Genomic DNA, 144,179 nt, shown 5'->3' with positions numbered 1-144,179 from the left:
GGCCTCAAAAAAGGTGAGAAAGGCTTCTACAGTCTCTTCACCTTCCTCAGAGAAAGATCGTGGGGTCAAAAAGCCTTCAACCCCGGCTCAAGAGGTCGCTTCAGACAAGAAGCAGAAACCGTCGACGACTAAGCTCCCAGGTACGTCGTCTACGAGTGTTAAAAAGGACAGCTCTACCAGGGTTGCCTCGTCGACGGGCTCGTCGACGACGGCTGCGTCGACGCCTACACCGTCGACTGTTTTCAAGGCTCCGGAATCCTGCTCGTCGTCGACAAGGGTGACCACCTCCACGTCGACGACAATGTCTGCAAAGCTGCCGTCGACGGCGGTGTCGTCGACGAGAACGACTTCGACGACGACGATGTCGACGACGCCGGTTGCTATGTTGATGACGACGAGCTCGTCGACGGTCCCGTCGACGATACCTCCATCGTCGACGATGAGCTTCACCTCGTCGACGACGCTATCCTCGACGACGAAGACAGTATCTATGTCTACACTTCCACTGTTGCAGACCCAGAAGACCTTCCCGTCGACGACGGCCTCGTCGACGACGGCCTCGTCGACGACGACCTCGTCGACGATGGAAATGTCGGATAAACATGTTTTTTCGCGGAAAAGGAAACAGATCACGCCAGAGATGACGTCTCCTCGCCAGGTTCAGAAGTTACCACCAACCCTTCTATTGGAAGATGACTCTGAGGAGGAGACTTTCAGTGCATTTGGGCAGGCCTATAGCCCTTCTGATCTTCAGGTTAAGGTGCAGGAATTTAGCTCTGAAGAGGAGCAGATTGAACGACAGCACTATGCTCCAGAGCATTATTATGAGGAGGAAGGCACTGCTACCAGGCACGTGCCTCCACAACAACCTATGCGTCAGTTACCTGAGGGTATGGTGGCAATACCATCCACTTTAGTGGCGGATTTACAACTTATGTTGCGGGACTACAAGCAACGTTTCCCGGCGCCTTCGGAAGCCCAACAAGTGCGCCCCCCGACACCTCCGCCTCAGACATTACGTCCTGTGGCAGACCATTCTTTGCCCCCAAGAGAGCGTGCCACTGCGCTGGAAGTGCGCCCTCAAGAGGTAGTACAGGTGCAAGATACTGATGATGATGACGCTGCGTCTTCAGATGCAGACCAGCAAGCGGATCCTGATCAAGATCACCAGGCGCAATGGAATACTGCTGACCCTATAGATCCGGACAACACCGACCCGGATAATATTACTTCGCCTCCAGCGGACGTTGGAGGGTTTCACAACTTAATGGACAGGGCATCCAAAAGATTTGGTCTCCCAGTGACCACAGTTCAATCGGATTGTTTTTTGTATGACTTTAAGGAACCATTCAGAAAGTCAGTGAGGTCCATTCCAATCATTGAGCATGTCTGGTCTGAGGGCTTGAAGGCTATGCATAATCCGGCCACAGTCCTCCCGGTACTTCCGAGACTAGAAAAGAAGTATAAGGCACCGGATGGCAGTCCGGCATGTTTACTTGGCCAACCGAAACCGGATTCGGTCATTTCGCAGGCTGCCCAGAGCAAGTCCAAGAATCCTTCTACGCCGATGACTACGCCGCCGGATAAGGAGGGCAGGCGCCTAGACAATGTGGGCAAGAGATTTTCAGCTATGGCCAGTCTCCTGGTTAGGGCAGCCAATGCCTTAGCGATTCTGGGACGCTATGATCGACAAATGTGGTGCGATCTTGCTCCATTTGTAGACGAACTGCAGGATTCGTCTAAGGAGGAGGTGAAGAAGATTTTGCTCGAAGGCGAACGGGCCTCTTCGGAGGTCATTGATGTGGCAATGGATATTGCAACCACCGCATTCCGAGCACTAGCCGGCTCGGCGGTTCTGCGACGCCAAGGGTGGTTAAAGGCCACATGGTTCAGGCAGGAGGTGCAGAATAAGATCTTGGATCTGCCATATGACGGTGAGATGCTATTTGGCAAGCACGTCGATGTGGCCCTGCAAGGAATCAAAAAGGACACGGATACAGCTAAGTCCTTGGGTACATTGCAGTATCGTAAGGTGCCCTTCAGAGGAGCTAGAGGTAGAGGTTTTTCTTCTTATCGTGGAGGCAATCAAAATCGCTATTCTTCTGGATCTCAGTCCAGCCAGACGTATAAGCCACAGTACTCTCAAAGGGGTTCTTTCTCTCGCCAGCAGCCTAAAGGACGTCAGGGGCAGCAAAGGAGAGACAACACCAGGAAACAATAGCGGCCAGGTGGCTCTTTCCACTGTTCCTGTTCCCTCATTCACATCTGTGGGGGGCAGGATTTCCCATTGCCTACACAACTGGATGATTATTACATCGGATCAGTGGGTCCTCCAGATTGTCAGAGAAGGACACACATTGGAGTTTCAAGACCTTCCTCCAACAAGAGCGCCGGATGCCTTCCCTCCAAAACATCTCAGGCTCCTTCATCTCGAAGCCCACCAACTTTTCACCAAGGGGGCGGTAGAGCCTGTACCCCTTTCGCAGAAGGGGAAAGGGTTCTATTCCAGGTTCTTCCTGGTTCGGAAGACAAAGGACAAGTGGCGTCCAATTTTAGATCTACGGCAGCTCAACACTTATCTCGTGAAGTTGTCCTTCAGGATGGTCACTCTTCAGGACATCCTTCGTCTGCTCAATCCGGGGGATTGTATGGCGACCCTCGATTTGGAGGACGCCTACTTCCACGTTCCTATTCATCCAGCTCACAGGCAATATCTGCGATTTACAGTGGGCAAGAGTCACTTTCAATTCAAGGTTCTGCCATTTGGTCTCCGGTCCGCCCCACGGATCTTCACAAAGGTTCTAGCTCCCGTGGCAGCTTTTCTCAGAAAACAAGCTATTCAGGTGTTTCCATACCTGGACGATTGGCTGCTGAAAGCTCCATCTGTTCAAAAAGCGTCCAGTGCAGTCCGGACATGCAAGGATCTGTTCGAGCGACTAGGTCTTCGACTCAACAGAGAGAAATCGGTTCTATGCCCATCCAGATCAGCAAGGTTCCTAGGAGCCATCCTGAACACGGACAGCTGCTTAGCCCTTCCATCGGAGGAACGCCAGACCAAACTAATGTGTTCAGCTCGTCTTCTCCAATCTCGAAAGACACTGACAGTTCGCAAGTACAAATCACTTCTCGGATCGATTTCATCTTGCATTCCTTTAGTTCCGCACTGCAGGCTCAGGATGCGTCCACTACAGGAGCAACTGGACAGACAGTGGCGGCAGGTCACAGGATCCTTCGACGACAAGGTTGTCGTTACCAAAGAAATGAGAAAAGCAGGCAGCTGGTGGCTGAAAAAAGACAATCTTTCCAAGGGCTTATCGTTCCTCCTGCCTCCTTCTCCCCTGATTATAACAACGGATGCTTCCATGGAAGGATGGGGAGCGGTCCTCCAGGAGCTAAAGGTCAGCGGTCACTGGAGTCCAGGGCAACGCAAGTTCCATATCAACCTCCTGGAACTTCTCGCTATCCGCTTGGCTCTTCAAGCTTTTCTTCCAAGGGTTCAAAACAGGGCAGTGCTGGTTCGTACGGAGAACACTACGGCCATGCACTACATAAACAAACAGGGTGGCACAAGATCCTCCACCCTCTCCAAGGAAGCCCAAACGCTATGGAATTGGTTAATACAGAACAACGTCTCCCTCTCAGCGGAACATCTAGCGGGGACACTCAATGTCAAGGCGGACGCTTTGAGTCGTCAGAGGACAGTCTCTCACGAGTGGGAACTGGATCAGACCGTTCTGGAGGAACTCTTTGCTCGATGGGGGACACCATCCATCGACCTGTTTGCGACTCCCCAGAACGCCAAATGCCTGTCCTTCGCAAGCAAGGTTCACCATCGGGAATCCTTGGGGAATGCGCTTTTGATTGCCTGGTCAGGCGCCTTTGTTTACGCCTTTCCTCCCATTCCACTGATTCCGAAGTTGATCAGCAAACTCAAGGTGGAACCGTGCAGGATGATTCTGATCGCTCCAGCATGGCCCAGACAAGTTTGGTACTCGGAGCTTCTTCTCCTCTCCCAGGACCAGCCAGTTCTCCTACATCCTGTTCCAACTTTGCTAACAATGTCTCACGGTCAGGTTCTACATCCGGACTTGAAGTCCCTGCGATTGACAGCGTGGCTCCTGAGTTCAGAGAGTTCCAGGGTTTAGATCTCTCAAGGGAATGTAGAGACATTCTAGCTCAGGCTCGAGCCCCTAGTACCAACAAGACCTATCGAGCCAAATGGAAGAGATTCTGTGTTTGGTGCCAGAAGGAAGGTTTACACCCGTATACTTCTTCTCCACACAAGCTCTTGCCTTACATTCTTTCATTGGCGAAATCGGGATTGGCTCCATCATCGATAAAGGTCCATCTGGCAGCCATCTCTAGATTCCGACGTTCATCTTCAGGGCCTTCCCTATGGTCGGCAAGGATTGTCAAACAATTCCTGTAAGGTTTATTCAGGGTCTTTCCTCCAGTCCGGCCACCTCCTCCGACCTGGCACTTGAATCTGGTTTTGTCATCCCTCATGAAAGCCCCTTTTGAACCTGTGCATAAGTCTGACCTTAAGTTTCTTTCCTGGAAAGTGGCTCTTCTCTTGGCCCTGACATCGGCTCGCAGAGTAAGTGAGATCCAGGCTTTCACGATTGAGGAACCATTTCTCCAGTTTAAAAATAATGTGCTGATTCTACGGACGAATCCTAAATTTATCCCGAAAGTTCCTTCGGAATTCCACCTGAATGAACCCGTGGTCTTGAAACCATTTTTTCCAAAGCCTTCTTCACCTGCGGAAAGAACTCTGCACTCTCTGGACATTCACAGATGCCTGAAATTCTACCTGGAGCGAACGAAGCAGTTCAGGAAATCTTCACAGCTCTTTGTTTCCTTCAGTGCTCCACGCAAGGGTTGTGCAGTTTCTAAGGCTTGTATTTCCCGTTGGATTTCCAGTGCTATACAATTTTGTCACCAGGCGGCTGGGAAACCTCTGCAGCGAGCAGTTCGTGCTCACTCTACCAGATCCATGGCTTCCTCTGCGGCGTTATTCGCAGGTGTCCCTCTCAAGGACATTTGCAGGGCGGCAACGTGGAGCAGTGTCCACACCTTTACCCGCCACTATTGTCTGGATTCTTCTGTGAAGGAGGATGCAGCAGTGGGCCAAGCAGTCCTGAGGAATCTTTTCCAATAAGTCGGTGAGCTTTCCTTCTATCCCGCCTTCCTATTGCATATTTTGTATACTGCATTATTGTCATATTTCATGATCCTATGTGTTCTGCTGTTGTTTACAGATATGTGTCACATTTTCAGGTTCAGGTATGGCAAAATATGTTTTTCTTTACTGCTAGTTACTCTGATACAAAGCATGGGAATCTATGAAAGTTCCAATACTGGGGCAAGAAAACAAGTTACTTACCTGTAACTTTGGTTCCCCAGTATTGGTAACTTTCATAGATTCCCATGCGCCCACCCGCCTCCCCTGGGAAAGCTCACTCTTCTGATCTTGGTGGATAGCTGTATACAACGGCTACGAAAATCTGAGGCTCTGAGCTTCTCTCAGGAAGGTTCTATGGGGTGAGGCTGCTCTGATTGGCTGCTGCAGAAATTTGGTCTCTTTTACAAAAGGAGGTGGATAAGCTACAAAATGAGATGAGGCCTAGGCCTATTTTTCACTTTGTGCTTACTACTATAGTTTTTTACTATTTACCGAGGCTCCCATTCCGACGACGGGGAATGATACAAAGCATGGGAATCTATGAAAGTTACCAATACTGGGGAACCAAAGTTACAGGTAAGTAACTTGTTTTCTTACTGTTTGCTGGATTATGGAAATGTATTTTTTACATGTATCTGTGCATCTGCAATAAAAATGTTTTTCAAAAAAAAAAAAAGACGGGTACCTCTTCTGCATTTAAGTCATGTAAAGAGTGGCTCTGCTCTTCCTGAACAATTGTTTCAGGACGCGGAGGAGGACTGTGAGAAGTTGGCCTGATATATGATGTTTCCAATTCTGGAACCACCTTGTATCAGTCCAAACAATCCCTTATGATGTCTGGTTGTAAGTCAACCTTATAGACAAGCTATCTTAATGGTAGCATATACTAAGCAGCCTTAAAGGCTAAACTCAAGAGGTCGTGTTAAGCGAGCTGTTTTACCAATCACAAGCCTGTAATATCAAATGAAAGGACACCACACAAGTATATATTATAAAAATATATGTATTTATTACTCAAGATAATCCCCAGTACTCTTTATGAGCAAAGGGGCACAAGTGTTTAAACAAAAGCACAGTATAACATATGAAAGTTGCACAATTATGGATGAGGGCGGGTGGCCACTCAAACCATATATTAAGAAAGTGGTATAAGAGATACCAATCGAACAGTGGTTAGGCCTAGGGCCTAGGGAATCGCTGGGAGCAGTCGGGACAAGCCATGCTGAAGTCGGGAAAAGCCCGCGGGATTTGGGTGCAGCGCTTAAAGCACACGCATGCACCAATGTTATGTCAATGGTGCGTAAAAGTTACACAAATAGAGTTTAAGGACACTTCCGCTGAACCTAGAAGGACAAAACTTTAGACACAGACCCTAGAGGTGTGTACCAGTGTGGGAACCCGGCGTTACAATGTTACCTCACCCACAGGAAGCGGGTGCATAGGGTCGAAGTGGCGTCTGGTTTCGTCACGCAGGTTCTGGGTGCTTGAAGCTGAAGATGCTGCAGGCGATGGGAAGGAGAAGTGTCCGGTGGGATCCAAGGGTGGATCAGAGTCGTAAAGTACCTGAAAGTAGAGGGGACAGAGTCTGGGTCACTCAGCAGCGACCAGGGTGGAACCAGGATGGAACCAGGCAATGTTGGGCGCAATCAGATGGTTGTCGAGGAGCTTCTCTCTGCTGCCACGTGGGCTCTGGGGCATCTGATTGTCGTCCAGGAGCGGGTCACGAACTGTCCCACGCAGGCTCTCACCGTTGGCGCTGTCAGCTTCAAGATCGGAGCAAACAACACTTGGCAAGAGCAATCCACGCAGGACTGGAAGATTGCTTCTCACTCGGACCAGGAGTGTCAGAGCGGGTGCTCCTTTTCAGAGGAGCGGGTGCAAGTCTGGAGCAACCAGAATCACAAGTCGTATTTAGGTTTTCGACGGCACAGGGGACACAAGCCAGCTGGCAAGTGACCGGGCCAACGCGTTGAGCCAAAGAAAGCAGAAGGGCCCCACGCAGCACTCGTCGAGTGTAGAGGGGTGAGCTTCGGTGCAAAAGTGGCTCAGGGCTAGGGCTTCTCAAACCCCGGTGTACACCTTCGAGGGTCACTCGCGGGCTGCACGGTCAGCGTCTCGTGGTCTTTTCAAGATGGCGTGCCCCACGCTTCCGGTCGCCTCCACGGGTCTCAGCTCTGCAGGGACTGTGGATCGGGCTGTAAGAAGGCAGGCAAGCTTGATCTCGTCGATCTCTGTCGCTCGAGTTCCGGCGGGAACTGCAACAAAGCAGACGGCGAGGTGCTGGATGGTGCCTGTTTGCACAGGGTGGGCACTCCTTGACCACAAGGGATATTCTTCAGTCTTCTACATCGAGTAGGATGTCGAAGGGTCCAGAGTTTCGTTTCTTATGTTTCATCAGGATAATATGAGTTGCATTGGCACTGCTCCCACTCTTATTCGAATCTGGTGGGCTGGATTACCTGCTAGGTCCCCTCCTATGGGTGGGACCCAGAAAGGGGGTGGATACACCCCTTTCCTTTGATCCAGGCCGCGCTGGGACAGGGGCTGGTGTGCCCCAGAACCGGTTTGGCCGGATTATGCAAGCGGCAGCCTTGTGCTCCCCAGGCAGTGTCTGGTTTCTTTCAAACCGCCCTGGTACAATCCACTATCTCCTGTCTGGGGTGGTGTAACATCGCCCTGCGACAGGAAACCCTTTGTCCAGGCCTCCTCTGCTGAGTTTCGGTTTGCAGCAGGAGGTCAGACTCATGTCTGTGGCAGAAGCATCCATTTTGTGGATCTGAGGCTCTTTTAAAAATCAACCGCGTTTCAGTAAAGTAACATGTCTTCTCCCTCTAGAGGGGTGGAATGCCTGTCGACGGGATAGTATTCCAATTCGTATGACACCTTACACGACATGTTTTGATAAAGCCAAACCAAAGTTGCTATATAACGGCGAGGATTATAATGCCCTTAATAGTATATGGTTTGACATTATCCCGGAACAGCTAAGGGAATTGGTCCCGACAGCTGCAGACAGGCTCAGCTCATGCTAGAGCACCATCTCACATTAAACCACGCACTCTGCCTTCAGGATTGTTCAGGCCTGCCATAGGAGTGGCTTATAGGTTTATATGTGTCCAGTTAGGTTTAGATATAGGCATACTATATCTAAGCAAGGGGAGATTACACCACCTTGCCCCAGCTGAGTGATCAGCCAGTTGTGTCAATTTTAGATAGCCAGCCAGGGGTGGCAAAAGATATGCTGCAGCCCCTGGTAGGCCTTGGATGCACCTATGCCCTGGGCACCTATAGTGCTCTGTACAGGGGCTGATAAGGTGACCCAAGCCAATCTAGTTATGCACCTAGGGTACATGGAATCCATTTTACAGAGAGAGCAGATAGCCTGGGGCCCTGATTAGCAGGGAACCAGGCCAACTAAGTCGAAAACCAGCTAAACACAAGGCAAAAAAATCTGGGGTAACCATAGTCAGGTAGCCACCTTCCTACAAGGACTCTAATGATGGCTCATATGTCGATGATGTTTTTTGGCATGCGTGTAGCCCCTCTGAACTTAAGATCAAGTGCCAAGACTATGACGAGGAGGAGGAGGAAACCGAAGATGGGGCAGATCTTTTCCCCATAGAGCACTCTGAAACACCCATAGCGGAACAGATGACCCAAATACCACTGTCTTTAGTGTCTAATTTGCAGCACATGCTGGATGATTATAATCGCAGGTTTCCGCCATCAAGGCCTGTTTCTCCAGCTCCGCAACCTCCTCCACAAACACAAGTTTCTATACCTACAGTAACACACAGATCACCAGTACGCCTTCAGCAGGATACTGATAATGAGGAACAGGACCCTCAAAACACAGATCAAGATTACGACGACAACGTCCTCACTGATTGGGATGACTACAGGGCTCAAACACCTTCTACTTCACCAACATCGCCAAGAGAAAATTGGAGGTCGAATCTCCAAGTCCATCTTAAATTGGTCAAACATCACCTCCGATCATTGGGTCCTGGATGTGATCTCAAAGGGACATATTCTAGAATTTATAAAATTTCCTCCCAATCGCCCACCTACTGGTCCGCTCCCACCTCATTACAGAGAACTATTGGCTCAAGTCAAATTGATGATCAAAAAAGGGGCTGTCAAAGTGGTACCGCAGGGGCAGCAGGGCCAGGGCTTTTACTCCCGCTTCTTTTTAATCAAGAAAAAGTCGGGAGAGTGGCGCCCTATTTTGGACTTGCGGGCCCTGAACAAATTCATCACAGCAAAAATATTTCAAATGTTAACACTACTTCAAATTTTAAATTACCTCAATCCCGGAGAATTCTTCTCCACTATCAACCTCCAGGACGCATATTTTCATGTACTGATTCACCACAAACACGGAAGATATCTTCGTTTCACAGTCGGACACCTGCACTTCCAGTTCAAAGTCCTACCATTCGGCCTTCGCTCAGCACCGAGGGTCTTTACAAAGATCATGGCTCCGGTAGCTGCTTTTCTGCGCCTGCAAGGCATCCAATTTTACCCTTACCTAGACGACTGTCTTATAAAGGCTCCGTCATACCAGGTGGCGAATCAGCACATCAGCACACTCAGGTCTGCATCTCGCTTTTTCGCACCTTGGGCCTTTCAGTCAATCGCCAAAAGTCACACTTTCGCCCATCACAGCAGCGAGATTTTCTAGGAGCCTTGCTAGATTCTCAACTGGCAAAGGTGTTTGTCTCCCAGGAACGACAGGACCGCATACTCAAGATGGTACTTTCCCTGCAGTCAAAACAGTACGTTTCTGTCCGGATGTTAAAATCATTCCTGGGCATGGCTTCCTCTTGCATACATCTGATTCAACATTGCAGACTACATATGAGAGTTGTACAAGAGTAACTAGACAAGCAGTGGAAACAGATCGCGGGGTCGTTCAACAACAAGATTCACCTCACGCCCCGCATTCAATCTGCACTGGAGTGGTGGGCTCACCCTCCAAACATCTCCATGGGAAAGACCTTTTCAAGACACAACTCCAACACTGACGCTCACGACAGACGCGTCATTGGAGGTTTGGGGAGCACACCTCGAAGGAATGACCGTCAAAGGAAAGTGGACTGCGCTACAACGCACGTGGCACATAAATCGCCTAGGACTTCTGGCAATTTTCCTTGCCCTAAAATCTTTCTAGAGGGTAGTGCAGGGCCAATCGCTGATGGTGCGGACAGACAACACCACCAGCATGCACTACCTCAACAAACAGGGTGGCACGAGGTCTCTTCTGCTCTCCAGACAAGCACAAGAAATATGGGACTGGGAGGTTCACCATCAAGTCCATCTCTCAGCGATCCATGTGCCGGGTGTCTCCAATGTCCTAGCGGACTCACTCAGCAGGTCTCTCACAGACAATCACGAGTGGGAACTCAATCAACCAACTCTAGAGTTCATCTTCCATCAGTGGGGTCAGCCACAGATGGATCTTTTTGCGACTGCCACCAACAGGAAATGCCAACGCTTTGCAAGTCGTCATCCCCACAGAGAGTCGAGCGGGAATACATTTTCGATCAATTGGTCGAACAAATTAATCTACGCTTTCCCTCCGCTCCCTCTAGTTCCGCGCCTGTTACACAGGATGAGGCTTCAACCCTGTCATGTCATCCTAATAGCACCCAGGTGGCCACGGTGCCCATGGCTCACGGATCTCCTCCAGTTTTCTCAAAGCGATCCTATTCCGCTTCATCCTCTGCCTCACCTCCTGACAATGAAGCAGGGGCAAATCTGCCATCCAAATCCGGCGTATCTCCAGCTACATGCCTGGAGCTTGAACACAATGAGTTTGCACGTCTGAACATCAACGCAGATTGCAGAGAAGTGCTGGCTCGCGCTCCATCCACCATTAAAACCTATCAACTGAAGTGGAAGCGTTTCTGTGTCTTGTGCCACACTAAAGCCTTGGATCCAATGACCGCCAAGCCTGAACAGATTCTGCATTTTTTCCTGTCCCTTGCAAAATCAGGACTTTCTCATTCCACTCTTAAAGTCTTCTTGGCAGCACTCTCCCGCTTCCGTCATGATGATTCCACGTCATTATATTCCTCTCGAATTATCCAACAGTTTTTCAAGGGCCTCTTTCGGATGTTTCTGCCCATTAGTCGCCCTCCGCCGGCTTGGCGCTTAAATTTGGTCCTGTCTCAGCTCCTCCTACCTCCTTTCGAGCCCATCCATTCAGCAGGCTTAAAATTCCTCATGTGGTAAGTTGCTCTTCTACTTGCACTAACATCCTCCAGGCGAGTAAGTGATATTCAAGAATTTACGATCCAACCTCCTTTTCTTCAGTTTTCTAAAGAAGCGGTTACACTACGCACCAATCCAAAATTTATTCCTAAGGTTCCAAGCGATTTCCACCTTAATGAACCTGTCATCCTTAAGACATTTTTCCCTAATCCTCAGTCTCCTGCAGAACGTTCCCTGCATTCTTTGGACTTAAACCGTTGTTTGAAATTCTACATTCAACGCACTGCGCCTTTTCGAAAATCAGATCAGCTCTTCGTGGCCGATGGCCTAATCTGCAAAGGACAGCCAGTTACCAAACAATCCATCACTAGGTGGATCTCCTCTGCCATTGCTTTTTGCCCCCAACCGGCTGGAAAGTCCCTCTCTACTCCTGTACGAGCTCACTCCACAAGGGCGGTGTCAACTTCCACAGCCCTCTTTGCGGGAGTGCCTCTACGCCACATCTGCAGAGCTGCCACGTGGTCGAGCAGACACACGTTTACGAAGCACTACTGTCTCGGATCAGCAGACGCCGCAGACGCGGCTGTGGGACAAGCAGTGCTACGGAATCTTTTCCAATAAGGTGAGCCTCTGTTGCTTCCCGCCTCCAGTCATAAAGATATTTTCTCTTGAATCATAGTATGCACAGTTTTACGTTGAATTGTGTTATGTACTTTGTTTTATGCTACCTTTATGACTCATGTCTTGCTTTACTGCTTTCTATTCTTATTCAAGCATGTGAATCTATGAAAGACACCCATAATACTGGAGAAGAACATAAGTTACTTACCTGTAAACTGTGGTTCTCCAGTATTGGTGTCTTTCATAGATTCACATGCGACCCACCCTTCCTCCCCTCAGAGGCTCTCTTCTCCTCATGCACTCTTGGTCACTTTGTGCTACGAAAATCTGAGGACTTGAGCTTCTGAGGAGAAGGTTCTAGAGGGTTCTGCAGCCTGATTGGCTGGAATATGGACCATTAAAATGACACTGATATATTACTAAAGTGAATTCTCCCTTAGGCTGCTATGGGCCTATTCTGTTCTATGGTACTTTCTTAATTGTATGATATCTTTATATCTAATTGCTCTATGTGTATATATGTATGATTATGTAATTTTTTCATCTATATATGCATATATTACTGTTATTTTATGTAACGTCGGACTCCCACTTCGACGACGGGGAATATTCAAGCATGTGAATCTATGAAAGACACCAATACTGGAGAACCACAGTTTACAGGTAAGTAACTTATGTTCATACTTCTCAAAAAGCTATCTTCAGTTTCTTGAAGAATTTAAGAATTGAGGCTCAGCATGTCAGGTATGGCCTCAGGTTGTTCCAAACTTTAGGAGCAATGTTGGAAGCGGCTCAACCTCTGGATATGATTTTGCGTCTGCATGGGATATGTGCAAGTAGAGTACGGACGAGCTGAGGTGTCTGGAAGGGTTGTGATAGCAGATGTGATTGCTAGGATGATCTACTTTTTTATCACAAGAAAGGGGGAATCCTCTTCTTTCATTTACTTGTGTAAAGGGTGCCAGTTCAACTAAGCATTTCAAGCCAGCTTAGGAGTTCAATTAAGTGGTTCCTTAGCTAATATACCTAGCAGCCCCTCACCTCCTCCTTTCACCAAGAAATAATGATACTTAATGCCGTTAAGACTTAAGTTAAGGTCACAGAAATGTTGCCATCTAATGGATGTCCCAATGAACATTGTTTGAAGAGCACATTTTTTACGATGAACAGACTCCTCCAGCCTTAAACAACAAATGCATTCCAAATCTCCTGTGAATTAACAGGCATGAACCATTATGGTTACTGTAGTCAGAGTCAGACAAGTCAGCAAACACAAGGGTAGACAATGACACATGGCACAGTAAAGTTCAATTTAACTCTAGTTTCTCTCATGCAAAGGCCCATCACTCTGTCATATCTGTGTGATATTAATGTTACTCTGATTATATCCGCAATCCAAAATGAGTATCCAACACTAGATTTTAGTGCTACCTTAAAGCCTAAGCAGTCAAAGTCAATTTATTTAATATTATGCCCACTTTGTACAATAAATATTAACATCATAGCATGTGATAAACATACATTATCAACATATTAAAATTCTAGAGCAATTAAAAAACAAACAAGGCAAGTCAGACCTTGTTTTTCCCTTGCTTTCCTACCACCCTCTTGAGTAGAAAGTAGTTATATACTCAAAACTTGCTGATGGGATTTTTAGTGTATCTACTCATAATTTGAAAAGATGCTAGGAAGCCTTTGTTTTTGTTTTTTTAAATGTCCATTTTAGTTGTAGTTAGAAATGCAAAATTCTTTCCAACATGGATTCTTTTCACTTTTTTAGTGATATTCAGTAATTAGCAATACATGTTTTTAGTGGTACTCTGTAAGCAGCTGACACATGTTTCCCCTCCTTGTGGCTCGATAACCTGGGGCTTTCTCAAGGCTGCAAATACACATATAATATGATTGTAATAAATCATAATGTCAAAGTAAAATATGAGAGTCCACCACCGAACGTGATATAAAGTGAAAAGGCAGCACCTGGGAAGTGTTAATTCTTTAAGGAAAAAATTGGTGCAAGAAAAGTGCATCTCAGTTAATCAGAGTAACCGAACGTGAGAAAGAGGTGAAAGAACCGTAACTTATATAGCTCACAGAAGGTAAAACCCCGGGCACTGATGGGTTACCGTCTGAGTTTTATGCCACGTATGTGGACCTGTTGGCCCCTCCGCTGTTAACCCTATGCAATAGATCAAAGGAGGATGTCTACCTACGTAGCTCAACAAGGGAAGCAGTAATTGTACCCCTCCTCAAGCCTGACAAACCGGCCTGGGACCGCACAGCCTATCGCCCTCTCACAATGCTTAATCTCGATTATAAGATCTTGAGTAGTGTTCTGGCCAGTCGACTGATGACTCACATGACAACACATGCACGAGGACCAGGCTGGGTTTATTCCTTCTCTGAATACAGCCATGAACATACGAAGGCTGTGCCAACTGGTACATGGGTCGGTGGATGAGGGGGGAGAGGTGTGCGTACTATCAATTAACATTGAAAAGGCCTTCAATAGTCTTGAGTGTCCATACCTGTTTAGGGTCTTGAGGGCATTTGGCCTGGGAGAGGGGTTTGTGGCCTGGAAGAAGATTCTGTATAACCGCTCGACAGCCAGGGTCAGAACGGGGGGGGGGGGGGCGTGATTTCTGAGGCCTGCAATGTGGGTAGGGGGACGAGACAGGGGTGCCCACTGTCTCCCCTCCTGTTCGCCCTGGCCATAGAACCATTAGCGGTCCATGCCAGATCGGGCGGTGTTACAGGGGATTAGACGGACTGGGTCGGGCGCACTACATTGCTCTCTATGCAGACAACCTTTTAATGTTCCTCGCCAATTCTACTGAGGAGTTACAGGGCACCCGAGAATTGCTAGCTAGACTGGGACGGATGGCGGGGCTCAAAGTTAACTGGAACAAGACATGCCTTTTCCCGGTGCATGGGGGTAGGGCTGACCCTCCAGCTGGACTGGATGTTTGGTGGGAGAGTAGCTGCTTGCCTTATTTAGGAGTCAGAATTTACCATGAACCTTCTGAGTTGTTTGAGGGCAATGTGGGACGTGCATTGAGAGCTACCAGGAGTAATTTTGAATTTTGGGGAACCCTGCCTTTGTCAGTAGCGTGGAGAGTGGCGTTGCTAAAGATGGTGACCCTGCCTTGTCTACTTTATTATTTTGGAGCGCTGCCGCTTTGGGTCCCTGAAAAATATTTTTCCCAGCTAAATACCATGGCCACAGGCTTTTTATGGGGCTCAGGGAGGTGTAGAGTGGCGCTGAACACTGTGATGCGCCCTAGACGGGAGGGAGGGCTCCTGACTTTGAGGCATATTATCACACGGCACAATTTCAATGGTACGCGAGATGGATGATGGGCAAGCTGAGGGTGGAGGAGAACCAGAGGGATATGGATCTGGGTCTTTGCCGGCTCACTCATATTCTCTTCCAGCTGCTGGTAAGCGAAAGAGAGGTGCCGAGGGACTGGTGGGTGATGCGTCAATGCTGGAATCGCGCCAATAGTAGACTTAAGGTGGGGCCCTCGTACGCACCTGAGATCCCATTAAGGCTCTGTGAGGTGTTACCACATGGAGGGGATTGGCAAATGTTGCGAGGCTGGGAAGACCTGGGGATCTCCACTATTGGGGATCTCTATGAAGATGGTATCCTTATACCCTTTCAAGATCTCATGGTAAGATATGAAATACCCAGACAAGACTTTCTCTTACATGCGGCATTGGCGGCAGCCATTCGTAAGCATTGGAAGAAAGGGGTAGAGGAGCCGCAGACCTTTTTCCCCTGTCAGTACGTGATCAATTCAGCGGTAGTGATCAAGGCGGTCACCTGCCTATATAAGAGAATTACGCAGGGGTCTAGAACTCCATCCAGGATTCTGTTAGAGAGACTGTGCTCTAAATGGAAAGTGGATCTGGGGACACCTATAGAAGAAAGATTGCGGGAGAGGTTGATGGAACGAGCATGGAAATGTTCCCGGAACGCGAGATTTCAACTAATACAATTTTATGTGTTTTATCGAGCGTACCTCACTCCTCTCAAAATTAATGAGTATTTCGGGTCTCGTACAGCCTGCCCGCGGTGCAAACTGGAAAATGCCGCATTCCTCCACGTGCTTTGGGAATGTCCACTGTTACACGGGTTTTAGGAGGAGGTCATGGTTAAACTGAACGAGGTAACAGATAGGGATGTACAGCTGACCTCAGTAATCTGCCCTCATCCTCCTGGACCTGTCAGCCGCCTTCGACGCAGTCTACCACCACACACTATGAACACGCCTCCACAACGCCGGGATCCAAGAGAAGGCCCTGGACTGGACCGCCTCCTTCATCTCCAGCAGAACACAGAGCGTCCGCCTTCCCCTCTTCCGCTCCGAAGCCACCAAGATCATCTGCGGCGTTACCCAGGGCTCATCCCAACTCTGTTTAACATCTACATGGCACCGCTCGCCCATGTCGTTCTTCGGCACAACCTCAACATCATCTCCTACACCGATGACACCCAGCTAATCCTCTCTCTCATCAAGGTCCCCCACACCGACAAAAAAACAACCTTCACGAAGGAATGAGGGCCGTCACTGAATGGATGAGGAACAGCCAACTGAAGCTGAACTCGGACAAGACGGAGGTCCTCATCCTCAGACCCACCCCTTTGGCCTGGGATGACTCCTGGTGGCCGACCTCACTGGGAACCGCCCCAACACCCACCGACCACGCACGCAACCTAGGGGCCATCCTCGACTCCACCCTCTCCATGACTAAACAGGTCAACGCCGTCTCCTCCTCCTGCTTCAACACCCTCCGCATGCTCCGCAGGATCTACAAGTGGACCCCCACTGAAACGAGAAGAACAGTCAACCAGGCCCTCATCAGCAGCAGGTTGGACTACGGAAACGCCCTCTACGCAGGAGCCTCGGTCAAACTCCTGAGACGGCTCCAACGCATCCAGAATGCCTCTGCACACCTCATCCTTGACATCCCTCACCACAGCCACATCACACCCTACCTGAGAGACCTGCACTGGCTCCCAGTCAACAAGAGGATAACCTTCAAGCTCCTCACCCACGCACACAAGGCACTCCACAACACCGGCCCAACGTACTTCAACAGACGACTCAGGTTCTACACCCCACCTGCCAGCTCCGCTCTGCCGACCTCGCCCTCGCCACAGTCCCCCGCTTCTGAAGAGCGACCTCTGGTGGCAGATCGTTCTCCCACCTCGCCGCCAAGACCTGGAACACCCTCCCCATCCACCTACGGCCGACCCAAGACCTGCTGACCTTTAGAAAACTCCTCAAGACCTGGCTTTTCTTCAAGCAGTAGCAGCATCCCCCACCCCAGCGCCTTGAGACGCTCACGGGTAAGTAGTGCGCTTTACAAATGCTATGATTGATTGATTGATTGCCTGGATAAAATGAAAATCCTTATCTTTCTTTCCAAATAAAATTAAATATTTATGGTTGCAGTCTTGCAAGTTCCGTTACCAAAGAATGCATTTTCTGGAGGGGCATCACAGCTGATGCCAACACGCCAAATCCAGATTTCTCTTATTTTTTATGGGAAACTTTAATTAAAGTGCATCACCTGATGTGATTGAATAATTTTTAGCAAATAATTGATTGATAAAGAGCCGTCCGTTCCATGGCGACTTAATAGACAAATAGGTAATTTTTTTGTTTTTTAAAGACATCTTGAAAGCAAAGGTTTATTTTAAAAAACAAAGAAAAAGTAAGTGTTCCTGATGAGCTTGGAAATTTCCCCCAGGGCAAGTGGGACATTTGAGTGCTGATCACTCTCGAGAATGCAATAGAGCTTGCAGACCAGGCATGAGAAAGGCTGATATGAAAGCAGTCATAATGGCTAATCTAAATAGGACTTTCCTTTTAATACATTCATGAAAATGTAGGAGGGGTTTTCAAACAGTAGAGTTGCCTCAGGCTTTGCTATTTGAGACACACAGGGTTCTGATAATTCTAAATGATCAGGATAGGAATACTTCTCCAGTATTAGGGGTGTCTTTCATAGATTCACATGCCTGAATCATTCCCCGTCGTCGGAGTGGGAGTCCCACGGTACATAAAAAAGCAGTAATATGACATTTGTACATAGCAAATAACAGTTATACCCAACCAGGAAGTAAAGTAGCCCCAGCTACAGTGGAAAAAACTTCCACATTAGTGACTATCCAAGTCATTATGTATAGACCAAACTGCAGCCAATCAGGCCACAGCTCCCACCAGAATACTCTCCCCAGAGACCCAGGCTCTCAGATTTTTTACCGCATGTCGTGTGATAGGGAGTCTCTCTGAGCTCTGCTCAGTTTTTCTCTACTTCTGAAAGATTTCACTTTCTAACATGTCTAAATCAAAGTCCCTGTTCAGGGCCTGTGAATCCTGCGGAAAAGCAAGGCTGTTTAAGGAGGATCCGCATACTCTCTGCATCTACTGCTTGTACCCTGATCATCAGGCTAAGGAGTGCAAGATTTGTCGCACCTTTCCTTCCAAAGACCCTCAGGGACAGAGAGGGTCGCCTGCTGCTGTGGATACAGTGGATTAAAGATAAGGATAATCCACTCTCTGAGGGAGGAAGTTTGGCCTCAGGGTCTTCTATGGGATCTAGAAAGAGGATGGCTGAGAGTAAGGTGACTACTCCTAAGGCTAAGGTGGCAAGACAGGCCCAGCTCACTGAAGACACTGGTGAGCCTTCTACCTCAAAAATGAAAAAATCCTCTGAGAAATCTGTGAGGCCAACAGAATCAAAAAAGACTGCGTCTTTATTGTCACCTCAGAGGCCTGTGACCAAGGCAGCGACTACTCTGCCTTTTTCCTGTCAGGCAGCCACAGCAGCGACTTCTACTATGACTTTTTCCTCACCAAAACCTTCGATGGTGATGTCCTCAGCGTCCTCTCCAACTTTTGTACATGTCCAGGTTCGTCCCATCTCGTCGACGAAAATAGTCACACCTCTCGTCGACGAGCCTCCGTCGACGAAGCTAATACCAGCGTCGACGAAAAGCTTGCCGTCGACAACAGCCTTACCGTCGACGAAGAAGACCTGGCCGTCGACGACATCATCGTCGACGAAGCTGCCGTCGACGATCCCATCGTCGACGCAGAAGACCCCGTCGACGGCCCCGTCGACGAAGTCATCGTCGACGGCCTCGTCGACGAAGAAAATAGTCCCGTCGACGGCCCCGTCGACGAAGAAAGTAGTCCCATCGACGGTTCCCTCGTCGACGACGAAGTCCATCTCATCGACGAAGACTAAACAGCCACAGTCGTTGACGGAGCAATTATCGTCGACGAGTACATCGTCGACGACGAAGACAAAGCCACAAGAAACAGAATTAACAATGGCACAAGAGAATCCAACTACACCAAAGCTGTCATCTTGCACAGATCTTCAAGTTTGGTCAGCAAGGAGCAATGTGATAACGCTGCCATCTCCAGGCACCACTGCGGCACTATTACAAAAGCGTTCATTACAGTCTGCATCTATGTCGCCACTAAAAATGCCAGACAGGCTCTTGGATTCTGAGGAAGATGAATCTGGTGATGAGTTATTTCAAGCAGCTAAGAGCCCATCTGATTTGCTTATACAAATAAAGGATCAGGAGGAAGAGGAGCAAGTGATACAACCGCCTAGGTTGGAGACTGAACCAACACCAGGGATGCAAATGCCAATGGAACTTTTCCAAAATTTGCAGTATATGTTGAGCGATTATTATCGCCGTTTTCCGCCTTCAGAGTCAGGCGAATCACAAATCTCTTCTCCACGGCCTCGAGTAACCCCGACTCCAATGACTACAATGACAGAAGAAGCGGAGCATGCCCGACTATCAACACCGGTGTCCTACCACCAAACGGAGGATGAGAATACTGATGAGGAAGCTCATGAAGAAGGTGAATTAGATAAAACGGACTCGTCGGAGTATGAAGATTATCAGGCTGACACACCTTCTCCAGATGAACAACCAAAAGCTGAGTCACCACCGGTGGATATTGCAAATTTCCATAGGATTATGGACAAAGCAACTAAGAGATTTCTCATTACCATGGAGGCTAAACAGGACGAATGTTTCCTGTACGACTTTAAGAGTTTGTCTCAGAGGCAAAGTTGGTCTATTCCTATTATAGACTTTATTTGGAAAGAAGGTCTAAAGATCATGGCCACACCAAATTCTTAACCTGCGGTTTTACCGCGAGTGGATAAAAAGTACAGGGCACCAACTTCTTCACCTGCTTGCCTGATCGGCCAGGCCAAGACGGAGTCAGTCATTGCGCAAGCAGCTCAAACGAGAGCTAAGAACCCGTCCTCTCAGATCTCCACTCCTACGGACAGAGATGGGAGGCGACTCGATACCATTGGGAAAAAGGTATCGACTATTGCAGCGACCACAGTTAGGGCTGCTAATTCGCTGGCAATTCTCGGCAGGTATGATAGGCAGATGTGGTCAGACATAACGCCATACATTCAAAAACTGCCTGAACCGGACCGGACAGAAACCACAAAAATTCTGCAGGAAGGGGAGTGTGCTTCGTCGGAGATCATTGATGCTGCAGTGGACGTAGCAGCTACAGGATTCAGGCAGTTGGCAGGAGCTGCAGTCCTTAGAAGAGAGGGATGGTTGAAATCTACATCCTTTAGGCAGGAGGTGCAAGCCAAGGTGCTGAATATGGCTTATGATGGCGAGTACCTATTCGGCTCGCATGTGGATGAGGCTTTGCAAGCCATCAAGAAGGATACAGAAACTGCACGATCGTTGGGTACTCTGCAGTACCGGAAATCTTCCTTTCGTGGTGCTAGAGGAAGAGGTAACTTCACAAATAGAGGAGGATATTACCAACAACGATCATATACGAACAACCAAAATAACCAGAGGTACCAGCCATATAAGCAACAACCTTATGGCCAAAGAAGAAATAATTATTCACAGCCCTGAGGGAAAACAACATATCGGGGCAGAGACAACACTAACAAAAAGTGAGGAACACATCCTGCCACCACTTTGTCCCAGCCAGAAACAAATTGGAGGAAGAATATCCCTACATTGCTCAAAATGGTCAAAAATTACCACAGACAGATGGGTCCTGGATGTGGTTTCCAAGGGCTACATATTGGAATTTGTAAAAACCCCTCCAAATTCACCCCCAAAAGGACCGCCCCCAGCACATCTCAAGGAGCTGTTCATCCAAATCAATACAATGATTCGAAAGGGGGCAATCAAGAGAGTACCTCAACATCAGAGAGGAAAAGGTTTTTACTCTCGTTTTTTCTTGATACGCAAAAAATCGGTGGAATGGCGCCCCATCCTCGATTTGCGTGCCCTCAACAAATACATCAAAAAATTAACGTTCAGAATGTTGACACTCCAAGAGATCCTCCAGTTTCTGACAGAAGGGGACCACATGGCAACACTCGACCTTCAGGATGCTTACTTCCACGTACCCATTTTCCCCAGGCACAGGAAGTTCCTAAGGTTCAGAGTGGCTGGCAGGGATTTCCAATTAAAGGTGCTTCCTTTTGGACTACGTTCAGCCCCGAGGGTATTCACAAAGATGTTGGCACCTGTAGCGGCCCACTTACGATTACAGGGTATTCAGATATACCCAAATCTGGACGACTGCCTTATCAAGGCCAATTCCTACGCCACAACAAGCAAACATGTCCAGAAATGCCTTTGCCTGCTTCAAAGCCTGGGTTTCTCAGTGAACTTCGAGAAATCAGATCTGGTACCATCACAAAGGAAGTCTTTCCTAGGAGCAACGCTGGATTCCAAGCTCGCTCAGGTCTTCATTTCAAGCGAAAGACAGGTGAAGATTCAAAAGATGGCGACTGCACTCCTCAGAAAAGAGTGCGTTTCTGTTCGAAAATTCAAATCTTTCCTAGGGATGATCTCATCGTGCATCCCTCTCACTCCAAACTGTCATCTGAGAATGAGACCCTTGCAAGAGGAACTCAGTCACCAATGGGTGCAGGTATCAGGTTCCTTCGAGGATATCATCACCTTAACGCCTCGAATGAAGAATGAAATCCTGTGGTGGAGTCAGGAACACAACCTGCAGGTGGGCTCTGCTTTCCTCGCAGAAGTCCCCAGATTCAGCGTAACCACGGATGCCTCGCTAGAAGGTTGGGGCGCTCACCTTCAAGGGATGACGATCAGTGGCAAATGGGACAGACAGCAAAAGAAATGGCACATCAATTTATTGGAATTAAGGGCCATTTTCCTCGCCATGAAATCTTTTCAAGCGATACTGGAAGACTCGACAGTGTTGATTCGAACAGACAACACAACGAGCATGCATTACCTGAACAAGCAGGGGGGCACAAGATAAGCCCGGTTGTCCCAGCAGGCTCAAGAGATCTGGAATTGGGCTCTGGATCACAACATCAACTTGTCAGCGGTGCATGTTCCAGGAGTAGCCAATGTGCTAGCAGATTCCCTGAGCAGATCCAAGAGCAGCACTCACGAGTGGGAACTGCATCAACCAGCGCTGGATCGGATCTTCCAGAGATGGGGTCACCCCGATCTAGATCTTTTCGCAACATATCGGAACAAGAAATGTACACACTTTGCCAGCTGGATTCCCCACAGAGAATCTTGCGGGGATGCTCTGTCAATGAATTGGAAGCGGATATTTGCCTACGCCTTCCCGCCAATTCCATTAATTCCCAAGGTCATCAAGAAAATGAGAAGACAACTGTGTCGAATAATGTTGATTGCTCCACGGTGGCCACGACAATATTGGTTCACACAGCTTCTTCTTCTCTCAGAACGCGAACCAGTCCAGCTGCCTCAAATTCCAGAACGTCTAACAATTCAAGAAGGCAGGATATATCATCCGGACCCTCATTCTCTGAAATTATCGGCTTGGCTCCTCAACACCATGAGTTTGCACACTTGAATATTCCACAAGACTGTCAAGAAGTCCTAGCCAATGCTAGAGCGCCTTCAACGAACAAAACTTACAAGCTTAAATGGAAGCGTTTTTGTGCTTGGTGCCAAACTATGAATTTACATCCCATGTATGCTGAACCGGAAAAGATCTTACCCTTCTTTTTGCAGTTGGCTAAATCAGGTTTGGCGCACTCAACACTTAAAGTGTTTCTAGCGGCTATATCCCAATACCGTCAGGATGGTACGAATTCTCTATATTCCTCAAGAATAATCCAGCAATTCTTTAAGGGTTTATTTCATATGTTTCCACCAATACGTCGGCCACCTCCATCCTGGCATTTGAATATAGTACTAGCTCAGCTCATGCGCCATCCCTTTGAGCCGATCCATAAAGTTGATCTGAAGTTCATCACTTGGAAGGTCGCATTACTGCTGGCGTTAACATCAGCCAGAAGGGTTAGTGACATGCAGGCGTTCACGTCTAAACCACCTTTCTTGCAATTCACGAATGACTCTGTGATACTGCGCACCAACCCGAAGTACATGCCCAAGGTACCATTGGATTTTCATTTGAATGAGCCAGTGATACTTAATACATTCTTTCCGAATCCGCAGTCGCCAGCTGAGCGGACTTTACACTCATTAGATATCAGGAGATGTCTTAAGTTTTATCTTTCAAGGACAGCTGCCATCAGGAAGACGGATCAGCTATTTGTAGCGCATGGCAGACTGAGACAAGGCTGTGCAGTGACAAAACAGACTATCGCTAGGTGGGTCTCATCAACGATAGGGCTCTGCCATCAACAAGCAGGTAAACCCTTACAGCCCTTACCTAGAGCTCATTCTACGAGAGCAGTGTCTTCTTCAACTGCTTTGTTTGCTGGTGTGCCTCTGCAGAGCTGCAACATGGTCCAGCAGGCACACATTCACGAGGCATTACTGTCTGGATTCTTCAAGTGATACCGATGCCTCGGTGGGAAGAGCAGTCCTCCGTAATCTTTTTCAATAAGGTGAGCCTCTGATGATCTCTCCTACCTCCTCTTGCTCTTTTGACGCTTAAATATGTTATTGCATTACATTATGTTCATGCATGAAGACTGTGTAGCTTGGCGTCCAAGAGCGATGTATTGTATTACTGCTAACTACTCTGATTCAGGCATGTGAATCTATGAAAGACACCCCTAATACTGGAGAAGAACAATAGTTACTTACCTGTAATCTGTGGTTCTCCAGTATTGGTGTCTTTCATAGATTCACATGCACCCACCCACCTCCCCTCAGAGTCTCACTCAGACTATGGATATATATATATATATATATATATATATATATATATATATATACTCAGGTACACTCCGGTGCTTCAAAATCTGAGAGCCTGGGTCTCTGGGGAGAGTATTCTGGTGGGAGCTGTGGCCTGATTGGCTGCAGTTTGGGCTATACATAATGACTTGGATAGTCACTAATGTGGAAGTTTTTTCCACTGTAGCTGGGGCTACTTTACTTCCTGGTTGGGTATAACTGTTATTTGCTATGTACAAATGGCATATTACTGCTTTTTTATGTACCGTGGGACTCCCACTCCGACGACGGGGAATGATTCAGGCATGTGAATCTATGAAAGACACCAATACTGGAGAACCACAGATTACAGGTAAGTAACTATTGTTCTTAGGGCTGACAAGGTATCTGTCTATTTTTAGCAGATTACTGCCCAATGTCAAATAAGGCCCTAAATCAAAAACGTTTCAGAATTTGAAGTAAATAACTGCCAGCAATTAAAAGAAGTCAAATATGGAGTATTTTAATTTAGGAGATACTCAGTGGTAGGTCTGGGGGTCCAAATCAGCTTCAATGGCAAATCTGCACTTATCAGCAAGCCGCGGTTGGCAAAAACAACATGTCAGGCTGAGGGAAGAAATTGTGTTTTGATTAGCAAAGCAAAAGAGACAGCAGGGGTAATGAGAAGGCTGATCTGATATGGGCATAGATATGTGGAAGTGCAGAAGTTTGGGAGCACTGGATCCTGGTGAGGGAATGATGAGAGGCTCTAGCAAGGGTTGTTTGGAAACATTTAAGAGCAATGGACATAAAAGAGCTTGGAGGCTATGCAAAGGTGTGGGAATTAGGTTGTGTAATGTTCTGATAGGAGTCAGGTTGGATCCTGGGAGGGACATGAGAGTGGGTATGGTAAATGGATTGAAGGGGATGTCTGGTCTGTAAAGAACATACAGAATGGCTCCTGGGGAATACATAAAAAGTTGAGGAAGGGTCAGTGACATCTGTAGGAAATTGCATTGTACAACATGAATAGCAGGAGAAATGAGAGATGAAAACAAAGACACAACGTTTCAATTGACTTTTTGGTATGGCATCAGAATTCTGTGGCCTGAACATTGCATGAAAACTATGTTGCACCCAAACGTTGTTTACAAAAATATTCCCCATTGGTGACAATAATAGAAAATCTACACCCAATGGGGTAATTAATTTTATGTCAGATGATGTTCTGTTATTGTTATTCTAAAAATACCCAATTATATACAATGTTTGCATTATACACACAAGAAAGGAGCTGTATTCCATCCCATGTATTCCGGCTTTTACCTGGTAATACTTTAGACTTGATTATTTTACCTGTAATCAGGTGTTGTACATAACGATGAAACAGAGGTAAATGTAATAGGATAACATATATCCGTTTTCCTCTTCAGTGACCAGTCTACCAGACACCACCAAAGGCCAAGCAACAGGTACAGTCCAAAGTCACCAAGTGAAAGAGGATTATTAGTGCTGGTAACATGTGAAACCTCTGGAAGTTCTTATGATTTTCTTCCTGTGAAACCAGACTGCTGTGTAGGAGCACAAAAGAAATACAGATCAGAGCCTCTTTATTTCTTCTCTGTTCCTCTGTGATTTGCTGTGTTTGAGAAGGGCACGAAGTGTGATAACTCTTTATTCACTCATTGACTCTCAAAAATGTGCTGTTTGTGAATGTGATGTGAAAGAAGAAGACTCTTTACTAGCTCTCTTCATCTTTGCTCTTCCGTCTGCTAGTGATACTTTGAGGGGACCCTTCTAGGTATGGCTCAGATGTGAGAAACATGGGGTGCACAGAGGTCCAACACAAGAAAGGCCACCCCAACATATTGTTGAAGCAGGGCTAGACATCAGTGTGCAAATTATCCCTTTTATTTGACTTGTGTGCCACTCTTTTCATCTTGGGCGCATGTGTCCCTGCATATGCTGCACCTCTAATTGATGGGCCTCATGGTACAATAATGCTGCACATTAACATGCATGTGAAATTTGAAAGGCACTAGGTCCTGTGGCTCTCTGTATTGTCTATAGTAGGAGAGGACCAATGTCCTCATTGCCTTTATTCTTCACCGCTATTTTGTATTGTGCTGTGTGTGGGTATCAGAATAGATGTGGTGTCTCTTTAGTGTCTCTTTGCATTGTGCTCTGTTTGACCTTCACAAGACAAAGGCCATGGCTCAAACATCTACATTTCTAAATGACTTCTAGTATCTGGATTGATTGAAATGCATGAAACCAGAGCACTAGAAGTGACGGACTTGAAGTTCATAGCAGGTCCAGTACTGTTTCACTCAAAAGACTTGCAAACAAATGACTATGCCTTGTATAGGAATTGTGGTGCGTATGGAGTATCATAAGAAGGGAGTCTGTAAAGACATGGGAATCGCATCTGTAGGAGAGTAGGATCTGCTTACTATGGTTACCCCCACTTTTTTGCTGGTGTTTCACTGTTTCTCGACTTTAGTGTGGCTGGGGCCCTGCTATCCAGGACCCCAGCCTAGCTGCTTCCTCTCTAAATGTATTGCATGTACATTAGATACACTCCAGATTGGTTACTGGGTTACCCTTGTGAGTCCCTAGTTTCTCTTCCAGGGGATCCTCATCAATAGTCATAAGCATTAGAATATTCCCGCCCATGCGCGGGACCCCGGAAACACTATATTATATGTGCCCCACATATATAGACTCATATATATATAAATACATATATATAAAAAAACATGCAATAGCAGCCAAATAACATCAGAGCTGAAATATGCTGTGAAGAATTTCCACCATACATGAATAATAAGCATTAGAAACATGAGAAACAACACCAAAGATTGTTTAGAAACTGTTTTAATGCTCAGAAAGCAGTAGAAATTCTCATAACTCACTGGAAGCATAGGAAGCTCCCAGGCTGCATTGCAAACACACAGTCTAAAAAGACTGAAAAGCTAACCTGTAGCTGAATAGCAATAAACTGACACCGTGCCTTTAAGGCACCCCTGACCCGCTGTATCCCATCATGCCTCAGGGATGACAGTTAGGTCAGTTGTTCTTTTCGGAGACTGAAAACAAACCCAGTAACAAATAGATTAACTATATCTCCTTATTAAAGAGTATCCTTTGCCCAGGGAGGCGGGAGGGTTGCTTATGACTTTGATGAGGATACCCCTGGAAGAGAACTAGGATTACAGGTAAGTAACTAATCCTTCTCTTCTAGGGGATCCTCATCAATAGTCATAAGCATTAGAATAGAATAGCGAGCCTCTCCTCTTCCCTGAGGGCAAAGGAATGATAAGACAGTAATCTCATCAACAAGTCTGAGTAGACTATAGACTACCCAAACAGATTCCTCAAGGAGGCCTGCCCTACTTGAGTATCGGCCCTGGAATCAGATTTGAGACAGTAATGCCTCGTAAAGGTATGAACCGATTTCCAGGTTGCAGCCTTGCATATTTCTGACATTGGAATGTCATGCAAGACAGCTACTGTAGCGGCTTTCCCTCTAGTGGAATGCGCTTTGGGTGACCCCAACAAAGGCTTGCCTGCAAGCTGATAGGTCAATTTAATTCAAGAGACAATCCATCTAGAGATGGACCTCTTGGCCGCTGGAAAACCTGTCCGCATTGAACCATAGTTCACAAACAGTTGATCCATTTTCCTAATCCCTTTAGTCTTTTCCAAATAGAACTTGAGCACTCTCTTAAGATCTAAGGAGTGAAGTGACCGCTCGGCTGGGGTCGTAGGATTTTGAAAAAAAGAAGGGAGGGAAATGGACTGATTTATATAAAAATCGGAAATAACTTTAGGCAAGAAAGATGGATGAGCCCTTAGGACTACTCTATTGTGATGGAAAACAGCATATCGTTCTTTCGCACAGAGTGCTTGTATCTCGCTTACTCTGCGCGCAGAGGTAATCGCCACCAAAAAGGCCGCCTTCCAAGAGAGATGTTGCAAGGAGGCCTTGTGGATGGGCTCGAAAGGAGGTGACATTAACCTGGATAGAACCAGGTTCAATTCCCATGGAGGAGAAGGGTTTCGCACAGGGGGATACACTTTTTCCAACCCCTGGAGGAAGTCCTTAACCACTGGAACCTGAAAGAAAGAAATCTGATCAGGTGATTTCTGTATGCTACTATGGCTGACAAATGCACCCTAATAGAAGCGTACTTTAAACCAGCAGTTGCCAGGGAAAGGAGGTATGGCAAGATGACGTCCTCCTGCCCTTTAGTCGGATCTAAGTGATGATCCCTACACCATAAGTTAAACCTTTTCCACTTGAACGCATAGGACGCTCTCGTGGAAGGCCTCTTAGCCTCCTTTAAAATGTTCATGCATTCGGGAGGCAAGTTCAAATGTCCATATTGCAGGACCTCAGGAGCCATGCTGTTAGGTTCAGTGATGGGAGGTTGGGATGCATTATCCTCCCGTTCATCTTGCTCAACAGGTCCGGCCTGCAAGGGAGTCGTCTGTGTGGACACACAGACAGATGCAGAAGGTCCGGGTACCACCACTGCCATGGCCAATCCGAAGCTATCAGGATCATTTCCATGTTCGACCTGAGGAGCTTGGAAACTACTCTCGGAATCAGAGCCAGGGGAGGAAACGCGTAAGCGAATGTCCCTGACCAATCCATCAGTAGAGCATTCCCCTGCGTTCCTGGCCGGTGGAACCTGGACGCGAAGGCGTGGCATTTGGAGTTTTCGTCGTCTGCAAACAAGTCTATGGTTGGACGACCCCAGCAACGAAAAAGCTCTTCTACTACTTCGTCGTTTAGCACCCAGTCTGGCTGATCTTCGAAGTGCCTGCTGAGTGCGTCTGTTTTTACGTTCAACTCGCCTGGAAGGTGCACTGCCACTACCGTGAGGCCTCGAGAGAGAAGCCAATGCCAGATTGTCTGAGCCGCTCGAGAAAGTGGGCGAGATCTTGCGCCTCCTTGTTTGTTCAGATAGAACATTGTGGTCGTATTGTCCGTCTGAACTAGGACTGAGTTGGACTCTATCGCTGGAAAGAAAGCTTTGAGAGCCAGGAATACCGCTCTGAGTTCCAGCATATTGATGTGATATGTCTGCTCCTGCATAGACCACTGGCCTTGAATTTGAAGCGGACCCATGTGCGCTCCCCAGCCTTGCAGAGAGGCATCCGTCACTATAGACTGGGATGGAAGAGGTTGGTGAAACAGTACCCCCACCAGTAAATTCTTTCTCCGAGTCCCCCATTTGATGGCATCTTTCGTTGCTTGGGAAAGAGTGATACGATCTTCCCAACGTCCTGTCGCTTGGTCCCGCTGATGCTCTAAAGCCTGCTGTAGAGGACGCATTCTCAGCCTGGCGTTTGGGATGAGAAAAATGCAGGATGCCATGGAACCCAGCAGGGATGCTACTTGTCGGGCTGTTGGAAGCCGAGACTCTAGCAGAATCCCATATTTCTGACTCATGGAAAAAAGTCTCTCCTCCGACGGAAACGCTTTTCCCACTCTTGTGTCCAGAACGGAGCCTAGGTAGTGGATGGACTGTGTAGGCCGCTGGACTGACTTCTCCAGGTTCACATGGAGGCCGAGCCTGCGCAACTGGTGCAGGCACAGTTGTAGATCGTGCGTTACCTGTACCGGAGATGGGCCTTTTAAGAGCCAGTCGTCCAGGTATGGGTAGATGAAGAGTCCCTTTTTGTGAAGAAAAGCCGCCACCGCTGCCATGCATTTGGTGAAGACTCGTGGTGCGGACTTGAGACCGAAGGGTAGCACCTTGTACTAGTAGTGTTTGTTCCCTACGACAAACCTCAAGTACTTGCGATGTTGTTGAGCAATTGGGATGTGAAAGTACGCATCTTGCAGATCCACCGAACACATCCAATCTCCGGCTTGAAGATGTGGGCATATTTGGTGAAGCGCTAACATGCAGAACTTTTCTCTGACGATGACTTTGTTTAAAAGTCGCAGATCGAGTATTGGTCTGAACTTGTCCTCCTGATCTTTTTTGGGGACAAGAAAATATCTGGAGTAAACTCCCTTTCCTCTTTGAGCGGGAGGAACTTCCTCTATCGCTCTTTTTTGCAGTAGGACTTTCACCTCTCTTCGGAGCAAGCTTAGCTGGGGAGGGTAAGAGCTCTTTGGAGGAATGCTCTTCGGAGGCGCACGGAAACGTAGACTGTATCCACTGCGCAGTATATTCAGCACCCACTGATCCTTTGTGATGCTGACCCACTCTGACAGGTGTTGTGAAGCACTTCCTCCCACTGGAGTGGGTAACGGCGCCAGAGGAAGCCACTGCTCAGGCCTTTCCTCCTCTTGTGGTGTTAGAGGATTGCTGGTGACCTCCTCTACCTCTGCCGGGTTTGCCTCGAAACTGGGTTTCCCCTGGTTCTTATTTTGGGACCACTGAGGGGTTTGAACCCTCTGTTGAGCCCCTCTCCCCCTGTTGGTCTTGAAGCGGCGTTTGAATTCTTTTTTCTTCTCCAAACCCACCGCTTTCACTGTTTCTTGTTCCGTCGTCATTCGGGTCATTTCTTCGTCCGCATGTTCCCCGAAGAGAGCAGAACCCGAAAAGGGGAGATTAAGGATGCGATGCTGAGCATCCGGCTTCAGACCTGTAAGGCGCAACCAGGCCGACCTCCTGGCACAAACCCCATGTGAATAGGAATGCGCCGCAAGTAGAGCACCATCCGCAGCCGTGCTTATCATCTGATTCGCCACCAGACATCCTTCTGTCACAGTTTCTTCAAAATCCTGCTGGTCTTCCTTTGGCAGTTTGGATTTGAACCTTTCCATGGAGTCCCATAAGGCTCTGTCGTATCGACCCAGAAGCGCAGCCGCACTAGAAACTTTAAGAGTGGATGCAGCTGAGTTGCAAACCTTGCGACCCCAGGAGTCTTGAGATTTGCGGTCCTTGTCTGGTGGGACTGAAGAGGGACCGGCAACTGCGTGCGTCTTCCTCGCCGTTGCCACAATTACAGAGTCTGCTGGAGGGTCAGATTTTACAAACACCGGGTCAGAAGAGGCCGATTTGTTTTTCTTCTGAATGCGGGCTGGCACCACTCTGATAGCCGCTGGAGTTAGGAAAACCTCTTTGACAGGATCCATAATCCCCGGGACTAAAGGCAGCAGAGGACGGGAGAAAGCTTTTTTGTGTAAAGTCTCAAAAATGACTGTCGTTGTTACCTGAGGGACAGACATTTCAATGCTCAGCTTCTGAGCTCCTCTTTGCGGGACATCTAGATGCGTGCCAATGTCATCCACTGGGGAGGATCTGGACGTAGGACTGTCCGTCAACGTAGGGGAGTAGTTCCTCTTGGAAGACCTGGTAGAAGAGGTAGATGAAGTAGACGGAGTTCGTCGACGTCTAGGGTGAGCACTCTGCCTCCTCTCCCGCGATCTTTTTGAACGCTCCTCCCGTCTAGAAGAGCGAGATCTGATCCGATCTTCTGAACGAGGTCTTCTTCTGGGAGATCTGGACCTTCTGGGAGATCTGGTTGGTGTTCTCACAGGTGATTTGTGCCTGGGAGGACTACGCTTGTCCATCTCCTCTACCAGATTCTGAAGAGGAGACCTGTGTTGTGGGCTGGCATATTCTTGCATACATTTGGCAGCCCCAGAATCTCTTCAATGGTCCAAAGACTTGTACCATCTAGGTGACAGTCTGACTTGCTCAGCCGAAGGATCTGGCCGAAGCTCAGGAGATCTGCGCACAAGACTTCTGGACTTTGAAGATGCACTTGAGGAGCCAGAGGACCGTGAAAAGGAATGACGGGAAGCTGACTCCGTTACCATGACCACATCTGAATGCCTCGACGTCGAGCGTTCCTCCCTCGCCGCCGAACGCCTTCGGGGAGTCGGCGGGTCAAACAATCTCGACTTTGACTGTCTATGTGAGGATCTATGGTCTCTCGACGTCGAGCGGCGATGATCAGCCGTCGACGGAGTTCTCTGTCTCGACATCGAACGGCGATGACCGGCTGTCGACGGAGCTCTCTGCCTCGACGTCGAACGGCGATGCCCGGCCGCCGACGGAGCCTTCTCTCTCGACGTCGAACAACAATGTCCAGTCGTCGACGGAGCTCTCTGCCTGGACGTCGAACGGCGATGACCGGCCATCGACGGAGTTCTCTGTCTCGACGTCGAGTGCCTGTGCGACGACGGCGGAGGGGTATTGGACACCCTTGAGGCTGAGCGTCGACGAGACACTGACGGAGACTGCGTCCTCGATGCCGATCGACGAGTTACTGTCGACGGCGGAGGGGTCTTGGTCCTCGACGCCGAATGCCTCTTCTTGGACGACGGCGGAGGGGTCACACTTCTCGACGCCGGTCGTCGCCTGGATGACGACGGCGGAGGAGTGACCTCCCTCGACGCCGATCGTCGCCTGGTTGTCTGAGTCCAGGCCTTATAAGAGGAAATCCACCTACAGAGGAGGTACCACCTCTAAAAAACAATGACTTTCTTAAGACCAAGTCTTATCCTGCTCTGAAGGTTGGAGGTCGAATCTCCCAAAACTTTTGCCATTGGTCGAAAATAACTTCAGATCTTTGGGTCTTGGATGTCATCTCAAAAGGCCCTGCTCTCGAATTTCTCAAGTTTCCTCCCAACCGATTTATTTATTTATTTATTTATATGCTTCTATAGCGCAAGAATCGAGCCCGAAAGGGTTATCTCCGCGCTTTGACAACAACAGGCTACGAAGGTACTGTATAGGCAGCAATCCTAAAATTATTTCTCCATAAACAGATTCGTTTTTAGCATTTTTCTAAAGGTGAGGTGATTGGAGATCTGCCTTCCTTCTGGTCCCCCTCCAGCGCACCTGAAGGAACTGTTTGCACAAGTTGCAGTTATGATCCAAAAAAAAGCAGTCAAAGTGGTTCCTCAATTACAAAAAGGGACAGGCTTTTATTCCCGCTTTTTCCTTATCAGGAAGAAATCTGGAGAGTGGCGCCCGATCTTAGACCTCCGAGCCCTCAACAAATTCATCAAGTCCCAAACATTTCGAATGCTGACCTTGTTGGAAATCTTACAGTTCCTGAATCCCGAGAAGTTCCTCTCCACAATCGACCTCCAAGACGCATACTTTCATGTGCCAATCCATCAAAGACACAGGAAGTACCTCCATTTCAAAGAAGGATCAAAACACTTCCAATTCAAGGTTCTGCCTTTCGGCCTTCGTTCCGCGCAGAGGGTCTTCACAAAGATCATGGCTCCGGTTGCTGCTTATCTACTCCTACAGGGCATACAAATCTACCCTTATTTGGACGACTGCTTGATAAAGGCCCCAACTTTCTCGCAGCAGAACAACACACTCAGACTTGCCTGTCAGTCTTCCAAGACGTGGGTCTTTCCATCAACCACGAGAAATCGCATGTCCGTCCAGCACTACAAAGAGTCTTTCTAGGAGCATTAATAGACACACATCTAGCAAAGGTGTTTGTTTCGCAAGAGCGCCAAGATCGCATTGCCAAACTGGTGGCTCTTCTACGCTCAAGAAAGTCTGTTTCTGTCCGAATGTTAAAATCCTTTCTGGGCATGACCTCGTCCTGCATACCGCTGATCCCCAATTGCAGGTTACACATGCGAGTCCTCCAAGAAGAATTGAACAAACAATGGCAGCAAGTCTCAGGGACATTCAAGGACAAAGTCTTCCTGACCCCTCTCGCATCCAGGGCGCAGTGGAATGGTGGGCTCACCTTCCAAACACTGCAACAGGGCGTCTGTTTCAGGAAACAGCCCCCACGCTTACCCTTACGACGGACGCTTCCTTAGAGGGTTGGGGTGCGCACCTCGAAGGGTTGTCAGTCAACAGCAAATGGACGGCAGACCAGCGCAAGTGGCACATCAATCGGCTGGAACTCTTGGCTATCTTTCTCGCACTGAAATCTTTCCGTCTGCTGGTGGTAGGAGAGTCACTGTTGGTGCGTACGAACAACACCGCCAGTATGCACTACCTCAACAAGTAAAGGGGTAGAGATCTCTTCTGCTCTCCAGACAGGCACAACAGATCTGGGAGTGGGCAATACAACATCGAGTCCAGTTAACTGCAGTTCACGTACCGGGCGTCTCCAGCGCCCTTGCAGACTCTCTCAGCAGATCGGCCACAGACAATCACGAGTGGGAACTCCATCAACCAACTCTGGAGTATGTATTTCGCCTGTGGGGCCAACCAGAGCTGGATCTGTTTGCGACTCTACTCAACCGCAAATGCCATGGTTACGCAAGTTAGCATCCCTACAAAGGGTCGAGCCGGAATGCATTTTCGATCAACTGGTCGAAAAAATTCGTATACGCTTTTCCGCCGATCCCTCTGATACCTCGCCTCCTACACAGAATGAGACTTCAACCATGTCACATCCTGTTGATTGCACCCAGGTGGCCACGTCGACCATGGTTCACTGATCTTCTTTTTTCCCAGTGCGATCCGATCCCTCTTCGCCCCCTGCCTCACCTTCTCACCATGAACCACAGGCAGATATGCCATCCAGAACCGGCATCTCTCCAGCTTCACGCTTGGAACCTGAGCACCACGAGTTTGCCCATCTAAATATTGATCCGGACTGCAGAGAGGTTCTTGCTCACGCACGGGCTTTCTCCACCACCAAAACCTATAAATTGAAATGGAAGCGGTTTTGTGTTTGGTGCCACTCGGAAAACATTGATCCTATGCTCGCTACTCCTGAGTAAATCTTGCCCTTCTTCCTCCTTTTGGCAAAGTCGGGACTTTCACATTCCATTCTCAAAGTTTTCCTGGCTGCAATTTCACGCTTTCGGCATGATGGTTCCACGTCTTTATATTCCTCACGGATCATTTGCCAATTCTTTAAAGGTCTGTTTTGGATGTTGCCACCTATCCGGCGTCCTCCACCTTCTTGGCGTCTGAATCTTGTCTTGGCCCAGCTTCTTAAGACTCCATTTGAACCTATCCCTCAGCAGATTTGAAATTCCTTACTTGGAAGGTTTCCCTCCTCCTCCCACTGACGTCCTCCAGGAGAGTGAGCGACATGCAAGCTTTTACAATCCTGCCTCCGTTTCTTCAGTTTTCCAAGGACGCTGTTGTACTACATACAAACCCTAAGTTTATACCCAAGGTCCCTTCGGACTTCCACCTTAACGAACCTGTCATACTCAAAACCTTTTTCCCTAACCCTCAGTCTCCTGCTGAGCGTAATCTTCATTCCCTGGACTTGAAACAATGCCTCAAATTCTACATCCAACGTACTGCTGCCTTTCGAAGGTCGGACCAGCTCTTTGTGGCTTATGGACGGATGTGCAAGGGACATCCAGTCACTAAACAGACCATTGCTCGTTGGATTTCTTCTGCCATATCCTACTGCCATCAAGGGGCTGGCAAGCCTCTTTCTGCTCCGGTGCGAGCACACTCAACGAGAGCAGTAGCATCCTCTACTGCCCTATTTGCTGGAGTGCCTCTACATCAGATCTGCAGGGCGGCAACGTGGTCCAGCAGGCACACGTTCAAGAGGCACTATTGTCTGGAGGCAGATACTGCTGTGGGTCAAGCGGTGCTGCGAAATCTCTTCAAATAAAGGTGAGCCTCTGTTGCTTCCCGCCTCCTATCATAAAAGGTTTTTATTGTGCATTCATGTACATGTTGCTAATGTGTATTGATATGCTTGCTCTTTATTTTTTGTCTTTTATGACTCTGGTATTATGGCGTACTGCTTTCTATTCTTATTCAAGCATGTGAATCTATGAAAGACACCCCTAATACAGGAGAAGATTCACATGCGACCCACCCTTCCTCCTCTAAGAGGCTCTCTTCTCCTCCTGCACTCTTTGGTCTCTTTCGTGCTACGAAAATCTGAGGGCTTGAGCTTCTGAGGAGAAGCTTCTAGAGGGTGTTACAGCCTGATTGGCTGGAATGTGGACTATTATAACGACTTGGATATGTTACTAAGGTGAACTCTCCCTCAATGCTTTCTATGGGCTAATGTTGTTCTATGGTACCTTAAGGTTTTATTTCTTTTAGATATATTTTGATATCTATTTATATACTTTTGTATTTATCTATATATGTATATATGTATGTACTTTATGTATATATGTTTCTACTACTATTTTATGTACCGTGGGACTCCCACTTCGACGACGGGGAATTATTCAAACATGTGAATCTATGAAAGACACCAATACTGGAGAACCACAGTTTACAGGTAAGTAACTATTGTTCATATTGGCCAGGCTCCGCCTCATTCAGATCTACTACCTTCACTGCGCATATCTTACCCCTGTGCAGCTCCACAAAGCAGGTTTCCTCCCAAGCCTACAATGTCAACCCTGTAAGGCAGAACCAGCCAACTTCTACCATATGGTTTGGTCCTGTGCTATCCTTTCTAAATATTGGGCAGCCATTGTGTAGGAGCTGAGTGGCATATTGGGGTGAGAGGTCCCACTCAATCTGCTTGCCCTTTTCCTCGGGGTGATGGAGGGACTGAATGGCTCCCAGACTGACAAACTATTTCTTGGAACAGCCATTCTGATATCCAAAAGAGACATTGCAGCGGCCTGGAAAGATTCAACATCTCCCTCTATTGCTAAATGGCGCAGGGGTGTAGATATGTGCACTATCCAAGAAAAAGCTGTATACGAAGCAAGAGGGTGCCCAGTTAAACATGACCCTGTATGGGGCAAATGGATGGGACCGTTGAATTGAGTATCCACACCACGGGTGGGCTCCTACTTCAAACGAACAGATGGGGGAAATCACTTGTAAATGTATTGAAATGTCTAATATGTCAAAGTGGTGCTATGTTTACTTTGTTGTTTAAAATGTCAATAAAATTGGTTATCACAAAAAAATAAAAAAAATGGCTGCCTAGGAGTGGATACAATGGTCCAAATGAGCACACTAGGTGATACTTAAAAGAAGGTTGACACGTTTCTTGCCTATTTATAGTAATTGTGATCATGGCAGTTCATCAGGTGCAATTTCCTAATCTACTCGTTATTCTGTCGATACGGGGTGCATGATATATAGACAGTACCCAACAACAATCACACCAGTATGGAGAATACCTTCAGGGTTAAAAAATGACCTTCAAAGTCATAGTGAATCAAAAAAATACATTCAGTGGTATGCTGTGCGGATGAACAGGTGCATGCGTGAGTCATCTCCACCCTAATGGTGCAGGTGTGGATAAACCTAACATAAAAATTAACTTAACCCCTTCAACGCGGATGACAAAGCCAGCTCGTCATGGGCGTTACCTGCGCTACGCGCATGACGAGCTGGCTTTGTCACGTAACGCGGGATTTTTAAAAATCCAGCGCACAGCGGGAAAACGCGGTAGCGCGGAAGAGGTTAAAAATAAGTGCACTTACGGACAGACAGACATGTAACACTCAACAAAAGCACAGATATGCAGTTAAGGGACAAGGAAAATACAAATGCCTGTGTCCCAAACATAAAGGATTGCCATGTCAGGGGAAGTTCTTATCCCCAACAATAAGTGGCAGAGAAGAACGCTCACTGGCGTTAAGGTACCTAAGGGAAAACAATTGTAAGCTTCATATAAGTACGAGTAGGTCAGTCGGAATGCCAGGAGTGTTGATCTAAAGGAGTAAATACTCACGTATGTCCAGAGTGCGAATAGTATGTGACCTACCCTGATCTCTGCCACCACTGAGGTGACTGGTGTGTAGAGAGGGCAGCCTTTAAAAAGCCCAATGCATTTGACACACATGGGAACTGGTGCAAAAAATTACTGGCCACTGGAATATCACATCACTGGAGCGTATGCAAGGAGCGGCTGCCACCTTAGATGAAGCGAGCGGCTGATGGAGGGGGGGCGGGGGGGGTGGGGTGAGTCTCTCCACGGACTCATGTCATGATTGTTTTCCCTCGGGTTGCTTAACAATAGTGAGCATTCTTGTCTCCCACTTATTTTTGGGGTTAAGTACTTCCCCTGACATAGTAAGCCTCATTGTTTGGGACATAGGCATTTGCTGTTTTCACTGTCCCCCAACTGCGCATCTGGGCTTTTTGTGTGTGTTACTTGTCTGTCTGTCGGTGGGTGCACTTCTTTTTAGGTAATTTTGCCGTTAGGTCAATCCACACCTGCACTATTACGGTGGAGATAACCTCCATATGCACCTGTCCATCCACACACCGTGCCATTGAACATATTTTTGTTGATCCACTTTGCTTTATTTTCTCTTTCCAGGTCGTTTTTTAACCTTGAAGGTATACTACATACTTGTGTGATTGTTGTTGGGTACAGTTTGTCCATCATGCACCCTTTATCGGCCCAACCATGAGCAGATTAGGATCTTGGTCCTGATAAATTGCCATGATCACTTTCAGTAAATATGCTGGAAACATGTCAACCTTCTTTTAAGGTGGTTGCTCCAGTCCTTGGTCCTCACTCTTTTGGCCCCCTTCCCTAGGTTCTCCCCCGGCCCCCTCTACCTCAGTTAAAACTTTAGGTATCAAACTCAACTCTCAGCTCACTCTTCACTCCCAGGTCAGTTCCGTGGTGTCCTCCTCCTTCCTGTCACTACGCACCATCCGCAAGGTATCTCGCTTTTTTACCTTCGATGCCTTGAAACTGATCATTCTGGCAATGGTCATATCCCGCCTGGATTATGGCAACGCCCTATATGCGGGGATCCCTGCATATAGTCTACGGCGGTTGCAACTAATCCAGAACCAGGCGGCACGATTGGTGTTCAATCTCCCGAAATCCCACCATGTAACTCCCCTTCTCAGATCTCTACACTGGCTTCCTGTCCGCGAACGCGTCCAGTTTAAACTTGCTTCTATCACGTTTCAAGCACGTCTGGGCGCGACTCCGCCTTTATAACATCTGGAATCGTTCCCTATGTCCCAACCAGAGAACTGCGCTCCTCCTCGCAATTCCTGCTTTCAGCCCCCCGCTTTCGGAGAAAGAAATGGGGAGGATCCAAGTTTGCAACCCTTGCCCCACTCCTGTGGAACTCTCTTCCTCTTGAGCTCAGATCTATAACTCTGTACCCTCAATTTCGGAAGAAACTTAAAGCCCACCTATTTGTCAAATGTTTTAACTAAACCACTTGATGTTCCCCCTTTCCTATTCTGTTTCCCCCACTCCTACTTTGGAGATCTGTCTATTGCAGCGCCATGAAACCGCTGGTGAAAGTGCGCTATACAAATATTTTAAACTCAAACTTAAGTATCACCTTTTGTGCTTGATCAAACCATTGTATCCAATCCTACCCATCCATTATTTTTTAACAATAACAAGGGACCCATCTTCTAAAATTGCTTTTGTTATCCCTTAGTTATTTTTAACTTCACATGTACACCAGTCTACTCACATCACACCCACACTGCACCTCACTCTTCACATCAGCAAAAACAAAAGAACTCCGGCAAAGACCCCCCAGAGGGGTCAGTTGGGTATTGTAGCACTGGCCCAATGAGGAGCTGATTGATGATGATGATGATGCAGGACACCCCTTGAGGTGTGTGAGGGCCCTTGCTCCAGAGGGATCAGATCCCCGATCTGATGCCTCAGGCTTCTCCCGACCTCCTCTTTTCCTGTCAAGAACTGCATACCTTTTTGACTCGCAAAGGCAATAGAATCTGTTTTTTTTATTATGGGATCGTCATTAGAGCCATTAAACTGAGTTTATCCTAATGATGTACAGGACCCCAGAGCACTTAAAAAATATATATAAAACCTTGTGCACAAAAGGGCATTTTTAGTGTGAGTACAATCAAGAAGTTTTTCAGCCAATGTCTGGTAAATAAATATTCATATTTGGGTGCCTTGCATAGGTGAACCACCTTGCGTCCTTTTTAAATGAATCTTTAAGGAAAATGAGGGAAAGGAAGCCATATAAGCATCCGTAATGCCAAGCTGCAAACACAACACTTCCCATAAAAAGAGAAGGAGATCCCAGTGGTCTTACAATGCTTGGGATTGGCGGCTGACATCTTTGTTTATTGGACGGCAGAGTCATGAATACTGTCACATAGGATCCTATCTCAATACTGTCAAGGATGGGAATGTCAGTGGTGTAGTAAGAGTGCAGTGGATCCTCAAGCAATCCAGGATACTGCCCACCCCATCCCCTGATTTGGTAGTAAAAATGTAAATTGTAAATTGATACTTGTATAGCGCACTACTCACCCGCAAGGGTCTCAAGGCGCTTGTACGAATACCGCTGTGGAACCCATCATGGCTTTCCCTGTGAGGCGTCCACTCCTGGGCACCCCCAAGGTAGAGGCCAGGCATCCTTAGCGTTGTGGGGGCCGTTGTGGAGTTTAAGCAAGCGATTGCCCAGAGTTGCAGAGTGGGACTCCATGATTGGAATAGGCACCGAGGCGAGAATTATCAGGTCCTTGGAATTATGAGCCCAAGACCCGCTGAGACGGGGAATTGAACCCTGGTCCCTGGCCAGACCTCTGCATCAGGGTCTGCCGCTCTAACCATTGAGCCACACTTCTCCAAAAGGTAACTATAAGTGTGGTGCAGTGGGCGCTTCAGAGTCACTGGGGCCCGTGCCACTGCTGCTGTTGCACTATTGATAGCTACACCCTTGGAGGGTATTTCTGACTCATTAAAATTCAGATGATGGAGAACAAGGTCTAGAAGTAGCATTTTGCTCTCCATTTCGGGATCTTCATTAATAGATGTAGGTATACAGACATAATATCGACCACAAAAATATCGAGGTAGCTAAATATCGAGTTATAGATATCGAGTAGACAGAATATCGATAAGACAAAATATAGACTACAAAAATATCGAATAGAATGACAATAATATCGAATCAAAAATATAGAATGGACAGATTACCCCAGTATTGGAACTTTCATAGATTCCCATGCTTTGTATCATTCCTCGTCGTCGGAATGGGAGTCTCGGTAACAAAAATACCATAGCTGTAGGTACAAAAGACAATGGAGAAAGGCCTAGGCCTCATTACCTTTTGTAGCATATCACCCTCTTTGTGCAAAAGAGACCAAACTTTGGCCTCAGCCAATCAGAAGTGCCTCACCACTTAGAACCTTCCTGAAGGAACCTCAGAGCCTCAGATTTTCTACCGCACGTTGTGCTAGGGAGTCTCCTTTGAGCTCTGCTCAACTTCTACTCTTCTAAAGGTTTTTCTTCAGGTTTTTTCTTCAGGATTTTCTTCAGGATCTTTCAGATTCTCGTCAGGATTGTTGCTGCCTGAAAAATGTCGGAAATTGAGAAGAAAAAAGCACTTTTCAAGCCTTGTTCCTCCTGTGGCAAGAAAAGGCTTTTTGTGGAGGATAAGCATAAGGACTGCATTTATTGCCTCTATCCTGACCACCAGGTGGCTGGCTGTGCAATTTGTCGCTCTTTTTCTGCCAAGACCCTCCGGGACCGTGAGGGTAGGCTCCTGACATGGCTGCAAAGGCTTAAATCACGGAAGGATACTGTCTCCAGTGACAGTGAAGATGCTGGATCGATGGCTTCTACTAGAAGGTCAGTGAAAAGGGGTAGGGGTTCCCCTTCTTCTTCTGTGGGACGATCTTCTAAGGCCTCAAAAAAGACCCCCAGTGAGTCTGAGAGCCCAGGTCCCAGCAAATCTCCTCACGGAAGTGTAAAGGAGAGGGATGGACCTTCTATGCAGTCTACAGGTGCGAAGACTTCCACAGCCTTCAAAACACCTTCATGCCAGTCTTCTGAGAGGACTTCTAAGCCCTCGACGACGAAGACGTCGACAGCGGGAGGCCCGTCGACTAGAACATCGAAGGCTCCGTCGACTGGAGGTTCGTCGACATCGAGACCGTCGACGGCGGAGTCCTCACCGTCGACGGAGAAACTAAAGGCGCCGACGACGAAGGTACCGGCTTCACAGGTGTCGACGAAGGAGCCGTCGACGACGAAAGCCCCGTCGACGAAGGCCCCGTCGACGTCGAAGACCCCGTCGACGACGAAGGCCCCGTCGACGTCGAAGACCCCGTCGACGACGAAGGCCCAGTCGACGACGAAAGCCCCGTCGACGACGATGACAACGGTGTCGACGACGAGAGTCCCGTCGACGGCGATGACGACGGTGTCGGCGACTGCGGTCTCGTCGACGAGGGCGTCGACGACTACTACGGTGACTATGACGACAGCTGGTGTGTCGACAGTGTCGTCGTCGACGACGTCCACGACCCCTATCTCGACGGCGTGTATACAACCGTCGACTACGGAACCCACGATCTTGTCCACAGAAAAGCGTATCACCATTTCTGTGACGCGGATCACACCGGAGATGACCTCTCCAAGGACAGTGTCCCCTCTGCTACCAACAATGCTCCTGCAAGAGGGACAATCAGAGGAAGATGACCAAGATGCATATAGCTATGCCAATAGTCCTTCGCAACTGTTTGTCAAATGCCAAGACACTGATTCAGAGGGCGAATATACCCACGAGGAGCATGGTCATAGTCAACAGCAACAGCAGCAATCTGACCAGGAAATGGTTTCGGTGCCAACATCTTTCCTACAGGATCTACATAGGATGCTACAGGACTATAAGTCTAAGGCAAGTAGACCTTTGCCGAATACATCAACGCCTGCTACACCTTCAAGGGTTCAGGCGTCATTGGTGCCACCTACTCTCTCGGCTCCAACCTCTCCACAGCCTCAAGCAGCCGTCCCTCAGGATTCCTCTGGGTTACCGAGATCACATGATGTTGATGAATCCTCGGATGAGGATCAGCAGTCGGATCACGTCTCTAATCCCGACACGGAATATGATGAGTACGTTATTGACAATCCCGCATCACCAAATCCGGACCCGGCGGACTCCCCGCCAGCGGATATTGGAGGTTTCCATCAGCAAATGGAAAGAGCGGCGGCAAGATTTAAATTAGCAATGCCTAAAGTCACCACAGATTGTTTTCTATATGACTTTAAAGAACCCTTTCGAAAAACTGCCAGGTCTATTCCAATCGTGGATCACCTATGGAAAGAGGGCATAAAAACCATGACACACGGCGCTAGGCCCGAATGGGATACCGATAGAGTGGTACAAATCCATGGCTCCAGAACTCGGTGCCCCATTACTGGCCATGTATTTAGACAGCAGGGATCGAGCGGAACTGCCGCTAGACCAACGCACAGCCACGATTGTGGCGATACCCAAACCAGGGAAACCCCCGACTGAGTGTACCTCATATCGCCCGATATCGTTACTAAATGTTGAGGCCAAGATATTGGCTAAACTTCTGGCCACCCGATTGATGCCCCACCTCGGCACCTTGATCCATCCTGACCAGTCGGGCTTTATGCCTCACCGGAGCACTGCGATGAATCTCCGAAGGGTACACGGTGTGATGGCCCGAGCGCACCTCCTCACAGAGCAGGCAGCGATTCTCTCTCTCGACGCTAAAATGGCGTTCGACCTTGTAGAGTGGGAGTATCTTTTCATGGTATTAGAACGTATGGGATTTGGGCCGAAATACATAGCGTGGATACGGCTGCTCTATACGAAGCCCGTCGCACAAGTGGTAGCCAATGGCCACATATCGCCAAGATTCCTGTTAGGCAGGGGAACTAGACAAGGGTGCCCCTTGTCCCCCCTGCTCTTCGCATTGGTGCTTGAGCCCCTGGCAGTTCAGATCAGGTCAACGCCCTTGTTCGCAGGCATTCGGTGGGAGGAGAGTTGGGAGGACAAGGTCTCATTATATGCAGACGACATGCTCATCTACATGACTGCACCTGATGCCGGCATCCCGGCCCTACTGGACCTCTGTAACACTCACGGGCACACGTCAGGCTACACCATAAATTGGCAGAAATCTACCATATATACATTAAGGGGCCCGGCGCCGAGATTACAGGAGACCTGTCCTCTGCTCACGGTGACGGCCTCCTTCAAGTATTTGGGTATTATTATCACAAGTAAGGAAGCAGACTTTTTTGCCAGCAACCTGAAACCACCCATAGATCGCCTGCGAGCGGATGTTAAACACTGGGCGACCCTCCCCCTGACCCTACTGGGCAGGGCTGCATTATACAAGATGATGACTCTCCCGAGGCTCCTCTATGTTCTAGAAAATACCCCACACCTGGTGCCGCCTCGATACTTTAAGCAGATCGTAGCGCTGGTCAATACCTTGCTCTGGAATAATGGCCCGGCACGAATTGCCTACGACAAGCTGGTCAAAAGCTGGTACGAGGGAGGAATAGCGCTCCCCAACATCCAACTATATTACTGGGCGGCCCAACTGAAAATTATAAACTACTGGATCCACGCCCCGAAAGAAGACCCTGCCTATCGAGCAGACTGGTCACAACTCGGTACGGACTGTATGCTGTCTGTGCTCTATAACAAGTCACAAATTAAGAACCTACTTGGTCCGACCAAACATACGGCGGCTCTATGGCATATAGCGCAGGCTCGACTGGGATGGGTGGGTCGAATCACCAGGATGACACCGTTATGGGACAAGAAGGCATTGGGGAACCTCAGAGGCTGTAAGGGATTTGAGAGGTGGGACTCCATAGGCATTTCTACAGTAGGGGACCTCTGGGACCATGACACAGTAGTGCCATTTACACACCTACAACAGCAGTATGACCTTGGGCCCACGGAAACGTTCAGGTATGTTCAAATCAGACACGCATTGCTGCAGGCGATCCCGGTAGGTAGCGTCCTACCTGACTCCTCCCCGTTAGAGGATAGACTGCTAACGGAATTCATGGTCCAAAGCGCTACCTCCCTTACATATAAAAAACTGATCAACAACCTCAAAGACCCAACGCTGAAACTTAAAGAAAAATGGGAAGGGGAACTAGGCGAGACAGATGAGTTTGAATGGAATGAAGCGCTGGCCTCCCCGAGAGGGGTTGGAATATCCAGTAAACTTAGACTGGTGCAACTTAAAATCCTGCACCGCATTTACTATACCAGGACGCTACTCCATAAAATTCTGAGAGCACCACATCCCTTCTGTTTGAGAGGCTGCGGGGAGGAGGGGACACTGCTACACACGCTATGGGAGTGTCCACGAATACGTGAATTCTGGAAACAAATATTGCGCTCGATCTCCCAAGCCCTTAAACACTCTATACTGCCTGAACCACGCAAGTGCCTATTGAACATCTGGGACCCCAATGACCTGGGTAGATACGAATTGATTTGGGCAACTCTGGCTATGACAGTGGCTAAGCGGGATATAGCGCAGAAGTGGGGCACACCAGAACTACCCACCGCCAGTAGATGGGCTAAAAACATGGACATCCTAATGGTAACTGAAAGGGCAGTGTACGTACTACGAGCAGCGCCCCGCAAATGGAACAAAGTCTGGGCGGCATGGAATGTCTACAGAGGGGAAATTTGTGACCCCTTACCAGAGGGAGAAGACCTTGACTCGGAGGGGGAAGAGGAGTAACGGGGTGGTCACATCGGTGACAACACAACATGACATTATTGGCTCGGACCTGGCTATATACCGACGTGCCAACTAAAACAAATGCTGATGTGGGAGGAGAGTGGAAACACAAGCTATGATGACACATGGTTGGGGGAGGGGGGCTGGGAAGTTTACCGTTTTTGTATTATAGAAAAGTGAATTACTATTGCATCGTATAAGAAGGGAAGGGGTCTAGAGAAACACAATACTAGCAAAAAGACCATCGAATGCTGTATTTACTAATCACCTACGATTTAATGTGACACGGTCCTTGCTACGATGAAGTCTATTGCCGCATATCAATGTTGGAAAGTACGGATTGTAACACACACCATAAAATGTATGTAACTGATTAACCACTATTCCTTCCTATTAATAAAGATTTAAAAAAAAAAAAAAAAACCATGACACACCCGGCGACGGTGGTGCCGGTGCTACCGCGTCTGGAAAAAAAGTACAAGGCGACTGATGATGCCCCAGCGGCCTTGACAGGTCATCCAAGGCCAGACTCTGTGATCTCGCAGGCAGCGCAGAGGAAATCGCGCAACCCTTCAGCTCCGCTGACAACTCCTCCGGACAAGGAAGGTCGGAGGTTAGATAACGTGGGGAAAAGATTCTCAGCGATGGTAAGTTTGCTGGTGCGAGCAGCTAATGCCTTAGCCATCCTGGGTAGGTACGACTGTCAACTCTGGTGCGATGTCTTCCCGTATCTTGACCAGCTGCCTCCTGAATCTATGACGGAGGCGAAGAAAGTTTTGCAGGAGGGAGAAGCGACGTCGATGGAAATCATCGATTGCGCAATGGATATTGCCACTACAGCGTTTCGTTCACTGGCTGGAGCAGCAGTACTCCGTCGCCAAGGGTGGCTTAAAGCTACTTGGTTCCGCCCGGAGGTCCAGAATAAAGTATTGGATCTCCCCTTTGATGGAGAAGCTCTATTCGGCAAGCTCATTGACGACACCCTGCAAGATATTAAAAAAGACACAGAGACCGCTAGGTCTTTAGGAACACTCCAATACAGGAAGTCCCCCTTCAAGGGCTCCAGAGGCAGGGGTGGTACTTATAGAGGATCCTTCCAACAGCAACGTTATTCCAACACAGGATCCAGTTCCCAGCAACACCGCCAATCTTACCAACAGCGTCAGGGCCAGTCTACCAACTACTCCAGCCCTTACGGTAAAGGAAAGCAGGGTGCGCGAGGACGAGATTCGTCCAAGCGCCAATAGCGGCCTCCTGGCTCTTCCTACTGGACCCTCCTCCAGGAAGTCATCAGTTGGAGGCAGGGTCAACAAATACCTTCACAACTGGTCCCTAATAACATCGGACCGTTGGGTGCTCAATATCATTCGGAAAGGGCATACCTTGGAGTTCACTCAAGTTCCGCCACCCAAGCCCCCGGCAGCCACTCCTTCAAAACACCAGCGTCTTCTTCGGCTCGAAGTTCAACAAATGCTCCGAAAAGGGGCAATAGAGCCAGTTCCATCGAACCAAAAAAAACAGGGATTTTATTCCAGGTTCTTCCTGGTGAAGAAAACGCTCGACAAGTGGCGCCCCATTTTAGACCTCAGGGGGCTAAACACCTATCTCATTTCTCTGTCCTTCAGGATGGTGTCCCTCCAGGACATCTTGAAGCTAATCAACCCAGGGGATTACATGGCCACACTCGATCTCGAAGATGCCTATTTTCACATTCCGATTCACCCAGCACACAGAAGGTTTCTGCGCTTCACAGTAGCCAAGAGCCATTACCAATTCAGGGTTTTACCCTTTGGACTCCGCTCAGCCCCAAGAATATTCACGAAGGTGCTGGCTCCAGTAGCAGCTTTCCTGCGGAGGCACAAATTTCAAGTCTTCCCCTATCTGGACGACTGGCTACTGAAAGCTCCGTCCAGAGAGGCAGCGCTACAGGCGGTTCAAGCATGTACCAATTTATTCCAAAACCTGGGTCTCACTCTAAACGACGAGAAATCTTGCCAGATCCCGTCCAGAAGAGCCCGGTTTCTGGGAGCCATCTTGGACTCAAAGCTTTCACGAGCATTTCCTACTCTGGAAAGGAGGCACAAATTTACAGTCGATGGCCCAAGACTTACAAACAAAAAAGTCTCTTTCAGTTCGCCGCTACAAGTCTCTGCTGGGAGTAATATCATCGTGTATTCCACTGATCCCCCATTGCAGACTGAGGATGCGTCCCTTGCAGGAACAACTGGACAATCAATGGCGGCAAGTCCACGGTTCCTTCGACGACAGAGTGGCTATCACTCCGGACATGAAGAATGCGGCCCTATGGTGGACAGACCTAGACAACTTGTCCCAAGGCCTATCCTTCGCAAGCGACCCGTCTCCACAAGTGATAACGACGGACGCGTCGCTGGAAGGTTGGGGAGCAGTACTACAGGACCTTCATGTCAGTGGTCATTGGTCACCCCAGGAAAAATGCCTCCACATCAACCTGTTAGAACTCAGGGCGATACGTCTGGCTCTGCAAGCGTTTCTTCCTCGCCTGGAAGGTTCACAAGTGCTAATCAGGACGGACAACACCACGGCCATGCACTATGTGAACAAGGAAGGAGGGACCAGATCGCGCCCATTGTCACAAGAGGCCCAGCAGGTTTGGGAATGGGCGATCCGACACAAAATGTTCCTGATGGCAGAACACTTGCCTGGCGTCCTCAACGAAAACGCCGACAGACTGAGCAGGTCCTCCTCGGTCAGCCACGAATGGGAGTTGAATCAGGACGTCTTGGAACAAGTCTTCAGCCGGTGGGGAAGACCGGACATCGACCTGTTTGCCACCCCGACCAACAAGAAATGCCGGTCTTACGCAAGCAGGCTTCCCCATCCAAATTCTCTGGGAAATGCCCTTTCGATTCCCTGGTCGAAGACATTTGTCTACGCTTTTCCTCCCATTCCTCTGATACCACGACTAATCAGGAAATTCAAGGTGGAACCGTGCAGGATGATCCTGATCGCCCTGGCTTGGCCGAGGCAGTTCTGGTTCACGGAGCTCCATCTGTTGTCGATTGCTCCTCCTTTACCTCTCCAAATTCTGCCGGATCTTCTCACGATGTCCGAAGGACAGATTTTGCATCCAGATCCTCAGTCGCTACACCTGACTGCATGGCTCCTGAGCAGCGAGAATTTATGAACTTGCCTTTATCAAAGGAAGTTAGGGAAGTTTTGTCCCAAGCAAGGGCCCCTTCAACTAACAAAACTTACCGCCTTAAGTGGAGAAGATTCTGTTGTTGGTGTCGACAGCAACACATTGATCCATTCAATTCCAAACCTCATCAGGTCCTCCCTTACCTACTGTCCTTGGCCAAGTCTGGTCTAGCCCATTCATCAATTAAAGTCCATTTGGCTGCTTTGTCACGATTCAGAAGGACGGAATCTGGACCTTCATTATGGTCTTCAAGGATAATCAAACAATTCCTTAAGGGCCTGTTCAGGGTCTATCCACCAGTGAGACCGCCTCCTCCAACATGGCATTTGAATTTGGTCCTTTCTCAACTCATGAAGGACCCTTTTGAACCAGTCCATCGTTCTGACATCAAATACCTTTCGTGGAAATTGGCTCTTCTCCTCGCTCTCACGTCGGCTCGGCGTGTAGGGGAATTACAGGCTTTGACCATTCAAGAACCTTTCCTTCAATTCAAGAGGAACACTGTCATCATGAGGACTAACCCTAGGTTCATGCCAAAGGTTCCCTCGGATTTCCATTTGAATGAACTGGTCATTCTGAAAACATTTTTTCCTCAGCCTTCCACACCAGCGGAAAAAGCGTTGCATTCGTTGGATGTGCAGCGATGCTTAAAGTTTTACTTACAACGTACTAAGGATTTTCGAAAATCTACCCAACTGTTTGTGGCCTTCGGGGGACCGAGTAAAGGCCTTCCACTATCCAAACAGGGTGTTTCAAGGTGGATCACAAGCGCTATACTACATTGTCACAGGACTGCTGGTAAACCTCTGACTGGAAAGATACGAGCGCATTCCACAAGATCTGTGGCTTCCACCACAGCACTCTTCGCAGGGGTGCAAATTAAGGACATCTGCAGGGCTGCAACCTGGAGCAGCGTCCACACTTTTACCAAGCACTACTGCTTGGAATCTCTGCAACAAGAGGATGCAGCAGTTGGACAGGCTGTCCTGAGGAACCTCTTCCACTAATGGTGAGCTTTCCTTTCTTCCCACCTTCCATTTTTCACATTTTGTATCTAATGTCATGTTCTCTACTGCTATTATTTACAATGCAAAACGTGATTATCTTGCTAACTGCTTACTACTCTGATACAAAGCATGGGAATCTATGAAAGTTCCAATACTGGGGTAAGAAAACAAGTTACTTACCTGTAACTTTAGTTCCCCAGTATTGGTAACTTTCATAGATTCCCATGCGCCCACCCACCTCCCCTGGGAAAGCTCAGCCTACAGCACAGCTGGTGTCTCAGTACACAACGGCTACGAAAATCTGAGGCTCTGAGGTTCCTTCAGGAAGGTTCTAAGTGGTGAGGCACTTCTGATTGGCTGAGGCCAAAGTTTGGTCTCTTTTGCACAAAGAGGGTGATATGCTACAAAAGGTAATGAGGCCTAGGCCTTTCTCCATTGTCTTTTGTACCTACAGCTGTGAGAAGGTGGCCTGATATGCAGTGCTCACTATTCTAGTGAACACTATGTATCAGTCCAGCAACCCTTATTGATGATTGGTTGTAAGTCAACCTTATAGACCAGCTATCCTAGTAGCGTGGATACGAGCAGTCTAAGGCTAAAGACTCGAGAGGGCGCGTTAAGCCAGCTGTTTACCACACATATACCCCTTGAATACCAAGTGAAAGGACACCACACAAGTGTTATGAAAATAAACAGTTATTTATTTAAAGATCACAACAGCCCTGTACTCTTTATGAGGACAGGGTACTAAGCACAAACCAAAACTCTTACAAAAATACTTAAGTTAGCACAGTATATACAAATGCCCGAGGGGCACGGAAAACCATATACTCTGAAAGTGGAATGCGAAATTCCTAGCAGGTAAGTACAGTACTAATAGCTTTTGGAATCGCTAGGACTTGACTAGGGAATCGTTAGATTATGTCTAGGAGGCCTAGGGGACTCGGGTGCAGTGTGTGCACTCTCACGCGAGATGCGGGACAAAAGTCTATGGTAGCTAGGAATTAGAAAGTTAGTGTTCTCGGGCGAACCCGACCTGGTAGGGAGAAAACGAAAGTAGATTCTGACCCTTGGATAGTGAGGCTATGCTGGGGCACCGAAATGCCGAAGTTACCTAGCCCAGGGGCTGCAGCTGCATAGGTCTGAAAAGACGTCGGGAATCCTCGTAGACGGACCAGGAGCCGGAAGAAAAGATGCTGGCCGGTGACCAGTGAAGAAAGTTCAGTCGGATCCAAGCCTGGATCTTGAAGATAGATGACACCTGAAAGCAGAGGGGACCAAGTTCGAGACTACTAGCCAGTAGTCAGTGGGCACCAGGAGGGCACCGGATGGTAGCCACCTCGACTAGGTGAGTGGGTGACGCTTGACTCGAAGATCTCACGGACCAGGAGGCGTTGTCGGCGACCAGGATGGAGGATCGAGCTGTCCCACGAAGATAGAAGCTGTCGGCGTCGCTGGACCCAGGATTGGGCAACAAAGCCTTGGCAAATTCAAGCCCACGCGGTGGACCTAAAATGGCGTCTGGAGTGGACCAGGAGGGTCCGGGGTGCCTCTCTTGAAGAAGGAAGCAAAGGCCAGCCTGGAGCAACCAGACCAGCAGTCGTGAAGTCGTTGGGCGTCGTTCAGAGGGCCACAAGCCAGCCGGCTAGTAGCCAAACAACGCGGTGCACAGCAAACAGCAGAAGGGCCCCACGCAGATCGTGGAGATGCAGGGGGGCTGATCTTGGGTGCTGGAGCTGCGCAGGGTCGGGGCTTCTCGGACCCCAAAGCACTCACCAGTGGAGGACACGGTGGGCTTGCAGTAAAGATGTCGTGCAGTCTTGGCGATCGTCGGTCCCTTGAGGTCTCGTCGCACTCACGGTTCTCAGCTGGGCTGTAGAGGTGAGTAGAGGTCAGAGGGGCCAGGGAAGCCGGGTCTCGTCGAGCTGGGTCGTCGGATTCGTGATGAAGGACTTGCAGCAGACCGCAGTGTTCTTTAGGATGGTGCCTGCGGATGCAGGGTGACTACTCCTTAGCCACAAGGGAGAATCTTGAAGAAGAAATCGTGAAGTCCTTTCGAAGAAAGTGGTATCTTGATTCCAAAGATGATCTAATTTTAACAGGGGGCCCGCTCCCATCTTTATACTAAAAAAGGGGGCTGACCCGGTGACTAGGTCCTGCCTATGGGTGGGACTAGGTGGGGGGTGGTTACACCCCTCAGCCATGCCGGACTTCCCCAGGCCAGGGGCTGGTGTGCCCCTGGAACTGGTTCAGACCGGCCTATGCGTAGTGAGCACCGGGGTGCCACTCAGCAGTCACCTTCCTGTAAAGCCCTGCCTACCCAGGATACACAAAACCATGTCTGGGACGGTGCTAGCACCGCCCCTGACAGGAAACCCTTTGTCCAGGCTCCCCTCGCTGGAAGGACTCCCAGCTGCAGGGGGTCAGACTCGTGTCTGTGGTGGCAGCATCCATTTTGTGGAGCTGAGGCTTCAGTTAACTTTAACCGGGGTTCACAGTTACATACATGTCGTGTCCCTCTAGAAGGGTGGAATGCTAACCCCGTCGCCAGAATTGGCGAGGGGTTAGTATTCCAATTCGTATGACACCTTACTCGACATGTTTTGATAAAGCAATACCAAAGATAGCATTTAACCGCGAGGATTATAATGCACTTAAGAGTATATGGTATGCGATATCATGGAACAGCTATTAGGACTTGATTCCGCAAGCTGCAGACAGGCTCAGCTCATGCCAGAGCACCATCTCACACGATTCCAAGCACTCTGCCTTCAGGATTGTCAAGGCCTGCCATAGGAGTGACTGATAGGAATCTGTGTGTCCATTTTAGGGTTAGGTATAGGTATACTACACCTACAGCAAAGGGTGATTACACGACTTTGCCCCAGCTGTCATGCAGCCAGTTGTGTCAAATTTAGGAGGCCAGCCAGGGGTGGCACAATACATGCTGCAGCCCCTGGCAGCCCTGGGTACACCTATGCCCTGAGTTACAGGGTCTGATAGGGTGGCCCAGTACCAATTGGAAATGTACCTAGGGTACATGGAATCCATTTTAAAGAGAGAGCAGTAGGCCTGGGGTCCTGATTGGCAGGGTCCCAGGTCGACTATGTCCAAAACCAGCTAAAACACAGGGCAAAAAGTTGGGGGCAACCATAGTCAGGATGTACCTTCCTACACAACCCCCCCCCAAACGAAAGGAGATAAGGCTATCCTTGTCCAGGTAAGCCTCTATTACCTAAGTGGCCATATAAGGAAGGACCAGCTCTGGCTTGGTTTCCCCCTGTGTCATGGTCCACTAGGCAACCCCTCACCCTAAGGGTATCTGAGGGTCTCCACCATAGGGAATCTCTGTCTCTGGTGTGTCTTGGGAAAGAAGAAGGCTGATGCTGGGATGGAGTACTGAAGTGAGGCTCCTCTACCTTTGGGCTCAACTTCCTCCAATCACCATCCATCATATGTGCCTTTCTTTCTTTAGCTGAGATGCACTGAGCTCTCAGGGTCAGCCTCTGGCTACCTAAAGCTGGAGGCTGGGTCCCTCTGTTTGGCTTACTGGAGGGACAGGTCAGGTCTGGGGTTTTTAGGCCCCATGTTTGGCTGTGCCCAACAGTGTCCAGCTGTGGGAGTTCCCTAACTACTTTTAAGGGGGATCCCTCAGGAGTCTGACTTATTTTCACTTGGCTGGGTTTACCAGCTTCAGTGACCCTAATCTGCTGATTAAGTGGTTCTTTTGGACAGGGGGCCCTTTGGGGTCCACCACTGGCCTCCCTGGTCTCTTCAGCCCTGGGCTGACTGAGGCAGGGTAGAGAGGTGCAGGTTACCTGCTCCAGACTGGGTCCCACCTGGGAAGGGTCCACTGCCATCAGGGGCTCTGCCAGGCTAGGCCTGACTACCTCTGGGGCAGTTCCTTCAACAGGGGTAGAGTCAGTTCCCTGAGGAGGCTGGCTCTCACCTAGTGTCTGGGAGGGGGGAGACTCTTCTTCCTCCTCAAGGCTCTCTGTTTGAGTGGAGTGATCCATTGTTTCAGGCTTCACAACCTCACTATCTGTCTGAGTAGAGGCTGAGACCATTTCAACCTTGCCAACCTTTTCAGGGAGGACTGGTGCTTGGACTGGGGCTGTAGCTATTACTGCCCCACTAACCTGTCTGGATAGGCCTATCATTCTGGAATGAGTTTCTTGTTCCACTTCAGCCCATGCTGAGAGTTCCAGGTCATTCCCCAGTAAGCAATCTACAGGTAGGTTATCTGTCACTGCCACTCTCATGGGCCCTGTGACATTACCCCAGCTGAGCTTGACTACTGCCATGGGATGCCTTCTCTTTATTCCATGAATGTCTGTCACCTGATAAGTAAAACCAGGGGTCAGTTGAGCAGAGGGGACCAGATGGTCACTCACCATGGTGAGGCTGGCCCCTGTGTCTCTGAATGCCTCAACTTTCTGACCATTCACTAACACTTCTTGTCTATACTTTCCCAAAATGTGGGGTCCAGTAGTGAAGTTGGCAAACCCCATGCCAGTCTCACAGACAAGAGTGTGGCCAGGGAACCTGGCTAAGCCATAGTCCTCCTGATTGCCCAAAGTAATGCCCACCACATTCTTGGGGGCACTCCCACCACCTGGGGGATTACCACTAGTGGTAACAGGAGGTTTAGGAGTATTACCTGGGGGTGTATTTCCCTTATTACCATTTTTAGGGCAACTGGCATCACTTTTGTAATGGCCCACCTGTTTACAGGTATGGCAATAAGGTTTCTTCTGTTCTGAAGGAGTGTTCTGGGACCCACCACCCTTGTTGGAGTTTTGGGGCCCTAGGGAAGTCTTCTCTGTGGATTTATCCCCACCCTTCTCTTGAGGCTTGGTTGATTCCTTTTTCTGGTCACCACCCTGGTTTTTAGGCCTAACCCTGGTTCTGACCCATTTGTCTGCCCCCTTACCCAATTCCTGTGGAGAGGTCAACTCAGAGTCTACCAGGTGCTGATGTAATAACTGGTTCTGACAATTATTTAAGATTTGCTCCCTCATAATTAGATTATACAATCCTTTAAAATCAGTAACCTTACTACCCAGTAGCCAGCCTTCAAAAGCCTTAGTGGCACAATCAACAAAGTCAGTCCAATCTTGAGACTGAGTTTTCTGGGTGTCTCTGAACAGCATCCTGTATTGTTCAGTGGTTAAACCAAACCCATCAACCAGTACATTTTTCAAGACTTGGTAATTGTTAGCATCCTCCACCCTTGTGGTGAGGAGCTTATCTCTACCTTTACCATCAAAGGAGAGCCACAAGATAGCTGCCCACTTACTTTGGGGAACACCCTGCACAGTGCAGGCTCTCTCCAAAGCAGTAATCCATTTGTGGATGTCATCCCCTTCTTTAAAGGGGGGCACTATCTTATTCAGGTGCTTTGTATCAAAACTCCTTTCCCTATTGCTAGGTTTATTGCTGCCACCAGTGGGAACTAGCCCACATAATTCTTGCTCTCTAGCAAGGGCAAGTCTCTCTTTGGCCAGGGCAAGTTCTTCCCTTTCAATCCTCAGTTTGACTGCCCTTTCTTCAGCTTCATACACTCTCCTCTTAGGGGAAGACATTCCTCTGTGAGAAGAGTTGAGAGAGCCATTGGTTCGAAAGGATCTGCTAGAGCCTCTTGATAGAGACCTAACTCGTCCATTCCCAATGTTAAGCTGACCTGAGAGTGGGCCCAGGAGTTCCCCAGTACCAAGCTCATGTCTGCTTAAGTTGGACCTGCTTAGTCTGCTGACTTCTACCTGTCCCTTATCTGCCTCATCCCCTGATAACTCATCCTCATCCTCAGCAACATCTGCCTCAAGGAGGGGATGGATATCAAAGGGACCCTGTAAGGAGGGCAAACTTCCATCTGGATTAGAAGGGTCTGGGTTACCAGCCCTACTGGCATCATAAGCCTCTAAGAGACCAATCAGAAAGGAAGTGGTGGGGTTAGACCCCTGTTTTAGTTTCCTGAGAGTACACACTTGTCTCATCTCATGGAAGCTAAGAGCAGTATATTTTGAAGGGATGACCTGTGGAGGGTCAACTGACACAAGGGGAGACTCAGTGTTTCCTCCTGTGGCCGACATACTGCTTCTAGTGTGGTGTAAGTGATGCACCTACCTACACTATGTGTTACCTACTGATCCCTTGCTAAGAGTTGCAGCCAAGGTGTGCTAAGCCTTGAGGAGCTACAACAGCTGGTTCAGTAGAACTCAGAGTATTCTAAGCTTTAGTTATATGTACCTAACAGTACTTATGTGATCTTTCAACAAGATATTCTTAGGATACGTGTGGTAAAACAACAGCAAGCTCAAATCCCAACCGCTGCTCACCAATGTGAGAAGGTGGCCTGATATGCAGTGCTCACTATTCTAGTGAACACTATGTATCAGTCCAGCAACCCTTATTGATGATTGGTTGTAAGTCAACCTTATAGACCAGCTATCCTAGTAGCGTGGATACGAGCAGTCTAAGGCTAAAGACTCGAGAGGGCGCGTTAAGCCAGCTGTTTACCACACATATACCCCTTGAATACCAAGTGAAAGGACACCACACAAGTGTTATGAAAATAAACAGTTATTTATTTAAAGATCACAACAGCCCTGTACTCTTTATGAGGACAGGGTACTAAGCACAAACCAAAACTCTTACAAAAATACTTAAGTTAGCACAGTATATACAAATGCCCGAGGGGCACGGAAAACCATATACTCTGAAAGTGGAATGCGAAATTCCTAGCAGGTAAGTACAGTACTAATAGCTTTTGGAATCGCTAGGACTTGACTAGGGAATCGTTAGATTATGTCTAGGAGGCCTAGGGGACTCGGGTGCAGTGTGTGCACTCTCACGCGAGATGCGGGACAAAAGTCTATGGTAGCTAGGAATTAGAAAGTTAGTGTTCTCGGGCGAACCCGACCTGGTAGGGAGAAAACGAAAGTAGATTCTGACCCTTGGATAGTGAGGCTATGCTGGGGCACCGAAATGCCGAAGTTACCTAGCCCAGGGGCTGCAGCTGCATAGGTCTGAAAAGACGTCGGGAATCCTCGTAGACGGACCAGGAGCCGGAAGAAAAGATGCTGGCCGGTGACCAGTGAAGAAAGTTCAGTCGGATCCAAGCCTGGATCTTGAAGATAGATGACACCTGAAAGCAGAGGGGACCAAGTTCGAGACTACTAGCCAGTAGTCAGTGGGCACCAGGAGGGCACCGGATGGTAGCCACCTCGACTAGGTGAGTGGGTGACGCTTGACTCGAAGATCTCACGGACCAGGAGGCGTTGTCGGCGACCAGGATGGAGGATCGAGCTGTCCCACGAAGATAGAAGCTGTCGGCGTCGCTGGACCCAGGATTGGGCAACAAAGCCTTGGCAAATTCAAGCCCACGCGGTGGACCTAAAATGGCGTCTGGAGTGGACCAGGAGGGTCCGGGGTGCCTCTCTTGAAGAAGGAAGCAAAGGCCAGCCTGGAGCAACCAGACCAGCAGTCGTGAAGTCGTTGGGCGTCGTTCAGAGGGCCACAAGCCAGCCGGCTAGTAGCCAAACAACGCGGTGCACAGCAAACAGCAGAAGGGCCCCACGCAGATCGTGGAGATGCAGGGGGGCTGATCTTGGGTGCTGGAGCTGCGCAGGGTCGGGGCTTCTCGGACCCCAAAGCACTCACCAGTGGAGGACACGGTGGGCTTGCAGTAAAGATGTCGTGCAGTCTTGGCGATCGTCGGTCCCTTGAGGTCTCGTCGCACTCACGGTTCTCAGCTGGGCTGTAGAGGTGAGTAGAGGTCAGAGGGGCCAGGGAAGCCGGGTCTCGTCGAGCTGGGTCGTCGGATTCGTGATGAAGGACTTGCAGCAGACCGCAGTGTTCTTTAGGATGGTGCCTGCGGATGCAGGGTGACTACTCCTTAGCCACAAGGGAGAATCTTGAAGAAGAAATCGTGAAGTCCTTTCGAAGAAAGTGGTATCTTGATTCCAAAGATGATCTAATTTTAACAGGGGGCCCGCTCCCATCTTTATACTAAAAAAGGGGGCTGACCCGGTGACTAGGTCCTGCCTATGGGTGGGACTAGGTGGGGGGTGGTTACACCCCTCAGCCATGCCGGACTTCCCCAGGCCAGGGGCTGGTGTGCCCCTGGAACTGGTTCAGACCGGCCTATGCGTAGTGAGCACCGGGGTGCCACTCAGCAGTCACCTTCCTGTAAAGCCCTGCCTACCCAGGATACACAAAACCATGTCTGGGACGGTGCTAGCACCGCCCCTGACAGGAAACCCTTTGTCCAGGCTCCCCTCGCTGGAAGGACTCCCAGCTGCAGGGGGTCAGACTCGTGTCTGTGGTGGCAGCATCCATTTTGTGGAGCTGAGGCTTCAGTTAACTTTAACCGGGGTTCACAGTTACATACATGTCGTGTCCCTCTAGAAGGGTGGAATGCTAACCCCGTCGCCAGAATTGGCGAGGGGTTAGTATTCCAATTCGTATGACACCTTACTCGACATGTTTTGATAAAGCAATACCAAAGATAGCATTTAACCGCGAGGATTATAATGCACTTAAGAGTATATGGTATGCGATATCATGGAACAGCTATTAGGACTTGATTCCGCAAGCTGCAGACAGGCTCAGCTCATGCCAGAGCACCATCTCACACGATTCCAAGCACTCTGCCTTCAGGATTGTCAAGGCCTGCCATAGGAGTGACTGATAGGAATCTGTGTGTCCATTTTAGGGTTAGGTATAGGTATACTACACCTACAGCAAAGGGTGATTACACGACTTTGCCCCAGCTGTCATGCAGCCAGTTGTGTCAAATTTAGGAGGCCAGCCAGGGGTGGCACAATACATGCTGCAGCCCCTGGCAGCCCTGGGTACACCTATGCCCTGAGTTACAGGGTCTGATAGGGTGGCCCAGTACCAATTGGAAATGTACCTAGGGTACATGGAATCCATTTTAAAGAGAGAGCAGTAGGCCTGGGGTCCTGATTGGCAGGGTCCCAGGTCGACTATGTCCAAAACCAGCTAAAACACAGGGCAAAAAGTTGGGGGCAACCATAGTCAGGATGTACCTTCCTACAACAGCTATGGTATTTTTGTTACCGAGACTCCCATTCCGACGACGGGGAATGATACAAAGCATTGGAATCTATGAAAGTTACCAATACTGGGGAACTAAAGTTACAGGTAAGTAACTTGTTTTCATATCGAATGGACAGAATATAGAAAACAAAAATATCGAGGGACAGAATATAGACAGCAAAAATATCGAGGGACAGAATATAGACAGTAAAAATATCGAGGGACAGAATATAGACATCAAAAAAATCGAATTTTAGGTAAGTAAGTAAATTTATGTTATTTAATTTTTTGTAATATAATTCTGGAGCGGGTTGTGGGTTTATAGGGGAATAGGGTGGGAAGTAATTTAATTATAATTAATTAAATATGTTAATTTATTGGTATTTATTTACAATTAATTCTTAATTGGCAATTAATTCAAATATAATTGGCAATTAATTTTTTTAAATTGATAATTATGTTCATTTTATTTATTTATTTTCTGGAGCGGGTTGTGGGTTTATAGGGGAATAGGGTGGGAAGTAATTTAATTATAATTAATTAAATATGGTAATTTATTGGTATTTATTTACAATTAATTCTTCATTAATTTTTAATTGGCAATTAATTAAAATATAATTGGCAAATAATTTTTTTTAATTGATTAATTGATAATTATGTTCATTTTATTTATTTATTTTCTGGAGCGGGTTGTGGGTTTATAGGGGAATAGGGTGGGAAGTAATTTAATTTAAATTAATTAAATATGTTAAATTATTTATTGCTACTTATTAACAAATGATTAATTAATTTTTTAATTGTTAATTGGTAGTAAATTAATATATACTTGGTAATTAATTTTTATTAATTGATCAATTGATAATTCTGTGAATTTTATTTATTTAATTTTTGTAGTATGTTGTGGGTTTATAGGGGAATTGGATGTGAAGTTATTTAATTGTAATTAATGAAAAAATGTAACATATAAATTGGTAATTATTTTGAATTCATTGTTAATTATTTTTAATTTTTATAATGATTTATTGTTATTTGTAAATATTTTGTATTAATAGGTAATTATTTTTTAATAATTAAATTACTTTTATTATTTTTAATTGAAATATTATTATAATATCTTAAATTGGGAATTAATTTTAAATAATTTGTAATTGGTATTAATATTTAATTTATTTTTAATTATATTTTAAGTGTTTACTTTCTCTACTGTTGCTCTATTTGGAGTGGGAATAGTAATTTTAACTTCCTGCTATCCAACGCTTTCCCTACTGTTGCACTCACTGGAGTGGGAATAGTAATTTTTTCCCCTACGCTATCCAACGCTTACCCTACTGTTGCACTCTCTGGAGTGGGAATAGTAATTTTTACCTCTATGCTATCCAACGCTTACATTACTGTTGCACTCTTTGGAGTTGGAATAGTAATTTTTACTCCTACGCTATTTAACGCTTTCCCTACTGTTGCACTCTCTGGAGTGGGAATAGTAATTTTTACCCTTGCGCTATCCAACGTTTTCGCTACTGCTGCACTCACTGGAGTGGGAATAGTAATTTTTACCTCTACGCTATCCAACGCTTACATTACTGTTGCACTCTCTGGAGTGGGAATAGTAATTCTTACCCTTACGCTATCCAACGCTTTCCCTACTGTTGCACTCACTGCAGTGGGAATAGTAATTTTTACCCCTAAGCTATCCAACGCTTACCCTACTGTTGCACTCTCTGGAGTGGGAATAGTAATTTTTACCTCTACGCTATCCAACTCTTTCCCTACTGTTGCACTCTTTGGAGTGGGAATAGTAATTTTTACCTTTCTGGTATCCAATGCTTTCCCTACTGTTGCAATCACTGGAGTGGGAATAGCTACGCTATCCAACGTTTTCTCTACTGTTGCACTCAGTGGAGTTGGAATAGTAATTTTTACCCCTACGCTATCCAACGCTTTCCCTAATGTTGCACTTTTTGGAGTGGGAATAGTAATTTTTACCCTTCCGCTATCCAACTCTTTCTCTACTGTTGCACTCACTGGAGTGGGAATAGTAATTTTTACCCCTACGCTATCCAACGCTTTCCTTACTGTTGCACTCACTGGAGTGGGAATAGTAATTTTTACCCCTACGCTATCCAACGCTTTCCCTACTGATGCACTCTCTGGAGTGGGAATAGTAATTTTTACCTTTCCGCTATCCAATCTATTTCCCTACTGTTGCACTCACTGGAGTGGGAATAGTAATTTTTACCCCTACGCTATCCAACGCTTTCCCTACTGATGCACTGTCTGGAGTGGGAATAGTAATTTTTACCCCTACGCTATCCAACGCTTTCCTTACTGTTGCACTCACTGGAGTGGGAATAGTAATTTTTACCCCTACGCTATCCAACGCTTTCCCTACTGTTGCACTCATTGGAGTGGGAATAGTAATTTTTACCCCTACGCTATCCAACGCTTTCCCTACTGTTGCACTCACTGGAGTGGGAATAGTAATTTTTACCCCTACGCTATCCAATGCTTTCCCTACTGATGCACTGTCTGGAGTGGGAATAGTAATTTTTACCCCTACGCTATCCAACGCTTTCCTTACTGTTGCGCTCACTGGAGTGGGAATAGTTATTTTTACCCCTACGCTATCCAACGCTTTCCCTACTGTTGCACTCATTGGAGTGGGAATAGTAATTTTTACCCCTACACTATCCAACGCTTTCCCTACTGTTGCACTCTCTGGAGTGGGAATAGTAATTTTTAATATTCCGCTATCCAACGCTTTCCCTACTGTTGCACTCACTGGAGTGGGAATAGTAAATTTAACCCTCTCGCTATCGTAAAAAAAATTATTTTTATTTATATTTATTATTTATTTATTTTAATGTTATTAAAGTATTTTTAAGTTAGTTATATTTATTATTTCATTAGTTTAAAATTAATTTTAACTATTTAAAAAATTTGATATTTTGACTATCTATATGTTTGTAGGTCGATATTTTTGATTCGATATTTTTGTACTTACCTGTTTGAAGATAGGAAGTCGATAGTTTGGCATTCTATATTTTTTACTCGATATTTTTGTAGGTCGATATTTTTGCAATCAATATTGTTTCAGTGATCCATAGATGTAATCCTGAATAACACAACAAGCTCATTCCCCCCAAAAAGAATCCCAAAGCTTGCACATGTTTAGTGGAATCCTGGTACCTGATTGGTGCACAATTCATACCGTAGAAGCTGCATACCAGGAACTGCCATAAAATAAATCCATCTATATATATAGCACCAAGGGGAGTCTAATTATTCACCTAACTGAGGTCCAACGTTCAAAGAAATTTGGCATTTTATTTCTAGGACACAGTATCTGACCTGTACAAAGGGACTTTGAAAATAAAGTTCCCTGTCTTACCTTTTCTCCTCAAATGCAATATGAACAACAGCCCTTCAATCCAGGTATAGTTACACTTCATTGAGACCAGGATGCATTCACAGTAAAATATTGTGCAGTAACCATTTCTTGCAGACCTCTAAGTGGTCTACTGATTTCTCTGCTCCTGGCAAAGCAATTCATTCACTTTACTCTTTACTCTTTAGTTCTGTAAGACTCGATGTTGGCCTTCCACTTTAATTAAAAAAAGAGCCTTTGGTTTCCTGGCATAGCATAAAAAAAGGTATAAATATTCAGATACAGGAGGCACTTTCCCGGGTCCCAAGAAGCTGTATCTCAGTAAAGTTCCTTTAGTGACTGAGCGAAGAGATGGAAGCTTATTTTCTTGCCAGTGAAGATATGAGAACTGCAGTTTTGGCATAGACACTCAGTAGAGCGACAGTTATGGGAAATGTGATCCCCAATTGGGACAAAAGTTGTCATATTAAATAACCACAAAGTTCCTAAACATAGTAAACAAGGTTGGGAGCACACTAAACTGCCGTTCTGCAGTAAAACACGCATCAGACTTTGCTGCCCTCATCATTAGTCAGGAAGCAGACGCGACAATCTTAACAGAAACATGGCTTACGGAGTCTTCTTCCCCTTACATGGACCTATTGGTGCCTCCAAAATATAACATTGTGAGGTTGGACAGACAAAAGAAGACAGGAGGTGGTATAGCTTGCATACATCACGCGGATATCTCTGTAAGCCAAATACAATCTGATCCTCTTGAATCCTGTGAATACCTCGGTCCCACTATAAAAACTGTAGACAATCAAAGATGCAATCTGCATGCACTCTACCATCCTCCAGGAAATAATGCGTCCTTCATAGACCAGCTAATGGAGATCATCACAGCTAACTCTAACATTAACACTAATGACATTGCCTAGGTGATTTCAATTTACACTGGGACGATAATTATGACAGGTCAACGGACTCAAAGACTTCTTAGCAGACCTAAACCTTACTCAAGCCAGCACACTGCCAACACATTCAAAAGGGTCAACTTTAGACTGGGTTATCTCTAGAGTTAAGCCTACTACAATGCACTCAATTATTCAGTTACTGCTGGTCAAATTACCATGCCATAACCTTCTATATATCTTCCGTAAAAAAAGATTAAGACCACACAACCGATCAAACTCAAACAGTGGATTCAGGACACCAATTACCATAATATTGAGCAATTGGTAGCACCCAACAATTTGATGAACGTTAGCGAACTCACATATTACTACAATGTATCAATGACAAACCTAATAAACTCCACTATGCTGCGAAAACTGAAAAGAATAACAGGGAAAAATAAAACTCCCTTGTATAATGGATACCTTAATGAGGAAAGGCAGAGACTAAGACTAGCATAAAGAAAATGGAGACAGCACCCATCTCCCCCAGCTGAAAACTCTCAGAAAAATTAGACATGACTACAACAAAAGTATTCTCAGATCCAAAAAATAATTTTTTTAGAAATGAGCTGGATAATGCTAAAAACAGACCAAGAAACTATTCTAGATGTTAAAACAACAATCCAAAACTGCTCAGGATTCAATTAAAACCCAACTGAGCTGCGAGGAGTTCTCAACCTTCTTCACAGACTAGGCCTACTCTCTGGAAAGGGAGCTAAGTTTGGCAGCTGACAACCTCCATAGCCCGTTAAGATCACAAACTGATGTTTCAATGCATATCACTCAAGCTATGAAGAAAAATAAAGCACAATGGTCGACATTTAAGCTCTATGACCAGAATACCATTGCCAAAATTCTATCAGAAATCAAATCAAATAACCACTACAACTGACCCCCTCCCATCAAAATGCCTGAACAGAATCAATCACATCGTCATCTTCATATAAACGAAAATAATCAATGCCTCATTGTCTCAAGGCACTTTACCAGAATGCCTAAAAACAGGTCAAGTCCTCCCCATTATCAAAAATCCTACAGGGGACCCGACAGACCCAAACAACTTTCGTCGAGTGACCAATATTCCATTAGTAGCCAATCTGCTTGAAACATGCGTGCAACAGCAAATGAGCCCCCAAATCTTCAATGTTAGCCTTTTGGACGACTGCCAATCAGGATTCAGACCAGGCCACAGTACGGAAACAGCGATCTTACATATAGTGGATGACACCCTACAGGCTCTGGATCACAATGAAACATGTCTACTAGTTCTTCTGGACCTATCTTCTGCATTTGACATGGTAAATCATGAAAAACTACTAGACCGACTTGAAAACAGGATGGGTCTATCTGGAACTGTACTGAAATGGTTAGAATCCTTCCTGCAGAACAGAACACAAAGATTCTTGGTAAACCAAGCGCTATCCCCGCCATGCCCTAACTCGATTGGAGTTTCACAAGGATCAACATTACCTCCATCACTATTCAACCTATATTGCGAGCCCCTTACAGAAATTCTCTGGCACACAAACATCTCCTATCACATGTATGCAGATGATACTCAGATCTACATCAAGATCTCGTCGCTTGAAGACATCAAGACAATGAATGAGGCCTTAAAAGTGTCAGTACAATGGTTAACTAGCAATCATCTGAAATTAAATGCGCAAAAAACGGAATTCCTAATAATATCCCCTCCAAAAAGCTCTGCAGATGTGAAGGAATGGACCAAACTAATCACAGCGCTAAACTGCACCCCTATCCCAGTTGACTCGACCAAATCACTAGGAATCACACTGGATAAGAACCTAGACATGAAAACCCACATCAAATCAATGGCAAAAAGTGCCAGTTTTCACCTGAACTATCTTAGAAAAGTGAAACCATTTATCACCACAATGGACCTTAAACTGGCAGTTCCGTCCTTAGTCATATCAAGAATTGAATATGGCTGTACAACATTAACAGGTCAATCACAAATATCCACAGCAGCACTAAAAGCCAGTCTCAGTGCGGCCGCTAGACTCATTACAGGCTCAAGAAATTATGACCACATCTCCCCAGACCTGAAGGCATTAAACTGGCTACCATATGAAGCCAGAATTCAACTAAAACAAACTGGCATGTATTACCCACAAAGCGCTCCACCACAAAACATCAATGTACCTAGCCCAGAAAATTGAATTATCAGGTGAAAGCAGATCATCTCGGAATGGCAGAGACCGGTTGTTGAAATCTCCCATCTTTCAGAAGAAGAAAACATATGACAGAGCATTCTCCGGAGCGCCCCCAGAATCTGGAACTCACTCCCTCCAAACATTAGTAAAATCCCAAACACATCAACCTTAAAAAGGGAGGCAATGATATTCCTGATAGCAAGTTCCTACCCTAAACAATAAATGATCACCATCTGCATCGTGATCAATAGCGAATAGAAGGGCAAACTCACCAGTTAGCGGCGAAGACACTGTAGACTGTACACTAATAAAACAAATGGATCTTTTTGTAATATTGTTGATAGCAATGATATGGAGGCACACACCAGAACCTTTCGTATAATACTACTGTTATACCTTGTACACGTAATTGTTCCTAATTGTTATCGTGGAAACTGATACGAAAGGCACGTACCGGAAGCATATGTATATAATTGCTGTACCCGTTGTTCTCTAAAAGATCTACATCATGCAACTGCGAAGCGCTCTGATACCTTTGGGTCATGTCCGCGCTATATAATACTCTATAATAAAAATAAATAAATAAACTAGGGGCAGGATAACAAATTTGATTGATGATATTTCATGTCCTTGGCAGCAAGAAGGGCAAACACACTTATACACCCTTATATAAAAGCAGGTATGTGGAGGTAGTGAATTGTGATCAGAATGTTGTGAAAATTTGTTAATTTGCATTTGTGTTGTGATGGTGATGTGTTTGTTGCTTTTCTGCTGTTGTGTTTCGGTGCTGTATTATTGCCACATCATGTTGTTGTTGATCTGTTTGGACTTTTTTGAGATGTGCTTTGTTGTATTTTATTTGTGTTGCTATGTTGCTTTGTGTTATTTTATTGTGCATTTTCTTTTCGATAGTTTTGAGATGTCAGCATATGCTGTTATATTTACGAACAAAAGCAACTGTCTGCTTTAAAGTTCAGTTGAACAACAAACATTTTACCTCTGTCTGTGATGGAACAATATTGATGCTCCAGCTCTTCAACTATGTAAGGCACCGGTTCGGCTCATAAATGAGGCATAGGCCAGTCTTAGATTATCACTTCCAGTGCTCACTTTATGTGATGCCTGCCATGTGCTTTCCAGAGGCTACATATGAAGAGGAAAGAGATAGAATAAACATAAGTCAATAACCATAAACTAAATGGAGGTGAAACCACAAGTCCATTTGGATGAAAGCCTATATCATAAGCAGGTATCCCACAGCAAATTATATGGGTGAAAATGACTCATGACATACATGGCCATTCTCACACCAGACTATCCACACGAAAAATATATCAATGAGGGCATATGGTAGAACACTACTCCCTTTCTCGAGCAGCCGTTTAGTAACGTATATCTAGATCCTTCCTTGGACCCTCATTAAGAGTAGCCCATATCAATCCTCATTATTCCCCTCCCTGGTTTTCCTTTTACAAGAGTCCCTGTAAATTTGTGCATGGGTAAATGACAGGGATTAAACATTGTTTTCAGAATAACATGGGGGGGGCGGGGGGGTGTCACATTTAACACCCTAATTCCTGGATGTTTTTCTAAACACAACGCAGGGCTCCCTTTTTAATGTCAGAGTGCTAGCTGGTCTTTGTCCTAAATTAAAGCAAATTTCTCCCAGGAGACAGAGGAGGTTGAAACCCCCTACAGCTCTGAAGCCTCTGTTTCACAGCGCTTCATGTGAATGTTCAACATTTACCACAATGCGCAGAGCCACTGATGCTATATGTTGAACATGCACAGCAACAGCTGTGAAAGAAGGTTGAAGTCAGTCCATGATTGTCCCTGGACTCGGGCAAACTGCTTTCCTCATTCAGTTAACCTGGGAGGACCCAGGAGATGATCAAGATTCCCCCCCCTCCCTCCTCCCAGTGCTCTTGTGACACTGTGAGCTACAGGAAGAGGGAGCGGGGAAGATTCCTGTGTGCCCTGGTGCAAAGCCTCTCTATTTCTCCTGCCCAATCTGCATATCCTGGAGAGGTAGGGTAAAGAGAGAGCCAATAGTGGTGGATTAGGACATTGTAATGATGAAAGCACTGGGTCCATACCAGCGTTTATAGGTTACTGCTGTTCCATTGTTTTCAATAGACCTCTCAATATTCTAATGTTCTAATATTGGAAATATGATGAGAGAGGTATATTACACTATGAGAAAAGAGTAGGATCTTGACGTGTTTTTCAGGTTTCGTTTGGAACATAGGCCCCCATTCTGAGTAAAGGGACATAAAATACCAGGCTGACGTATAATAATTCCGCCTGACATCTCCACTCTAATTACTGGCCATTCTGAAATTTCTAGTATGGATTGGGGAATATCATGGAAGACCCGAATTTAATTAGATTCCCAACTCAGCATACATTGTCCTTCTTCCCACAGAAGGCAAAGGTGTGCCGAAAGGTCTTTGGTTTTCCTGGTTGTGTTCCTGCACCCAGAAAAACGTGTTGTCAGATGGTGCAATAACTTTCACCGAGATAATACTATGTCAATTTGGAACGAGGGCCATAAGGGTGTTGTGAAACAAAACAGAAGTTAAATGATTGACGTTCTGCAAATTAGTTACCATTTTCTTTTTTTTTGTTCAAATCGTTTTTATTTGTTTAACAGAAAATAAATGTACATACAGTGATGCGATACAGTCATGTAAGTACAGTGCAGTGATCAATGAAAAATAAGAAATATGAGAATAAGAAATAATAAAATAAGAAATAAGAAATGAGAAATAAGAAAGTAAAATAAAAATAAGATAAGATAAATCAGAGCCACAACGTTATCATTGAGTGAAGTAGACAGTCATACATTTGGGATTGATATTGGAGATGTGAGTCTATACAGTAAAGTGTCAAATGATTGGTCATGGGAATCATTGCCGACCTTCAGCAAAACAATAACACATTACAAGATGTTTATGATAACAGTGTAAGAATTGGCTTTTGTAGTTTGGTTTGCCCTGTTCCCATCATGCACTGGGACAGGAACAGACTAATTTGCATACAGCCAGGTTCTGAAACTGGGATGGTGCAGTGAGCTAAAAAACGGTGTTGGATCTAGCCCTGATCTCTTGACTGGGTGAGAGCTTTCTGCTTGATTCAGAGACTCTGTCCCTCACCACCCCTTGTTGTAAATATGATAACAGTGTGGGCTTGGGTTGATAATCAATTATAAAAGCTATACAGATTATATGCAACCGTCGTGCCGATGCGCCTATAAGGTTTACGAATCTAGTTGCGCAACCAGAATGGGTTCAAACAAACAAAGCGTGTGCCATAGTTGCCTATTGCAATATAATGTGCATACGTGGATGAAGGAACCTTATGGTGGTTTGAAGTAAAGAGAGACCGCGTCCAGTGAGGACCAGAGTCTCTTGCTTGTAGTTTGCCATGGGGGAAGTGTTCAGGGCCGGGTTGTCCACCCCTCTAATACAAGCCAACCATTCCCTCCAAGCATTAAAAGAGACCTCGGAAGAGACCTCAGTGCATTGCATGGTCCTGTGACAAACACTGTTATGAACCCTGCACCAATATCAGGAGATTCTAAAACCAGCCAAATCCTCTGTAAGCCTTTACTACTGAGGTGTACTGCTGGCCAGCCCGCGATAATGGCATGTTGATGTCTGCTTTAAAGTGACTTTAGCAGTGTTGTGTCCTGTCTGACCTATCCAGTGGATGGTAGTTTACTGCTTCACAGCCATTGATCTTGGCTGTGCTAGGTTTCTGTTGGATCTGATCTCTCTGCAGGATCACCCTAAACATTTTGCCTTCACCTCTCCTGTTTTGCTGAATCAGTTTTTAAGTCGAGCCTCGGTGGCGCCCATGCCCTGTCTGTAAGACTAGTTCTCTTCCAGGGGATCCTCATCAATAGTCATAAGCACTGAATATTCCCCCCCCCACGTGCGGGGACCCCGGAAATAATATAAAAATATATATGTAAATCACATATAAATAGCTCCACATATATGTATGCACATATTTAATTTTTTCTCACACCAATGCAGCCCCAAAACTGAGGCTAAACAATGTAAATACTCATAAATGCACTGAGTTAGCAATGAAAGAAAAAACACATTAGGTCAAATAGACCTTGAACTCTGTGTTTTAATGAGCAAAAAACTCATAAATCCTGAAAGTTGCTAATTAATAGACATTGTTAGCCCACAGGCTGCATTGTAAAGCAATAACAGAAAATGAAAGCATTTTCAACAAAAACTGGCACCGGGCCTTTAAGGCAGCCATGACCCCTGGCTTCCCATCATGCCTCAGGGGTGACAGTTAGGTCAGTTGTTCTTTCTGGCTCCTTCAGTCAGGACCCTGGTTTAGCAGCTCCTACCTTTTTTGATTTTCTGTCAATAAATATTGCTGATTTTCCTCAATTTTTACTTTCACTCGACGTCTTTTTGGATTAGAGTGTCAGTGCTACCTTTTTTGTCTTTCAAAAAAGGATTTTTTTGTCAAAATACCTTCTCTCTTTGACCCCTGCCCTTCCTGTGGGAAGAAGAAGGCCAGGACTGATACACACCCTGTGTGTATCCTCTGTCTCCCTGAGACACACTCTGCAGATCCCTGTGATCACTTCAAGAATCTTTCTAGGAGAACCCTCAAGGATAGAGAGAGGATAAGAATTTATGGCCGCTCTGAAAGAGGTAGGTCTCCTAAGAGACAGAAGAAACGACGGGTGTGATCGGCGTCGAAGCTACCGGCGACGAAGACGACGTCGAAGATGAGTCGCCTTCCATCGGCGATGAAGACTTCAACGTCGAGATCCGAGGTACCTCTGCTGTCGTCAACCAGGCGACGTTTGGTGTCGAGGGAGAGGTCTCCGTTGATGCATAGGAGCTCAACGTCGAAACAGCCGTCATCGAGGCAACATCACAAGCCCTCGACCGCAAAGCTTCCTCCGTCGACGCCTAGCCAGGATCGTCCGAAGTCGAGGATTACTCCGTCAGCGTCTGAACAACGACGCTCGACGTCGAGGCACACTCCGTCGTAGTCCCATCATCGACGCTCGACTTCAAGGCCTACTCTATCATCGCCTCACCTCTGGCGCTCGACGTAGAGGCACACCCCATTGTCGCCTCATCAATGGCGCTCGACGTCGATGCAGTCTCCGTTGACGGCGCACCACCGACGCTCGTTGTCAAGACATCCTCCGTCGGCGTCAAAGCATCAGCGCTTGACGTCGAGTCAGAAGTCGTCGACTCATTGTCACCGAAGCCCGACGTCGAGGCATGTCTCCCCACGTTCGACGTCGATTCATAGATCGGCACAAGGAGAAGTTCAGGCCTCTGCGCAGACTCCTTCATCAGCGTCGAGGCCCTCATTGACGCAGAAAGCAGTGACGTCGAGTTTAGCATCTCTGTCACCAGGTCACAGAACACCGTCACAGCAGAGATCTCCGCAGACGGCGTTGTCGACAGAAAGAGAGTTGAAATCAGAGCATTCTCCTGGGAGCAGAAGTCTTCCTGCTAGGAGAAATAGAACGAGTCGCTCTAGAAGTCTTTCCAGAGAGAATTCGCCTCCAGTGAGCCTTTCATCATCGTCTTCAGGCTTGCAATCCTCTCACCGGAACGGGTCATCAGATGTAGTGATATATTCCTCTGACAGTGAGGGGTCCAGGCACTCACCTGCTCGTTTGACACATGAACAGAGGAGATCACCCCCTCCAGCAAGTTCGCCTGTGAGGAGAGATACTAGGAAGTCACCCTCCATCAGATTATCACCGAGATGGTACAGGCCTTTTCATAACTGGACGCCAGACAAAGAAACAGCGGCAAGGCTGGCAGCAGATCGAGACAGGCTAGTGTCCAGGCCCAGAGAATTATCAAGCACCCCGATGCCCTCCAGCAGGCGGAGGTCCAGGTCAAGGAGCAGAAGAAGGGATCGCAGATCTCCCACTTCTTCCTTTTCCCCTAACGGACAGTCCTCCATCCAGAATATCTCCTGTGGATGACATTTTTACCTTCCAGGACATCTTGGGCAGAAGGGCTCTTAAGTTAGGAGTCCCCATGACAACGCAACAGACCAAGACCTCGGTTATTTTCGAGACTTTGCACCACAGGTCTGCGCCCAAACCCCTGCTACCCTTGGTTCCAGGGATTATTATTTTATTTATTTTTTAACTTTTTTATTTGCATTTTGGTTATAACTCAACAGTATAGTCATGCAAGCATCCATGTTCAGCACTCTACTCCCACGCCCGCCCTTCCACAATCCAACTTTGCTGTGACGGTTCCTATCACACTTGTTCATTGTCCATGGATCAGGTATGCATAGTTCTCTCAGCGTCCCCTCCCAAACCTCCCGTGAAGCGTCCAAGTAGTGTTGCATCTTGATGTTGATCTCATCATCCTCCCAACCCCCCATCCAAGCCATGATAGTGACGCCACTTGGCCCAGACCTTACGAAACTTCCTTGGACACCCTCTAGCTTTGTAGGTCACTCTCTCCGCAGCCATTTATTTATTTATTTATTTATTTTATTTGCATACTTATAACGCGCTGGGAATCGACTCCCTGAGGAGTATCTCCGCGCCTTTGGCAACATCTGAGAACAAGCAGGCTCTATCTGAAGTTTAGCAAATGCCTAACCAAAACTAGTAGTTCAACAGAAAAGTTTTTAATTTTTTACTAAAAGGAAAATGTTCCTTACAGACTTTGATGTCGTAAGGAAGATCGTTCCAGAGCTTTGGGCCTGCTACAGACAGAGCCCTTCCTCCTTGTCTGGTCTTCCAGAACCTAGGGACACAAACCAACTCTTGATCACCAGATCTCAGAGCTCTAGAGGGGATGTAGGGAACAAATTTTTTAGTTAGATAATCAGGACCTTTACCGATGAGGCATTTATGGATGATGCAGCACGTTTTAAACAACACCCTCTGCTTCACTGTGAGCCAATGCAGTTGATTTAGTAATGGTTTTGAGGGTGTGCGTGCTGGGGCATTCAGAACTAAACGTGCCGCCGTGTTCTGCACGACTTGGAGTCTGGTAATGATCCCCTCATTGGCGGCTAACAGCAAACCATTACAATAATCCAGTCTGCTCAACACCAGCGACTGAACTAGAGTTTTCCTGATGGTATCAGGTAACAGGGGGAATACCCTTCGGAGAAGACCAATAACATGGAAACAGGAGCCTACCACTTGATTAGTGTGATGTTTAAGGGCGAGCTCCTGATCCAGTTTGACTCCTAGGTCTTTCACTACCCCTTTGGGCACAGGGACTGGGCCTAGGTCTTGAGGCCACCAGTCAGGAGTCCACAGTCGTTTGGCTTCTCCAAAGAGCATCACCTCAGTCTTTGAGACGTTACACTGAAGGAAGTTTGCTGCCATCCAGTAAGCCACCTCTTTCATCCCCCGGGCAAAGGAGTTACGCACTTCAGGAGTCATGATTTTAAAAGGGAAGAGGAGTTGAGTATCGTCTGCATACGATACAGGGATGAACCTGTGGGATCTCATAATGTTGGCTAGGGGCGCCACGTAGATGTTAAAAAGCATTGGGCTCAAGCAGGAGCCCTGTGGCACCCCCTTTGAGATCTCCACCTCCTCTGACTGGTAAGGGCCCAGTATGACTCTCTGAGTGCGCTTGGTGAAAAAACTCCTTAACCAGGCCAGCGCCTTGCCTCCCAGACCGATGTCAATTAGTCTGGAGGTCATGATATCATGTGACACAGTGTCAAACGCCGCTGACAGATCTAAAGGCACCAGGATAACGGAATAACCCTTATCCTGTAGCATATGAAGATCGTCAGCGACGGACAGCAAGGCGGTCTCAGTGCTGTGCCTGGGCCTGAACCCCGATTGGGAAAGATCAAGTCCCCCCGCACTTTCTATGTATTTAGATAAGTGCCGGTTTACAAACTTCTCAGTGAGCTTCCCTAGAAAAGGGAGGAGGGAGATGGGTCTCAAGTTTGTCAGATCGGTCCAGGGAATGGAGTTATTCTTCCGTAGAGGTCTGACCAAAGCATGCTTCCAGCCTTGGGGGACTTCCCCTGTGCTCAGAGAGAGATTGAGTACTTGCTGAATTCCAGCACCCAGCTCGTCGCTAAGAAGAAACATAACCCGTGCTGGAATAATATCTGAAGGGCACCCACTCTTTGTTTGGGTGATAAGGGTGGTTATCTCCTCCATAGATATTGGCGGGAAGACTTCAAGCTTACTGGTCGTATTTTCTGCTGAGCTGAAATGTGGCTGGACCATGCTATCAACAGTTCCCAAGTTGTTAGAGGTGGATTTAGTGGCTAAGATCTTGGTGTAAATGCCATCTATTTTTCTAACAAAGAACTGTGAAATGTTATTGCAGAGTTCCTGGGACTCAATCCCCTCCGTTTCGCAGACCGAGGGTTTTATGAAGGTTTGCAGAATTTGGTAGAGTACTTTGGGATTTTTACCGGCTGCTGATAATTGGGCTGCGATGTGGTGTTTCCGCGCAGCCCGAATAGCTTTATGGTAAATTTTTAAAGAGGTCCTATGATTTTCTTTGTCCTCTGCCTTGCGAGTAACTCTCCAACGTTTTTCTGACTTCCTAGCAGTTAGCTTTAACTGTCTAAGATCGTCTGTAAACCAGACTTCTTGTTTTGGGGCAGGCCATGTAGAGATCTAACCCTCTTCTCCACTCCTCTATTTCCGGGGGAGTCGGTGACCCCCAGTACTTCGCTACATCCCTTTTGGCTACCACTAAGGCCAGAACCAAGAATATTAGGAGAGGGCCCGGCAGGTCCACATCGTTAGTCATTCCCAGGAGGGCCAGCATGGGCGCCTCTAATACCTCTCTCAGCTCCATAAATATGTGGTTCTAATAGGTTTGAATCACGCCGCAGGCCCACAATATGTGATAAAAATCTCCTTCGGCCCTGCGGCATCGGAGGCATGTAGTATCGTCTATTTTCCCCATTCTATGGAGTCTCACCCTGTCATAATAAGTCCTGTGTAGTACATTGTATTGAATGAGGCGCAGCCTGGACTTCATCGCCACCTCCCTGGGATGCATTGTGAGAAGTTGGCCTGATATATAGTGCTCACTATTCTAGTGATCACTGTGTATCATACCAAACGACCCTTATTGATGATTAGTTGTAATTCAACCTTATAGACCAGCTATCCTAGTAGCATGGACAAGAGCAGTCTTTAGGCTAAACTCTAGAGGGCGTGTTAAGCCAGCTGTTATACCATCACATATACCCCTTGAACACCAAGTGAAAGGACACCACACAAGTTGTTATGAAAATAAAAGGATATTTATTTATAACAAGACTACCCTGGCTCTTTATGAGTCAGGGCGCTAAGCACACAACAAAACTCTTAAGAAAATACTTTAAGTTGCACAATTTACACAAATGCCCGAGGGGCACGAAAAACCATATACACTAAAAGTGGAATGCGAAATACTAACAGGTAAGTAACAAGATCCAGAGGCTTTAGGATCGCTAGGACTACACTACTGAACCTTCAGGTTAGGAGCAGGAGGCCTAGGGAGATCGGGTGCAGAGTGTGCACTCTTACGCGGGATGCGGGACAAAGTCTATGGATGCTAGAATTCACAAAGTTACTGTTATCGGACAAATCCGACTAGCTAGACTGAAAACGAAAAAGGATCTGGACACTAGGAGAGTGAACCTGTGCTGGAGCACCGAAATGCTCGAGTTACCTAGCCCAGGGGCTGTGGCTGCATAGGGTTCAAAAGACGTCGGGAATCCTCGTTGAAGTCTATGGAGCCTGAAAGAAGAAGTTGCTGGCAGGCGACCAGTGAAGAAGTTCGATGTGATCTAAGCCTGGATCGATGATGGAGACGACCTGAAAGCAGAGGGGACTCAGTTCTTAATCACTAGCCAGTGATTGTGTGGGCACCAGGATGGCACCGGCTGAAGTCACCTCGACCAGGTGAGAGGGCGACGCTGGACTCTGCTGTCCCTCGGACCAGGAGGCATTGTCGGCGACCAGGATGGGGAGGCGAGCTGTCCCACGAAGGTGTCTGCTGTCGGCGCTGTTGGAACCAGGATTGGAGCAACAAGCCTTGGCAAAGGCAAGCCCACGCGGTGGAGTTAAGATGGCGTCTGGAGTGGACCAGGAGGGTCCGGGGTGCTCCTCTGTTGGAGGGGAGCAAGGGCCACTCTGGAGCAACCAGACCAGCGGTGCAATCGTCGTGGTTCGTCGTTTAGGAGGGCCACTAGCCAACGGGCAAGTGACCGGACAACGCGGTGAGCAGCAAAGAGCAGAAGGGCCCCACGCAGATCTCGTGGATGCTGGGGGGCTGGACTTCGGTGCTGGAGCTGCTCAGGGTTAGGGCTTCTCAAACCCCAAAGCACTCACTCGAGGATCCCTCGGCGGTCGTGCTGGATAAGCGTTGTGCAGTTTTGAAGATTGCCGGTCCCTTCAGGTCTCGTCACACCCACGAATCTCAGCTGGGCTGATGATGCAGGTAGAGGTCAGAGATGCCAGGGAATCCGGGTCTCGTCGAGCTGGGCAGTCTTGATCCGGAGGATGGACTTACAGCAAACCGCAAGCGCTTAGGTGGTGCCCGCTGATGCAGGGTGGCTTCTCCTTAGCCACAAGGGAGAGTCTTCCGAAGTGTTCGAAAGTTCTTTCGTGGAAAGTAGTCAAGATTCAGAATTATCTAATTTGGGAAGGGAACCCGCTCCTACCTTTATTCTAAGAAAAGGGGCGGCCCGTGACTAGGTCCTGCCTATGGGTGGCACCAGGAGGGGGGTGGTTACACCCCTCTCCTTTGTCCGGTCTCTCCCCAGTTCAGGGGCTGGGGTGCCCCTGGAACTGGTTTGAGCCGGCCTATGCACAGTGAGCACCGGGGTGCCACTTTGCAGTCACCTTCCTTTCAGCCCTGCCTACCTGGGATACACAAAACCCTGTCTGGGATGGTGCTAACACCGCCCCTGACAGGAAACCCTTTGTCCAAGCTGTAGGAAGGTACCTCCTGACTATGGTTGCCCCCAACTTTTTGCCCTGTGTTTTAGCTGGTTTTTGACATAGTCGACCTGGGGCCCTGCCAATCAGGACCCCAGGCCTGCTGCTCTCTCTTTAAAATGGATTCCATGTACCCTAGGTGCATTTCCAATTGGTACTGGGCCACCCTATCAGACCCTGTAACTCAGGGCATGGGTGTACCCAGGGCTGCCAGGGGCTGCAGCATGTATTATGCCACCCCTGGCTGGCCTCCTAAATTTCACACAACTGGCTGCACGACAGCTGGGGCAAAGTCGTGTAATCACCCTTTGCTGTAGGTGTAGTATACCTATACCTAACCCTAAAATGGACACACAGATTCCTATCAGTCACTCCTATGGCAGGCCTTGACAATCCTGAAGGCAGAGTGCTTGGAATCGTGTGAGATGGTGCTCTGGCATGAGCTGAGCCTGTCTGCAGCTTGCGGAACCAAGTCCTAATAGCTGTTCCATGATATCGCATACCATATACTCTTAAGTGCATTATAATCCTCGCGGTTAAATGCTATCTTTGGTATTGCTTTATCAAAACATGTCGAGTAAGGTGTCATACGAATTGGAATACTAACCCCTCGCCAATTCTGGCGACGGGGTTAGCATTCCACCCTTCTAGAGGGACACGACATGTATGTGTAGGAGAGTAGGGTCTGCAATTCTATGATCACCCAGATTTTTTGCTTTTGTTTCACTGGTTTACGACTTTCTCTGGCTGTGGGCCTGCTAATCAGACCCACAGCCTGGCTGTGCTCTCTCTAAATTACGACATGTACTCTAGGTGCATTTACCAATTGGTACTGGGCCACCTTATCAGACCCTGTAACTCAGGGCATAGGTGTACCCAGGGCTGCCAGGGGCTGCAGCATGTATTATGCCACCCCTGGCTGGCCTCCTAAATTTGACACAACTGGCTGCATGACAGCTGGGGCAAAGTCGTGTAATCACCCTTTGCTGTAGGTGTAGTATACCTATACCTAACCCTAAAATGGACACACGGATTCCTATCAGTCACTCCTATGGCAGGCCTTGACAATCCTGAAGGCAGAGTGATTGGAATCGTGTGAGATGGTGCTCTGGCATGAGCTGAGCCCGTCTGCAGCTTGCGGAACCAAGTCCTAATAGCTGTTCCATGATATCGCATACCATATACTCTTAAGTGCATTACAATCCTCGCGGTTAAATGCTAACTTTGGTATTGCTTTATCAAAACATGTCGAGTAAGGTGTCATACGAATTGGAATACTAACCCCTCGCCAATTCTGGCGACGGGGTTAGCATTCCACCCTTCTAGAGGGACACGACATGTATGTAACTGTGAACCCCGGTTAAAGTTAACTAACGCCTCAGCTCCACAAAATGGATGCTGCCACCACAGACACGAGTCTGACCTCCTGCTGCTGGGAGTCCTTCCAGCGAGGGAGGCTTGGACAAAGGGTTTCCTGTCCGGGGCGGTGCTAGCACCATCCCAGACATGGTTTTGTGTATCCTGGGTAGGCAGGGCTTTACAGGAAGGTGACTGCTGAGTGGCACCCCGGTGCTCACTACGCATAGGCCGGTCTGAACCAGTTCCAGGGGCACACCAGCCCCTGGCCTGGGGAAGTCCGGCATGGCAGAGGGGTGTAACCACCCCCCTCCTAGTCCCACCCATAGGCAGGACCTAGTCACCGGGTCAGCCCCCTTTTTTAGTATAAAGATGGGAGCGGGCCCCCTGTTCAAATTAGATCATCTTTGGAATCAAGACACGACTTTCTTCGAAAGGACTTCACGATTTCTTCATCAAGATTCTCCCTTGTGGCTAAGGAGTAGTCACCCTGCATCCGCAGGCACCATCCTAAGAACACTGCGGTCTGCTGCAAGTCCTTCATCACGAATCCGACGACCCAGCTCGACGAGACCCGGCTTCCCTGGCACCTCTGACCTCTACTCACCTCTACAGCAAAGCTGAGAACTGTGAGCGCGACGAGACCTCGAGGGACCGACGATCGCCAAGACTGCACAACTTCTTTGTAACAAGCCCACCGAGTCTTCCACTGGTGAGTGCTTTGGGGTCCGAGAAGCCCCAACCCTGCGCAGCTCCAGCACCCAAGATCAGCCTCCCTGCATCTCCACGATCTGCGTGGGGCCCTTCTGCTGTTTGCTGTGCACCGCTTTGTTTGGCTACTAGCCGGCTGGCTTGTGGCCTTCTGAACGACGCCCGACGACATCACTGCTGCTGGTCTGGTTGCTCCAGACTGGCCCTTGCTTCCTTCTTCAAGAGAGGCACCCCGGACCCTCCTGGTCCACTCCAGACGCCATTTTAGGTCCACCGCGTGGGCTTGAATTTGCCAAGGCTTTGTTGCCCAATCCTGGGTCCAGCGACGCCGACAGCTTCTATCTTCGTGGGACAGCTCGATCCTCCTACCTGGCCGCCGACAACGCCTCCTGGTCCGTGAGATCTTCGAGCACAGCGTCACCCACTCACCTAGTCGAGGTGGCTACCATCCGGTGCCCTCCTGGTGCCCACTGACTACTGGCTAGTAGTCTCGAACTTTGTCCCCTCTGCTTTCAGGTGTCATCTTCCATCGATCCAGGCTTGGATCCACCGAACTTTCTTCACTGGTCGCCTGCCAGCAACTTCTTTCTTCCAGGCTCCTGGTCCGTCAACGAGGATTCCCGACGTCCTTTGAGTCCTATGCAGCTGCAGCCCCTGGGCTAGGTAACTTCGGCATTTCGGTGCCCCAGCATAGCCTCAGTATCCAAGGGTCAGAATCTACTTTCGTTTTCCTCCTACCAGGTCGGGTTCGCCCGAGAACACTAACTTTGCAATTTCTAGCTACCATAGACTTTGTCCCGCATCTCGCGTGAGAGTGCACACACTGCACCCGAGTCCCCTGGGTCTCCTAGAAGTAATCTAACGATTCTATAGTCAAGTCCTAGCGATTCCAAAGCCTATTAGTACTGTAATTACCTGCTAGTAATTTCGCATTCCACTTTTCAAGTATATGGTTTTCCGTGCCCCTCGGGCCTTTGTATATACTGTGCTAACTTAAGTATTTTTGTAAGAGTTTTGGTTTGTGCTTAGTACCCTGTCCTCATAAAGAGTACAGGGCTGTTGTGATTCTTAATAAATAACTGTTTATTTTCATAACACTTGTGTGGTGTCCTTTCACTTGGTGTTCAAGGGGTATATGTGTGGTATAACAGCTGGCTTAACACGCCCTCTCGAGTCTTTAGCCTTAGACTGCTCGTATCCACGCTACTAGGATAGCTGGTCTATAAGGTTGACTTACAACCAATCATCAATAAGGGTTGCTGGACTGATACATAGTGTTCACTAGAATAGTGAGCACTGCATATCAGGCCACCTTCTCACATTGGTGAGCAGCGGTTGGGATTTGAGCTTGCTGTTGTTTTACCACACGTATCCTAAGAATATCTTGTTGAAAGATCACATAAGTACTGTTAGTACATATAACTAAGCTTAGAATACTCTGAGTTCTACTGAACCAGCTGTTGCAGCTCCTCAAGGCTTAGCACACCTTGGCTGCAACTCTTAGCAAGGGATCAGTAGGTAAACACATAGTGTAGGTAGGTGCATCACTTACACCACACTAGAAACAGTATGTCGGCCAAAGGAGGAAACTCTGAGTCTCCCCTTGTGTCAGTTGACCCTCCACAGGTCATCCCTTCAAGATATACTGTGCTTAGCTTCCATGAGTTACGACAAGTATGTACCTCTAGGAAGATTAAGCAAGGGGCTAACCCCACCACCTCCTTTCTGATTGGTCTCCTAGAGACTTATGATGCCAGAAAGGCTGAGAGACTTCTTAGCCCTTCTAATCCAGATGGAGGCATGCCTCCCCTTGAGGGAACCAGAGGAGACCCTGACCTAATCCACCTCTCAACTGAGAACGAAGATGTAGAGGAGGATGAGGATGAGGATCCCTCTGGGGATGAGGCAGACAAGGGACAGGTAGAAGTCAGTAGACTAACCAGGTCCAACTTAAGCAAACATGACAGTGGTACTGGGGGACCCCTGGGGCCACTATCAGGTCAGCTTAACATTGGGAATGGACGAGCCAGATCTCTGTCAAGAGGCTCTGGCAGATCCCTTCAAACCAATGGCTCTCAACACTCCTCTCAGAAGGGGATGACATCCCCTCAGAGGAGGGTGTATGAAGCTAAAGAAAGGGCAGCCAATCTGAGGATTGAAAGGGAAGAACTTGCCCTGGCCAAAGAAAGGCTTGCCTTTGCTAGAGAGCAACAGTTAAGTGGGGTAGTCCCCACTGGTGGCAGCATTGTACCTAGTAATAGGGAAAGGAGTTTTGATACAAAGCACCTTGGTAAGATAGTGCCCCCCTTTAAACAAGGGGATGACATCCACAAATGGATTACTGCTTTGGAGAGGGCCTGCACTGTGCAAGGTGTTCCCCAGAGTCAGTGGGCAGCTATCTTGTGGCTCTCCTTTGAAGGTAAAGGTAGAGAAAAGCTCCTCACCACAAGGGTAGAGGATGCTAACAATTACCAAATCTTGAAAAATACACTGGTTGAAGGGTTTGGCCTAACCACTGAACAGTACAGGGTGCTGTTCAGGGATACCCAGAAAACTCAGTCTCAAGATTGGTCTGACTTTGTAGATTGTGCCACCAAGGCTTTTGAGGGCTGGTTGCTGGGCAGTAAGGTTACTGATTATAAAGGATTGTATAATTTGATGATGAGAGAACAAATTTTAAACAATTGTCAGAACCAGTTGTTGCATCAGCATCTTGTTGACTCAGATCTGACCTCTCCCCAAGAATTGGGAAAGAAGGCAGACAGATGGGTTAGAACAAGAGTTAAACAGAACCAGGGCCAGAATCAAGGTGGTCAGAAGAAAGCAGACCAGAAGGGTAAAGATTCTAAGGGGGAACAAAATGAGCAGAAGTCTTCGACAGGTCCCCAACAACCCAAAGAGGGTGGGGGTCAGGCTCCCCAAAAGAAGAAAGAAGGCCAATCTAAAAGGTGGTGCCAATACTGCAAAAGTAAAACTCACTGGTTTAGTGAGTGCACCAAGAAAGGAGGAGGGCAGACTCCTGCCACTGCAGCCCCTAAGGCACCTGTGCCCCCTAGTACAGCCAGCAGTGGTAGTGCACCTCCCAAGGGTTTAGTAGGGTTAACCCTGGGTTCTGAGGGGTGTGACAACTTAGTTGGTACACTCACTCAGGCTGTCCTTGTCAGTACAGGGGATATGGATATGTCCCCTGACATAAGTCCCAATACTTTGGGCAAATACAGACAGACACCTTTCATAAATGGAAAAATGGCTCAGGCCTATAGGGACACTTGTGCCAGTGTCACAATGGTGACACCTAACTTTGTGGACCCTGGACAGATCATACCAGGTACAGAATTCCTGGTGACCAATGCAAGCAATGTCACTACCAATCACAGTATGGCAATTGTAGCTTTCTCCTGGGGAGGGGTAACTGGCCAAAAGAAGGTTGTAGTTAGTTCAGACCTCCCAGTGGATTGTTTGTTGGGCAATGATTTGGAGTCATCACAATGGTCAGAAGTGGAGCAGAGGACTCACATGGAAATGTTAGGCTTGCCAGCACATGTGTTTGCTGTGACCAGGTCACAGGTCGGGAAATGCCCCACTGAACAGGTGCTGGATCCTGGAACAATGGACCAGACACCTTCCAAGAAAAAGAGCAGTAGGGTTAAGGCTGTGCCTTCCCCCTTGCCCCAGGTTGTGGATCAAGTCTCAGAGGAGGCTGACCTACAGGAATTGAGGGAAACTGAGCCTAGAGAGTTTGAACTTGATCAAGTTGAATTCTTAGGTTCAGGGGGACCCTCAAGGGAAGACCTGGGGAAGGACCAGTTAGACTGCCCTTCTCTTGAACCCCTCAGACAGCAGGCTGCTGCTGAGGCTGCTGGGAACGCCACAGGTACCCACAAGGTATACTGGGAAGATGGACTCCTGTACACTGAGTCAAGAGACCCCAAGCCTGGCATGACCAGGAGGCTGGTTGTACCCTTGTCTCAGAGAGGTTTCCTACTTACCTTGGCCCATGAGATTCCCTTAGCAGGTCACTTAGGCCAGACAAAGACTTGGGACAGGCTTGTCTCACACTTTCACTGGCCTCACATGAATGAGGATACCAAGGAGTTTTGTCGCTCCTGTGTCACTTGCCAAGCCAGTGGTAAGTCAGGTGGCACAACAAAGGCCCCCCTTATACCAATGCCTGTGGTGGGGGTGCCCTTTGAAAGAGTGGGGATTGACATTGTTGGTCCAATGGAACCCCAGACAGCATCAGGGCACAAGTTTATACTGGTGGTAGTGGATCATGCCACCAGGTATCCTGAAGCTATTCCACTTAGGACCACCACAGCACCTGTGGTGGCAAGGGCCCTAGTTGGAGTGTTCTCCAGAGTGGGCTTCCCTAAGGAGGTTGTCTCTGACAGAGGTGCAAACTTCATGTCAAGCTACTTAACTGCTATGTGGAAGGAATGTGGTGTCAACTACAAGTTCACTACCCCCTATCATCCACAATGCAATGGGCTTGTTGAAAGGTTCAACAGGACCCTAAAAGGGATGATTCATGGACTACCTGAAAAGCTCAGGCGTAGATGGGATGTCCTGATTCCCTGCCTTCTGTTTGCTTACAGAGAGGTCCCACAAAAGGGGGTTGGCTACAGCCCTTTTGAACTTTTGTATGGGCATCCTGTGAGAGGCCCCCTGTGTTTGGTGAAGGAAGGATGGGAGAGACCTCTCAAAAAGCCTGCAACCAACATAGTGGACTATGTACTTGGTCTCCGCTCCAGGATGGCTGAGTATATGGAGAAGGCATCTGAAAACCTTAAGGCCAGTCAAGAACTTCAAAAAGCTTGGCATGACCAAAAGGCTGTCCTGACTGTTTACCAGCCTGGACAGAAGGTGTGGGTGTTGGAGCCAGTGGCCCCAGCAGCACTCAAAGACAAATGGTCTGGGCCCCACACAATTCTTGAGCAAAAGGGAGAGGTCACCTACCTGGTGGACCTTGGAACTCCCAGGAGCCCCCACAGGGTACTCCATGTCAACAGGCTCAAAGCATATGTCGACAGGAAGGACATGAGCTTGCTCATGGCCATAGATGAGGGACAGGAGGAAGAGAGTGACCCTTTCCCAGACCTGCTCACTCAGAATCCTGATGATGGGTCAGTAGATGGTGTTGTCTTTTGTGGCAGCCTCTCTGAACATCAACAGAAAGACTGTAAACAGGTTCTTCAGTCTTTCAGACATATGTTCTCTCTGACACCCAGTCAGACCACTTGGTGCACCCATGAGGTTGACACTGGGGACAGCCTGCCAGTCAAGAGTAAAATCTACAGGCAGCCTGATCATGTTAGAGACTGCATAAAAACTGAAGTGCAGAAAATGTTGGAGTTGGGAGTCATTGAACCCTCAGATAGCCCTTGGGCTAGTCCAGTAGTTCTAGTGCCTAAACCTCACACCCAGGGTGGTACGAGAGAGATGAGGTTCTGCGTAGACTACAGGGGTCTCAATGCAGTCACTAAGACTGATGCCCACCCAATACCAAGGGCAGATGAACTTATAGATAGATTGGCTTCTGCCAACTACTTAAGTACATTTGACTTAACAGCTGGGTATTGGCAAATCAGGTTAGCTGAGGATGCCAAGCCCAAGACAGCATTTTCAACCCCTGGTGGGCATTATCAATTTGTGGTAATGCCCTTTGGTCTGAAAAATGCACCTGCCACCTTCCAAAGGTTGGTGAATCAAGTCCTTACTGGGCTGGATGACTTCTGTGCAGCATATCTAGATGATATTGCTGTCTTTAGCTCCACCTGGGAGGATCACCTGGTCCACCTGAGGAAAGTGTTAGAGGCTCTGCAAGCAGCAGGCCTCACTATCAAGGCCACCAAGTGCCAGATAGGGCAGACACAGGTTGTATACCTGGGCCACCTTGTAGGTGGAGGCCAGGTTCAGCCACTGGAGAGCAAAATACAGTCAATCAGGGACTGGGCTCCTCCAACCACCCAGACTCAGGTTCGAGCTTTCTTGGGCCTGACTGGATACTACAGAAAGTTTGTTAGGAACTATGGTTCCATTGTGACACCATTAAATGAACTGACAAGTAAGAAAATGCCAAAAAAGGTTCAGTGGACAGTAGGCTGTCAAAAAGCATTCGATGACCTAAAGCAGGCCATGTGCACAGCACCTATCCTTAAGAGTCCAGACTACTCCAAACCATTCATTGTCCAAACAGATGCTTCTGAGTTGGGTGTGGGAGCTGTTCTTTCTCAACTGAATTTTGATGGTCAAGACCAGCCCATTGCTTTTATAAGCAGAAGGCTGACCCCCAGAGAGAAGAATTGGTCAGCTATTGAGAGGGAGGCCTTTGCTGTGGTTTGGGCCCTGAAGAAGCTGAGGCCATACTTGTTTGGCACTCACTTCAAGATTCAGACCAACCATAAGCCCCTCTTGTGGCTAAATCAGATGAAGGGTGAAAACCCCAAACTGCTTAGGTGGTCCATTTCCCTACAGGGGATGGACTTTACAGTGGAACATAGACCTGTTACTGATCATGGCAATGCCGATGGGCTCCCAAGATATTTCCACTTAGAACAAGAAGACTCACCTGGTCAAGGTTAGCTTATTGTCCCAAAGTTTGGGGGGGGGGGGTCATGTAGGAGAGTAGGGTCTGCAATCCTATGATCACCCAGATTTTTTGCTTTTGTTTCACTGGTTTACGACTTTCTCTGGCTGTGGGCCTGCTAATCAGACCCACAGCCTGGCTGTTCTCTCTCTAAATTACGACATGTACCCTAGGTGCATTTACCAATTGGTACTGGGCCACCTTATCAGACCCTGTAACTCAGGGCATAGGTGTACCCAGGGCTGCCAGGGGCTGCAGCATGTATTATGCCACCCCTGGCTGGCCTCCTAAATTTGACACAACTGGCTGCATGACAGCTGGGGCAAAGTCGTGTAATCACCCTTTGCTGTAGGTGTAGTATACCTATACCTAACCCTAAAATGGACACACGGATTCCTATCAGTCACTCCTATGGCAGGCCTTGACAATCCTGAAGGCAGAGTGCTTGGAATCGTGTGAGATGGTGCTCTGGCATGAGCTGAGCCCGTCTGCAGCTTGCGGAACCAAGTCCTAATAGCTGTTCCATGATATCGCATACCATATACTCTTAAGTGCATTATAATCCTCGCGGTTAAATGCTAACTTTGGTATTGCTTTATCAAAACATGTCGAGTAAGGTGTCATACGAATTGGAATACTAACCCCTCGCCATTTCTGGCGACGGGGTTAGCATTCCACCCTTCTAGAGGGACACGACATGTATGTAACTGTGAACCCCGGTTAAAGTTAACTAAAGCCTCAGCTCCACAAAATGGATGCTGCCACCACAGACACGAGTCTGACCTCCTGCTGCTGGGAGTCCTTCCAGCGAGGGAGGCTTGGACAAAGGGTTTCCTGTCCGGGGCGGTGCTAGCACCATCCCAGACATGGTTTTGTGTATCCTGGGTAGGCAGGGCTTTACAGGAAGGTGACTGCTGAGTGGCACCCCGGTGCTCACTACGCATAGGCCGGTCTGAACCAGTTCCAGGGGCACACCAGCCCCTGGCCTGGGGAAGTCCGGCATGGTAGAGGGGTGTAACCACCCCCCTCCTAGTCCCACCCATAGGCAGGACCTAGTCACCGGGTCAGCCCCCTTTTTTAGTATAAAGATGGGAGCGGGCCCCCTGTTCAAATTAGATCATCTTTGGAATCAAGACACGACTTTCTTCGAAAGGACTTCACGATTTCTTCATCAAGATTCTCCCTTGTGGCTAAGGAGTAGTCACCCTGCATCCACAGGCACCATCCTAAGAATACTGCGGTCTGCTGCAAGTCCTTCATCACGAATCCGACGACCCAGCTCGACGAGACCCGGCTTCCCTGGCACCTCTGACCTCTACTCACCTCTACAGTAAAGCTGAGAACTGTGAGTGCGACGAGACCTCGAGGGACCGACGATCGCCAAGACTGCACGACTTCTTTGTAACAAGCCCACCGAGTCTTCCACTGGTGAGTGCTTTGGGGTCCGAGAAGCCCTAACCCTGCGCAGCTCCAGCACCCAAGATCAGCCTCCCTGCATCTCCACGATCTGCGTGGGGCCCTTCTGCTGTTTGCTGTGCACCGCGTTGTTTGGCTACTAGCCGGCTGGCTTGTGGCCTTCTGAACGACGCCCGACGACATCACTGCTGCTGGTCTGGTTGCTCCAGACTGGCCCTTGCTTCCTTCTTCAAGAGAGGCACCCCGGACCCTCCTGGTCCACTCCAGACGCCATTTTAGGTCCACCGCGTGGGCTTGAATTTGCCAAGGCTTTGTTGCCCAATCCTGGGTCCAGCGACGCCGACAGCTTCTATCTTCGTGGGACAGCTCGATCCTCCTACCTGGCCGCCGACAACGCCTCCTGGTCCGTGAGATCTTCGAGCACAGCGTCACCCACTCACCTAGTCGAGGTGGCTACCATCCGGTGCCCTCCTGGTGCCCACTGACTACTGGCTAGTAGTCTCGAACTTGGTCCCCTCTGCTTTCAGGTGTCATCTTCCATCGATCCAGGCTTGGATCCACCGAACTTTCTTCACTGGTCGCCTGCCAGCAACTTCTTTCTTCCAGGCTCCTGGTCCGTCAACGAGGATTCCCGACGTCCTTTGAGTCCTATGCAGCTGCAGCCCCTGGGCTAGGTAACTTCGGCATTTCGGTGCCCCAGCATAGCCTCAGTATCCAAGGGTCAGAATCTACTTTCGTTTTCCTCCTACCAGGTCGGGTTCGCCCGAGAACACTAACTTTGCAATTTCTAGCTACCATAGACTTTGTCCCGCATCTCGCGTGAGAGTGCACACACTGCACCCGAGTCCCCTAGGTCTCCTAGAAGTAATCTAACGATTCTATAGTCAAGTCCTAGCGATTCCAACGCCTATTAGTACTGTAATTACCTGCTAGTAATTTCGCATTCCACTTTTCAAGTATATGGTTTTCCGTGCCCCTCGGGCATTTGTATATACTGTGCTAACTTAAGTATTTTTGTAAGAGTTTTGGTTTGTGCTTAGTACCCTGTCCTCATAAAGAGTACAGGGCTGTTGTGATTCTTAATAAATAACTGTTTATTTTCATAACACTTGTGTGGTGTCCTTTCACTTGGTGTTCAAGGGGTATATGTGTGGTATAACAGCTGGCTTAACACGCCCTCTAGAGTCTTTAGCCTTAGACTGCTCGTATCCACGCTACTAGGATAGCTGGTCTATAAGGTTGACTTACAACCAATCATCAATAAGGGTTGCTGGACTGATACTTAGTGTTCACTAGAATAGTGAGCACTGCATATCAGGCCACCTTCTCACAGTATGTAACTGTGAACCCCGGTTAAAGTTAACTAAAGCCTCAGCTCCACAAAATGGATGCTGCCACCACAGACACGAGTCTGACCTCCTGCTGCTGGGAGTCCTTCCAGCGAGGGAGGCTTGGACAAAGGGTTTCCTGTCCGGGGCGGTGCTAGCACCATCCCAGACATGGTTTTGTGTATCCTGGGTAGGCAGGGCTTTACAGGAAGGTGACTGCTGAGTGGCACCCCGGTGCTCACTACGCATAGGCCGGTCAGAACCAGTTCCAGGGGCACACCAGCCCCTGGCCTGGGGGAAGTCCGGCATGGCAGGGGGGTGTAACCACCCCCCTCCTAGTCCCACCCATAGGCAGGACCTAGTCACCGGGTCAGCCCCCTTTTTTAGTATAAAGATGGGAGCGGGCCCCCTGTTCAAATTAGATCATCTTTGGAATCAAGACACGACTTTCTGCGAAAGACATCAAGATTTCCTTCTTCAAGATTCTCCCTTGTGGCTAAGGAGTAGTCACCCTGCATCAAGCGGGCACCATCCTAAGAACACTGCGGTCTGCTTCAAGTCCTTCTTCACGAATCCGACGACCCAGCTCGACGAGACCCGGCTTCCCTGGCACCTCTGACCTCTACTCACCTCTACAGCAAAGCTGAGAACTGTGAGTGCGACGAGACCTCGAGGGACCGACGATCGCCAAGACTGTACGACTTCTTTGCAACAAGCCCACCGTGTGCTCCACTGGTGAGTGCTTTGGGGTCCGAGAAGCCCCAACCCTGAGCAGCTCCAGCACCGAAGATCAGCCCTCCAGCATCTCCACGATCTGCGTGGGGCCCTCCTGCTTTTGCGTGCTCACCGCGCTGTGTGGCTACTAGCCGGCTGGCTTGTGGCCTTCTACACGACGCCCGACGACATCACTGCTGCTGGTCTGGTTGCTCCAGACTGGCCCTTGCTTCCTTCTTCAAGAGAGGCACCCCGGACCCTCCTGGTCCACTCCAGACGCCATTTTGAGTCCACCGCGTGGGCTTGAATTTGCCAAGGCTTTGTTGCCCAATCCTGGGTCCAGCGACGCCGACAGCTTCAATCTTCGTGGGACAGCTCGCTCCTCCATCCTGGTCGCCGACAACGCCTCCTGGTCCGTGAGATCTGCGAGCACAGCGTCACTCACTCACCTAGTCGAGGTGACTACCATCCGGTGCCCTCCTGGTGCCACCTGACTACTGGCTAGTAGTCTCGAACTTGGTCCCCTCTGCTTTCAGGTGTCATCTTCCTTCGATCCAGGCTTGTATCCATCGAACTTTCTTCACTGGTCGCCTGCCAGCAACTTCTTTCTTCCAGGCTCCTGGTCCGTCTACGAGGATTCCCGACGTCTTTTCAGACCTATGCAGCTGCAGCCCCTGGGCTTGGTAACTTCGGCATTTCGGTGCCCCAGCATAGCCTCACTATCCAAGGGTCAGAATCCACTTTCGTTTTCCTCCCACCAGGTCGGGTTCGCCCGAGAACACTAACTTTGTCTTTACTAGCTACCATAGACTTTGTCCCGCATCACGCGTGAGAGTGCACACTCTGCACCCGAGTCCCCTGGGTCTCCTAGAAGTAATCTGAAGATTCTATAGTCAAGATCTAGCGATTCCAAAGCCTATTAGTACTGTACTTACCTGCTAGTAATTTCGCATTCCACTTTCAGAGTATATGGTTTTCCGTGCCCCTCGGGCATTTGTATATACTGTGCTAACTTAAGTATTTTCGTAAGAGTTTTGTTTTGTGCTTAGTACCCTGTCCTCATAAAGAGTACAGGGCTGTTGTGAATCTTAATAAATATCCTGTTTATTTTCATAACACTTGTGTGGTGTCCTTTCACTGGGTATTCAAGGGGTATATGTGTGGTAAACAGCTGGCTTAACACGCCCTCTCGAGTCTTTAGCCTTAGACTGCTCGTATCCACGCTACTAGGATAGCTGGTCTATAAGGTTGACTTACAACCAATCATCAATAAGGGTTGCTGGACTGATACATAGTGTTCACTAGAATAGTGAGCACTGCATATCAGGCCACCTTCTCACACAAGCTCTCCTCGCTGGAAGGACTCCCAGCAGCAGGAGGTCAGACTTGTGTCTGTGGTGGCAGCATCCATTTTGTGGAGCTGAGGCTGCGTTAAGCTTTAACCGGGGTTCACAGTTACATACATTTTGTGTCCCTCTAGAAGGGTGGAATGCTAACCCCGTCGCCAGAATTGGCGAGGGGTTAGTATTCCAATTCGTATGACACCTTACTCGACATGTTTTGATAATGCGATACCAAAGTTAGCAAATAACCGCGAGGATTATAATGCACTTAAGAGTATATGGTACGCGTTATCATGGAACAGCTATTAGGACTTGGTTCCGCAAGCTGCAGACGGGCTCAGCTCATGCCAGAGCACCATCTCACATAATTCCAAGCACTCTGCCTTCAGGATTGATAAGGCCTGCCATAGGAGTGACTGATAGGAATACATGTGTCCATTTTAGGGTTAGATATAGGGATACTATATCTACAGCAAAGGGTGATTACACCACCTTTCCCCAGCTGTCGTGCAGCCAGTTGTGTCAGATTTGGACGGCCAGCCAGGGGTGGCATAATACATGCTGCAGCCCCTGGTAGGCCCTGGGTACACCTATGCCCTGGATACTTTACAGGGACTGATAAGGTGGCCCAGTACCAATTAGTAAATGCACCTAAGGTAGACGTGTGTCAATTTAGAGAGAGAACAGCTAGGCTGAGGGGTCTGATTAGCAGGCCCACAGCCAGGGAAAGTCGTAAACCAATGAAGCAAAAAGCAAAAATCTTGGGTGATCATAGGATTGCAGACCCTATTCTCCTACATGACCCCCCCCCAAACCTTGGGACAATAAGCTAACCTTGACCAGGTGAGTCTTCTTGCTCTAAGTGGAAATACCTGGAGAGCCCATCTGCATTGCCATGATCAGTGCCAGGTCTATGCTCCACTGTAAAATCCATCCCCTGTAGGGAAATGGACCACCAAAGTAGTTTGGGGTTTTCACCCTTCATTTGATTTAGCCACAAGAGGGGCGTATGGTCGATCTGAATCTTGAAGTGAGTGCCAAACAAGTATGGCCTCAGCTTCTTCAGGGCCCAAACCACAGCAAAGGCCTCCCTCTCAATAGCTGACCAATTCTTCTCTCTGGGGGTCAGCCTTCTGCTAATAAAAGCAATGGGCTGGTCATGACTATCAAAATTCAGCTGAGATAGAACAGCTCCCACACCCAACTCAGAAGCATCTGTTTGGACAATGAATGTTTTGGAGTAGTCTGGACTCTGTAGGATAGGTGCTGTGCACATGGCCTGCTTTAGGTCATCGAATGCTTTTTGACAGCTTGCTGTCCACTGAACTTTCTTTGGCATCTTTTTACTTGTCAGATCATTAAGTGGTGTCCCAATTGATCCATAATTCCTGACAAATTTCCTGTAATATCCACTCAGGCCCAAGAAAGCTCGAACCTGAGTCTGGGTGGTTGGAGGAGCCCAGTCCTTGGTGGCCTGTATCTTGCTCTCCAGTGGCTGAACCTGGCCTCCACCTACAAGGTGGCCCAGGTATACAACCTGTGTCTGCCCTATCTGGCACTTAGTGGCCTTGATAGTGAGACCTGCTTTCTGCAGTGCCTCTAACACTTTCCACAGGTGGACCAGGTGATCATCCCAGGTGGAGCTAAAGACAGCTATATCATCGAGATATGCTGCACAGAAGTCATCCAACCCAGTGAGAACTTGATTCACCAGCCTTTGGAAGGTGGCAGGTGCATTTTTCAAACCAAAGGGCATTACCACAAACTGATAATGCCCACCAGGGGTGGAAAATGCTGTCTTGGGCTTGGCCTCCTCAGCTAACCTGATTTGCCAATACCCAGCTCTCAGGTCAAATGTACTTAAGTAGTTGGCAGAAGCCAATCTATCTATAAGTTCATCTGCCCTTGGTATTGGGTGGGCATCAGTCTTAGTGACTGCATTGAGACCTCTGTAGTCTACGCAAAACCTCATCTCTTTCTTACCACCCTGGGTGTGAGGCTTTGGCACTAGAACTACTAGACTAGCCCAAGGGCTATCTGAGGGCTCAATGACTCCCAGCTCCAACATTTTCTGCACTTCTGTCTTAATGCAGTCTCTGACATGATCAGGCTGCCTGTAGATTTTACTCTTAACTGGCAGACTGCCCCCTGTGACAACCTCATGGGTACACCAATTGGTCTGACTGGGTCTCAGAGAGAACATATGTCTAAAGGATTGAAGAACTTGTTTGCAATCCTTTTGCTGATGCTCAGAGAGGCTGCCACAAAAGACAACACCATCTACTGACCCATCATCAGGGTTCTGAGTGAGCAGGTCTGGGAGAGGGTCACTCTCCTCCTCCTGTCCCTCATCTGTGGCCATGAGCAAGCTCGTGTCCTTCCTGTCGACATATGATTTGAGCCTGTTTACATGGAGCACCCTGAGGGGGCTCCTGGGAGTTCCAAGGTCCACCAGGTAGGTGACCTCTCCCTTTTTCTCAATGATTGTGTGGGGCCCAGACCATTTGTCTTTGAGTGCTGCTGGGGCCACTGGCTCCAGCACCCACACCTTCCGTCCAGGCGTGTACACAGTCAGGACAGCCTTTTGGTCATGCCAAGCTTTTTGTAATTCTTGGCTGGCCTCAAGGTTTTTAGATGCCTTTTCCATGTACTCAGCCATCCTGGAGCGGAGACCAAGTACATAGTCCACAATGTTGGTTGCAGGCTTTTTGAGAGGTCTCTCCCATCCTTCCTTCACCAAACAAAGGGGTCCTCTTACAGGATGCCCATACAGAAGTTCAAAAGGGCTGTAGCCAACCCCCTTCTGTGGGACCTCTCTGTAAGCAAACAAGAGGCATGGTATCAGGACATCCCATCTATGCCTGAGCTTTTCAGGTAGTCCATGAATCATCCCTTTTAGGGTCCTGTTGAATCCCTCAACAAGCCCATTGCACTGTGGGTGATAGGGTGTGGTGAACTTGTAGTTGACACCACATTCCTTCCACATTGCAGTCAGATATCCTGACATGAAGTTTGCACCTCTGTCCGAGACAACCTCCTTAGGGAATCCCACTCTGGAGAACACTCCAACTAGGGCTCTTGCCACAACAGGTGCTGTAGTGGTCCTAAGGGGAATAGCTTCAGGATACCTGGTGGCATGGTCCACCACCACCAGTATAAACTTGTGCCCTGGTGCTGTCTGGGGTTCCATTGGCCCAACAATGTCAATCCCCACTCTCTCAAAGGGTACCCCCACCACAGGTAGTGGTATAAGGGGGGCCTTTGTTGTGCCACCTGACTTACCACTGGCTTGGCAAGTGACACAGGAGCGACAAAACTCCCTGGTATCTTCATTCATGTGAGGCCAGTGAAAATGTGAGACAAGTCTGTCCCAAGTCTTATTCTGGCCTAAGTGTCCTGCAAGGGGAATCTCATGGGCCAAGGTAAGAAGGAAACCCCTCTGAGACAAGGGAATGACCAGCCTACTGGTTGCACCAGGCTTGGGGTCTCTTGCCTCAGAGTACAGGAGTCCATCATCCCAGTATACCCTGTGGGCGCCTGTGGCGTTCCCTGCAGCCTCAGCAGCAGCCTGCTGTCTGAGATGTTCAAGTGAAGGGCAGTCTAACTGTGCCTTTCCCAGGTCTTCCATGGAGGGTCCCCCTGAGCTCAGAAACTCAACCTATCAGGTTCAAGTTCTTTAGGCTCAGTTTCCCTCAGTTCTTTAAGGTCAGCCTCCTCTGAGACTTGATCCACAACCTGGGGCAAGGGGGAAGGCAATGTCTTAACCCTACTGCTCTTTCTCTTGGAAGGTGTCTGGTCCATTGTTCCAGGATCCAGCACCTGTTCAGGGGGGCATCTTCTGGCTTGTGACCTAGTCACAGCAAGGACATGTGCTGACAAGCCTAACATTTCCATGTGAGTCCTCTGCTCCACTTCTGACCATAGTGACGTTTCCAAATCATTGCCCAACAAACATTCTACTGGGAGGTCTGAACTAACCAGAACTTTCTTTTGGCCACTTACCCCTCCCCAGGAGAAATCAACAATTGCCATACTATGGTGGGTAGTGACATTGCTGGCATTGGTCACCAGGTAATCTGTACCTAGCATGATCTGTCCAGGGTCCACAAAGTTAGGTGTCACCATTGTGACACTGGCACAAGTGTCCCTGTAGGCCTGAGCCATTTTTCCATTAATAAAAGGTGTCTGCCTGTATTTGCCCAATGTATTGGGACTGGCATCAGGGGATATATCCACATCCCCTGTACAGACAAGGACAGCCTGAGTGAGTGTGCCAACTAAGTTGTCATACCCCTCAGATCCCAAGGTTCACCCAACTAATCCCTTGGGAGGTGCACTACCATTACTGACTGTACTAGGGGGTGCAGGTGCCTTAGGGGCTGTAGTGGTAGGAGTTTGCCCTCCTTTCTTGGTGCACTCACTAAACCAGTGAGTCTTACTTTTACAGTATTGGCACCACCTTTTTTTTAAAATTTCTTTATTTATTTATTTATTTTTCTTTTTTTGCTGGGTTTCTTTTTTTTCCGTTAAATTATTTTATCCTCATTTGCCACCTCGCCACCCATAGCGTCTATCTTAATCCACCACTGGGCTTTTTATCTCATAGGCTTTTTCTGCTGTGAAGCCTGACCCCCACCCTCTTTGGTTTGTTGGGGACCTGTCGAAGACTTCTGGTCATTTTGTTCACTCTTATTACTACCCTTTTGGTCTGCTTTCTTCTGACCACCCTGGTTCTGAGTCTGGTTCTGCCTGACCCATCTGTCTGCCTTCTTTCCCAATTCTTGGGGAGAGGTCAGATCTGAGTCAACAAGGTGCTGATGCAACAATTGGTTCTGACAGTTGTTTAAAATCTGTTCTCTCATGATAAGATTATACAATCCTGTGTAATCAGTAACCTTGCTACCCAGCAACCAGCCTTCCAAATCCTTAGTGGCACAATCTACAAAGTCAGCCCAATCCTGAGACTGAGTTTTCTGGGTGTCTCTGAACAGCAACCTGTACTGCTCAGTTGTTAAGCCAAACCCATCAATCAGTGTATTCTTCAGGACTTGGTAATTGTTAGCATCCTTAGCTCTAGTAGTGAGGAGCTTATCTCTACCTTTGCCTTCAAAGGAGAGCCACAAGATAGCTGCCCACTGACTCTGGGGGACGCACTGGACAGTGCAGGCCCTCTCCAAAGCAGTCATCCATTTGTGGATGTCATCCCCTTGTTTAAAGGGGGCCACTATCTTACTCAGGTGTCTAGTGTCTAAACTCCTGTCTTTTTCTCTTGGGAGAATGCTGCCACCAGTGGGGTCTGCCCCACTCAATTTCTGCTCTCTAGCTAAGGCAAGTCTCTCTTTGGCCAGGGCAAGTTCTTCCCTTTCAATCCTCAGATTGACTTCCCTCATTTTAGCTTCATGCTCTCTCCTCTGAGGGGATGTCATCCCTCTGTGAGAAGATGCCTGAGAGCCATTGGTATGAATGGATCTGTTAGAGCCTCTAGAGAGAGACCTAACTCGTCCATTCCCAATGTTAAGCCTGCCTGAGAGTGGGCCTAGGGGTCCCCCAAGTCCATTTTCATGCCTGCTTAAGTTGGTCCTGGTGAGCCTACTGACTTCTACCTGACCTTTGTCTGCCTCGTCCCCTGATAACTCCTCTTCCTCTTCCTCCTCTTCATCTTCGTGGAGGTTAAGGTCAGGGTCACCAAGGATTCCCTCTAAGGGAGGCATGTTCCCATCTGGATTAGAGGGGCCTGTGTTAGAAGCCCTTCTAGCATCATAAGTCTCTAAGAGACCTATGAGGAATGGGATGGTAGGGTTAGAACCCTGTTTTAGCTTCCGGGAGGTACACACTTGTCTCATCTCCTGGAAGCTAAGAGCTGCATATCTTGACATGACCTGTGGAGGGTCATTAACCACAAGAGGGGTCTCTGAAGACTCTCCGTGGTTAGACATGCTTCTAGTGTGGTGTAAGTGATGCACCTACCTACACTATTTGTTTGCCTACTGATCCCTTGCTAGAGTTGTAGTCAGGGTGTGCTAAGCCCTGTTACACTACAACAGCTGGTTCAGTAGAACTCAGAGTATTCTAAGCTAAGTTATATGTACCTTTGTACTTATGTGATCTTTCAAATGATATTCTTAGGATACGTGTGGTAAAACAACAGCAAGCTCAAATTCCAACCGCTGCTCACCAATGTGAGAAGTTGGCCTGATATATAGTGCTCACTATTCTAGTGATCACTGTGTATCATACCAAACGACCCTTATTGATGATCGGTTGTAAGTCAACCTTATAGACCAGCTATCCTAGTAGCATGGACAAGAGCAGTCTTTAGGCTAAACTCTAGAGGGCGTGTTAAGCCAGCTGTTATACCATCATATATACCCCTTGAACACCAAGTGAAAGGACACCGCACAAGTTGTTATGAAAATAAAAGGATATTTATTTATAACAAGACTACCCTGGCTCTTTATGAGTCAGGGAGCTAAGCACACAACAAAACTCTTAAGAAAATACTTTAAGTTGCACAATTTACACAAATGCCCGAGGGGCACGAAAAACCATATACACTAAAAGTGGAATGCGAAATACTAACAGGTAAGTAACAAGATCCAGAGGTTTTAGGATCGCTAGGACTACACTACTGAACCTTCAGGTTAGGAGCAGGAGGCCTAGGGAGATCGGGTGCAGAGTGTGCACTCTCACGCGGGATGCGGGACAAAGTCTATGGATACTAGAATTCACAAAGTTACTGTTATCGGACGAATCCGACTAGCTAGACTGAAAACGAAAAAGGATCTGGACACTCGGCGAGTGAACCTGTGCTGGAGCACCGAACTGCTCGAGTTACCTAGCCCAGGGGCTGCTGCTGCATAGGGTTCAAAAGATGTTGGGAATCCTCGTTGAAGTCTATGGAGCCTGAAAGAAGAAGTTGCTGGCAGGCGACCAGTGAAGAAGTTCGATGTGATCCAAGCCTGGATCGATGATGGAGACGACCTGAAAGCAGAGGGGACTCAGTTCTTAATCACTAGCCAGTGATTGTGTGGGCACCAGGATGGCACCGGCTGAAGTCACCTCGACCAGGTGAGTGGGCGACGCTGGACTCTGCTGTCCCTCGGACCAGGAGGCGTTGTCGGCGACCAGGATGGGGAGGCGAGCTGTCCCACGAAGGTGTCTGCTGTCTGCGCTGTTGGAACCAGGATTGGAGCAACAAGTCTTGGCAAAGGCAAGCCCACGCGGTGGAGTTAAGATGGCGTCTGGAGTGGACCAGGAGGGTCCGGGGTGCTCCTCTGTTGGAGGGGAGCAAGGGCCAGTCTGGAGCAACCAGACCAGCGGTGCAATCGTCGTGGTTCGTCGTCAGGAGGGCCACTAGCCAACGGGCAAGTGACCGGACAACGCGGTGAGCAGCAAAGAGCAGAAGGGCCCCACGCAGATCTCGTGGATGCTGGGGGGCTGGACTTCGGTGCTGGAGCTGCTCAGGGTTAGGGCTTCTCAAACCCCAAAGCACTCACTCGAGGATCCCTCGGCGGTCGTGCTGGATAAGCGTTGTGCAGTTTTGAAGATGGCCGGTCCCTTCAGGTCTCGTCACACCCACGAATCTCAGCTGGGCTGATGATGCAGGTAGAGGTCAGAGATGCCAGGGAATCCGAGTCTCGTCGAGCTGGGCAGTCTTGATCCGGAGGATGGACTTACAGCAAACCGCAAGCGCTTAGATGGTGCCCGCTGATGCAGGGTGGCTACTCCTTAGCCACAAGGGAGAGTCTTCAGAAGGGTTCAAGAGTTCTTTCGTGGAAAGTAGTCAAGATTCAGAATTATCTAATTTGGGAAGGGGACCCGCTCCTACCTTTATTCTAAGAAAAGGGGCTGGCCCGTGACTAGGTCCTGCCTATGGGTGGGACCAGGAGGGGGGTGGTTACACCCCTCTCCTTTGTCCGGTCTCTCCCCAGTTCAGGGGCTGGGGTGCCCCTGGAACTGGTTTGAGCCGGCCTATGCACAGTGAGCACTGGGGTGCCACTTTGCAGTCACCTTCCTTTCAGCCCTGCCTACCTGGGATACACAAAACCCTGTCTGGGATGGTGCTAGCAACGCCCCTGACAGGAAACCCTTTGTCCAAGCTCTCCTCGCTGGAAGGACTCCCAGCAGCAGGAGGTCAGACTTGTGTCTGTGGTGGCAGCATCCATTTTGTGGAGCTGAGGCTGCGTTAAGCTTTAACCGGGGTTCACAGTTACATACATGTCGTGTCCCTCTAGAAGGGTGGAATGCTAACCCCGACGCCAGAATTGGCGAGGGGTTAGTATTCCAATTCGTATGACACCTTACTCGACATGTTTTGATAATGCGATACCAAAGTTAGCAAATAACCGCGAGGATTATAATGCACTTAAGACTATATGGTACGCGTTATCATGGAACAGCTATTAGGACTTGGTTCCGCAAGCTGCAGACGGGCTCAGCTCATGCCAGAGCACCATCTCACATAATTCCAAGCACTCTGCCTTCAGGATTGATAAGGCCTGCCATAGGAGTGACTGATAGGAATACATTTGTCCATTTTAGGCTTAGATATAGGGATACTATATCTACAGCAAAGGGTGATTACACCACCTTGCCCCAGCTGTCGTGCAGCCAGTTGTGTCAGATTTGGACGGCCAGCCAGGGGTGGCATAATACATGCTGCAGCCCCTGGTAGGCCCTGGGTACACCTATGCCCTGGATACCTAAGGTATGCTTTACAGGGACTGATAAGGTGGCCCAGTACCAATTGGTAAATGCACCTAAGGTACACGTGTGTCAATTTAGAGAGAGAACAGCTAGGCTGTGGATCCGATCAGCAGGCCCACAGCCAGGGAAAGTCGTAAACCAATGAAGCAAAAAGCATAAATCTGGGGTGATCATAGTATTGCAAACCCTACTCTCCTACATGCATCAACACTATGTCCCAATCCAGGTCATCCAACTCACCCACCTCTTCCTCCCATGTGCGTCTAAGTTTCGCCAGATCTCCTAACATATTGTTGGTTACGGTTTTATAGGTAAGGGAGACCGCCTTCCTCTGGATCTGTTCCTGTAGGAGTCGACCCTCTAGTGGTGCATATTCTGGGAACCCAGGTAAGTGTATGTTCTGTATCCGCCAAGCATGACGCAGCTGTATGTATTTGTAGAGCTGCGAGTGTTGAAGCCCAAACTCCTCTTTTAGGGCCTGAAAGGATTTTAACGCCCCCTTGGCAGCCACATCTCCAATGGTGGAAATCCCGATGTCATGCCATCGTTTAAATCCCTTGAGTTTGTGAAGTTCGGCTAGCCATTTGCAGTGCCATAGTGGCGTTTGTCGGGTGGGTTTCTTCTCCCACCCAGTACGTTTTGTGGCCTTGTGCCACGCCAGTAGTGTAAGAACAGTCGCTGGGAGGAGCTGCCCCCGTCCAGACCCCCCATACAGATAGTGCAGTATGTTATGCTGGGACAGTTTGTGTCTTTCCAGGGCATATGTGGGATGGTCTGCCTGGGTATGTAGCCATTCGTTTATCGGGGTCATGTGTTCCGCCCAATAGTAGGCTTCTAAATAATTCCTCCACTGTATTGGTGTCTCTGGAGGGTAGTCAGTGCTATCTAGGCCGTTTACCTAGCCAAAGAAACGCCCTAAGATCTGGTTCCAGGGATTATTGAACCGGTCATGGAGGTGTTCCTCACTCCAGCGACAATTAAGGCCGCTCCAGCGCGGATTCTCAAGACATACCGCTCGCCAGAGGAGGATCCACTGTTTCTCAGAGCCGATACGCCACCAGACTCGGTAATCATTGTAGTGGCGGGAAAAGCCCATGCTGTAGCTTCCTCGTCCACGATACCTCCTGATAAGGCGAACTAGTCACGATATTCATGGGGAAGGAGAGTTTGCAACACTTCAGCCTCTCTCCTTAAAGTGTCCAATGCGGAAGCGTTACTGGGACGTTATAATAGGTCCCTGTGGGATTCTATGCAGCGGTTCATCGAAAAACTGCCACAGGAGGATAGAAAAGATTTTGAAGAGATTCTCTTAGAGGGCAGCCAAGTCTCCAACAAAATCATTAGCGCTGCAGCGGACGGTGCGACTCTCTCAGCGCATGGCTGTGCTCACGGAGTGTGTGCAAGAATGTCTTCCTGGCTGCGTCTTACTGCATTGAAACCTGAAGCTCAATCCCGAATCTTGAACTTGCCGTTCTCAGGAACATCGTTGTTTGGGGCAAGTAAGGATGAAGAGATGCAGCGAGTGAAAGCAGAATTGGACACTCTTAAAGCCGTGGGGCTTGAAAAGAAAAAAGTTTCGACGAAGGTTTCGCCCCTACAATAAAGGTTCTTCCAAGCAGAGGGCTCAAACCCCTCAGTGGCAGAAGGGTCAGGACCAGCAGGGGCAGCAGAAATCTCAATATAGAGGCAGGCGCAATTCCAGAGAAGGTGGGAATCAGTGCCAGTGCAACAATCAAAACAAAGCCCAATCTAAACAATGAGTCCTTCCTTCCCCCAGCACCGTTAACCACTCCAGTGGCGGGAAGCATCGCGCATCACATGGAAGAGTGGCATGCCATCACAAAAGATCGTTGGGTGTTAGCTACTCTTCAGACTGGATACTGTCTTCGTTTCCAACACCTGCCTCCAACTGTTCCTCCAATGCCAGCATCAAGTCATCAACTAGACCTTCTAAAAAAGGAAGTGGCGATCCTACTCGACAAGTCAGCCATCGAGAGGGTGCCAATCTCTCAAAGGGGGAAAGGAGAGTATTCCCGATACTTTCTAGTCAGAAAAAAGGGCCAGAAGGCAGAATACAGACCCATTCTGGACTTACGAACACTCAATCTGTATGTCAAAAAAGAAAGGTTTCGCATGTTGGCGCTTCATCAAATATATCCACATCTCAGGAGAGGAGATTGGATGTGTTCGCTGGACCTACAAGATGCATATTTTCATGTGCTGATCGCTCACAATCACAGAAGATTCCTTCGGTTCCGGGTGGGACCTCTCACTATCAGTTCAAAGTCCTACTGTTCGGGTTGAAGTCAGCTCCAGAGTGTTCACGAAGCGTGTTGCAGTGGTAGCGGCCGCTCTATGCCGCAGGGGCGTCTTCGTCTACCCATTCCTGGACGACTAGCTGTTGAAAGGTCCTTCCCCAGACAGTGTAAGAAGTCAATTTCTGAGCTGCAGCTACCTCTGCCAACGGTTGGGTCTGCACGTCAACTTCAACAAGTCAATCTCACAACCTACGCAGAAGATACACTTCCTAGGAGCTCTGCTAGACTCCGAGGTAGGAAAAGTGTTTCCTTCGGAGGAGAGACAGTACTCCATAGCTCAGAGGTGTCAACTGGTTCTTCACCACAAAGACCTAAGAGTGCGAAGGATTGCCTCCCTGCTAGGGTCGATGGCATCCTGCATTTTCCTGATCCCAAATGGCAGACTTCGAATGCGTCCTCTTCAGCAGGATCTGGAGGACAAGTGAGACCAGCAATCAGCACGCTGGGACGACAAAATCAGCAGCGCGCGCATCCATTCCTTGGTAGACAAAGAAGAGAAATATGCAGGTCAGAAATCCATTCCATAATTCTCCTCCTGCCCAGACGTTGATCATGGATGCGTCCTTGCAAGGATGGAAAGCACATCTCCAAATGCAAAGTCTGTGGTCCCCCAAAGAGCGCACTTACCACATCAACATGCTGGAGTTGAGAGCGGTCCACTTAGCCCTCAAAGCGTTCCTGCCCTCGATCCAGGACTCGTCAGTGTTAGTACAGACGGACAACATCACCACAATGTACTACCTGAACAAGCAAGGGGGTACACATTCACGGACTCTGTCGCTGGAGACCCAGAACATCTGGCATTGGCTCCTAGCTCGCAATTTGTCGATAACAGTAGTCCACCTTCCAGGAGAACAGAATGTAAGGGCGGACGCTCTAAGCCGGCATTTCGAAGACAAAGAAGACTGCGTTTTCAGCGACGAGGTAGTCGAAGACATTTTCCAGTCTTGGGGTCGTCCCACCATAGATCTCTTCGCGGACGATGAGAACACCAAATGCCTAGACTTAGCCTCAAAATTCTATCCACCAGGATCGAAATGAAATGCCCTTTTGATAAACTGGTCAGGGGAATTTGTGTACGCCTTTCCACCCCTTCCGCTGATCCCGAAGATGGTGAGCAAGTTGACGAACTTGTGCACAACGATGATCCTCATTGCCCCCGATTGGCCAAGACAATGGTGGTACACAGACTTTCTACATCTGTCAGTGACCCCGCACAGGAAGCTGCCATGCAGACCGGACCTGCTCTCCAAAATGAACGGGAGGATACATCATCCCAACCTTCCGTCGCTGAGCTTGGCAGCATAGCTCCTGAGGTCATACAGCACGGCCACCTAGGACTGTCGCAAGACTGCATGTCTATCTTGAAAGAGGCAAGACGTCCTTCCACAAGACATTCTTATGCATGCAAGTGGAAGCGCTTCTACTTATGGTGTATGCAGGACAGTTGCCATCCTATCAAGGGTCAGGAAGAAGTCATTCTTCCATATTTATTGTATCTGGCTAAAGCAGGGTTGAGTTTTAATGCTATTAAAGTGCATTTGACTGCCATAACAGCTTATAGGCGGTCACCTTCCCAACCTTCTTTTTTCCAGTTGCAAGAGGTGAAGGATTTTCTGCAAGGGTTAAAAAAGGTCTATCCCCCAGTGCGACCTCCGTCACCCCCCTGAGAGTTGAACCTGGTGCTATCAAAATTGATGGATCCACCATTTGAACCCATTCATAAAGCAACTTTACAACATATTTCGTGGAAGACTGCTTTCTTGGTAGCAATCACGTCAGCTCGCAGGGTGAGCGAAATTCAAGCTCTCTGTGCCAAAGAGCCTTACACAGTGTTCCATCTGAATAGAGTAGTGTTGAGAACACATCCTTCTTTTCTTCCAAAGCTGGTGTCAGATTTTCATGTAAACCAAACCATCTCTCTACCCACCTTTTTTCCCAATCCCTCCACACCAGCTGAGAGGGCTTTGCATTCTTTGGACCTGAAAAGAGTTCTGAAATGTTATCTTGATAAGTCCAAAGATATACGTAAGTCTGATCAACTATTTGTCAACTATGGATCGATCAGAACAGGTTATGCAACCTCAAAACGTTCCATCTCACGTTGGATAGTTTTGTGTATCGAACTTGCCTATCAATTGGCACAGAAGACCCTGGGTTTTTCCCCCAAAGCACATTTTACCAGAGGGAAAGCGGCTACTGCAGCTTTTCTTCATAATGTGCCCATGTCTGAGATTTGTAAGGCGGCAACCTGGAGGTCCGTCCATACATTTACCAGACATTACTGTTTGGATTCAGACACTAGAGCAGATACCCAGGTAGGCCAGGCCTCCTTGAGGAATCTGTTTAACAGCTGATTCTAGGCTGTTGCAATTTCTGGTTGGGTCATATGTTTTTCTCATTTACCTGCAGGTGGTTGAGGGGCTTGCTATTCTATTCAGTGCTTATGACTATTGATGAGGATCCCCTGTAAGAGAAGGCTAAGTGACTTACCTGTAATCCTAGTTCTCTTCCAGGGGTATCCTCATCAAAGTCATAAGCAACTCACCCGCCTCCCCAGGTAAATGAGAAATTGCTAACGTGTTTCTGGTTTATTGTTAAGCCCTAACTTCAGGGTTATGCAAAGAACAACTAACCTAACTGTCACCCCTGAGGCATGATTGGAAGCCAGGGGTCATGGCTGCTTTAAAAGCACAATGACAGTTTTTGTTGAAAATGCTTTAATTTTCTATGTTATTGCTTTACAATGCAGCCTGTGGGCTAACAATGTCTATTTATTAGCAATTTTCAGGATTTATGAGTTTTTTGCTCATTAAAACACAGAGTTCAAGGGCTATTTGACCTAATGTGTTTTTTGTTTCATTGCTAACTCAGTGCATGTATGAGTATTTACATTGTTTAGCCTCAGTTTTGGGGCTGCATTGGTGTGAGAAAAAATGATATATGTGCATACATATATGTGGAGCTATTTATATGTGATTTTCATATATATTTTTATATTATTTCCGGGGTCCCCCACGTGGGCGGGAATATTCAGTGCTTATGACTTTGATGAGGATACCCCTGGAAGAGAACTAGGATTACAGGTAAGTAACTTATCCTTCCCTCCCCAGCAAATACACTAATGAAACATTTTTGTTGGCTATCACACTGTTGCAGCATGTGATGGCCCCTCCTCCTGCCTAGGCATTGCAGCCTTAGTGTTTTTTGGCGATTTCACTAAGAGAACATTTTTGTTGGTCAACACACTGTTACAGCGTATGATGGCCCCTCCTCCCATCGGGGGATTGCAGACTTGGTGTTCCTGTGGTTGTCAATAGTTGGCGTCGAAAACAAAGCAAGCAATAAAAAAAAAATCATCCCTCTCAGGCGGCTTCGTGCTTGCTGCGGACTGTAACCTAAAGCCCGCCCATTATCTGAACAAGGGAAGTGCTCAGTGGGAACTGGGTACTAAATTTAATGATCTTTTTTTGACTGCTCCGCATTGCCCTTCTTAACAGTAGGTAATCAAACTGCCATACCAGGAATGTATTTGCTTAAGTCATTTTATTTGTATGTATTTGTCAAATCACTTTTATGTGCCTTGGAAAGCGCTCTGATACCTGCAAGGGTCTTGTTCGCGCTATACAAAACTGTCAAAATAAATAAGTAAATAAAACGGAGGCCCTTCCCAATAATGTGGCATGGAAAGGGGTACTTGAGGTGAAACGTGATATCTCTAAGCCTGCGCTCATTGGGGTTGGGCAAGCAGAGTTTTTCCCCTTCCCTCTGGACAGTAATCTTAGCATAACCCAGACTTTTAATAATGGGCGGCTGCAGGAACTTAATAGTAGCGACATAGTTTTAATATGAAACATTTGCAGCATCTCATATGATTAATTATCCCTCTCAGTCTGTCTCTGTCATTCTCTGGTGTTTGTAAATATCGCTCAGTGTCTCTACAATCCATATGTGCCACTCGACTATGAATATTGCTGAACAGTACTCTTCCTATTTATCTTAGTCAGTACTGCTGAGTAGCGTTTTGTCTATCTACTCTCTTTCTGTCTGCATCCTTCCATCTGCCTGCTCACCTTTCCGCCCACCGATCCCGCTCATCCACTTATCAAAAATGTATCCACCCACCTTTCATCTCAATCCTTATATGCACTAGAAGAATTTGCTGCCAATTTCTATTTCCATGTGCCGTAGAGTCGTAATTCCTCATTCTTGATCCTCTAGACAGTGCTGCTAGCTGCTTCTCTGGTCCCAGTGGTTAGTCCTGTAGACAGTGCTGCTAACTAATTCTCCAGTACTGTCGGTAATTCCTCATTATAAGTCCTTCAAACAGTGCTGCAGCTGCTTCTCTGGTCCCAGTGGTAATTCCTCATTCTAAGACCTATTGACAGTGCTGCAGCTGCTTCTCTGGTCCCAGTGGCAATTCCTCATCCTAAATCCGCTACACAGTGTTGCTAGCTAGCTGCTACTCATTGAGTAAATTTGCGTACACTACACAATTACTATATTTGCATTGAACAACAAACTGGCTAAACACCTATAAGGTCCCATAGGCGAGACCTATTGGCTATAATGCTTTTGTTGTTTTGGGACTCTGTGCACTTTACCACGGCTAACCAGAGATAATGAGCTTGTTCTCACCTTTAAACTTGATGCACTTGGCTTATACCTAATTGGCATATTTTAATTTACTTGTAAGTTGCCTGTAAAGTGGTGGTCTAGGTGCCCAGGCCTTGTGATACTTTTGTGGTTCACTCTGACAAGGATTGTGGTTGTTCCTTGAGTTGGGTTTCATCCACCTCCCTCAATATCCTGATTTCTCTCAGCTGCCATACCTTGTGTCTGAACAGTACCTCGTTTGAGAGGAATTCATTTTAGCATTTATGCTTTTTGTGGAAGGAGAGGGTGGAGCTAAGGATGCCGTTAGGACACTGCTCTTGACGCTGTTTGGCTTCTCTGTGTGCAATCCGGGGTAGCAGATAGCAGAAGATCAGAGTGGAGAGGAGAGGCAGGCATTTCAGACTTTGGGCCACCTTAAAATCAGGTGACGGGGGCTCAATCCAGGCATATTGAAGCCCTGGGGTCTGGAGATTCAGGGCACGGCGGCTGCTTGGAGCACGACACTGTGCACAGAACCGATGTTAGCCGTTGCAAAATTGACACTTGCATCCCCGGCTTGCCTTCCTGCTCTGCTATAATTTGCACCTGCTCACTCACATACCATCTGAGCTGCCTTGGATTTAGTTGCCCCTCAGGGGGCCTAGGAGGGTTTGGCAAGGCCAGTGGTCACAGCAATCGTTGTGCAGGATGCTGACCTGCACTTGGAATAGGCTATTTTAATTGTTGATTGCTGAAAACATCCATTTGCTGTGTTGAGGCAGCCAGTACAGCACTGGGGCGGCTTGTGCCTGGCAAAGTGTGTTAGCCCTCCCCCTACAAGACATTAGTGAGTTGTGTTTCATGTTTCTACCCCACAAGCTTACTGATTAGAGCATTATTAGTGCCACAATGTGAACTGAATGAATGAGAGAGCAGCACTAGATTACACAGCCTTGAGTGGTGCATGAAAGAGCAAGGCAACAGCTGGTTCAAGTAGAGTAGGAAAGAGTAAGGCCCTCGAAGTCCTGTTTTTTTTGTGATTGACTTGGGTCCTGAGTAAGGTAGCTAGTTGTTTGGTTGCTTGGTATTTGGATTTTATGGAATGTATGGATGTTATGGCTCCATACTGGCTGACTGAAAGTGGTGGTAAAGTCAAGCCTGGACCCGAAGTGTTCAGTTAATTGCACCACTTAACTATACTTATAGTGCCAATCATTGTAAGCTGTGCTTGTTAGGCGTACCCTGGGCAGTGGACCAAGCACTAGCAGTGTACAGAGGGCTGGCTTAGGAGTCTGTGTGGATTGTGCCGAGGGGGCAGTCCTGTCTTTCCATTATTGCCAGGAGAATTGTACGTTTGTCCGCCCCAAACCAAACCCTTCTGCTTTCTTGCAGAGCGAGAAGCGGAAACATAAAATGGTATTTATAATACCATTTTATGCTTCCGCTTTTTTCACTACAAGAAAGCAGTGGGCGATGCTCCTCTGCCCCCCTGCTTTGCACCATGGTGCATGTGTGCCTGCCTTAGTGCTACTCAGCACATTGTGCGCCAGCGCTCGGGAAAGGACAGGATTGCACCATATTGTATTCAATAATGCGCCTTTGTGCCCTTTACCTGTAATGCAGTGCAGCTCAGCACAACCAGGTGACTTGCTGTGCTGTGTTGCCTAACAGTTTAAGATTTGTATGCCTAGAGTGTTTTGCTTTACTGCGCTGCATGACAGTTTGACCCATATGGTCTCTTGTTGTCACTTTCCCCTACAGTTCCTGCTGCTCCTCCACCACAGGACTATCCTGTCCTTCTGCTCCCGCTACCAACTTTGTTGGGATGAGCAATGCCACCAGCTCCTCAAGTGGTCTAACTCCTCCTGGGCATCAGGTCATCCTCCAATCCTCATGGCTGCCTTAAAGTTCCTGCCCAGTTTTTCTTTAGTCCTGCGTTTGTAGTCGTGCCACTTCTTCTAACACTCCAGAACAGTCCTTTTTGTTTGGGTGACTGTTTTTTAAAACTTGTTTTTATTGCATTTTTCAAGAAATATACAAAGGAAAAAAGAAAATACACCATTATCATAATGTGGATCACCCGAACCACTCATTGGCAGATGATGACAAAAACATTTGACCACACATAGCATTGATAGTTCAGTGATCATTAACAATGAAACAACAACACAGGCTCATGTAGCAGAAATATCTTGGCATTGCCGATCCATAGGACCAGATGGCTAATCCAACAATTACAGCATCCTTTGATACAGTTCAGTCAGTGAGTTCCGGATGTGATACAGATAGGAGCGGAGTGGAGTGGCTGCCAGACATTTTTACGGCGGGAGATAGGTGGAAGTAGGGACGCATATACATCGCAAGTTGTATCACAGTACATCATATCCCTGAGCCATGCCCCAACTTGAGGCGCCGCCGTGCCACCCCAGTTCAGGGACACCTGTCTTTTAGCCAGTACTAGCGCAATTGCAGTGAAGCGTCTTATTCCTCTGCAGAACGGAAGCAGGGCCAACAAGGGTGTGTGCGGGAGCACAACTTCAACCATCTGTTCAAGATGCCCAAACGCCGCCTCCCAATAGGCCAGCACCGCAGGGCAATTCCATGCCAAATGAATGAAATCAGCCTGTGTGTTCGCACATCTCTTCCAGCAACCCAGCTTCGTACAGTCCATCTTTGCTAGCAGCACATAGATTCTGTGTAGGTATTTAAAGTGCAGGAGTTTGTGTTTATAATTATTAGACAATAAACGTGTCTGTTCATAACAGTAGGCCAACATCTTCTCAGTCATAGGCTGCGCTAGGTCTCTATCCCATGCTGCACTTGCTCCACCACCCATCATTGGTCAGAGCACCTACGCCTGTCAGTATAACCTGAAAACAAAATGCACGCCACTAGGCGCGGTAATAATTGTTGTTAGTGGGGAGAGGTGTGTAGGCACTTTTGTCTCAGGGTGCAGCGCAGAGGTCAGTGCCATTCGCGTTCTATGCCCAAGAAAACGGTTCAGCATGTTTACATCCCGATCCTCTGTCAAGTCTGCCAACGTACGTAATTGACCGTCCGTGAACATGCCACCCATGTTTTGTAATTGACAGCGTGTAAGTGTCCACTGCATTAGTGTTTCAGTCGTGGGTGCTATCCAGGGATTATTGAGAATCAGCAAATGCGGTGAATACAAGCGCTCAGCCCCAAGTACCTGCGCAAGCACCCCATGCCCAACCTGTGGTGTAATTGTCACTAGTTTCCCTCTGAGGCGGAAGCCGGAGGTCTCACTGTGCTCCCTTGCACCTTACATGTATATCTGAATGGGAAAAACGATAGAGACAATTTATTGTTTTTAACGCTTGTAAATATTTTAAATAGCCTCGTTTTTAGGAGATTGTCTCTCTGAGACTAGTTCACCTCGCCCAGTATCGAACTGCCATCCCTTAGCGCCGCTGTAGTCAGGCGCAGGGAAGCTTAGAATCGAACTTGGCCGCCATCTTGCCTTGGGAAGGCTGGCCGAGAGCTCGGCGCCCCTCCCGCCCTCCCAGTGTATTTAAACATCGTTTTTGCACTAACGCAGGTAATTGTCACTAGTTTCCCTCTGAGGCGGAAGCCGGAGGTCTCACTGTGCTCCCTTGCACCTTACATGTATATCTGAATGGGAAAAACGATAGAGACAATTTATTGTTTTTAACGCTTGTAAATATTTTAAATAGCCTCGTTTTTAGGAGATTGTCTCTCTGAGACTAGTTCACCTCGCCCAGTATCGAACTGCCATCCCTTAGCGCCGCTGTAGTCAGGCGCAGGGAAGCTTAGAATCGAACTTGGCCGCCATCTTGCCTTGGGAAGGCTGGCCGAGAGCTCGGCGCCCCTCCCGCCCTCCCAGTGTATTTAAACATCGTTTTTGCACTAACGCAGGTAATTGTCACTAGTTTCCCTCTGAGGCGGAAGCCGGAGGTCTCACTGTGCTCCCTTGCACCTTACATGTATATCTGAATGGGAAAAACGATAGAGACAATTTATTGTTTTTAACGCTTGTAAATATTTTAAATAGCCTCGTTTTTAGGAGATTGTCTCTCTGAGACTAGTTCACCTCGCCCAGTATCGAACTGCCATCCCTTAGCGCCGCTGTAGTCAGGCGCAGGGAAGCTTAGAATCGAACTTGGCCGCCATCTTGCCTTGGGAAGGCTGGCCGAGAGCTCGGCGCACCTCCCACCCTCCTCACGCCCCGCCCAACTCATGTACAAAAACAACACTATCGCCCGTCCGCGCAGCGGGCGGGCGCAGCGGGCGCGCCGAAGGCGCGCCAAAGGCGGGCCCGTCCGCGCCGGGACCGGGCCAAGGGCCACGACCCCTGTGTCTCGCATTTTTTACTCTAGCAGCGAGCTTAGGGAGCTGTGCCCTTCTTACGCTCCATTATGTACCAAATTTGATGTCTCGCTCACACAGTCGGTACCTCACACACGGTGTCCTCACTGCAACTCCCTGCCTTTGCTTGCTACCTCCCCGTTGTATAGCAAAACTCAAGCTATGGAGGTAGATACACACATTTCCATGGCTCTTGTTAATGCGCGTTCACTGAGCAAGCACTGCCAGGACATAGCCGATCTGATTAGTGATTTCGACTTAGATATACTTTATATAACAGAAACCTGGTCTGACGAAGCATCTGCGCCTGACTACGTGACGGCAGTACCTCCAGGCTATAGTGCCTATCGGCAGGACAGGCCCAAGGGAAAAGGTGGTGGAATAGCCATCATTGCCAGAGACCAATACCAAACCCGTTGCGTACCTATTCCCATTAAAGCATGCGAAGCCATGCATTTTGACATCAAAATGGCCCCAACGTATAACTTTAAGGGAACTTTGATATACAGACCCCCAGGCACCAGATCCGCGTTTCTCGCAAATCTTACCAATATTACCGAATCTATAGCAACAGAAGGACCCACCACAATACTAGGTGATTTTAATTTTCACCTAGAGCTTAATAGTGACAAGGACACTACAACCCTCATATCCGACCTTGACTTGATGGGACTTAAACAGCTGGTCACTACCCCCACCCACCAGGCAGGCCACACGCTGGATGGCATCTTCACAAATGTGGAAGGACTGTCCATCACCTCCGTTCTCCCCATGACCTGGACAGATCATTCTGTCATTTTTAGCAAACTCACTATCAAAGGCCCGCAGCAGAAAACAGTAAACCCTGCAACAAAAGGCACTTTTAGAGTTTGGAAGGACATTGACCGTAACAATCTAATGTTGCTTCTTAATACCTCAACCCCCGAACTATCCACTGATCCAGCGATTGCTACCACTCAATTCCAAAAATGGCTGGGTGAAGCCTCTACTCAGTTGGCACCCATTAAATCAATTTCCAAAAACCGAAATACGCCCAAAGCTCAGTGGTACACGAAAGAACTAAAAGACCAAAAACAACTCACCAGGAACAAGGAACGACAATGGCGAAGAACTTACGATACTGAAAGCAAGGACATTTATAAGAAAGCCCTGGCCACCTATAAATTAATGATTATAACTGCGAAAAAGGATTACTATACTCACCATATAGAAGCTGCTAAAAACTCCAGCAAACAGCTTTATAATGTTGCAAAAACCCTTGCGGGAAATGCTCCAGACCTCAACCCACCCCCATCACAAACATTATGTGATGCCTTGTCAGACTTCTTCTTCACTAAAGTCAATGACATCTATCAAGCATTTAATCTGGATCAGGTTCATAGTAGTGCTTCCACCCCTCCGATTACTTCTTTAACCAATTTAACTAGTACTACTATGACCTCTTTCAATGCCCTCACCACTGATCAAGTCACGAGCATTTTTAACACGATAAAAGCAGGATCAGCCTTGGATCCTTGCCCCTCTTCTGTACTAGCCACAGTACCAGACACAGTCGTCCCTATCATAACCACCCTCTGTAACATTATTCTAGCATCCGGTACCTACCCTGACTCACTGAAAAATACACTTATTAAACCTCTGCTTAAAAAACCTGGGCTAGACAAAAGTGAACTGAAGAACTACCGTCCCATTGCTAGTCTCCCTTTTCTAGCAAAGGTCATAGAAAAGGCTATGAACCAGCAGCTATCAGCTTATATAGAGAACAACTACCTGCTGGATGATACCCAGTTCGGCTTCCGCAAATACCACGGCACGGAAACCGCCCTCATCAAAGCAGCTGACGACATAAGAATCATTCGTGACCAAGGAGGTACTGCTGTATTAGTCCTCCTTGACTTGTCGGCTGCTTTCGACACGGTCGACCACAAGATCTTGGTCGACCGTGTCGAGAGGATGGGCATTCAGTCCACTGCTAGAGACCTGCTGGCTTCGTTCCTGACCAACAGAACTCAGGCGGTCACTATGGGTCCCTTCCAGTCGGCCAAGCTGTCGTTACCGTGTGGGGTCCCACAAGGCTCATCCCTGAGTCTGACACTATTTAATATATATGTGTCGGACCTTGCTAGTGTCATCAAAGCATACGGGATGGGCCTGACCTCATACGCAGACGACACTCAGTTGGTTCTGGCCATAAAGGGAGACGGTCAGGAAATGGCAGAGAGATTTCAAGACGGGATGATTGCCATTGGTGAGTGGATGGCAAGAAATTGCCTGAAACTCAATTCTGATAAAACAGAGGTGGTTATTTTCGGCAATCTCTCCCCAGCCTGGTCGGCAACCTGGTGGCCAACGGCCATGGGCACTCCTCCATGCCCCACGGCCAAAGTTAGAAACTTGGGTGTCACTTTCGACAACCAGCTCAACTTCATGGCCCACGCGAATAAGGTGGCTGCCAATGCTCATTTTAAGTTGCGAATGGTAAGAAAAATTACTCCTTACTTGCCAGAATCAGCAGCAAAAACACTGGTTTCTTCACTAGTGTTGTCCTCATTGGACTACTGTAATGGTCTGCTGCTCAATGCCCAGAACAGAGTCATTAAAAAACTACAGACAGTGCAGAATGCCGCCGCCCGGGTGCTATCAAAAAAACCTAGATTTGCTCCCATCTCGGACACGCTTAAACAATACCATTGGTTGTCCATTCACAATCGGGTCAAATTTAAAGCGCTGTGTATTGTCTTTAAATCGCTCCAGAAACTAGGACCCAGATTTCTTAGAGAGCAATTGATCCCCTATAATCCCCCAAGAACGCTCAGATCTACCTCTCTAAATCAACTGGTGATACAACGCAGTCGTACAGCTTCCTGGGGAGATCGCCGCTTCTCAACTGCGGCCCCTAGACTCTGGAACACTCTGCCCATTCACATAAGAACAAGTCCCACTCTTCTTCAGTTCAGAAAAAAACTGAAGACTTGTTTGTTCAATCAGTGATTTTATTCCGTATTACCGCTCCAGGGTGAAACCTAAATGCAATTTCAGCGCCGAGACGCCTAAGGGTAATTGTATGCGCTTTATAAATAGCATCAAATAAATAAATAAATAAATAAATAAATAAATATCTCAGCTGGCGTTCTCCTAAACCCGCGTGGAAAAATAGTGGAAAGAGGGTAAGGACGGGCCTGCGTGTGCTCCAGCCTCAGGAATTATAGGTGTGCGTCTGGATGGTACCAAACGTAAGCATAATGCACCTGTGCCACTAGGCAGTACAGGTAGAAGTCAGGTACACCAACCCCCCCCCCCCTCTCGAAGGGTTGAATGAGAGTTTTCCAGCCCACCCGTGCCTGCCCCCCTGCCCAAATCAGCTGGGTCAGAATCCCTCCAAGGGCTTTAAAAAAGGTAACTGTGAGTGAGATAAGTATATTCAGAAATAGGTATAAAAACCTGGCCAGCACAACCACCTTAATGATCGCGATGCTTCCCGCTATCGACAAAGGCAGTGTAAAAGAGCAATCTATGTGTTCTGAAAGACGATCAATGGCCGGACCATAATTTAGCCGCACTACCTCTGTGGCTGATGATGGATAATTATCCCCGAGGTATTTAGGGGAATTGTCGCACTGAACTCCAGCGTGAATGGTGCGGTGGCATGTGTCAGAAGGAATATTTCAGACTTTTTTCAATTAATGACCAGGTCAGAGAAGACACTAAAACTCACCACCTCTCTCATAATAGGAGGAAGATTTAAAGCCGACTCACGGACGAACAAAAGGATGTTGTCCCCGAATAATGATGCAATTAAAGGACCTTGATGAAATCCTATTCCCCGCTGCAGGCGCCGCTCCTGCAGATGCCGCACCAGTGGGTTCATTGCGATGATAAAGAGCTGGCGCGAGAGCGGGCATCCTTGCCAGGTGTCCCTTGACCTGAATCTATTAGATAGTACCCCATTTATACGTAGCTGTGAGTCTGGATTGGTATATAGAAGGCGGACGAATGACCGAAAATTTTGAGGGAAGCCTAGTTTGGTTAGCACTGCATGCAAGAAGTCACAATCTAGGGACTCAAATGCTTTTTTAGCATCTAATAATATCGCAGTGGCAGAAAGGGCAGGGTTGATCTGACTGATGACTGCAAAGAGCGTACGTAAATTTACAGAGATGGACCTGTTCAGCATAAATCCCGATTGAAAGGGGGATATATATTCTGCCCAATTATAAGCGAAATATGTGTGGCCAGTACTTGATCTAATATTTTATAATCCTGAACAGTTAGACCGTCCGTGCCGAGGGCCCCCGTGAGCCATCCAGGCTATCTATGGCCTCGATAATCTCATCTGCACTAATAGGCGAAGTGAGAAACTCTTGTTGCCCCCTCTCTATCCACACAATTGCTATTTCATTTAGATAGGTGGCGAGCACGTTGTGTAGAAGTGAGTGTAATAGGACAAGAAGCTCGATTGAATGCCAGCACTATCCGTGACGTGTGTCCCATTTGCAGCCTGAAGCTACGTAATATATGTAGCCTGATGCTTGAGAGTGTGTAACTTGCCACGGTGCGTCCTGGCCTGTCTCCCTCCCTGTATACCCGGGTACGAGTGTACCTCCCCAAGTAAGCCATTTCCTGCTTCGCAAGCTCCTGGAATTCTCCCAGTAATTTAGCGCGGTGATGCAGTGAACAAGCATTGGAAATGCAATAGGTCTCGCAGCATTAGAGTTAGTGCTTTTAGAATTGTTTATGGGTTTTTTTTGTAAATCTTTAGCATTTTTGTTTCCTGTAGCCAATGCTAAAGAATTACAAATAAAAAAAGCCATAAACAATTCTAAAAGCTCTAACTCAAATGCTCCGAGACCTATTGCACTGTGTGAGGGTGAGGGGTTGAGGGTGAGTGAGGGTGAGGGTGGGTGAGGGTGAGTGAGGGTGAGTGAGTGAGGGTGAGTGAGGGTGAGTGAGGGTGAGTGAGGGGTTGAGGGTGAGTGAGAGTGAGGGTGAGTGAGTGAGGGTGAGGGTGAGTGAGGGTGAGTGTGAGTTAGGGTGAGGGGTTGAGGGTGGGTGAGGGTGAGGGGTTGAGGGTGAGTGAGGATGAGTGAGGGTGAGTGAGGGGTTGAGGGTGAGTGAGGGTGAGTGAGGGGATGAGGGTAAGGGGTTGAGGGTGAGTGAGGGTGAGGGGTTGAGGGTGCCTACTGTTATATGTTACATATTTATTATGTGTACATCCTGCTAGAAAGTGCTCTATTGTATTTTTGTGGGGAGCTACATATTAATGTCAATAAATAAAGATAAGTAGCAGAATTCTCAATATACTTTCATCAAGCTGCAAAGGTAACGAGAAGAAAAAACAGCAAATCCGCATAGTGCAAGCAGTCATAAATAATAAAGCCCCCATCATAGAACACCCTTCATTCCTACATCTCGTATGAAGCGAAGATAATGAGAGGGCCACCCGTCACGGCAAGAAGCAAAAAAACCGACAGAATGAACTAGCCTAAAAGTCAGCTTGCCAACGTAAGACTTACCGAGATAAGACTGTTGCGGTTAGCTGGAGCGCTGGTGCACGTAACAGCAACAGAGAGCCGGGCAGGAAACCGCAATGGTATTGGGTTTGTTTAAATAACGCGGCGAGCCTAGAGAAACCGGAACACCTGCGTCAATTGGAGGGGGCGTGCCCATCGCGGGTCATATAGTTCGCTCTTTTCATAGCGGCCATATTGTGGCGATAGTCATTATGTCCAAACCTAATTATTGTTAGGATATTTTAAAGATCAAAAGCGTAAGATGGGCATAATTTTCATCTATGCCCAATATGCAATGATGCCAAAAGAAGTCTCAGTAATTATCAGCGCAATGACGAAAAAGGTTGCACCTTCTATAAATAAAGCCCATAGGTTGCATATGCGGCGCGAGCGACTAACAAAAGATACATTGCATCAGGGAGCACTGTGTGTTAGGAGGGCATTGCTGTGGGGAGGGGGGAGGAGAAATGCGACATGGGGCTACGTTTTTTATCTGGACGATAAACACAAATTTGATATTGTGCTCTACTTTAGTGCTACGCGCTTTCCAAAATGTGTTGGTGACCCCAAACAAAGATCTATATTGTTTCACAAATTTAAAAATATTTGCAAGTTGGCCAAGTTTATGTCCATTTTGTGTTCCTTCTCTATCCCTTTTTAGAAAAGAAAGATACATTAGAGACTATTTGGTATATAATTCATTAGGTTTATGGCCATCAGAAGTTTAAACAGAATCATCTATGACTTTCGCTGAGCTTCTGGGAACTCAAACATTTAGAGTATGAACAGTAAGTAGAGTGGGGTTGGGGAAGCTACATTGTACTTCTAAAAATGTTCTGATCTGTGCAATGCAACTGGTGCTATGTGAAGTGCTCTGTTACCCGATACAGAGTCAAGTTTGCGCTATATAAAACTCAGTAAAAAAAAAAAAAAAAAAAAAAACTATGTAGAAATGCTGCTGGCTTTTTTTTTCTTCTGTAAAATTATGAATATGTAAATGTGGTTAGTGCAGATCCTGAGTTGCTGAATGTTTGCACAGAACGAACATCCTATTTGCGTTCTTTATATCTGTGTTCGAAATGTCGCTCGGGCTGCTTGTCTTGGGAGGGAGGCTGCATCTGTTATGACAGGTAATAATTGGAATTCCTGCAGCTTGCATTGCTTTTGCCAGGGTCAGATGATTGGCAATTATCAAGGAGCAGCTGGACTGCGCACCTGTCTCACGTTATTGAATGCAGCGCTAATCTTCCTGGCAAAGGACAGCGACCCTGTCGCTCATAACGAGAGACGGCACCCAAGACTATATTTGAATTTAGAGGAAGACACAACGCCTACCTGAGAGAATATTTTAATTTAGAGGAAGAGTTAAGGCGGACCTGACAGAATATTTGAATTTAGAGGAAGATAGAATGCGTACATGAGAGAATATTTACATGTATAGGGAGGCTGAGGACACAACGTGTGCGGCAAACCTGCGACATGGCGGGAAGGGGGCGGAGCGGGGGAGAGGGTGTGTGTGTTGTTAGGAGGGCATTGCGTGACTGGGCAGGCGGGCCGGAGGTGGGCTTCTGTGTGTTAGGAGGGCATTGCTGTGGGGAGGGGGGAGGAGAAATGCGACATGGCGGGGAGGGGGCGGAGCGGGGGAGAGGGTGTGTGTGTTGTTAGGAGGGCATTGCTGTGGGGAGGGGGGAGGAGAAATGCGACATGGCGGGGAGGGGGCGGAGCGGGGGAGAGGGTGTTAAGCAGCAGGGTACAGACGGCTGAGGGAACAGACGGCGGGCAGGGGAGGGGGCGGAGCGGGGAGGGGGTGTGAAAGCAGCAGGGGCCTGGAGTGCGGCTGAGGGAACTGATGTGCACGCGCTTTTAAGCTCAATGCGCATGCGCATTGAGCTTAAAAGTCACGGGCACTGCAAGGAATCGCCACGATTCCTTGCAAGTTGGGGAAAGAGTGGATAAGTCCCAATACTCTCGCTTGCTCGATGCGCATGCGCATCGACAGGCGAGACCTAAAAAGGGCCCACACCGGTCAGCATCCGGGCATCCAAGCCTCAGAGTTCCTGCTCAGTAACATCAAGCTCTTGTCGAATTGTTACTCTTTAGCAATGCAGATGCCCCTGATGTACACTTGAAAAGCCTCCCACAGAGTGGCATAACAAGGCACAGCGCCAGTATTTATCTGAAAGTACTCTACACACGCGTTCTGTATTCTTCCCTTGAAATGTAGAAGTGCCTCAGCAGGAAAGCGCCAAGACGCGAGGGGAACACAACAGCGGGCAGAGCCAGTGACAGCAGCACTGGCGAGTGGTCCGATAGAGTGCGTGGCAGGTGGTCCACCTCCTGTATGTTGAGGAGTACGTCAGGGATAACATACCATTGGTCGATACGGGCCAACTACCATGTGGTAATAAGTAAAATGAATATCCCTGTGCAGCCAGGAAGCAGTGCTGCAAGGCATCCGCCAGGAGATGTACATGTATTAGTGTCTGAAACTACCTCGTGGAACAAGGTTTAGTGTTGTGTCCAGTGCCCATGGTGTCTGACCCAGGTTATAGCATAAGGTTGAAGTCACCACCAAATATTATAGAGTCAATAGGAATGCCTGTAATGTGAGTTGAAATGCTGGCGAAGAAGCCCCGGGCATCCACGTTAGGGGCATAAACATTTATGAATAGCTGGCGCTGTGCACCTATAGATCCTGCCACCAGTAGAAAGCGGCCCTACGGGTCCTTGATCACAGTCTATGTTGTGAAAGGGAGCGATATGCAAATCAGTAAAGACTCCCTGGGAGTAAGTTCTAGACCCAGCAAAAAAACAATTGTCACCCCAGTTAGCTGCAAATCTATTGTCTGATTTTGGAGCGTAGTGGGTCTCCTGCAGCAATGCTACATGTATGTTGTGCCTAGCTAGATATGCAAGCACCTGCCGTCCCTTGCACAGGTTTGACAGCCCTCTAACATTCTCCGGGTCGACCCCCACCTCCACTGCAGCAGGCGAGATACTATGAAGTCCGCTGTGGCATTGTGGTCATACTTGGATTTCCAGCCGATATAGTTTTCCATGGCATGTGAACGAAAAGATAAACCAAACAAATTCAACTGCAACTCCCACCCTCCCACCCCCATCTACATCAGATATTCACCCAACCTATATCCAATGAATCCCAACACATTTTAACTTAATAGAAGGTAGAAAAACAAGGAAATAGCCCCACACCAAGTGCGAGTAGTAGGAGCTCTAGGGGGACAGCAACGCCCGAGCACATCACACACTGTGATAACAGTGCTACATCATCAGTATATAGCTGCATTCATAAAAGAACGATATAATGAACGTGCCATTGGTGAAAGATAGGGAACGGGGGAAAGCATCCAGCATCCAGTATCGTAAGTGTTCCTGAGTTTGCGCCAAGGCTGGTGTTTCTCTGAGGATATGGAGAGCGCCCCATCGTTAATTCCCTGTTCTCGCCCCATGCAAGCCCTACTTTCCAGGAGAGTCAGCCCTGCCCGGTTTGCGGCGTTTGCAGCAATCTGCGTCCTCCGCAGGCGTGTCACAAATGATAGTTTTACAGTTGAGTTGAACTTGTAGGAGTGGAGGGTACAGCATGGCATAGCGGACGTTCTCGTTCCTCAAGGTTCGCTTGATATCTTGAAACTTGCGCTGGGCCTCCTGCACCATGGGCGTGAAGGCTGGGTAGAGCGATAAGGTAATTCAACAACTGCACAATGAGGGGGGGGGCGCAAAAGGAGCAGATCCGTAAGCCAGGGACCGGTGAGCCCACTGCACCACATATTTAGTTGAAAAACTGTCTCTGCCAAAGAGATCTGATAACACCCGCTCCACATAAGCCTCCATGGGGCCGGTGTTGGTGGACTCCGCGATACCCACAATACGTAAGTTATTGTGGCACAATCTCTCTTCAAAGTCCTCCGCCTTTGCCTCTGTTGTTTTCAGAAGGCCTTCAATGCAGTCTAGGCGCTTGGCCATTGCAGCCTGTGTGTCATCGGTATCAGAAATGTGCTTCTCAGTAGCCTCAATGCGGGCCTCATGCTGCTCCAGGCGGCCATGCATGCCCTCCATCCGTGTGACCAGCTCATCAAAGCGTGTATCTATGGTCTGAAATCCAGCACGCACCTCAGCCATAATGGCGGCGGCGCCCTCTGCCACTGCATCACCAGCTCCCAGGGAATCAGCACTGCCAGGGGGATCGTCATGCGCCTCTTCATCTCCACCCTCCCTCCTTGGGGTCTTGGAGGCCCGAAGGTGAGCAGCCTCTGTTTAGGGTCCCCCCGACCCAAGTACACTAGCGGTACGCTGCGGCGAGGTGGGGTTATAGATCCTCTCACCCATTTGATAGTGTGAGGCGCTCTACACAGGGAGGGGGGACGACTGCAGCCCAGCCCCCCATGATCAAGATTCTGGGTACGAGCAAGCTGTAGATTTCAACATCACCTCTCCGATTTGCAGCTCCGTGCATAAGTTTATTCGCTCCACTTAAGTATTATGCTGCGTTCTGCGTTTTGATCTGCCATTGAAGGAAAGCATGGGGGCTCACACACACAAACCGCTCCTGAGGGGTCTCTACAGATATTCATTGTTCAACCCAATGATGGCAGATAGCCATTCTCGGTCACCAATCATACGGGACACTTCTCTCCCCTCCAGTGCACAGTTAAACTACTGGGAAGGGGGGAGGCCCTGCATCCCAGCGCTGAACTCACGCCACCTCCCGGGACAGGATTGGAAGAGTGCTGGTTCCTCATGGCTGCATTTGCGGAGATCGTGGCTCCCTAGGCTAGATTGATTCCTGCTACCGATCTCGTTGATCACGGCCTCGTCTTCAAGCTCACCTGTGACCCCTGACGTTGCGGGGCATCCGAGGGCTGCATCAGGCCGCAACCGCCAGGTAGTTGCTTGGGGGCACTATGACCGCCCCTGCAGTTCTCCCCGCTCGCCTGCAGGTCTCAGCCCACCGATGCCACTCTCGGGGGCTCAGCTCTTCATGCTGATGCATCTTTATGCAGGGTAAGCCGCGTGGTTGCTTGGGAGCTTCTCGGTCAAGCCGCCATCTTGGTGCTCGACCGGGCCATGCCCCATTGTTTGGGCGACACTGTTAATCGTATCCACTATGTTTAGCAAAATGGCTTCTTTCTTTCCTAATGGCAATTTTGAGGTGGCAAAGATGAGGTGTTCATTCTTTATCACCTCAGTGATTAGTATCTTAATCTCCTCCTCCGTGAAATTTGTCTTACTCTTTCCCTGGGCTGCTGTAGGTTCATCTTGGTTTAGGTTGTGGTCCTCCTAGTTTGTAGTTGCTCCCTCCATTTTCTTGTGTAGTGAAGTTCTGTGGTTTGAGATACATTGCTTTTTCAAGACTATCACCATGCAACGCACTCCTGAGTGACGCAATTCTGATTTGTGGCACGTAAAAGTGCTTTACGACACATAAATCAGCTTTGCGTCACATACGGAGTACTTGCGTTGCAGCACCATGCGCCATTCCCAGATATAGGTGTGTCAGAATTTGACATATCTTTGATCCTTGCGCCATGGCGCGCCATACTATGAATATGGCACCCCCATGGGGCACAGATCTGCCGCACGAATCGCAGCATTTTCTGACACAATGCAACGTTTCATTAGAACTCATAAATCTGTCCCTAAATGTCAGCACATATATTTGGTATTTAGCATTAAAGCACAAAGCTGCTGATTAGAGCAACGCAATAGTGAGAAATACAGTGTTCAATCAATCAATAAGCTTTATTCGGTTGAGACAAAGCAACCATAAAAGCACAGTACAAGGTCAAAATACATTAGATACAATAGATTAAAAAAAAACACCAATAAGAATAATTACATTGAGACATCGTACATAACTCATTAAATATAAAGGAGAAGCACCCCTCTATTCTTTTAGTATAAACAATCTACTCCTAGCAGCTTTTCAGTACTAAAAAATGCCTCCACTTCAGTTCTCCTGAAGTAAACAATAGACTCACAGCAGCAGTAGATGTAGTATTGTTTGACTTGGACGATTTGTAGTGACAAGATTAAAAACAAATAGGCTTCAGAATGTGCAAAAGAGCAAAGTGCATAGATGCTTACTTTAGTATGGACCATCCCCGGGCTTAGGGTGGGTGGTTGTCATTATCATTATTAACAAACCATTCAGAAATCGGTTTAACAAGTCAGTGCACCAAATCTATACCAGAGAATAAAGCAAATCTGTTGTGAATGGGTATATTGTAGCTACTAAATACAGGGCCTCTGCTACCCATACAGTGGTTCTTTTCTACATTTGATCTTACAGGGGGCAGGTATGTAGTTCTAGGGTAAAAGTCGCACAGTTCCCAAGTTACTATAGGGCCGTCTTCCATTTGTGGCTGCCAACTTTGCAGATATGGGACGACATGGGTATCCCTAAGGTTTAATATAACCAGGTCTCCAGCTATGTCCTTCGGGAGGGATCCTAACCACCTCACCCTTCTGACATTTAAGATTTTTCCATCAATGTTAGGTGGAAGGGGTCTATTTTTGGTTAGCCACAAAGATACCTTATTTACCAATTCCGGTTGTCCTTCGATTTTGCCGTTAGTAAGTTCAGGCACGCCTGAGAGGATAAACACAAATGGTGCGGCCTCCGGCGGTAGGTCTATTTGGTTAATCTTTCTTTGCAAGTTGCCATGGTTGGAAGATATCCCCTCTGTGGACGTGGGTTCTTTGGTCAGCCCTACTCTGAAGGCGGAGCTCTGGACTATTGGGGGGTTTGATGTTGTTACATACTGAATATTTGATGGTAATGATGTTTTTGGGGCAACTAATTATAAGTATCGCATTTGCCTTGGTTGTTTCCTCTATACTTGTGACCTTTTCCCCTATTACCTTGATTCTTTTTGCCAGCGGGGATATTAAGGATTTGACCAGAAGTTCAATCTGGACCAGTAAGTCAGATCATATAGTGGATACAGGGGATTCCAGAATTGAACATACCTTAGATGTTTTTGGGGTGTTGCTAATGACTGAGGGGGGACTTAAATGCAATTTTTGTTTTTTTACTGGTCTTCCCCTTTGTAGTAAAGGGGGGGTACCCAGAAGGCTTACATTTAGTTGGGATGGTATGCTAAGCTGGGGACTTGTGTTTCTCATGACACATGTAGGAGCACCGTTTTTTCTGATAGATACATCTGCCGTGTGGATTCCTCACCTTGTGAATATCCCCTTGCGTCAGCAACATTCGGGAAATCTTTTCGTAGCTTTGCGTGGACTTGGAAGTCATAGAGACACGGCATCGCACTCGACTCCGCTGACGTCACCGACGCCTACAATAGGCCCACGCCGGCGTGATGACATCAGTTCCCTTTTTTCTGCGTCGTCTACGCTAACGGTTATCAGGAATCTCTGTAGCCAACTGGTACTTTGTTGCCATTTTCTGCTTCTTTGTATCCTGTCTCTACGACAATGTCATCTAAGAAGACCAGCTTCAAGCCCTGCAGGGAATGCGGTAAAATGATGTCTATTACCGACCCGCATGATGACTGCATCTGGTGTTTGAGTTCCGACCATGATGTGGATGGTTGTTCTTCATGTCGGAAGATGAACCCGAAGGCCCTGAGGGAAAGAGAGGCCAAGCTCCTGGTTGCGAAGCTGAAGGCTGGTAAGAAATCGTTGAGGTCTCGTTCTCGAAGGTCGAGGTCTGGATCTCGAGAGGGTTCGTCTTTGAGGTCGGCTTCGGATCATGCATCGAAGTCGAAGAAGAAACATAGGAAGAGGAGACATGAGTCCCGACGTCGTTCTGGTAAGGAGTCGAGGTCACCGAAGAAGGTACGTTCTAAGGTGGTTACTCTGGATGTCTCTGAGCCTGAAGGTGAGGCCTCTCCTTCGGAGTCGCATGGGCGGTCTCCTACTCCGGCTCCGAATCCTTCTCCGGCTCCGAATCCGTCTCCGGCACCGTCCCCGGCCCGAGAAGAGGAAGAGGCCCAGGAGGATGTGGATTCCGCGCCTGTCGAAGAGCCGAATCCGATCCCTCCACAGGACCGGCCTGAGGGTTTTCAGCCGCCCTTTCCTGCCCCTGGCCAGGACCCTTCGGCGTTTCTTAGCGCTATGTATGGAGTCTTCTCGAGGACGTGGTACCCCTCTGGTGCACCTTCGGGTCCCATGGGTCCTTTGGCTTTCAGTTTGGGAGTTCCTCACTCCTATCCTCCAGCTCCGTTTATGCCTTATATACCGGCTCCGACGCCGCATTGGCAATTCCCGGCTCCGCCGAAGTCGTCGACACCGATTCCGGCGTCGCCGGCTCCAGATCGTCCTCGGGGGCATTCCACTGTGCCATCGGATTCGATACCGGCGTTGATCCCGAATCCGTCGGAGCCGCTGGTGGATCCGGCTGCGAGGCGTGTGAAGGAGAGGTCCAGAAGGGAGGCTCAACGCCTTTTGGAGGAGCAAAGGTACTTGGATTCACATTCTGATGTTGAGGAAGGTGAATTGGAGGAGGACTGTTTTGAGGAGTTGGCTGATTCAGGAAGCCTTGATTTCTCTCCAGAGTGGGAGTTGCCCTCAGGCTCTGGTGCTCCTTCTAAGGATATCCAACCTTACCATTTGGTTATGAGGAAGGCTGCTGAACTTCTTCAATTGACTTTGCCAACGGTGGAGTTTAAATCCAATATCCTCACTGAGGTTTTGCATTCTCCGAATTCCGTGGTGGAACCTTTGCTTCCATTTAATGATGCCTTGACGGATCCCATTTTGGAGGTGTGGAAGAAACCATTGTCAGCTCCTGCGGTTTCTAAGCGTGTGGCGAGAAGGTACAGGGTTGCACCTGAAGACCCTGCTTTTTTGTCTTCTCATCCTTCGCCTGAGAGTCTGGTCATTCAAGCAGCCTGTTCTAAGAAGAGTGTTAGTGCCTTTCCCCAGGTTCCGTGTGAAAAGGAAGCAAAGAAACAAGATCAGGTGGCAAAAAAGGCCTTTTCATCGGCAAGCATGGCGTTGAAGTCAACTAATGCCACTTGTCTGATGGGGAGATATGTGCATGCCCTTATGGATTCTTTGCGTGTCCTGGTACCGAAGGTTCCTGATGTCAGCAGGAAGGATTTTGAGGAATTGATCTCTGATCAGGTTATACAAAGTGGTCTGGACACTGCGGACTCTGTGGCGCGTATCATGGGCACTGCTGTCGCTACTAGAAGGTCAGCTTGGCTGAAATCCTTGGACTTTTCGGCTGATGTTCAGGCGACCTTGCTGGATCTTCCTTTTGATGGTTCTGGTCTCTTTGGGAAGAAAGCTGATGCGGCCTTGGAGAGATTTAAGGACAGCAGAGCGACAGCTAAGTCTTTAGGTCTCCAGATCAGGGGCTCTTCGACCAACAGGAGGTTCAGGGGCTTTGGTCGCTCTTCCTTTCGGAATTACCGACAAGGTCAGCAGCAGCAGCAGCAGCAGCAACAGCAGCAGCAGCAGCAGCAAAATTCTATGTACAGGTCGTACAGCGGAAAGCAAAGAGCGCGTCCTCGTGGACATCAGGCCTCTTCCTCCTCCTCCTCTTCCAACCCCCCTGCCTCTGAAAAGCAGCCCTAGATCCGCTATTCAGGATCATGTGGGTCCGGTGGGGGGTCGGCTTACCCATTTTCTACAGGATTGGGAATCGGTTACATCAGATCTTTGGGTTCTCAATCTTGTAGAAAATGGGTATGCCCTTCCCTTTCGGGAATTCCCTCTGAATTACCCTCCTTGCCAAGGCTTTTGCACCGAGGAACATCTGTCTCTTCTGCAGGAGGAGGTGCTAACTCGAAAGGGTGCGATAGAGGTGGTCCCAGAGCAGGAAAGGGGTCAGGGATGCTACTCCCGGTATTTCCTGATTCCCAAGAAGGAAGGCAGACTTCGTCCAATCCTGGATCTCAGGATTTTGAATCTCTATCTGAAACAGGAGAAATTTAAGATGCTCACCCTTGCTCAGGTTCTTCAAGCGCTGCTAGAAGAAGACTGGATGGTGTCGCTCGACTTGCAGGATACGTATTTCCACATCCCGATCCTGAAGTCGCACAGGAAGTATCTCCGTTTTACGGTGGGGTCGCAACACTACCAGTTTGCGGTCCTTCCGTTTGGCCTTACTACTGCGCCTCGAGTCTTCACCAAGGTGATGGCGGTGGTGGCAGCGCATCTCAGAAGGTCGGGAATACCGGTTTTCCCTTATTTGGACGACTGGCTGATCAAAGCAGAGTCGTCAGAGAAGGTGCTCCATCATCTGCAAGAGACAACTCAGTTGTTGTACAGGTTGGGTTTTTCAATAAATGTACCCAAGTCTCACCTGGTGCCCTCCCAGCGCAACCTGTTCATAGGTGCTGTACTGGACACAACTGTATGTCGTGCATTCCCTCCTCCTCAAAGGATTCGCGACATACAGGAAATGATTCCTTTGTTTTGCAATGGAGCGGTCGTTCCAGTCCTGAAGGTCCTTCGCCTGCTCGGTCTGATGGCTTCTTGTATTCTGTTGGTCAACCATGCACGCTGGCACATGAGGGCACTCCAGTGGTGCCTCCGCAGGCAGTGGTATCAGCACAACGGGGATCTCAGGGAGTCGGTGAGGATCTCCAGAGAAGCTGCTGCGGATCTGTCTTGGTGGGGCGTAGAAGGCAACCTGTTTCAAGGGAAGCCTTTTCAGCTGCCTCCTCCGGTGGCCACAGTAATATCGGATGCATCCACTCTAGGGTGGGGTGCTCATCTGGGGGATCTGGAGGTCAAGGGTCTTTGGTCTCCAGAGGAAAGGTTGCTTCACATCAACCTTCTAGAATTGCGGGCGATACGTTTGGCGCTCAAGGCCTTCCTCCCTTCCCTTTGCGGTCGGTCGATCCAGGTCCTGACGGACAACACGACCGCGATGTGGTATATCAACAAGCAGGGAGGAGTGGGGTCGCAGTGTCTCTGCAGAGAGGCTCTGCGTCTCTGGTCCTGGGTTCAGGACCACCAGATTTGTCTGATGGCAAATCATCTGGCCGGAGTTCTGAACGTGCGAGCAGACAGTCTTAGTCGGCAGTTCTCTGCCGACCACGAGTGGAGGCTTCACCCGGAGGTGGTTCGTCACGTCTTCCGGACGTGGGAGACTCCTCGGGTGGGCCTGTTCGCCACTCGCGTATCCATTGCAAGGAGCCTTGGGGGACGCGTTTCAGTTGAGTTGGGGAAGACAGCTCCTTTACGCGTTTCCTCCCATACCTTTGATTCCTCGGGTTCTGAGGAAGATTCGCCAAGACCGGGCCCAAGTCATATTGGTCGCCCCGGACTGGCCAAGAAGGGTGTGGTATACAGATCTTCTCCACCTATCCTCTCACCCGCCGCTCCATCTCCCTCTCAGGGCAGACCTCCTCTCTCAGATGGAGGGCAGGTTCTACACCCCCACCTCCAGACATTGCACCTTCATGCCTGGAGATTGAACGGAGTTAGCTATACTATTTATGTCATTATTTGAAGAGAAGTTTGTGTACCAGTCAAACCCATTCAAAGAAAAAATCACAAGTTGGAGTCGATACATCGACGATGTTTTTATGACGTGGAAAGGGACGGAAGAGGAATTGAAGGAATTTCACCATTGGCTAAATGCAAGAACGGAGGAAATCAAATTCACCATCAACTACTCCAAAATTAAAATGGCATTCCTCGATGTAGAAGTGTACCCGACTGATGATGGTCTGGTCACAACATTATACAAAAAATTGACGGACAGAAACAAGGCATTGCACTTTAACAGCAGCCACCCGCGCAATTTGAAAGAGAATCTCCCATTTTCACAGTACTTGCGGATCAAGAGAAACTGCTACTTTAAGGATGAATATATGCTACATGCTGCGAACTTGACTGAAAAACTATCACAAAGAGGCTACCCCATTAAACTTCTCAGAAGAACAATGAAAAGAGTGTGGTGGATCCCCCGAGATACACTATTAACAAATAAGGTTAAACCACCCCAAAACAGGATGGTCTGCGTCTCTACATTCTGCCCAAACTCAAATGTCTTCAAAAAAACAATCTTACAAAACTGGCATCTAGTGGAAAATATAGACGAGACACTTAAAGACAAGCCATTATTTGCCTTCAAAAAGGACCAAAGCGTAGCCAATCACCTAGTTCGAGCAGCACTTAAACCGAACATACCAACAATCAGCACTATGCTAGGATTACCACCGATCCAAGGTCATCGCAGATGTGGCTCTTGCATCTGCTGTGCAAGTACCGAGGAAGGAAATCTGTTTCAACATAAACAGATATCCTGGAAACATGAAAAATTTACAAATTGTAAATCTAAGTACGTCATATATGTAATCAAATGCCCCTGTGATAAACTTTACATCGGAAAAACAAGTCAGGAGGTGAGATGTCGCATTACCCAGCACAAATCACGCATTAAAAAGAATGTGTTAACGGCCCCACTGGTAAACCATTGGGTGAATCACAAACATACCGTTGATGAATTAAGATGGACAGTAATTGCTAAAATTGAGAAAGATCTCAGAGGTGGTGACATTGAAGAAAAATTGTCACACACTGAAGCCATGCTGATAGTCAAATTCAATTCTGCAATAGATGGCCTTAATGAACTCTCCGAGCTTTATCGCCTGTGAGATGTTGAAGAATATGAAAAGACCGAGATTCAGACTGCTGTCTCCCACATAGACTGTGAACCACGGCCCCACACACTCAAAACTCAAAACGCGGCCCGTCTCCATGACAACGGACTACAAAACTACAAAACTACAATCCCCATAATCCCCGGGTAACCAGGAAGTGAGTTAAAACCACCGAACGCGAGATCAAAGTTACCGACTGGATGGTGCCGGTTACTGGACTAACGAACAGAGACCGAAGAGCGCAGACCCCCCGAGTTAGACAGCGGACACGACGCAAACAGGTAAACGAATTTACATGTGAGAGAAACATCGCAAGAGAGGCGATCTTTACAACCAACCTGGATACCTGACACCAGCTCCCTTTCCCTTACAGGAGACCGGAGCACGCTATTGATTCGCTCAATACAGACTGAGATACCCGTGAACTCCCTGCGCTAAGCAATTATCAGTAAGTCGCTTTGTGCAAACGATTACGACAATGGAAACGAGCTTTTCCCACCAAATTCTAAAACCATCCCTGTTTTTTACCCCCCAGTTATCCACTTCCACCCGAAATTTCCTCCAGTTCAATAAACAGCCGCAGTAGGCGTAAGACGATGTAAGTAATCACGAGTGAATGTTTTCGTTAAGACTGAAAGAATGCCCCTCTGGCGTTTTCACTTTAGAGGCTTAAATCCACCTCATTTTTTGCCCACAGTGACAACCACAAAAGCGAAGCCAGCAACTGAGAGGTATGATTAGTTTTCTCTACCCCCACTGTAGCGTTGTGAGGAGTTGGTTTTGTCCATCCACCTGACCCAATTTCGTTCTCCATTCGCAGGCATATGGTCCTGATGAGATTTCCCCACAACCAGGGGTTATCGAAACGCGTAGACCTCTTCTACTCAGCATTAGGAACCCTTGATTATTTCGAAAAATAACAACATTGTGTACTTGCTTATTTCCAATGCTTTGTCTGTTTTCTAATTGTGACATTGTATAGATTTGTAAATAACTGTAATATATCTAGTGATGATATTTTTGTGTGGTATGAATGGTGACTGCAAGTTGTGATTTTTTGTCAAAACATATTTTTTTGTGTATTGTCATTTGTTTAAGTTGTGTTCATTGTGATTTATGATGTGGAACTAAAGAAATGTTTTCTAATTGAAAAAACAGAAAAATGCATATTGAGTTGATACTTGCATTTAAGTTAAAAATAAAACAAAACTGATTCATTCTGAAATATGGTTCTTTGAGAATTACTGCTTAATTCAGTGATTCGAGTGATCACCCGGGATCCAGCACATAAGTAACGTGGCAATATTGGTACCGCTTTTGGTTTATTATTGTTCTGGAGATTGAACGGGGCACCCTGAATTCCTTTTCTCTCCCGCCTGACGTGGTGGATGTCATCTTGTCAGCCAGGCGAGACTCCACTAAGTCCATCTATTCGTATAGATGGTCGAAATTTGTCACTTGGTGTGGTGGGAATTCTATTGACCCTTTGAGAGCCCATTTGTCTAATGTTCTCCAGTTTGCCCTTTCTCTGGCGCAGCAAGGGCTTGCTGTTGCCATGGTTAAGGGCTATCTTTCTGCGCTGTCGGCTTTTCTCTGTTTGCCTGACCAGCCATCTCTTTTTAAGTCTCCTGTAGTTTTAAGGTTTTTGAAGGGCCTCACAAATAAGTTCCCTCCTACTCTTTTTATTGTGCCTCAGTGGGACTTAAATATTGTCTTGACCTTTCTGATGGATGCTCCCTTTGAGCCTGTTCACAAATGTCCTATGAGGTTTTTGACTCTTAAGGCAGTGTTCCTGGTTGCAATAACCTCTGCAAGGAGGGTTAGTGAGCTTCAAGCTCTTAGTTCGAAGCCGCCTTTCTTGACCGTTCATGCTGATCGAATGGTTCTTAGGACCAGGGCTGCTTTTATTCCTAAGGTGGTTACTCCTTTCCATCTTGGTCAATCCATTACCCTCCCTACCTTTTATTCTCCCCCACATCCTTCCAAGGAGGAGGAGAGGTTGCACCGTCTGGACCCCAAGAGGGCGGTGTCCTTTTACTTGGACATATCTAAAGACTGTCGGTTGGATGACCAGCTCTTCATTGGCTTTGCTGGCTGCAAGAAAGGAAGAGCGGTGCATAAAAAAACATTATCAAGATGGATTGTCCTCTGTATAAAGATCTGCTACTCTTTGGCCGGTAAGGAACCTCCAATGGGTATAAGGGCTCATTCTACAAGAGCTAAGTCGTCTACCTCTGCATTGTCTAGAGGTGTTCCTGTAGAGGATATTTGTAGGGCGGCAACTTGGTCTTCCCTCCACACTTTCGCAAAGCATTACTGCTTGGATTCCGAGGTGAGGAGGAACGGCCACTTTGCGCGCTCTGTCCTTCAGGATTTCCTGGTTTAGAAGAGTGGACACCCTCCTCCGGGAGTGGGGACTGCTGTGGTGCTCTATTCACAAGGTGAGGAATCCACATGGCAGATGTATCTATCAGAAGAACAAGTTACTTACCTTCGGTAACGCTTTTTCTGGTAGATACTATATCTGCCTGTGGATACCTCACTGACCCACCCGCCTCCCCGTTGTCCACTCTTCTATGCCAGAGTTACTGTAATGTAATGTATATATTTTGTAATGTCAAGGTGATGTTTCCATTGCTTTCTTGCATTTGCTTCATACTGTGTGTGTTTCTCCTTGGCTATTGTGTACTGTGTATACTATGTATATATCTACTGTCATTGGTCCGTCCGTGTGCCTCGATGGCACGGAAAAAAGGGCGGAACTGATGTCATCACGCCGGCGTGGGCCTATTGTAGGCATCGGTGACGTCAGCGGAGTCGCGTGCGATGCCGTGTCTCTATGACGTCCAAGTCCATGTCGGCGCGAGGCTACAAAAAGAATTTCCGAATGTTACTGACGCAAGGGAATATTCACAAGGTGAGGAATCCACAGGCAGATATAGTATCTACCAGAAAAAGCGTTACCAAAGGTAAGTAACTTGTTCGCTAGTTTCTCTCTTCAACGTTAGTATATATAGTTTTGCAGATCTGATTTAATTCCTCCAGTAAAGTAAAATTTTGAATTTGGTCTGCTGCCACCAAAGGAGATTGGATACTAGATGTGGTTTCTATGGAAAGACTTTGTTCTGCTCTCTCTCTATTTTGCGTTCAATTGCCGATGTTACCCTAGTTAAATAGTTGTCCAATGTCCCCTTCCGTGGCCCCCCCCTGAGAGATAATATTTTTAGGAACCCCTTTATCAGTCATAGTGTGGCTTGCTTTTGTGTGTATAGCAGTGTAGATATAACAACAACAGACACCTATGCTGGTCGGGCGCGTAACTTAATAACCAAAAGTAGTGCTATAGGGTGAGCCAAAGTGTAGATAAAGGCAATCACTGGTGTGGGTTAATTCGGTGTACCTCCTTTTTCCAGCAAAAATCAGGCGAGAGTCAAATCGGGTGGCCCAGCCTCCGAGAGCCACAGAGGGCCTCCCTTTTCCCGGGCTTAGCCCGGCGCGCGTCCCGCGTGGCGGAGATCCCGACTCACTAATGAACTTCCGATGTCAAGGGGAGGGGCGGTCGTCTCTCACAGCCCCCGCAGCCCTCTGGAGCTTGTTGTCCCTGCTCCTTCCACAACAACGCAGCGTCTCCCGCAAAGCGGGAGGTGCAACAGGTATTTCCAAGTTCCCCTGGTGTCAAGGTGAGGGGCGGTCGTCTCTCACAGCCCCCGCAGCCCTCTGGAGCTTGTTGTCCCTGCTCCGGCTCCTTCCACAACAACGCAGCGTCTGAGGAGGAATGGATAGAACATTTCAGGGTTATCTTCGAACGCACAACATCAGTCCCTGTGCCTCAAATAATCCCTAAGAGTGGAAATGAGATCATATTCACAGTACAAGAAGTAGAAAACAGCATCAATAACCTTACCTGTAAAAAAGCCCCAGGCCCTGATGGTGCCCCACCTGATCTCTATAGATCTAACACACCTCTGTGGGCGCCAGTTTTGGTGGCGGTGTTGAATGCAGCAGTAAAGGCTGGATGTCCTGAATCGTGGGGATTGTCTACCATTGTCCCAGTTTATAAAAAAGGAGACAGGAACAGTACCATGAACTATAGACCTATCTCCCTGATAGATTCAGTCGTTAAAGTTGTAGGGGGTATAGTGTTGAACAGATTGAGGGCTTGGGCCGAAGAAAATAGCATCATATCAGAAGTGCACTATGGGTTTTGCCCGGGAAGATCTACTGTGGCCCAATGTGTCAACTTACACCTCATATTGGGTAAATATACTGTAGCCCGAGGGGGTTCGATATACATGGCGTTCATGGACCTATCCTCAGCCTTTGATTGTGTAAATCGGGAGGGGCTGTGGAGGAACATGAACGCCATGGGGGTCGACCCTAATCTAGTGGATTTCTTGAGAGATCTCCATAAAGAGACCAAGGCAAACGTCAGGTACTCACAGGACCTAAGGGTCTTGAGAGTTTTAGTATAGAAAGGGGGGTACGTCAGGGATGTATCCTAGCCCCCTTTCTTTTTAACTGTTATATAAACGATATGGACCGAACACTGCAGGCAACTGGGGTCGATTACCCATACATGGGTGATAGGGGGCTGCCCGTACTGCTATATGCGGACGACGCAGTTCTCCTAGCACGGACACCCAAAAGTCTACAAGTCCTGCTAAACACATTTCGGGGGTTTATGGCAGAAAAAAGACTTGGCAATAAACAATGCAAAATCTTTTATAATGCAGGTAGGGTCTAGATCTAAGAGTCATTATCCATTAATGGTAAACGGAATGAGAGTGCCAATAACCTCCACCTTTTCGTACTTGGGTGTTCTCCTAGATGAGAGACAAAATTGGGCCCCTGTGATCAAGAAGAAGCAGGGGGAGTTGACCAGGAGTAATGCAGCAATTCTCAATTTTGCGCGTAAGATGGGCAACCGGCCAGTGGCAGCAATGTTAAAAATTTATCAAGCCAGGAGCGTAGCCATAGCCACATATGGGAGTGAGCTGTGGGGGTACGCCAGAGTTGAAGGTATACAGGTGGCTGAAAATATTTTCTTAAAACATCTGCTGGGGTCCCACAAGGGACATCAAATTTCTCCATTCATGGAGAAACTGGTTTTCAATATATCAGCAACACTATTGGATTGCGCCCTCTGCTCTTCTGGCTAAAAAGCTGGCTGAACAAAGATCTCGGTCTGACACACAAAATCTACAGGGATCTGCTGAAACTGGACCATATGTCCGCAATACCTTGGACCAAATACCTAAAGAGCTCTTTCAACGAGCTGGGACGCCCGGATCTTTTCCTAACCCCAGAGAGCATAACTAAGGAAGATGTGGCCTTTGTAAAGGGATCCTATCTAGTGTGTCAGCAGATTAAACAAGAGGAGCAGGAACTCCAAAAATCTGGAGTACGTAGACACTTAATGCTTAAAACCTCTCCAGGAATGGAGCAATACCTTGCATGGCCTCTTTCAATGCGCGAAAGATTCCTGCTAGTAAGGTTTAGATTGGACTACTTCCACCTCTTACTGGCAGTACCTAAAGGGAGCCATAAAGGACAGGTGTAGCACCCTGTGGCTGCGACAACCTGTCTCCACAGGATCTGCTACACTTTGTCCTTTTCTGTGATTTTTATGTGGCCCCCCGCAGACTGTTTTTAAAACCTCTTATAAAAAAACTAAATTTTACACAGGCACGCCCAGCGTTGTTTTACCTGCAACTTTTAAAACCTGATTGCATACCATTGATTTTAGGGTTCTTAAAATGTTCAATAAGATACAGAAAATATTTGGACTGAAATTGATCTGGATAATAATGTACTACTGTGAATGGTTTTAAAGCGTTTTTTTATACTCATATTTACCCATGAATTCACGGAACCTGACTTGTTATGCCTATTTTTTTACTTTCTTTTTTTTTTTTAATGTGTATGTTAAATTGTGTAAATGTAACTTTCCTGGTTTTCTTCTGGAAGCCGAATAAAGTTGAATTGAATTGAAATACAGTGTTGTATACTTATTTATTTATTTGATTTGAAAAGTTTTATTTGGCACAAACATGACCCTTGCTGGTATCAGAATGTTTTTACAAATGATAGGGAAAGTGTATAGAACCCATAGTGTCATAAACAAGATCATGATAAGGCAACAACCCAGAAGAGGGAGTTGACCCTGTTGACAGATAGGTCAACAGAAAATAACATGACAAGCATGTAAATTAATAATTACAAAAACTAGCACAGTACAGGTTAAGGCAACACCCCAGATGAGGGTGGAGACACCAAATTGTCAATACATATATATCAAAAAAGGCAATAACGTAACAATCAAGCATTAATCATAATGTCATGATTTAGAACCAAACCAGATCAGGCTACACCCCAGATAAGGGAAGCGTGACTATAATGTAGAGACAGGTAGCATGTGTTGCGCAATCAGTCACAGTGTTCCAGTTGTTTCCTTCTTGAAGTTGTAAGGTCCAAATTCCCCTGTGAATCAACTAGCCCAATAAGGAAGTGAACACTTGGTGGACCTATTGATCCGCAAGTGAAAGGGGAAGTGGAGAGAGAAACAAACAAACAAACACTGGATCCTGGTCTTTAAGGAATACCAATGGTTTCTCTTGCTGAAGTGCTCTGGACCTTCCTTGATCAACCATCGGCGAAGCGAATCTTGATCTATTAAGACAACACACATCAAATATAAACAGTAGTGTAATGACTTTACAGAATCTAGATATACATTCATTCGTTATTCCTCATTTCTTAATATCATACCTCATGTCTGAAGGCCCATGCTAAAACTCCTACAGTTTTTCTGGTGATTCAATAGACTTTACCACCTTAAATGACATAAAACAACTGTAATCTCAGTAAACACTTTCAAGTACTGAACAGGTTAGTTAAGGTTAGTCAGGAAAACGATTTAACACCCACTCTAGTTCTCATACCTTTCAAACTGTACGTAACATCCACAAAATGGGGTTCTGTAAGGATAGATGTAAAGAAAGAGGAAGAAACAGCAATATCGAAAAATAGTTTCAGCTTTTAAAACAGACTCTACTAGGGCTTATTATCGCAATCTCTATGATTAGTTCCACTTATTTGTGTATAATATCTCAACGGTGAAACTGTTATTAATACATCTCAATTACAATGATCATCAAGAACACTGCAGCTATAAGCATGCTGTCACTGTATTTAACAATACAACGTTGATTATAAACATATCCAACCACATCAAGTCTCTGTGGCTAACTAATACAATGTTCGGTATTTTAATAATGTTCAGGAAACATGGAACGCATTGTTTTTCAAAATTTTCTAAAGTGTCTTCAAAAGTTGCCCATTAAAAGCATGGCGCGTATTTTCTTAGTTCTTAAATGTCTTACCCGGTTGTTTGCACTTTCGTTTTTGTGTCCGGTAACCTGGTAACAAGAATCTTGTTTATTTTCTTTTAGCTTGCGCAGGAAGTCGTCATGGCCGATACCGGAACAAGAAGAAACAGAAGGACGTTCCGATTCTCCAGGGAACGAAGACCGGAGTCCGGAGTTCCAGGAATGAGGTAAGAGGAAGTGGGACAGAGCGGGAGAAGAGAGGAAGAAAGGGGAAATAATCGCCGGTTTCCGGATGGTTGTATTGTTGAAGGGACGGGTTTCGCTGATGAAAATAGAGCCGGCTGTCAGGTGTTTCTCAACGCAGGACTGCAACGCGGCTGTCAGCTGGTTTCTCGACTTGGACCGCAAAGCTCGTGCTGATGCGTATCAAGAAAGAAAAGCGCCGCCAAGTTCCAAGGCGTGCCTTTTATAGTTTCAGTACGGCGTGCCTTGAACATTTGCATGTTCCTCACGTGGAGTTTACTAAGCTGTTAGGCGGTTTACTCACTCAGGGCAAGTAGTTGGTTTCTCGAAGGGTAACAAAGGTAACAAGCACTGCTAACCACAAATATTCCAAGAAGATAAAAGCATTTGTTTGATACAAGAATTCCTTGCCATGATAACTTTAATGAATACTAATAAACCAAGCTGATGTCTAAAGAGCAAATCATAATACTGTCTAAGAGGGGCCACAACTAAGTGATTGCGGCCAGTGAACCCTTAACAGCATAGGCCAGATAGCAGTAATCCTGAGAGTAGATAACGAGTCATACAATGCTAAGCGTGAGGAGTTCTTAGGGTCTAGGATAGAAATCTAGGGTGAACTGCGTTTACAACGCAACTCTTACCACGCAGTGCCTTTACAACGCGGTATTTACAACACATTGCGCTTGGGGCGCTCTAGGATAGGGAATAAGTTTAATTTACCATCCAACACCTTCCCTAGTGTCCACGGGGACTCGTGTTGGAATAGTAAATTAAACTTTTCACTATCCAGCACCTCAAAGCGCTATGCGTTGTAAAGGTTTGCGATGTAAAAACCGCGTTGTAAAGGCATGCGTGGTAAAAGCATGCGTTGTAATGTCATACATCCAAATCTGGTCATGAGTAGAAGTTTAACTTCTTTCTTGAAAGATATAGGTGAGGAGTTCAGTCTTATTTCAGGGGCGAGGAAGTTCCAAATTCTCGGGGGGAATGCCAGAGAAGGCTTGCTGTAGGTTTTATTTTTGGAGAATCTCTGTGGTTCAAGCAGTAGAGTGCCGGCTCTTCTAGAGGGTCTGGAGCCTCCCTTGCTGCAGCATCAAGGAAGGCCCTTAAGAGGCCTGTTTCGGATTGGGCAAGCCACAGAGTGTGTCCCTTCTATAATCCAACCAGGGAATCACTAGTGCTTGGACGGCAGCTTTGAAGTCATCTCAGGGTAGGAAGTGTTTTAATTTCCTTGAGATGTTTATTTCGAGGTTTGCTCCTTTGGGGGAAGCACTAATGTGCTTCTTCATATCAAAGCTCTTGTCAAGAGTTATTCTCAGTGATCTTGCTAAATCAATGACTTGTGGTAAGCAATTGAAAGCTCTTAGTTGCTTCATCCATTTAATAAGGATGGGTGCCTGATTGGGTGGGGCGATAAAGAGGAATTAATTTCAGGCACTGTTAAGTTTGAGCCGGTGGAGAGAAAGGCGCATTTGAATATTCTGTAGTGCTACGTTGAGGGATATGATATCTTCAGGGGAGCAGACTTTCAGATAAATTTGGATATCTTCAGCGTATATGTGATATTGGATGTTGGTTGAACTTAGAATGTCTGCTAGTGACTCCATGAATACATTTAAGAGCGTGGGTGAGAGGAAGGAACCCTGTGGGATTCCTAGTGTGACCTGATCAGTCTTGGAGACTGAATAAGAAAGCAGCAGAATTTACTGTGTTTTAGGACCATTCCTGAAAGGGGATGTGGGAGAGGATACTTAAGGGATTCCAAAATGTTAATGGAGACTCACATAAGAATATATTTACAAGAAAGGTTAAAGGAATTTGCATGAGTATGAATCTCTAAGAAATTGCGGCGTATGTTGTAATGTTGACCTTAAAGATGCATACAAATCAATTATGCATTAAAATCCATTAGGATAATGTAAGAAACGTTTTTACATATGGAGGAGCAAATACTGCTTACCTAGTCTAGTTTAGGTTGAAACAAACTATTTGTATTATGGATTTATAAGGCTTTTTATTTTCTTGTTGTTACAGACCACCACAGTCGGATGGCGGAATTGGATCTGCAAGAACTGTAATATAGTGTATATATATATATCACAAATTATATTTATTGTATATAGTTTAATATGTTATTAAAAATTCTGAATAAACTTAATTGATTGACAGCGTCTTACTATATAATAATCCTATGATCCTATTTGTCTATATGTGACATTAATTTATTTTTTAAAGTTTCGTAAGCGCCAGGTTGTGTTGGTTTAACATCCTAATGTAATGGACAGGTGCAGTTCCTATTTTCAACCAACCTTAAAATGGACTATAAAGTGAGCAACCCCTTCCCCTCAAATTAAACATGTAAATTAATTAATTTATTCAGTAGTTTTGTAAAACACCAACATGGCATCTTTGATGCTTGTTGCATCCGGTCACAATAAAATATGGTTTATTTGTTATTGATTTACTGTCTTTGTACTGTCTTTAGTCAATATGCATTGTGAAAGAAGGAACAGTTCTCCAGTATTAGGGGTGTCTTTCATAGATTCACATGCCTGAATCATTCCCCGTCGTCGGAGTGGGAGCCCACGGTACATAAAAAAGTAGTAAAATATACCCTTTGTACATAATAAATAACAATATACCCAACCAGGAAGTAAAGTAGCCCCAGCTACAGTAAATAAAACTTCCACATTAGAACCTATCCAGGTCATTATGTATGGACCAAACTGCAGCCAATCAGGCCACAGCTCCCACCAGAATGCTCTCCCCAGAGACCCAGGCTCTCAGATTTTTTACCGCACGTCGTGTGATAGGGAGTCCCTCTGAGCTCTGCTCATTCTTTCTTCACTTGTCAGTTTTCTTTCTTCTACAATGTCTACTTCGAAGTCCCTATTCAGGAACTGTGACTCATGTGGAAAAGCGAGGTTGTTTAAGGAAGATCCTCACACTCGCTGCATCTACTGTTTGTACCCTGACCATCAGGCCAAGGAGTGTAAGATCTGTCGCAAATTTCCTCCTAAGACCCTCAGGGATAGAGAGGGTCGCCTGCTGCTGTGGCTTCAGCGGATAAAGGATAAAGATACACCACTTTCTGAGGTAGGAAGTTTTGCCTCAGAGTCTTCTAAAGGGTCAAAGAAGAGGAGGGCTGAGAGCGCTGTGCCTACTCCTAAGGCTAAGGTGGCGAAGCGCCAGATCGCTTCAGAGGCTGGTGAGCCTTCTACTTCTAAAGGTCAAAAATCCTCAGAGAAGTCTGTGAAGCTTCCAGGCTTAAAAAGAACAGAGTCTTTGGTGTCTCCTGTGAGACCTGTGACTAAGGCTCCAACAGCGCTGCCGAATTCCAGTCAGGCTGCCTCTGCCATGACTTCTACTTTGACTTTCTCCTCACCAAAATCGACTATGGTGATGTCCTCAGCCTCCTCTCCAACTTTTGTTCATGTTCAGATTCGTCCCATCTCGTCGACGAAGATTGTCACACCTCTCGTCGACGATCAGACATCGACGAAAATGAAACAGTCGACGAAGAAACCCTCGTCGTCGTCGACGGCTGTTCCGTCGACGAAGAAGACCTTGCCGTCGTCGACGCCATCGTCGACGAAGATATCGTCGACGGACCCATCGACGACGAAAAAGACCCCGTCGACGGACGCGTCGACGAGAGCGTCGTCGACGAAGGTGAAGATTGTCTCGTCGACGGCCCCGTCGACGGCCCCGTCGACGATGAAGATTGCTCCGTCGACGGTTCCCTCGTCGACGACGAAATCCACCACGTCGACGAAAATAACACCACCTCTGAAATCGAAAGAGCCATTGTCTTCAACGTCCAAGGCGACGACACAAGGCTCGGATTTACCACAATTGCAAGACAATCCACCCACACCAAAATTGTCGTCTTGTACAGACCTGCAAGTATGGTCAGCAAGAAGCACTGCCATACCTCTACCATCTCCAGCCACAACTGCAGCTTTGTTGCAAAAAAGGTCATCTCAATCCACGCCATTGTCGCCACTCCAAATGCCAGACAGGCTATTAGATTCTGAGGAAGAATCTGGTGATGACATGTTCCAAGCGGCTGAAAGTCCTTCTGACTTACTGATACAGGTTAAAGATCAAGAGGAAGAGGAACAGCAAATTCAGGCACCTACATTGGTGAACACACCAGCGCCAGGGATGCAGATGCCAATGGAACTTTTTGAGAATCTGCAATATATGCTGAGCGATTATTATCGCCGCTTCCCACCTTCGGAGTCGGGCGAATCTCATATTACCTCCCCACAGCCTCAAGTGAGTCAAAGTGCAAGGGCTGGTAGGTCAGAAGAGACACAGAATACCCGGCCTACCACACCATTATCTCACCACCAACAGGAGGATGACAATTCTGATGAGGACACCCATGAGGAAGGGGAACTGAATAAATCGGACTCGTCGGAGTATGAAGACTATCAGGCAGATACGCCATCCCCAGATGAACAACCAAAGGCTGAGTCACCACCGGTGGATATAGCGAACTTCCATAGGATTATGGACAAGGCTACTAAAAGATTTCTTATTTCAATGGAAGCAAAGCAAGATGAATGCTTTCTGTACGATTTTAAGACTTTATCTCAGAAGCAAAGTTGGTCTATTCCCATTATAGACTTTATCTGGAAGGAGGGGCTTAAGATCATGGCCACGCCAAACTCTTCTCCTGCAGTATTGCCGCGAGTGGACAAAAAATATAGGGCGCCCGCCTCTTCACCTGCTTGTCTCATCGGCCAGGCAAAAACGGACTCAGTCATCGCGCAGGCAGCTCAAAAGAGGGCTAGGAACCCCTCAACTCAGATCTCCATTCCTACGGACAGGGACGGAAGACGCCTCGATACCATTGGTAAAAAGGTATCTACTATTGCGGCCACCACTGTTAGAGCTGCTAATTCGTTAGCAATTCTCGGTAGATATGACAGACAAATGTGGTCTGACATATCGCCATACATCCAGAAACTGCCTGAGCCAGACCGCTCTGAGGCCACCAAGATTTTACAAGAAGGCGAATGTGCTTCGTCTGAAATTATCGACGCAGCAGTGGACGTGGCGGCCACAGGATTCAGACAATTGGCAGGAGCTGCAGTGCTCAGAAGAGAGGGATGGTTAAAATCTACGTCCTTTAGACAAGAAGTACAAGCCAAGGTTTTAAATATGGCTTATGACGGCGAGTTCCTTTTTGGCACACATGTGGACGAAGCCTTACAATCCATTAAGAAGGATACGGAAACCGCACGTTCATTAGGTACTCTGCAGTACCGTAAATCTTCCTTTCGTGGTGCAAAAGGAAGGGGTAACTTCTCCAGTAGAGGAGGATATTACCAGCAACGCCCATATTCTAACAACCAAAGCAACCAAAGGTACCAGCCTTACAAGCAACAACCTTATGGCCAAAGACGGAGTAATTATACACAGTCCCGAGGTAAAACTACCTATCGGGGTAGAGACAACGCCAACAAGAAGTGAGAAAAGCGTCCTGCCGCCACTTTGCCTACGCCAGCCACAAATTGGAGGAAGAATATCCCTGCATTACTCTCAATGGTCCAATATTACAACAGACAGATGGGTCTTGGATGTAATCTCAAAAGGTCACATATTGGAATTTGTAAAGACCCCTCCAAATTCGCCCCCAAAAGGACCACCCCCAGCACATCTCAGGGAGCTGTTCGTCCAAATCAATGCAATGATTCGGAAAGGGGCAATCGAGAAAGTACCTCATCATCAGAGAGGAAAAGGATTTTACTCTCGTTTTTTCTTGATACGCAAGAAATCGGGGGAATGGCGCCCCATCCTCGATTTGCGTGCCCTCAACAAATTTATCAAGAAGTTGACTTTCAGAATGTTGTCACTCCAAGAGATCCTCCAGTTTCTGACGGAAGGCGACCACATGGCAACCCTGGACCTTCAGGATGCTTACTTCCACGTACCCATCTTCCCCAGGCACAGGAAGTTCCTAAGGTTCAGAGTGGCTGGCAGGGACTTTCAGTTCAAGGTCCTTCCCTTCGGGCTACGTTCAGCCCCGAGGGTATTCACAAAGGTGTTGGCACCGGTGGCGGCCCACTTACGGTTGCAGGGTGTCCAGATTTACCCATATCTGGACGACTGCCTTATCAAGGCCAATTCCTATGCCACCGCAAGCAGTCATATCCAGACATGCCTTTGCCTGTTTCAAAAGTTAGGTTTCTCAATAAACTTCAACAAAAATCGGACCTAACACCGTCTCAGAGGACGTCTTTCCTGGGAGCGACTCTGGATTCCAAAAAAGCTCAAGTCTTCATTTCAAACGAAAGACAAGCAAAGATCCAGGAACTGGCGATGGCACTCCTCAGAAAAAAGTGCGTTTTAGTTCGAAGATTCAAGTCTTTCCTAGGGATGTTGTCATCGTGCATCCTCCTATCCCTGAACTGTCGTCTGAGGATGAGACCACTACAAGAAGAACTCAGCCACCAATGGGTGCAAATATCCGGTTCCTTCGAAGATGTCATCGTCTTAACGCCTCGGATGAAACAAGCAATCCTGTGGTGGACTCAAGAACGCAACCTGCAAGTAGGCTGCGCCTTTCTAGCAGAAGTCCCCAGTTTCATCGTAACCACGGATGCCTCGCTGGAAGGTTGGGGCGCTCACCTTCAAGGGATGACAATCAGTGGCAAATGGAACACACAGCAAAAGACATGGCACATCAATTTATTGGAGTTGAGGGCCATTTTCCTCGCACTCAAATCTTTTCAAGCGACTCTGTCAAACTCGTCCGTGTTGATCCGAACAGACAACATGACGAGCATACATTACCTGAACAAACAGGGGGGCACAAGATCAGCCCGTTTGTCTCAGCAAGCTCAGGAAATCTGGAATTGGGCCCTGGCACACAACATCAACTTGGCAGCAGTACATGTCCCGGGAGTAGCCAATGTACTAGCAGATTCCCTAAGCAGATCCAAATGCAGCACTCACGAGTGGGAGCTGCATCAGCCGGCACTGGATCAAATTTTCCAGAGATGGGGTCGCCCCGATCTAGATCTATTCGCGACCTACCACAACAAGAAATGCATCCATTTCGCGAGTTGGATTCCCCACAAGGAATCTTGCGGGGACGCTCTCTCAATGAACTGGAAACAAATCTTTGCCTACGCCTTCCCTCCGATTCCTCTAATTCCCAAGGTCATCAAGAAAATGAGGAGACAACCGTGTCGTATGATTCTAATTGCTCCACGGTGGCCCAGACAATACTGGTTCACACAGCTTCTTCTCCTCTCAGAGTGCGAACCAGTTCAGCTGCCTCAAATTCCGGATCTTCTGACAATTCAGGACGGCAAAATATATCATCCAGACCCTCATTCTCTAAAATTATCAGCTTGGCTCCTCAACACCATGAGTTCGCACATTTGAACATTCCACAGGACTGTCAAGAAGTCCTGAACAATGCTAGGGCACCTTCTACGAACAGAACTTACAGGCTTAAATGGGAGCGTTTTTGTGCTTGGTGCAAAACTATGGATTTACATCCTATACATGCTGAACCAGACACATTTTTGCCCTTCTTTTTACATCTGGCTAAATCGGGCTTGGCACACTCTACACTTAAAGTGTTTTTAGCGGCCATATCCAGATACCGACAGGACGGTAACAATTCACTATATTCCTCAAGAATTATCCAGCAATTCTTTAAAGGTTTATTTCGCATGTTTCCACCAGTACGTAGGCCACCTCAATCCTGGCACTTGAATATTGTATTAGCTCAACTCATGCGCCATCCTTTTGAGCCAATTCATAAAGTTGATCTGAAATTCATCACCTGGAAAGTTGCTTTACTACTGGCATTAACATCTGCCAGAAGGGTCAGTGACATACAGGCGTTTACGTCCAAACCACCTTTCTTGCAATTCACAAATGATTCGGTGATACTGCGCACCAACCCGAAGTACATGCCCAAAGTACCATCGGATTTCCACCTGAATGAGCCAGTCATACTTAAAACGTTTTTTCCAAATCCGCAGACACCAGCGGAACGAACTCTACACTCGCTGGATATCAAACGGTGTCTTAAATTCTATCTTTCCAGGACAGCTGCCATCAGAAAGACGGATCAGCTATTTGTTGCACATGGCAAACCAAAACAAGGCTGTGCAGTGACAAAACAAACTATCGCTAGGTGGGTCTCTTCAGCGATAGGGCTCTGCCATCAACAGGCAGGTAAACCCTTACAGACCTTGCCCAGAGCACATTCTACGAGAGCAGTCGCTTCTTCGACTGCTTTGTTTGCTGGTGTGCCTCTCCTGCATATCTGCAGAGCTGCAACTTGGTCCAGCAGGCACACATTCACGAGGCATTACTGTCTGGATTCTTCGAGCGATACCGATGCCTCGGTGGGAAGAGCAGTCCTGCGTAATCTTTTCCAATAAGATGAGCCTCTGCTATTTCTCTCCCACCTCCTCTTGCTCTTTTGACGCCTATTGTGTTATTGCTTTGCATTGTGTTTTCTTGCATTACTGCTATGTGCCTTGGCGTCCAAGAGCTATGTATATGTTATTGCTATTACTGCTCACTACTCTGATTCAGGCATGTGAATCTATGAAAGACACCCCTAATACTGGAGAAGAACAATAGTTACTTACCTGTAATCTGTGGTTCTCCAGTATTGGTGTCTTTCATAGATTCACATGCACCCACCCACCTCCCCTCAGAGGCTCACTCAGGCTGTTTTATCTATACTTTACTCCGGTACACTCCGGTGCTACAAAATCTGAGAGCCTGGGTCTCTGGGGAGAGCATTCTGGTGGGAGCTGTGGC

At 47.6% G+C, this 144,179-nt stretch overlaps 1 long non-coding RNA gene across 1 annotated transcript; it reads left to right on the top strand.

The window, feature by feature from the left end:
* Nucleotides 1–25,627: 25,627 nt before the first annotated feature.
* On the top strand, nucleotides 25,628–137,454 carry LOC147691906 (uncharacterized). The gene is made up of 3 exons (XR_015299799.1): nucleotides 25,628–25,669; nucleotides 135,252–135,355; nucleotides 137,409–137,454. It is a non-coding gene; the product is annotated as an uncharacterized LOC147691906 (long non-coding RNA).
* Nucleotides 137,455–144,179: the final 6,725 nt, after the last annotated feature.

This window comes from Lissotriton vulgaris, chromosome 9 (assembly GCF_964263255.1).
Source record: "Lissotriton vulgaris chromosome 9, aLisVul1.2, whole genome shotgun sequence".
NCBI classification, from domain to species: Eukaryota; Metazoa; Chordata; class Amphibia; order Caudata; family Salamandridae; genus Lissotriton; species Lissotriton vulgaris.
This window is presented reverse-complemented; position numbering and strand designations above follow the sequence as displayed.